This window comes from Zonotrichia leucophrys, chromosome 3, assembly GCF_028769735.1.
Source record: "Zonotrichia leucophrys gambelii isolate GWCS_2022_RI chromosome 3, RI_Zleu_2.0, whole genome shotgun sequence".
NCBI classification, from domain to species: Eukaryota; Metazoa; Chordata; class Aves; order Passeriformes; family Passerellidae; genus Zonotrichia; species Zonotrichia leucophrys.
In genome coordinates, this window is record NC_088172.1 from 89,480,273 (window position 1) to 89,624,451 (window position 144,179).

Consider the following 144,179-nt stretch of genomic DNA (forward strand, 5'->3'; position numbering starts at 1 on the left):
AGGATTTTGGGGTTTTGGTTTTTTTTTTTCCCCCAGAGGTTTTCAGCAGAATGTATTATTTTGCTTAAAGTTCCTAATAAAATTAAATCACTGAAACTTGCATGCATAAGAAAATGCAGCTGGGCCATGCTGTATCTACAATTTGGCTTTGTTCACATTGCACATGTACATCCCAGCCTTACAGAAACAAAGAACAGGTTAGTCCAGTGCATCATGGACCTATGAAATTCGTGTAACAAAACCATTAACTCTGCCATAATGTCCAAGCAAAAAATATATTTGTGGCCCAAAGCTTGTGTCAGATATAAGGGTGCTACAGTTTTAACAGCAAACAAGAACAAATAAAAAAGAATGGAAAATAGGCACAAACCTGCCTGGGTTAAAAGTAATCTCTTTAGAGATGGGAATGAGACAGGCTGAGTTGGATTATGGTACATTGTTCAGTTTCAAGGATCTTTGTTCAAGAACAAAGAGCACCAGCCATATGTAGAGAGTAGTATTAGACTTCAAGACAAGACATTCTGATCTTATAGTGCAGTTGCAGAGTTGGGTGGTTTTTTTCTATTTAAATAAGAGGATTGCAATGAAGTGATTAAAATAATCCCAAGAGAAACCTTGGCCTGCTGATGTTGACTGTTGACCTCAGGGAGCAAGACAGTGACCCTCAGTCCAGGCATGGTGACTCTGACAGTCAAGAAAGCCACCCTCAGTCCAGGCACGGTAACTCAACAAAACCTTTTCCTGCACCGGGAGAGAGAAGAACCAGAAAACCACGTCTTTGCTGCCCTCCCTCCCCTCTCTCTTGGGCAGCTTTGGCTCCTCCGTGCCGCTGCACAGATGTTTCAGCCCACCCCAGAGGGCTCGATCAACCCTCGGGAGGCCTTTCCCTGGTGGGAGATCGGAGGGTAGTTTGGGGGGTTCTCCCCAGGCGAGGGGGTCGAGGGTGGTTGGGGGGCTCCCCCAGGTGAGGGGTCGGGGGTGGTTTGGGGGCTCCCTCACGTGAGGGGTCGGGGGTGGTTTGGGGGTTCCCCTCGGCCGGGACCCCACGGAGGAGCCCGTGGGCCGCTCCCTGCCCTTGCCGCTGTCCGCGCCCGTGGTGCTGAACCCGCGGAGCCCGGCCCAGGCCGTCTCGTTTCCTCCGGGACGAGCTGTGGGATTAAGGCTGCAGTAATTGGGGCCGGATTAACTCCCTGGAAACCGGCAGCAATCTGAGCAGCTGCAAATGTCCCCATATCAGGATATGGGGCGGGGTGATGAAGTGGAGGCGGGGGGGAAGAAGAGGGGGAAAGACATCAACCGCCAGATGCTACGCCGTGATTAATGGGAGGGAATAAATAATCAAGTATCTCATCCGCTGCTTTTGGGAAGGGCTGGGTTGGCTGGGATCCGGCAGCCCCTCCTCTTCCTTCTCCCTCCTCCTCTTCCTCTCCCTCGCTCCCGGCCAGCCGCCTTTTCCCGGAGGGGCGAGACGCGCGCAGAGCCCACAGGCCCCTCTGGCCGCAAGCGATGGGCGACATCCCCGGCCTCGTGAAAATCAGCGTCTCCCTCAAAATCCAGCCCAACGACGGCGCCGTGTATTTCAAGGTGGACGGGCAGCGCTTCGGTCAGAACCGCACCATCAAGCTGCTGACCGGGGCCAAGTACAAGATCGAGGTGTCCCTCCGACCCGGTACCGTCCAGGCCACGTAAGTGCGGCCGTCCTCCTCAGGGCGGCTCCCCCGGCCCTCCTCTCCCTCCCTGCTGCTTTATTTTTAGACGTTTAATGTTTTTTCCTGGCAGGCTGTCAGCGCGGGGTTCCCGTGATTTCTCCCTCCCCGCCCTTTTACTTGGGTGGCCCCGTTTCTGGCTCCCTCGCCAGCTGTTCCCTGTGCTCCGCCTGGCTGGCCTGAGGGCGGCCACCTTTGGGAATCGCTGCCTTCCCTCTCCCTCCCCACTTTCTAACGGAGATTTTTCAAGCCCAGCTCCTTTTCTCCTTCCTTCCCCGCGGCTTTCGCTGGAGGAAGAAGCCCCTCCTACACAATGCCCAAGCCTCGCTGCGGCGTGGCAAAGCAGAGACAGGGACCAGATGGGGAACCAGCTCTGTGTGGAGGGGCGGCCCCGCCGAAGAGATTCAACTAACCTCTCCCGATCCATTCGAAATCAGATCCCGCCTGCCACTCCTTTCTACTCCTTCCCTGGGTGACTGCAGAGCCCTGGCATATTTCAGGAGCCCCAATGAGTCAGCAGCACATGCAGGTCTGCTAAAATGCCTGAAGCTTTTTCCCAGTACAGAGGCTACCAAGCTGCAAACCCACGTGCTGGCTTCAAACTGCCAAGGAAGGGGGAATTCAGGGCTGTGAAAGGCTGGATCCTGTCTTTTTGTAGGACCATGGGCATCGGCGGTGTTAATGTCCCACTGGAAGAAAAATCCCGTGATGCACAAGTGGCCTCTTACACAGGGATCTATGACACCGAGGGGGTGCCCCATACCAAAAGTGGGGAGAGACAGCCCATCCAAGTGAACATGCAGGTATGTGGTTCTCCAAGCCTGGCATGAGAGGATGAGGGAGGGCAGCAGGGGGTTGACTCCCAGAGAGAGTGTGGTGAAATGTTCCAGGGCAAAGTCTGGTTGCAGCCGCTGCCTTCCTCTTTGCTTTGTGTCACTAAGGTTGCTGGCCAGAACATAGCTGGAAAAGACAAATCCTGCTGCCTTCTCTCCCAAGCAAACAACAAGGGCCGGGAGGAAGTATAAGGTTTTCTAGAGACCTGCAAAACCCTTTGGGATGCTGCAGCAGAAAGAATTGTGTGCTGAACATCCCACCCCTTCTATAGCACATACTATACATATCAGGCAGCTTCCACTGAGGTTCTTGGCTAGAGGTCCAATCCCTTGGCATACAGGGACCCTCTTTTCCCTGGCAGCACCATTTTTTTTGGCACAGAGCATGTCCCAAGCACAAGGGGTGACTGCTCTCCCCTTCAATCTGTCACCTTCAGCATGCCTGAGGACTTGCTAGAGACTAGAACCATGCAGAAGAACACCCAAGGCTGTCTTCTCTCTTTTCCCATATGTTTCCATTATCTGCACCCACAAACCTAAATTCATATTTAAGTGGCTCCTCACCCCAGTCTTAAAGAGAGACTCCATGGCCCCACAGTGAGATGACAAAAGCTCCAGCCCACAAGGCCGCAGAGCTAACAGAAAACATGAAGACAGACAGATTTCCACAGCACTCTTTGGGTGGTATGCTCAGTTTTGGCAGTTTTGTTTCTTCTCCTGATTATAGCTGTGAGGGATTCCTGCTGTTTATTCCATGTCTTCTCTACCAAAAAAAGGAATCAAGGCAGTAAGCCATCTTCATCTGAAGCTCTCTTAAGAGTCTGTTCCAGCTTAAACAAGTGCACCAAATTTCAGAATTTTATGACGTTTGCTTACTGCACAGAAGATTTCATATTGCTCTTCAGTATTTCTTTTCTGGAATCATAGTTCAGTATGGTAATCCTCTTCTGAATAAGAACTGTAACATCTCCATTTGGTGTTTCTAATAATTACAATGTGCCTAACTTAATTTTGGAGATTGACATCACATTACTATTTCACAATAGTAGGTTATTAAGACTAATATGGAGTATTATGTTAATCACTTTTATATACAGCCACCACCCTGGAAAACCAAACATAGTATTATTTCACAAAAAACTGAACATAGCTGCTGGATGCTACTGTTGATCATTGTAGTTATATTTCACCTTGCACCAGGAGGAGAAAGGCCAGCATTCCCAAAAAAACATCTGCTTTGATTCAGGCATCCCTGTTTTGCTGGTTACCTTTACCCTTAAGTGCAGCACTGATGTGAACTCTGAAAATCTAGAAATTTAACTTTTCCTTTGGAGAAAACCAAGTCAAATCAAAGATAAAATGTAAGGAGGTTCTGACTTTCAGTGACAAGCTCTGACATGGTTTGTTGCAGCATCAGAATGAGAAGCCACAATATTTGCCCAAAGAGCTGCTTTTACAGATCAGATCCTGGGATATTAACCATGAAGCTAATAGGATTTTCAAGCATTAAGCAAGTCCTTAATTCCTTTTAGGAACTGATCTTGATAGATAGGTTCATCAGTACAGACTTAGATACCCACAAATCATACTTTTAAGTATTAAATATAGACAACTCAACAGGGATTTATATGTTTAACTCATCATTTAGTGCTTAGCTAAGTGGAGCTGTAATAGATTTAGGGAACAAATCAGTCTGAAAACTGCTTTGGATACCTACTTCCTGAACCTTCAAAACTGAGCTTATTGCAGACAGCTTTAGATTTTCCTATTTCCCTCAACTATGAGGAACTTCAGCCTCCACTTCCTTTTCTAAGACAGAATCCTGATGCATCCTATGGTGATAAGGACACTATTTTAGGCATAAAAACTGAATTCACATTAGAAATACATTGTGAGATCAGTCCTGCAGTCAAAAACAAGTCTGATATTGCCAATCTAGTGTCTGAATAACTTAAGGTCCATTAAGATCCATAAGAACTTCTTTCCTATCTGCTTTGAAACTTTTAACAATTAATTCTTTGTGTTGCTGCTTTAACTGGCTAGTAGACATCTGACCCATGACAGCCAGAGTTTATACATGTTGAACAGCAATCCTGTTTCTGAATTCCAGAATCTGATTATATGTTTCTGTTACCTGGTCAATCATGCAGACTATCCAGAAACTGCTAAACTGTCTAGCAAATGGTGTAAATTAAGTTAGAAGCCTGCCTTTGGGCCTCATTTTATTCTTGATCAGGCTAGTCTAAGATTGAATAAAGAAGCTAGAACGGCATTCACAGTAGTAACTATAAAATCATCTCAGCATGCAAATGTAGAGGGAGTGATTAGTTAACTATTAACTCCTACAGCACCAGATGATAGAGAAGAGCAGACTGGGAAATATACTTAATATGAAGCCTGACCTGCAAAGAGCAGGGCTATTCTTCCTCCTTGGGGATGCCCATATATAAGCTCAGTGGAGTAGCCAGGATTCAACTGTAGGAGCCATGGGAATTCAGAGGAGCTCTAAGGATGCAGAATGTTCATTATGCCACATAGCTTCTGCATGTCCTAAGTATCAGGCAGAGGGAGGCACATGGTAGTAGAAAAGCTCTGCAATTAATTTTTTCCTTCTCCTGGAAACCCAGAGCAGTCAAACTACTCAGGGTAGCTCAGCAAACTGGGTCATTAATGAAAATTAAATTTGATTTCTTTATCTATCTTTTTGAAATTCAGATCCTTCATACATTAATGAAATGAAATTATGCTCTTGTGTCATATCACCTTCTAAAAATGTTCCTAGAAATGCCTTTTCTTCCTTAGTTTCCACAGTGAGGGTGCCTGATTCTTCTCTCTGACAAGTTTTGTGGACTGTGCACACTAATACCCACTGTGCTTAACCTTTACTGTCTTGCATTATGAATGTAACAGGACTACTATCAAAGATGATTGATTAAAAAAAAAGTCCTTAATTAAAGTTTTAGTTGCTGGGAGAGATAAAATAGCCTGTACATCTGATTCTTTCTTAGTCAAAGGAAGTGGCAGAAATGTTTCTGTTACTTCTTCAAGGTAACACTTGTAACTGGAGCCGAATAAAACCCCTTCACTTACAGCACACAGCAACTTCTGCTATTGTCAAGGCTAAATTTAACTTACCAGGGTGGGCGGAGGGAAGGTTTAAAGTAATGGCTGTTACACAGCAGCACCTTACAAACCACATTTTTAATTTCAAAAAACAATGACAAATGTGTCCTTCTGAAAAATCTGGATACAGAAGACTCTGCTTGTAAATCGGGAACAATTTCTCTGTAAAAGGGCTTTCCTACTGACTTTGCAAGTGTGATTATAGCAGGCAGATGATCAAAGATCAGCTCCCAGGCACATGATAGGAATGACAAACAGTCAAATGAAGAAGCTGTCATTAAAGTGAGTGATGGAAATACTGAAAGGGAAAAAATACTGAAGAACAGTGCCATTCAGTAGCACTTAATTCACTATCTAGTATCTTCTAACAACATAACACAATCAACAAGCCATACTGGCTTAAGGCCAATGGCAATACATACAGGCTTCACATCACACTTGAGATTCTCTGCAATGTCTCAATGCATAGGAACCCCAATTTTCCATTACCATTAAAACTGAAATCATAATTTATGCTTGAAAGCTTCACTGAGGTTTTTCTGATGTTGTACAGGTGTCTAGGAGTGACTTAAAGAAAAAAGAAAAACAACAAACAACTTCATTTTACAGAACTTTTTTATTATAGCCATAGAGCTTTTATTGTAGCCACAGTCTCATTCACTTCAGAGCTGCATGCACAGACAATTTAAAGTCAATTCTCACTTCTTCACTGTATTAGACACTTATCTGCTAAACAGGCTGATTATCTTTTTATTAGCTTCTACTACTCAGCTGCACTATCACAGTCCAACTAACAGTTGCAGATATGCACACAGACATTCTCTTGCTCAAATCTCATTTAAAATGTGGAATAGAATCCCAGGAAAGTAGTAAGTGGTGTGCAAGAGCAGCACATCTCAGTCAATACACTACAAATACAAGACTCCAAAATGCAGATACATTAAAAGCTTCAGACTGAGGAAAAGAAGAATCTTCCCAATCCCAACTGCAGTCTCTAGGTATGGTATAAAGGTAAAGTAATGGTCTGTATCACTGCAGATCACTGGTACATGATCTACAGTATATACAAGCTGTGTCATCTTAAGAAAGATTATGGTTTTGATTCTTGTTGTTAGTAACATTTATCCATGTGGCAACTTGAATATTTTTACTCCCTTGCCTATCCCAGATGTGAGTGCAAGAGGACAGTACATGCAGGATCTGATCCTTCATGTAGTATGTGTGGCTAAACATAAAAGACTTTCTGATTGCTAGAGCAGGTTTTACAGGTCTTCGATTTATTGATCTGAGGAACAATGATCCTTATACCAGATGTTTTATGTTCTGCAGCTTCATAAGTGTTATTTCTCAGGATGAGAGAGAAACCAAAATAATCAGCTCACTAACACTGGTATTCCCTCTTCCTCACAGTTTAATGACATTGGAGTTTTTGAGACAGTCTGGCAAGTCAAATTCTACAACTACCACAAACGGGATCATTGCCAGTGGGGAAACAGCTTTGGCAGTATTGAGTACGAATGCAAACCAAATGAAACACGCAGTCTCATGTGGATCAATAAAGAGACCTTCCACTGAAGAGATGGGAAACCAATACTGCTGGACAATCTCCCTAAAAAAAAAAAAATCTACCTTTTTAAACCAGCAAGAAGCCTTAATAAAGGCATACTGTAACACTGCTTTGTCCATAAGGTTCCAGCAACTACATTGTATATACAGGTGGTGCCACTAAAATATTTGCCTATTACTGTATTTTAAGTTTACCATGGCACCTGCAACATTCTTTATCTGTCGCCCTGAGAATACTGAAAGGTTCATGGTAAAGGATTATCTGATAGCTTGGTAGGATGTCATATCATAATACTGTTGTAAGTATTTGGATTATTCTGACTAGATGTAACAACTTTTGTGAAGTGTTTTGCTTCATTGCTTAGAATTTGGATTAACATCACATTGGTGATTTCTGTATTTACATTTGTGTTTGCTCCAAAATCGGTGTGTTCCTTCAAGCATTTTGTTGTACTGTCTTCCCAGTGGACACCAAAAATTAAAAATATGGTTACTTGTACGTTTAGCTAAATGGCAGCTAATGCACTGTTGGTATTATGCTTTCATACCAAGGGATTTGGAACTCATTCTCCCTTTTGTTAAGTGCTGTAAGATATTCTGTGAAGTTTGCTAATTTACCAAATCTCCTAAAGAGGATTATTTTTTGTTACGTTTTCCAGTCTTTGAAATAGCATTAGGAAATGGTATAAAACATGATGAAGGAAGAGCAATAAGTCCATTGTGTTATCCAAGACATCTAACGACAGGGCTATGACCTATCTTAAGATCGTATAATATCCTTGAGAGATACAGCAGCCATACCTAATTTATTTCCTAGAGTAAGGGTTCTGATATTAAACTCCATTCTTATTTTAATTGCACATTGATGAGATCTTACAAATCGACATTTTCAAGCCTGACCACTGTATTCATTGACAAGATTTCTGACCAACAAGCACTCAGTAGTGTGAAGGTGCAGGTCCCAGGGCATGTTTATACATGCACTGCAGTCTTTCAAATAAAGATAAGCATGCAAGTATTTGCATAGTTATAACTAAAGGTGCTTCATAAACACTAGATCAGTGTTTAACACAAACAGACAACACAAAACAGATGTATCTTTAATTTCTGTAAAGACAGGGAAGGAAGGAAACAACTACACTTGTCCTGTCCCCAGCTTGGGTTGAAGTAAGCTGTCAGTTCCTGCATATCTGTTATTCCCTTTGTGAATAATTTGTAAATTGTATATGTAAATGGTAAACATGACTTTTGATCTTTGTAATAAAGGACCTAAACAATTTCTTCTCTACTGTGGCCATCTAAATGAGCTGAAAACATTGTATATAAAAAAGCAGTGGTTTTAGAAAATCAGACAGTAGGTTGTAGGCAGCCAGTGCTTTCTGGGAATGCAGTCCAAAGTACCTTCTGTTCTTCACCCAAAGCTACTGTTTCTAGGAAACACAGATCCAGTGTGCCAAAATGCAGATGGTTAATGTGATAACACTCAGAAGAACTTATAATATGCAGTTAGTTCCAGTAATATAGCGTGAAAAGTAAAGACTTAGGACAGAATTGAATTAGCAAAGAAATATTTTCTTCCACTGAGTTATTAATCAAAAGGCTTTGATTACTAGTTTTCTAGTAATCAAAATTACTAATTTTCTAGCTTTACTAGATTTCTACTGCCAAAAGAACTGACAGTGGCACTGATGTAATCCAGCTGTGTAAGGGTGAGCTGGTCAGCTGCATCTCCATTCTAAGGCAATATTATATGGGCAAATTTTACTGAAATGAAAATCTAGAAATAATCTTCTCCATTAACTTCTTTCCTAGACTTTTCTTAGCAAGAATTCTTCAAAATGAAAAGAACTGACCAAATTGAAATCTGCACTTCAGGCAGAAGTACTACTGACAGCATTTTAGCAGAAGTTTCCAGAGAACATGCTTTAATTATTTTGGACTTCCATCTGTGAATCAGTTCTGTCTGTACATTGCTAGAAAAGTGATTTTATTCTCCCATAATTTGCATACTTTGGTTCATTTTGTTTCTGTATACGAACACATATGTACACTGGCACACAATACATGTGACACATAAATTCACAGACTTCTGTCCTAGTAAAAAAAATGTAAGATCCACAGTGTCCTAGCTCTCCAGCATTTAAAAAATGTTGCAATGAATAAATCCAGCCAATCCTGGCACAGGAGGATTGTTATTCTCAGCCAGCTGGAAGTATACTCTTCCTAAGGCAAATTCTCCTGCCCACATTAATGCCAAATAGGGCATCTTTTCACTTATAACTAGCAGGTCCTGTAGCAATTCAGTTGAGAGGATGCTGAAGAAAAAGGCTGCAGATGGAGCGAGTTGCTTTTAAAATAAAGGAGAGATCAGCAAGAGCAACTGTTGCACAGGTCCCATATTCAAAGACTGAACATTGCTGCAGAGGATTGCAGCACCCCTTTCATAGACAGCAGCAGGGATAGAAAGGATGAGAATTGGTTAATCACTTCTCTGGGGATGGCATTTATCAGCTCTTATATCCTCCCCTGGGTGAGGTTTAAGCATACAGAAATGTGATTTGCATTATTCTTAAATAGAAGATTATTCATGTGATGTTGTTTGAGTATCCATACTACCAGCTCTGATACTCCACACATGTAAAGCAAAATAGTCCCATCAACTTCCTCTGGTTCACCAAGTGCTTTGCTAACAAAATAAACTTTTGCTCCTGGTAAAGGAGACCCAAGACTTCAGCTGTTTCCTGAAAGTAATGTTTTTCATTGCTTTCATCCAGGACAACTCTGTTGAATATTCATAGAGTCACTACAAAACTGCTGCTGTGACAGCTTGATGCATTATTCAGTCAGCAGCATTTAAATCTCCAGACAAGTTTGTTCTTTACACAGCTTTTTCGAATTAATATTTCCATTTTTATACAGAACTCAGTACTATAATTCAGGACACAGTACACTAGGATCAAATATATATGTCAGAAAATGCTGACAATGTGTCAATCCAGCTGAAACCAGAAAGCACTCATAGTTGGAGGTTTTATAAATAAGAGACTTCAAGATTTTTGTCATGAAATGTCCAGCTGTCATTCTCATAAGAAAAATGAAATGAACATTCCAAATATTTGTGTCACTTTTTCATTTATATTTAGAGGTAGCAGATAGCTCTTTGATCCTGCTGAGTAACAGGATTCAAAAGCAAGTTATTAGTCATGACTATTACAGTTGTGATCCTGCACATTATTATTATTATAGTATTAGATCATTAGATTTTGCACAACACTTTGTGTTTAGTGCAGCTACTACAGACTTTGGTATCTCCTACTATCTGACTGCTTATGAAACAGAAGTAATACACCTCAAGTCTCAACTTTCACGTGGTAAAGAGGTTTTACTGGCTTCAGCTGAAGCTCTGTCCATTGGTTTGCAAATGCAGTGACCCTTACTGATTCCAGACTAGCAAATAATCAGAGGACCTCATTTATATAATTCTTTGTATAAAAGATGTGAACAGAACTTCTGTACAATAAAGGTCTAAGTTTTGTAATACAAGGCTTTTGCATGACAAGAGAGGTTCTTTTTCACTTGCTTAAGAGCACTGCCCTCACTTGCTATGTAAAATTTTAATAAATGTGCTGCAAAATTTTTTAATGTATGTGCTGTGTGTTCCATTCTTCTAAAGCCTCATGCAAAGCTTTGATTAAGTAACGATGTGGCATGTTGTAAATGCTAACCTCTATCTGAGATCTGAAACAAATGCAATGACTTTCAAAATTCAAAGCAGTGAGCATCTTTTTAATAGCTATGTCAACCCTGAAGCACAAAGCAGCAGAAAAACAAGTCCTTCAACATTCATGTTTTCCCTGAACTCTACAAAGCTCACAAGCAATGACTTGCAAAGTCCTCTTTGGTGTAGCTGATCCAGACCTTTGGCCAGGAGAGACACCCACTCCTGCCCATAGGCCTTCCCTGCTGCATGCTTGGCAGCTGTCACCAGCGTTTCTTGGACTGCTTCCTTTTCCCCCTCTCCCTGATAGCAAGATTTAAGGCTTCAAATCCCTATGAGCCTTGGCTTTCAGCATTAGGAAGACAAGGTGGCATCGAGCTAGGGAGAGACAAACCAGTTCTCTCTGCATTGTTTCTCTGTGACTACTGTAAGGTTTTGTGAGTTATCCCACTGCAGTCATTGGAGTTTGTTACCTTTTGACACACAGTGAATTGCACTGTGAGCACATGGACAAACAGATCTCCATTGGAGACATGGCTTAAAATCAGTGATAGACAGCCTCTCCATCAATTTTTATGCTAAAAAATATTAAATTTTAAGAAACAATTCATGGCAGCACGTCTGCATTGACCAGGTACAAGGTTCTGATATTCTGTTTGTCCTCACTCAGACAAACTTGAGTCTTGATGGTGCAATCCATGCACCAGTGTTTTGCGTGCTCTCTGTAACACCTTTGTTTCCCTCCCCCAGAGAAGAGGCACTCCTACTTCCTTTATTCCAATAGTGAGGAACAGCCTGGTATCCCATCTAGGATCTGCAGCCTTTGAACAATACTGGGAGAAGAAATTGCAAACTATTACTGCATGATGATGAAGGCAAGAACTACATTACTGTCCTGATGGTTAACTGGACCTTCTGCTCATTCTCAGCACAGTAAAGACAAGGTTGGGAGCCTGCTGTTACAGGAGTGACTGTGACAACATTGTCAGTAAAATCCACATGAAACTACAGTATATATGTTACAGGGACCAAATGTTCTCAGAAGTTTGAACTGAATCTTTATGAGTTTAATAACTTACAAGGAGGGTCTGCAAACAAGTGGCAGGACTGCAATATCACAACATACACTCTTTTCTGACTGTGATGGATGGCATTCTCCTGCTCACTAAGTTGCTATGCCAACAGATTCACCTCAGGCACTTCCCACATTTCAGACTTACTGGAGAGAACAAGCTGTGGCCAATTCTGTGCATAGAATATGTAGTCTGAGTTGGTGCCTTTTTTTAATTTGCTGGCTGTTGGAGTTTTTAAATTAGCTGTATAACTTTCACTTCTGGCTTCTGAGACATCTCTGGCTAAATACTATGCTACAGGTAAGCTGAGCAAATGTAGGAAACACCAGGGTATGAAAACACAACTGCAGTCATCCCTGTTCTGTATGGAAACTATATGACTACCCTCCAAAGATTTGAAAAACATTAAAACAAACAAATGAAAAAGTATCATGCATCTACTCTGTTCAAGTCTGGCAGCATTTTGTGTATCAGGACAAGGTACTAGCCAGATATAAATGTGCTGGTTACACAATGAATTAAATTCACAATGTTTACACTGAGCTTTGCTTACCTTGAGGGGGTAGGAGGTGGATGATTTAGAAAACGAAAGTCCCAAATGCACTACTGCTACAAAGTTCCACCAAAACATACAGAATAAACATGAGAGACAAATTTGCCCTAATATGCTAAAATGTGAATGAACTTCACTTGCTTAAAACAGAACTGTAAGAATTTAGACCTAATCATTTTAATACAGATTAAATATAACTTAAAGAAGTTGAGGAAACGCTTCCAGGGAGGTTGTTGGCTATAAATACAGTGAAAAGATTTCCTCTACAGATCATTTACTCTATCTTAGAAAATATATTTCTTTTTCTCCAGGAAGCAAGAGCTAACATTTTGCACCTAGAAACAGATACAGAATCAATTGTACAATGAACTTACAGAGCTGGAAATTTTTTTGAAGGGTTGGGTATTTTTCTTTTAATAAAAGTAGCTATCAATTTTGACTTCTTTCTGCTTCAGCCCTGCAAATCCAGCAGCAGCCCTCAAACACAGCTAAGTAAGCAAAGAAGGAATGCTGCCATATACTTAGCTCCAGAACTGAGAGATAATCCAAACAGCACAAGAACGGGAGATTATTTGCCACCTTGCAGTCTGCCTATAGCCTTTATTCTTGGAGAACCATGACTAGGACAGCTAAGTACACAATTTTTTCCTTTTACTCTATTCTACAAATCCATGAGGAACCATGCCTTAATCAGAGACACCAGCTTCCGTCCAGATATCTAAAGGGAAAACATTAGAGGGGCATGGGCTTGGAGTCATGGGAAAGAGACAGGAGAATCTCAGAATGTGCTTTTGACCCACAGGCACTGGGGGAAACAGTCACTAGGAGTCTCCATATGAAAATATAACACTAGCAGAGAACTCTCAAAAATCTCTTTTGGTAGTCTCCATCTCAGTCACCTTTAATACTTCTTCTCAGTTCTGCTAGAAAGACTGTTCCTAACCTCAAAAATCTCCTACTAAACTCCCCGTGGTTTTTACTGGTAAGTAGCTTTAAACTTCTGGCTCACTAAGCTCAGTGTCCGTAACTTTCCACAGATTTCATACTAATCTCAAGCTTCTCAAGTTTCACATCCTGTCATTGCTTGTCTACATCCCCTCTCTCTCATCTTTCATCCATAATGGAGAGAGAGAAGAGCTTTTCTATTCTCTCAGCATTTGCTGTTCAATCTATCACTCATTTTCCTTGAAGGCTCTGGAGTAAATGACAATTTCCAAAATACAAGGCCCTCAGTCATTCAGGAACTTTTAATGTAATAATACAAGAGGGTGGGAGAAGCAGCACTATATTCCATAGTATGGAATGAGCAAGGAAGCCCTTTTACCTCCAACACAGAGGGCATAGCAACTGAGTACATCAGTACCGTGTAGAGCAGCTCTCCTCAAAACATTAGAGGAAATACTCCAAGTAGAAGTTGGCACGGCTCAGCCAGGCCAAGCATGCTGCTTATGGTACTGAACAACAGTCAAGCTAGTTTTATACTACTTAACAAAAAATTTCAATTGGGGAGAAAAAAGGGTGGAATCAGTTTTAGCCCACCTCCTTCTTGCCACCTCGGCCTTTATTAAAATCTCATAGAAATGAAAAATTAAATGAGACAATGGTCTTTAGGATGCAGTGGAAAAAAGTAGGCTGACTGTCAACTCAGACCAGCTCTGAGTTACCTGTTGTTTAGCCCCTTTAATGCAGAATTCCTGGAAGGAGGAAAAGGCTTTAATGCAATCTGCAATAGATTATACAAACCAGTCCTCTAAATTACTTCAAAAATACCAGAACATCTCTGAAATTGTTTCAACCATAGTCTACAAGTTTTCAAACAAGACTTTATTTAAAATGAGCAAGTGCAAATTAGTAGTCATTCCAGTCAAGAGTAAATATCCAGCTCTGGTAAGTTTTCTCCTCTGTATTTTTACAATTATTTCAATTCCCACAGGTCCAGTAAAAGAAAATTAACTGCTGAGGATTCAGAGATTTAAAGCCATTTCTTCCAGATCACAGTTGCTTTGCAGAAATCACTGCCATAAGAATACTAAAAACAGTAAAACTTTTTTGTTCTCTTAGTGTGTCATAGTGAACCACAGGACATAGAGACTAATTTCCTGTCCATCTCCTGTGGATTCCCTGGTGTTATAACATTAGAGTTCAACTCATGATGCAGCCCTTCTATCATTAGGGAAACTAATTTCATCCAGTGTACTGTGTTCAGGTTTGTAATTTCATAAACTAAAGCAACTCAGTAATCAATTTTCATTTAAAAAGTCTAATATTTGGAGTGGAGGGGTGCAGAGAAAGGAGAAGAGCAAGACAAAGTGTGCTTGATACAAGTTTCAATTTCTTAAGAAACCAGACAAAAATTGCCATAGGGAAAAAAGCAGCAATCAGAAATACTCCAGCCAATCGATAGATGGAGCTACTAACAGGAAATACAGAACTGTAGAATTAGTTGGGTTATAAAAGATGTTTAAGATCATCCAGTGCAATTGTTAACTCTGCCAAGTGCACCGCTGAACCATGTCCCCAAATGCCACGTCCACACATCTTAATCCCTCCAGGCACGGTGACTCATATGTACCAGGAAGGAACTTTCAATCCTAGGAGCCATTAGTGAGCTGTAAGCCATATGTAAAAGCCTCCCCATCCCCATATGAGCTGCACAGACCACTTCCCCTCCCACACAAACACTCCAGCCTCGCAGAACCCAGTGCAAGTACTTCTATGTGAGAGGGACTCCCCTTTGCTATTGCTAATTTTCTTTAATCCAAACTGGCACCTGAAGAGCAGCAGCCAGTGAGTGCTCTGTGGTGAGAGGGATCCAAGGGAGCTCACACAGCACCGAACCTCACTGATAAGGCACTTCTGGCAACATCTCTCATGACTCTGACTTGAGCCTTTGTTACATGCAGCCTCATGAGAATTTCTGCTTGCCCACAAGTTCGGGAGCTTGCATTTTTGAAAGCACAATCATTAGGACTGCTCACCCAAACTATAACATCTTAACAGTTCTCATAAATAAAGATAATACTACCTTAACACAGTAACCATTCCCTTCTTCAAAGATGTCTCCAAACTCTATCAAAATAAGCAGGTACACCATAACATTTCTAAAGACAGAACTAAATCTCACTTCACCATTACATGCCATTGCTAATCCCATGCTTTTGTAACCAAACTTAAGCTACTGTGTGGCACAAGCTAGAACCCAGCTCTCTCTGAACAAGATGACAATTTACCATTTGGCCAATGGACAGGATCCCAATACCCAATCTCAACACAACAGTTTTTTGCAGCGGGTCAGAGCACTCGGTGCTGTCTCAGTCTGCTCTAGTTGACAATGAATTGGAATTGGTAAAATTAAAACTCCATTAGAATACTAAAGATCCATCTCCCCCTCCCCAAAAGTGCTTCATTCTCAGGGGAATAACATTAGCATTTATGGAAGTAAATGCCTCAAGGTTTTATTAATATGCTAATGAGCTAGAGCCTTCTACCTTCAGATCATAAGCATGAATCATATTCAGCTCAAAGGTAAAAATACTGTTTCTATCAGGAATTTTATATCAAGTTCTACTTCCAGCCCCTCCATCACAATTTCATCTTTATGCCTTCTATGCAGTTTTCTTTTCCAAATCACACAGGGCTTTGAGCTCAGCAGAACGTTCTACCAAGGACCACCAATCACAGCAAGATTCAAAATCATTTTAATACAGATCATTGAGATATACAGATTATCAAACTTTAAGAAAAAAGGAAAAAGGAAACAAATTTTTTACAAGTAAGCTCTACAAACTCAAATTGACAGAAATGTCCAAAATACTACGGTTTTTCAGCAAAGAGCTACAGAAAGCAAAATCTGAAAAAATATCAGCTGCTTTAGATCCCTTTAACATTAAAGAGTCCATTGTGGCCACATTATAGTATTTAAACGATCCACTATTACTTACAGCAGTTATTTCTAAAACCGTATCTCAGTTATAAATCATACAAAAGATGAAAAAATTACTTTGAGAAAAAAAATAACAGGGAGCAGGGTTTTTCATTCCAATATTTGTAAAGTTCCACAGTGCTTGTAACCTTTTTTTCCTGCTAATTTAAAATCACCTTGTGATGCCCTTATGGTTGCTCCTTGTCACAGCAGAGGTTCATGTCTTCCACAGGAGGGAGCTTTTCTCTTCCTAAGATGACAGTCTGTCGCAGCTCTCAATTTGGAAATGCGTAGGAGCTCTAAACACGCTGGAGTGCCCCACGCCTGACAGCTTCCACGCAGGATTACCAAAGAAGATTCAAAAACTGGAAAAGAAAAAAACAAACAAACAAACAAAAACCCCATAAAATGAAAGATTAAGCATTCATAAGCTAAACTCTTCTTGCACCCTTGTTTATATCACACTATTACTATCCCCTAATGCAATTACTTAGTGGAAAAACCTGAGCACACATCAGATCCAACACCATTTATGTCCAGATGTATCTGATATATAAATGTCACTAAAGGTATCAGCTATCCAGATAGTAGAGGAACAATAAATCACAATAATATGGAGAATTTAACATCTGGCCTAATCACTGAAAATAATATTTGAATACTTGAAAATATATCTTATATAACACAAAAAGAAGGAATCCTCTCTTTGGTCAACTATTTATGAAGCCAGTAAGCGACAGTCAGCTTTTTCTGGGGTCAACCTTAATGGCTACTTTTTCCAGAAAAACAGTTCTGAGCTGCAATTTCCATCAAGGTAACACTGTGCTATCATCACATTTCCCAGCTGCTACTTCCACAACTGTTTCCTTAGCAAAAAAAAAAAAAAAAAAAATCACAAAATGCAGAGAAGAGTGATGCTTAAACTGTCCAGTTTTAGAGAAGAGAGAATTTCATATTCCCTGCTGTCTAGGTTTAGTCCAATGGGTAAATCCTCCTGGTGTGTATAGCTAACTGCCATCATTGACAGTGGGAATAACACAAGTACACAAAGGGGACAAGGAGTCCTTGAAGCCTCTTGTAGTATCAAACTTCAAAATATCAGGGGAAACATATGTGATACGTAATAAGTCTGGGCATCATTTTCAGTGTTGAAGAGTGTATTAGGCGTTTGTACACTCAGAGAACTAGAGACACCCTACCCACCCTGTTTCCAGGTTTGCAGGAACTTCAAGAAACCATTCTGCCCTGAATAAGCAATTGCAATATATACACAGACCTATACACACAGATCTAATCCCAGATCAAGGCCCCGTGGAGCTAAATGAGGTAGAAAGGATTAGACAAAATATGACTTCTGTTCCAAAGGTCTTCCATGCTGCTCAGAACCCCTTCCTCCTATTAAAGTCTTAAGTGAAAAACAATACTACCAATCTTCCTTGTCTTCAAATGCTTGCTACCATTTCATAGCCAACTATGATATAATCATGCAGACTGTGTTTTGGCTTGCACATAATCAACACCTAGTAAAACCAGATTCAGCTGCAAGCTGTGGTCAGCTCCACAGAAGGCTAAACATCAAGTCAGAAAAGCCAGCTCTGACTGATAACTTTGTAATGTTAAATTTTCATTAATCAAAACCTTATCTAAAATATCTGCAACCTACAGATCCCATCAGTTCACACTCTGTGCTTGAGGTAATTTTTCTGAGCAAAACTATTCCTATTCACCAGTAATTAACCCCGCAAAATTATCATGCTATATGGTAAATGTAAATCTAAAAAACAAATAATAATAATGAAACAATATAGGCCAGATAGCATAGTTTGAAAAGGCAACCAGAATCTTGTTTGTTTAACATTAATAAGTCCCAGAGGGAAATGGGACAGCTGTGTAAAGCCACCTTAGCTGTCCCTTTTTTTTGTCATTGTAATTACATCTGTTGCTGATGTTCCATACAATTAAATGTCTGAAGAGCCTTTCAAAGCACAGGGTGAATACAGATAAAGCTTGGACATAGAAAGTAGATTAAAAAGCATCCTCAGTGATACATTTTGAAAGATACATTTTGGAAAATCTTCTTAGGTCCAGTAAAATCTTTACTGAGGAACACTGTGTATCAGCACTCACTTGACTTACTGGGACTGCAAGGACTTAAAGTGAACTTGACATCAAGTTGTCCAGTAGGACTTGTAGTCACTTAATGGCAATAATTACATTCATTCTATGACTTCTGTTTTATTTCTTTAAGTTGGGGTTTTTGATTGTTTGGGGTTTTGTTGTTGTTGTTGTTGTTGTTGTTGTTTTTCCCTGCATGTGAAAAGAAATTATGAAGTTTTTAAAGATTCTGGAAACAGTAATTTTCTTACAACTTGAAACTGCAACTGAGAAACACAAAATGCTAGAGTCTACTCAAAGATAAAAAGGGAAAGGACAGAGTATAAGGTAGCTAATTAGAACTTGTCTGGGAAACAAGAACTACTTGGTTACACTTAAATTCCAATATTATAAAGCGATCCACAATGTTTTAACCAAAATTAGATACCCAGATATATAGTTTGAATTTCAGAGTTGCTAAGCATCTAACTGCTTTACTTGGCTTGAAAGAAAAAAAGAATATTAGAAGCTGTAAGAAACAGGAAAAATTTGGATCATTCTGAAAAAGGAAAATTGTCTCTTGCTATTTAAAGCATTACCTGATACAAAAGATTCTTCAAAAATTACTTTTCAAATACAGACTGGAAAAACACATGCCAACGAAAACCTTAACCAAAAAACTTTTTCATTTTCAAGCAGATCCAATGAAAATGAAATATATATACCCACAAAGAGTCAGCTGGAATTTTGGGATGCTTAATTTGTTTGATCTAGAAGATGGAAACTTTCTGACAATATTTTTTCTACGAAAACCTGTTTTGATTTGAAGAGCTCTGTAAGTAGTATTTAATAAGTAAGACTGTGTATAACTGAGTAAATTATATAAACTACTTACCTCTGTCATACCTGTAAAGTTACTATGGCTCACAGACATAAGTGATATACATCAAGTGTGATTTTTTTTCCCTTCAAAGGGAAACTTTCTAACAAGATGAAGGGTTAAAATAATCATTTGGCTCTCTAAGATTTTATTTGCCTCAATCCTTTCTTATTCCAAATTAGTGAAAATAAACTGTAGGGTACAATCCTTCCTAAACTACATATCTACTTAAACCTGAACATTAATGTGTCCCAGATATTTTATCCCACTATGGTTCCCTTTTGTGCTACTCTTGCATAGGAGGCATATCAGGATTTTGACTGGAGAGTTGAACCACAGTCTACAGAGGACATGAGTACTTGGCAAAACAAATACAAGAAGCAAGCACAGAAAAACAGAATGGATATGAGGACTCTTCTGCTTCAGTTAGATTTATGTTTGAAGTTGAAATCTGAACTTGGGCAACTACAGTGCCTCCATCTCAGAAGAAAAATAAACACATTGTTTTGGAAGCTCACTTCCATGGAAAATGAAATACTCATATGTTCCCTGGATGTTATTGCAACATACCGAATTCAGCTTTACCGAATTCATTAAATAATTTTAAGAGTTTTACAGTCCAAAATGGCTTTCCTTAAGGTATTTGGCCTGTCTGGTAAAAGAGACTTATAACAGTCTATGTGATGCACTGCCATGTCTGAGTAATTTGTATCTGAAATAGAATGGACACAAAAGTGTTCATACTTTCAATACTACTGAGTACAGCAAATAAGAGCAGGAGACTGCAAAACTGCCTGCATCTTGGGAGTTTGTGAGAAAAGTTAAGCCTGGGAAAAGGGAGTGTGTGTGGGAAGGTGTTTTAACATTTTTTATTTCTCATCATCCTACTCTGATTCAATTGCTAATAAATTAAATTGCTTTCCCCAAGTTGAGTCTTTTTCCCCATAGCAGTAACTGGTAAGTGATCTCTTTCTGTCCTTATCACAATCCATGAGCCTCTGGTTATATTTTTCTCTCCTCTGTCCAGCTGAGGAGGGCTGTAAATAGCATTTTGGTGGGCACCTGGTGTTCAGCCAGAATAAACTCATCGCAATAAGAATTATTTCAAATAGTTGTCATCATGTCTATAAAGAGAAATAATACTAAAACAAAAATAGATCAGCAAAAATTGACAGTAGAAAAAAGAACTGACTCCAGGTATGAGAAAAAGGTTTCAGACCCCATCCAGGTTCCCTGAGATTTGAGAGCACACAACCCATACTGAGTCAGGCCAAAACTCAATTACATCTCCAATTCTAACAGTGTTCTGTGAACTTTTGCATGTGTATTTGCAATACCTCACAAAGCTACTATGATCATATCCCCAAATACCAGCTTCAAAATCAACTTTTCAGAAAAGGAAAAAAAAATGTTTATAGTACCAGAAATAAAGAAATTCGGTTTTCTGCACACTAATATTTTGTATTTGATTGACAGTCTTTAAAAAGTTGAGAATTCCAGCTGAAGCTTTTATACAAGTGGGACAAAAAGGTGTTGGTCCTCTATGGATTTTTGGTGTTTAAGAAAAGATATAAACCTATCTCTTTCCTCATGTAAGGAATACATGTAATACAAAAATCCTTCTCCTCTGCTCTGTAGTCTGTTTTCACACAGAAAATGTAGTATTTTGGAGAATTTTGCTTGTAAAATGCAGCTGACCATCACTGCATATACCTCATTACTTAAAGCTAGCTAGAAACGGCTTGTCAAGATGTCAGTGGCAGTAATAGCCCTTCTCCACCCATGGTTTTTGGGTTTGGGGGTTTTTAAGCTCAAAGAGTTACTGGCATTCACGCCAGCAAAAATGCATCTATCTACACAATTTTAAAACAAAAAAAAAAGGGGGATATAGGTGTTTGTGTCTTATCCCAAGCAGCTAAATCATAATGAAAGCTCCATTGCAGTTCATTTGAAGTATACTTTAAGCCTCATCTGGGAGGACCACATTTAGCCTTTAGCCAGGTCCTCAAGAATTCCAACAGCACTCTTCTCATGAGCTGTGCCAGAAATTTAATGTGCATGGGGTTTTTAGGAGGCTCCTTACTCTGGCTAACAGATGAAAACCTTGCCCCATTCCAACACCACATATGGAGAGCAGCAGACTCCAGTTTTCTTACATCTATGTTCGTTTTCAACAGTACTCAGAACATGCACAAGTTGTTTTTATTAGAGCTGCAGTCAAGAACACATCAGCTATAATGAAAGAGTAAAATTTAAATGCTGCCAAAAATATTTGGCTTTGGTCTACAGTCAATCTGAGCTTTTGCCCAACATCCACTTGCTCTCCAGTCCCATAGAGAGCTGCTCCTCAAAGTCATAGTCTTAAGTTTATTTTGTTTTTACTGCAACTCTTCACTATGCAGCTGCGCAGTAGTAAACATGACCCCAACACAGAGTGGAAGTTTGGCAACAACTTGATTGCAAATATAATCTACAACAGCCATGGAAGTTAGCCAAGCCAAAAGCAGAGTTACAGCTCTTAAAAATTCAGGCTATAAATGGCTATACAATATCACACTTCACACTGCAGTTTGCAAGTGTGCTTAACTGCTGTGCTGTGCTACACCTGCAAATCATTTCTCTGTTTACAAATACTGCAGAACTAATGCTGATGCCCCAGTATCTGATTGTCTCCAAATCAGGTAACAGTAAATGAAGAATAATAAATCAGCAGTATTGTTTGAAAGATGCATTATTAAACAAGCATGCAAGTCTCCATGGGATCAGGACCTTGGATGGTGAAGTGATGATCGAAAGTGCACTGGAAAAATACAATGGCAGTGTAATTTTTAAGGCTCAAAGTGATGGCCTCATTAATGTAACAGATAAAAATTAAAAGCCTTCATCAAGTTTTTAGGATAAATGTTTTAAAGTCTTTCTGAGTTTTAAAGTCTGAGTTTCTAAGGCTTTGTAGTTATAAAACACATTGCCTTGTTTTATAAGATGGAGGGAGCATCAGAAGCATGAATATGTATGAGATTTACTTACAAACAGGCTACAGAAATAGCTAGTACTACCCTTGCTGCTGTTAAAATGAAAACTGCAGTAAAAAGATGAGGTTTCTCTGACAGCAATTGTCTAGAACATATGAAAAGAAGATGAAAATAAAGAGAAGCAATTAAGTTAATTGCAACAGAATCTCTGAAGTGAACATTCTTATGAAATTCTGTGGCCAGCAGTCAGAGGTCAGCATATGGAAGAGACATCAAAAGTCAATCCTGACAGCATCTTCCATTCTCAAAACAGCACCAAGTAGATACTAGGCTCAGGGATATACTTCGACAGTCATGAAAAGCACTTCAAATTATTATCAGTTAGATAATTTCCTCATTTAAACTGGCTTAACTCCCAACCCAACAATTTTTCAACAAATTCAGCTACAGCATAGTCAGGCCCTAAACAAGTGGCTTCCAGAGCAGCTTTGTAATCAGCTTAATTTGTAGCTGTCTCTCCATACTTATCACAATCACATGTTCCTGACTCTCCCCAGTGCCTTAGTAGTGGCCATGCAATCACATGCTTGAGCAGACCAGAAGGATGATTTGGTGCACACTGATTTTCAGGGAGATTAATTTTCAGACACATTAACTCCCAGGTTTCTATCATCTTGCAGCCCTGGGAATACAAATAATGACACAAGGTCAAAAAGGTGTAACAGGGATTAGCTGTGCCTCAATGAAACGTGAAACTCTATTGTCACACAGAAGTTCAGGCCTTGGCTCACTACAGCATTTGCAGCCCTGCTCAGCAAAGCACACTGACTTGAGGCCTCAGTTACTATGGTGACAAGCATGGAATAAATGTTTATACATAATTAGTTAAATTATCCCTTCAAGAAAGCAGTCGTCCTTCTCACAGGCAGCTACTCATATTTTTAAAATTAAATAGATATAAAAACAAATTAAAATTTTAAAGCTTAAGAATCACTACTATTCATCCACAAGCTAATGAAAATTTAAATCTATAATAAGGATTACAAAAAAAGGAGAAAAATTAGTCTATGAGAAACCCATCTCTTCTGAAAACTACACTGTAAATTCCCTACAAAATAAGCTAATGTTTGGTTTTAAACATTTTAAAAGGTTTTGCTTAAGAAAAACAGCAATGAATAATAAAACTACCTTCTTGCTTAACAAAACCTAAAAAATACTTACTGAATGAAAAACTAATGTATGAATCCGTTTCATCCATGCAATCACTAAATTAAGCCAATCCTACTTGTAAAATATAAGCAGTATTTTCTAACTCTAAGCTTACTGCAAAAGCCATATGCTGATATAAACAAGTTCATTTAGTCAAAATGCTTAGTCCATAAAATCATGAGTAGATTACTTCCTTTTTCAAAAGATTATGAATCAGCAATTACTGTAGAACCATCTGCCACAAAGATGAATATTCTGCTCATGGTTTTGGAGAACCCTTTGCCAAAATATTTATGTGTAACTTGAGGGTTTTTTTTGATTAAGAAAATACAGTCCTAAAATGTGAGCACTAATCATATTACTTAGGATATAAAAATGGCCTTAAATTTAAAGAATACTAAGTTCAGAATAGACAAGATGATTTCCTAGGATCAATAACTACAAAAAAATTACAACAAAACTTAACCAAACACAGAGTTCTTCCCCAAAGAAAAACAAATAATTGCCAAAATGCAGTAGAAATATTGCCAGCTGGTGAGCTGTCTCTTTCTTCCCACTAGGGGAACTCTTGCCAGCTCTCGCCTATCCACACACACTGCACTCCTCTCTCAGCCTGACCCAGATCCAACCCTGGTCTCAAGTGTGATAATGAAATCAACCTTTTTCCACCCAATGGGCATCAATGACTGACAGGTGGTTAGAGATGGGCTTTTGGTGACAGTGGGCAACTAAAGAGGCTTCTAGTCCCTAATACAGCTCTAGCACCTAATACAGCTCTTTTCTTTTACAGAAATTTTTACTCATTTTCCAGTCTGCCAACATAACTGCATGTGTGTTCTCTCCCCAGCTCAGCTGCTTGATAAATTAACTTTAGAAAAACTTCAACTACATGAAGTGTTTAAGCTAAGAGGGATAAAATTTTAAGAACTGAGTTAGGAAGCACACCTGTGCAGGTTTATACAAGCAGATCATACGTGGAAAACTCCCAATAAGGAGGGCAAAACCAATGGTATATTCCCTTTTCCTGCAGCATGGCAGGAGCCAATACACACACCTGCTATCTACCCACACACTGCAACCTATCAGTAAGGAATAGTGAGTTCCTAACCCTAATAAACCCATAGAATAACATTTAGTTATCATTTACATGTAGGCTGTAAGTTCCTCCAAGGCAAAGAGCTTCTTCAGTGCCCCGCACTTGTTGACACACAAGCTATAAAGGGAAGATGTACAGCTGATCATGAAGAAGCAGAACATAATTTTGACTTGCTCTAAGAATAGGCCAAATGCCTTCCTCCAGTTTGCATGCAAATGTATTACTGAAGACAATGCAGGTATTTGAGGGAAGAAACTCAGCTTAGAATCTGATTATCTCTTCAGAAACCGCCCAAATTTTAAAATACCTCCTCAAACACCAAGGTTTACAGCTTTAGCATCAAGAGAGTTCTAAGTAATAAACAGTTACATATTTATATAAGCTATATTTTTTCAATTGAGTGTTTAGCTGCAGGAAGCAGTGTGTTATTGCAAAAGGCAGTAACTAGATAATTAAGTCAGACTAAGTGTTCTTTTATCATTAAGAAGATGTGTTATTATTAATTCTCAAAACATTAATTTACACTTACAAGATAATCCACAGCAAGGAACCAGACATCCCCAAACACAGACACTAGAGCTGTTGGTTGTGCCAGATAAATAGCCAGATAAATTGACTATTATGCAGCAAAGCAATTTCAAAGTGGGGGTTCTTTTATCAATACCTTTAATATTTTGAGTTGTTTCCAACTTCTATGGCACACAGTCTCAAGGATCCTGTTTTCATTTAAACATGAAACAGTAAAGACAGTAAAGAGTTTAGTTGAATACCTTTACTGGAACCACTGTCAATTTAAGCTGTAGCACAAAAAAAAAAAAAAAAAAAAAAAAAGGCAAAGAAGGAGCAACTTTTAAGATTTGTCGTGCTTTTAAGACCTGAAATATCAGTAGTGAGCTGGTCTGTTTATTTCTTCTAATCAGATAGAGAAGTTTAGCTAAGACTGATGACATTGCATTTTGAAACTTTTATAAGTCATTAAGAATCCTTTTGTTCTTTCCATTTTTCCTCTACAAAAAAGTATTTAGGCTGGACATATCAAGCAAGGTTGAATTTACCATATTTTAATATCATGTACTTTTCAGTAAGTTAAATATAGATTATACTATGTAAATAACAGTGCACATATAAATACACTATGCATTTGTATGAGAATTTCTGAATCCTCCACCTATTGCATTTCAAAAAGAACATTTCAAAAGAGGGCCTAAAGTCTACACATCCATCTGAGATACTGTGTAAGGTCACATAGACAATGAATGACAAATCGGTTAAAAATCCTCTATTTCAGCTCACTGGTGTAAACTGAATATTAGTGGAGGTGTTCCCAAAATGACATCCAAAAGAGCATGTGCACTAGAACACTTGTCTTAGACATCAGGATTACCACTTACCAACCTCACTGATGTTTAACTAATGGATTTGTTCATAGTTGTAGCAAAAAAATCACTATCACTAAAATCTTGGTCATGACCAAGATTTGGCATCCCAAGCTCCACAAGAAACTTAATACTCAAGTGCTTAGTGATCCCATAAACCAGAAGAGAAATAACAGGGTGGAAGCTAAATCTTGTTCAGATAACAATGTCTGGACCTGATCTCTGGTCTTCAGCACAACAGCAGCAGGCCAGAGCACTTTACTACAGTTGAGGAAACCATTGATCAAGGTGTGATTCACAAACAAGACCACACACCGCCTAGGGACAATTAAGGATGCTGTGGAGCCTACGCATTAGCTCTAAGGGACTGAGCAAGAGAGGCTGCCCACAGCAACACCTTTTCACTGGTCTCCTCAGGGATGCAGCATGCTTCCAGCTCAGCCTCACTGCTCAGTGAAACTAGACTCACTCCTACTGAAATTCCTGGGAAACTGGTTTTGTATCTTAACTGGAAGTTATCTGCAGAGTCACCTCAACGCAAACTCTCTCAAAATAGAAATATCCCAAAACTGTCATGAGATACACAGGAGAACCCTCAAAGCTGGTTACTCATGAATGTAGATCTTGAGCAAACACTTAAACTGGCTACTATGATGCCAAGAACTGAGTACTGTAAGCTTTCATCTTATCCTACAACATACATCTATATGTGTATGCATGCAGTCAGAACTACCACCCACATGTTCAGAACAAGATAAAGAACCATCATCACTAACAAATTAACCATTTGAGCCGTAAAATGTGTGCTGTCTGTTACTGAAAAACCAAACGATTTACACTGTGAGGCTAGTTCTTAATGATTATACAAACTAGATACACAATTGAACACTGTAAAAACAAGATATACTCTTAAAGGGGGAATCCCAACTTCTTCAATGATGGATGTGTTTGCTTTGTTTTTAAAACACTGCTTACTCCACAAAGCTATTTCAAAGGCTCTTACCTCCCAGGGTTTGCAACAGCTTTAGGGTATACCCAAAGGTTTTTGAGTGTTGAAAACCAGGTTATACTGAAATTTATTTCTCTGTAGAATTAATCTAAAATATGCTCTATTTATTGCTCTCAGAACAGCAGTGCTTAAAGCTAACAGCCCACACAAGAAGGGCTGCAGGCTGTTCAACATTAAATGCAGATCTTCATTTACACGTGTGAGAAAAAGTGGAATCCTTCATACATACCAGAGAAATTCTCTCACTGTACCAGATGTGGGCATACCTGGTGTACTACCCATCTAGACTGACCTGTTCAGGAGAGGCAGATTGGGTACCACCGCCAAGAGGATTACAGATTACTCCTTCACCCTAACAGCATCCCTTCTCTTTTCCCTGACCTTAGGCTAAATCCAGTGCTAGCTGCTGCTGCATTTGGATTAGCAAAATACTGGGTATGTATTCCCTGGTATTCAGGCATTAATTAGTCCCTTACATCCCAGAGTATGATTACAGGATGCAGACACAGAGAATGAAAGCTTTCAGCTGCCTGTTCCTGAGGTCTTGGTTTAACTACTGCTAGAGCTGGAGAGATCATATCCAGCAGCACAAGAGAGTATTGATAACCTGTGTTTATTCTTTGCTACAGATGTCAGCATTGGGAAGTAGCATGTTGCCTCACTGTGCCATGATGGTGTTGCTCAGAATGGTTTCTATTTGCAAGAGGGACACAACATAAACATTTCCTAGACACATCCTACACTTTTAGCTCTGAGGAGGTAGCAAAATACTCCTGTGAGCACAAGTCAGGGAGAAAACTGCAAATTATGTTGACCAAAAAGCCACTACAGTGCTGTTTCTTCTAGTCCAAAATTGGTGTGAGCTATAACAGGAAAAATACACTGACTGCAATTCCACTGAGGTTTGTCAGAATGGCAGTAGTGCCTCATCCACAGGCTGTGCTTACCCTGGGAACACTGGGTCCCAGGGGTCCAGCAGAACTGGATACACTTCAGTAAATATTTTCAGTTCTAACCCATGGAATCATAGCGTTAGTAACGTGCTTATTACAACATCGAAAAAGTTTCCATATTTTTTTTTTAATACCAAGATTTACACGCAGTACAAAGGTCTCATGGCATTGTGAGGTTTAAGTGTAAATCTTCCTTTCCTAGGCATTAACTCTCCTCTGCAAATTTACCAGCTGTTCCTAAATCTGCAGAAGGAGTTGTGTGACAACTTCAACTGAATGGGAAAAGACAAACCTGAAGTTCTTTAAAAGATAATACCATTTTCCCAACACAGTCTCATCTCATTAGTACTATCCTGATAACTAAATCTGCACTATCTTTTTTTTTTTCTGGCATTGTTCTCTTAAACCTCTTTTAAGTTATTTATGCATAAATACATGATTCAAGGTCATGGAACATCCAAAATGTTCCATTGCATTCCCCACCAGCTGAAAAGCATTAGAATCATTACTGGTCTTATTGTTCCTGCCACAGACAAGGCTTACAGAAGTGGGTTTTTTGAAACTAGATTTCATATTGAGGACAGCCTGGAGTATCTCTTCTTGTATAATACATGCTGCATAAACTAAGGACAGTACATTTAAGGGTATTATCATCCAGTGGAAAATTGTTTGGCCTTCAGCAAAATTCCAGTGGTGGTACTTTACAGTACAAAATCTGAAATTGTTTTCAGCCTGCAAAGCAGGCTGCAAAATAAAATGCACAATTTTCAGAGAGCAGTATTCTTCTCTATTGACAGAGGAAAGAAAAATAGCACTGTATGACTAAGACACCCAAAAATTCATGGTATTTATTTAGGAACCTCACTGTCATTATGCATACATTTTGTCAGCAGGGAGACAAAACTGGGGGAAATTTTGATGGGAAAATAGGAGAAAATGTCTTTATTCTGACTTTTGAAATCTCCTCCAGAAACATTGCAGGTCCTTTCAGGAAAGGAAAATTTCTATTTTTTTCTTATGGGAGAGTTCAGAAACAGCAGGATGGATCAGAAGCTGATATTAAATCAATTGAAGTTATAAATCAATTCCACACCAGAAACTTGATGGTACTTTGCCAAATAAGTAGGAGGCAGCAGCACCATGACTTAACACCATTCCAGGGCAACAAGCTGCACACCATCCCTGGCAAGTGCCCCTTTTAATTAGACAGTCTTCTGTGAGATGAAGGCCCAAAGACTTAAATCACTCAAAATCTGCAGATTAACAGAGATTAACAGCAAGTCCCGCCAATTTTTAATTCCTGTAATAGATTCTTTAACTTCAGTGCAAAGCAAGAGCTCCCAGTAGCTTTAGTGACACACACACATTGCAAAAATGTTGCAGTCTGTTACCTGCAGTCTATTACGTACCTCTAAGGAGGAAGAGGATGCCAGGAAGCTAAACCTATTTATGATTCCTTAGGTTAACTATACCATGTTACAAGCACAAAGAGCAAGCATAAAGCCTAGGAAGTCTAAATGCTTGGGATTCAGGACCTTAATGTACTTTATGTGAACAAAACACAGAAGTCCCATCCAGCAGCTTGAGTGCAATTTTACTTTCTACTGAAATTTCCACACACCACTAAAGTGCTGAGGGGATTTTCTGGTGCTGTGCTGCAGGTGCAAAATACCTGAATACTACCATTAAAAGAAAAAGGTGGTGTCCAATGTTGATCCAAACACTGACAGACAGGCACAGTTGATAGGCCAGGTGCTTTGCGCCTTGAGAAAAGAATATTACCTTCTGAATTCCCTGGGAAAGAAAAAAATCCCATCCGGTGGCAAACATATCTTATTGGCATAGAGGGTTATACTGCCTCAATGACAAATGACACAGTCCTCAGTCTGCACTTCCAAGAGCCTCTGCATGGAACAGCAACCCTAAACAGAGAATTCCACACACAAGTGACTCTTAGTGTGGTCTCATTGCCTCAGCTAAAGGGCTCTGAACATTTACATTAATATATGTGATCATGCAGCATCACGTTTTCCTTGAAAACTCTAACATGCTACTTAATTTTTCATACTGCTGACAGCACTGCCAACGAAAACAGATTACATGAGCAAAAAGATCATGGCAGTACAAGCTGTGGAATAAATGCTCAACTAAGCTAGATGCAATTTAACATATTGCACCACAGACAGCATTTGTTAATGCCATTGTTTTTGTCCTCCATGACAACAAAAAGAGGATCACAGACACAGAACCTAGCACTAACTAACTAACTCCTTTCAACACATACTGATATGCTAAAAGGTACTCCACAGGAAAATATGTATGCTGATTAGTTTTGAAAGTGTCAGGTTACTAACAGGTATTCAAAATTTGTCCCCAACTCAAACTGTTAGAGGATCAGCAACAAAGCAGTTCCCTAGTTTTCTCTTTGCTACAAGAAAGAAAATGAACAAAGACCTTTTGGCATAGCTTCAGTTAAGATTGTTGTTTTACCATTAAATCATTGGTCTAGTTTACTGCCTGAGTCATCACCGTCAGAATTTGCACTGGCCCAAACCTGAACCAGTCAGCCAATACATGACCAGTGATAAAACAGTAATTCAAGAGATTGTTTCTTCAATATTGGAGTTACATACATTAATAGCTCACTAACAATCTGTGCCAGCCAGTCTCTACAGCCTTTGTCAGTTACTGCAGGAAGGTAGGAACTTCACAAGTCAGACTGACACACATAAATCTCCAGCAGAATTAAGCAAAATAAGTAAGACTTTGCAAAGGTTGTAAACAAGCACATAAGTGAAAAAAAAAAATCAAACACTATTCCAGCACTTGCTTCTATTTGTTGCAAGGTCTTTGAGCAGTCAGCCCATTCATGTTAATGACAAACAAAAGTTGAAAACAAATAATCCTACTACCAGGTGATTTAATTCACAGCACCTAGGGCAGCAAGATCCACAGATCAGAAGCATTAACAAGCACTGTTTCAGTAAATGCACATATGCAAGAGACAACCATACATCTTCATCCCTTCTAGCAATTTGAAATCCAGCATCCCACAGTGACACAAAATAAACCAATGGGTAACTAAAACTCACCCTATGACCTACAGCTTCACAAGCTTCTGTGCCCCCACAGCATTATTCTGGTCTTTCATTAGATAGTTTTTTCAGCTGTGCCTTACTGAATCTGAAAAATATCATCTCCCTTTCCTCCCAAGTCTTGGTACTTTATACGTGCTCTCACAAATATGCCAGAAAATAAGGATAGGTTCCCTTCGATTTCTTTCACCTGAAAAGACAGATGTAGGAGTAAGAGAGATCAATGACAGGCACATTATCCTTCCAACCATTTGTCAGTTCTAGTCGGTTTTGTATCTTCAGAAGTGCTTATTATTGGTTTATTGCAATTGAAATGATAAATCAATATGGTGCATTAGTTTCACAGATATTAAGAGTTCAGGACCTACACTAATAGGGCAATTCAAACATGCTGAGAAAAGAGTTTTCATTTCTATCTGAAAAGGCTTCCTCTTTTGCTGATAAAGTACATCCTCCCTCACCCACAGTAACTGAAAGCACTTTCTCTCAAAGCCAGTTCATAAGTTGCTTTCCTTTCTTCCTTTTACAGAACTACAGAAGAACAAGAGATTATTGATTTTTATAAAACACTACTACATACGAACACACAAACATGCTTTAAAATACTGTATTTCAAGCTTTATTGCACTCAGTCCCAAGAGTTTACCTGCCTTGCTGGGAAAGCTGCTTACAGCCTGTTAAGGGTCAGGACAGAAGATTATTTAATTAGATGGCAGCCCTAACCCTGGGATAACAGAGAGGGGAATGCTGACAAATTGTATCCAGCAAGGTTTGTGAGTCAGGAATTTTTATATGAAGAGTAGCGCAAGGCAAGACAAAGAAAAATATGCTCAGGACATCAAAAAAACATGTGATATTAAAAAATCCTCAAAAACTTGAGACAGAGCATCATAAATAGCACTTTCAAAGAAATATGCTATGAAATGAGCTAGAGCTCAGACACATAAGCAGCAGCACAGAAACTGTGTTTTCCAGGCATGAGGTCAAGCACTGTGCAAGCCACATCACAATGGTTAACAACATTGAAGATCCCAAACTGATACAGAGTTTACATATTTACCTATCTGTAGCCTTATCAGTTTCCATCCACATGGAGACAGATGTTTTTACAGTGAGGGTGGTAAGACCCTGGAGCAGGTGGCCCAGAGGGATGGTGAAAGGCCCATCCCTAGGAATATTTAAGGTCAGACTGGACCAGGCCCTAAACAACGTGGCATAGTTGAAGATTTCCCTGCTTATGGTGGACATAGGTGGCCCCTTGGCTGGACTAAGTGGTCCCTAAAGGTCCCTTACAATCCAAATGATTCCATGATGCTATCATCCTAGTTTGAATGGTTATAATTATGCTGCAGCCGAGCTTTACTTCCAGCAAAAAATGACAAAACGATGTCTGACTCGTACTCTAAAAAAAAAATCACATATCAATATTTTAAAAAATATTAGTCAGAAATACAGGTACCATAATGCAAATCATCAAATGCAAGTCATGGTTTTCTACAGACTCTTACCTACACACTAATAAACACCATCTTTCACTTTTAACTTCTTTTAGAAGTTAGATATAAAAGAAAAGCAACTTGGACACATTCAAACAAAAGAAGGGAATTAAAAGTGCACTAGTTCTTCTTTGTACTGCATCTAGAAGTTCAAAACTATTAGCAGCGACATAACTGCATTGCAAGATTAAAATTGTATTTTCCTAAGTTCTTGGCTCTGTCTACTTGGAACTCAAAAAAGTAACAAATAAGGTATTATGTTCCTCATTTCTGTTTCTTTTAATCTCATTACATTATTCAATAGAAATTCTAGCTTCCTTCTATTTCATTTAGCTGATTTTTTACTCCAGATTTACATCTGCTAGATACAGCTCCAATGACAGAGATGCAAGAAGCAAGACTGCTTTATATCAGAATTCCTTTTCCTCTTGGAGATCTCAAGTTATTACTTTTTTGCTAGAGGCCAATCAGTTTTAATGCTAGCTTTTAGTGAAATCTAGGAATATTTTATCCCTAGACATCTTATCAATTAGGTTTTTTTCCCCTCAAAAGAAGAGACATCCTAACCATCCGTATTTGTTAATAAAAACAGGCAGAAAATTCCTTCCCTGGACCAGACCATTTCCTGGTGTATAACCTCCCACTGTGGCCAGGCCCAGGTTCTTACCAGCCTGTTTTGCTGATTTGTTATTAACTCACATCTTACACTTATGTTTTAGCGCTTGTTTTGTTTTCTTCTGGTGCAAATCACCACCATTCAGTTTCACTCATCACCACCACCTTCACTTAGTTACTTTTGCCAGGCCTTTCTGTGCAATCTCCCTGACCCACTCTTGGTTCTTCCCGCTAAAACTTCCCCCTTGCTGCATATCAGTTTGGGAACAGAACATTCATCAGTCATGAACAGTTTCTAAGAACTGCACATTTATTGTTCTGCTTTGCTTCAGTCTTCTAGAACAGAACAGCTTTTGATCTATTCTTGAATGCCACAGTCACCCTTCATTTATGTAGGTCCCTGAGCAGACCTCCCTATGGGAGATTCCCATTCCTCTTAGCATTTGTGCATTTAATTTCAAGATTCCAGGTTTCTCCATGCACTCTAAAGGTAATCTTTGCTAATCTTAGATCAGCTCAGACTCCCACTAATAGGGCAGCAGTGATGAGGCAGTTTCTCTTCCAGAAGGAGCTGAAGGGAGAAGATATTCCATTGTAGACTGGAAAGTTCATGCTGTCAGCTGTGGTCCTAAAAAAACAACCTGGTTTTAAAGCAACAATCCAGTCTTCCCTTCTCCTATGAATTAGCTGACCATTCACCTTGAACTTGACAGAATTAATTTGCATTTCCCTGGCAAAGTGTCTAGCTATTGAGAGCCAAGGAACAAACACCTGAAAAACATCAACATGGTACCAAGTCTTCTCTTTGGCAGTATCAACACAACTATACACAATTACTATTTTCTCATCCCCACCTCATTTGTTACAGTGTTATATGCTGTGTCATGGTGCTCCAAAATAAACCCATTTAGCAGAGAAAGGCAAAAACACCAAGGAAATGTGGAACCACACCCTCTTTATTAACTATTTTATTTTACCCTTTACAGAAGTTTTTGAAGGTGTCATCTGGCCTACTTAAAACTTCACAATATATAGAGATCACTCCCTGAGGGTAAGCCTTACTTATGCAAGCAGTTGCATTGCCCTAAATCTTGCCTCAAAGGAGTTACTGAGACTACATCCTTCATCTGAGTTTGCATTCAACTCAGTCATTTTATTTTGTAGACTATGCAGGGTACAAAGCTGGCATGAAACAAAGATACATGCATAGACTTTTAAGGATTATCTCATCACTGCACAATTTATTTAGTTTTGTAAAATTAACTATTAGCAGTACTGAAACACCATACTCTAAAAATCTGTTAAATATGGGGGTTGGACTAGATCTCTAGAGGCCCCTTCCAACACTAAATACTCTCTGATTCTTTACCAAGCAACTTTGAGCCTTGATAGCCTCTTGCAATACAATATTAAAAACCTGAGGAAAATAACAACCAGAACAAAGGGAGAGCAGCCACCTCTCAAAGGCTTGCTTCCAAATGCTTCCTTGCACAGAGCTTCCTCCTGTGGATTTTTTTTCCCCTTTTGCAGAACACAGAAGTCACATGAGGAAGCTGAAGCAGCAAAGCTTATAAAAATACATACATACACACACACACAAACACACACATACATATATATAAAATAATTATGCATATAATAATAATAATATATATATGCAGTTTATAGCTGAAGGAGGCCAGCCTAAGCAGAGGGTGTTTGGGAGAACAAGGACAACCAGCAGCTCTGGCAGTTTCCCTGAGGGAACCTTTCCCTGGGCAGAGGCCTGAATGAGCAAAGATAATAATTGTTAGCACAAGTAGCTGTAGCAGCAATAAACTTTGAGTTTATTAAGTTATTTTTGTACTTATATCTGCTGCCCAGGTCAGGAAATCTGCATCTTTGGAGTCCTTTTCAAGACATTTCAAGCCATTCGCTGCAGACCCAGAGTCACACAGCCAGGCCCAGCACTGAAAATGATCACACGTTCATCTGTCAAATCATACAAGGAGAAAAAAAAAAAGTGTATGCCATCAGCCTGATCAGTCCTGGTTTAGTAGCAAAAAGAAAAGAAAGAGTTGTGTTTTGTAGTTAACATTTAACACAAAAGGCCTACTAAAAGTGACCTTCGGGCAGCCCCAAAAAGCCCTGAGGAGCAGCTGAGGGACCTGGAGTAGCTCAGCCTGGAGGAGGCTCAGGGGGGAGCCTCATTGTTCTCTCCGAGTAACTGGAGTCCGGCCTCTTCTGCCCTGCCTGTAGCGAGGGGACCTGAGAAAACAGCCTCAAACTGCGACAGGGGAGATTGGGATTAGAGAGTAGGAAAAAAGATTTTTTACTGGTCTGGTAGCCAGACATTGGAATGGACTGCCGATGGAGACGGTGGAGTCACCAACCCTGGAGGTGTTTAAGAGGCGCCTGGACTTGGTGCTGGGTGATGTAGTTTAGTTGTTTAGAGTTACAGTATCAGCGTCGGGCTGACAGTTGGACTCAATGACCCCAAAAATCACTTCCGCCCCTGACAACCCCACAGCCGGCCCACCGCCATTTTGTACTCCCAGTTCCCCACCCCGCCGATGATGTCATGACCTCGCCCCGCCCCCCGGCGCAGAGGAGTACCCGGATGTGAGAGCCCCACCCCCTCCGCCCCGCGCCAGCGCCGCTCGCGCCCCCTCCCTCGCTTGTTCGCTCCGTGCGCGGGTCAGCGGAGCCTTTGCCGCAGTGACGGGAGCGGGATCGGCAGCGGGATCAGGAGCGGACTGGGAGTGCCAACGGCGGCGGTGACGCCGGATAACGCACAGCGAGGCCGGGGTCGGCGGATTCATCTGCGGGGGAGACGCCTGACGCCCACCCGCCGCCATGGTGAGGACCCTCCCTCGCTTCCACTCCCTAGCTCTTCCCCCCTCCCCGCTCCCGTCCCGCTGGAATATTCCAGACCGGGCCGGGTCCCCCACCCCCGCCGCCCCACCACCGCTCCGCCTCGGCGCTGCCCTGCCCCTGACCCGGCTCCTCCCGCCCCCGGGCAGTCCACGTCCTCCCGCGGGCGAGCGCCTCTTTGGGCTTCCTCCTCGGCTCTTCCCGGCGGCGGGTGCATCCCCCGCTCTGCTCCGCCGCCCACGGAACCCCGCTGGCTCTCCGCCTCCTCCCTCCGCCGCCTTGGGAGCGCTAGTCGGGCTCGGCCCTTCCCTTCCCCAGCACCCTCTCACCTCACCCCCACCCGACCCTACTGGGGGACCGGTCTGGGGATTCGCATTGCCCGTGCTGCGACTCGTCTGTTCCACGGAGGCACTGTCGGTCCCCGAAGCCGTTTCCAAACGAAACTCCGGCGATCTCGGCGGCGCTGCCGTGCGAGGGTTGTTTCGCAGCTCCGCGGGGTTCTCCCCCCGCCCCCGGTGCAGCAGCAATAGCTGTTCGTATGCGGACCGGAAAGCTGTAATGCACGTAGCCCAATGGACGGGATAATGTGCGCTGTAACTGGGCTGGGGCGGAAAGCTGACACTTCACATACGATGGGTACTCGGGGTCTGCGGGAGTGCGATGTGTCCAGGTGTGTGTGTGCGCGAGAGTCGCTTTGTTTTTTCAATCATGACGGGTTTAAATTTCCTTTTTTCTGCTGTAAAATTAACCTGGAGATACAGTATGGAGTCGTGTAGTATTTTACGTCGACACTAGGGGTGTCTGCTGCTTTTCACCGCTGCCAAGAAATCAACGCCCTGTTTTTTAATAAACATTTATTTTAACCTAAATTATCCAGTACCCTGGCTGTAGGAAGACCTGGCAACATTTTGGTTTTACCGCTGGAGAAATACAAGTAGTTTAAATTTTTTTTGTTGTTGTTTTTAGCCCTTTCAGAGCGAGGCCAACTGGTTATCACAATGCACATTAGACCTCACAGGGCCTGGAAGTCAAAAATAGGTTTCCTTTTGTTTTTAAGCAGGCATTGCAATCTTTCCTTTAAAAAATAAAGTTGTGGCAGAATCAAATATGCCATGCTCAGGCTGATTTTTTGTGTACACTTTAATAGATGTGCATTTGGAGAAGTGTTTTGAAGTATATAAATCTTTGGTTTCGGTTGCGAGCACATCAAGACTGGGGGAGAAAGAAAAGTTCATCTTTCGAGAACAAAGTATTAATGAATTTGAGGCTTAAAAAAATTATTATCACTTATGCCATGGTTGCAATACTGATAGTTACTTTGAATGTATAGATCATCATGAACAGTGATCATTTTCCACACAACAGTTGTGTTCATCCTGCCAGTAGTTGGATCTTCTGTGAAAATTTTGTTCTCAAAGACCTGCCATAAGTGACATGCTAACATATATAAATGGAAAGAATTATTATTTAACTGTGAAGCCCATATGCGTGTCAGGAGACTTTAATGAACTTAACTTTCATGTATTATTAGCTTTGATTATTTTTTTTCATCCGTTCTGTTGTAATTAAAGCTTTCTTATGATCTTTTGATGATGTAATCATGTTGATCATTGACTTCATTGCTTCCTGAATAGTGTTCGTGTATGATGCATTGCAATGTAGAAATATATATGCTCGGGAAAAAAGATGGTATGTTATGAATGTTATCTCTGCCAGTAGAGGTGCTTGTTTTCTCAAGTAAGCATAGCACTACTGTAGCTATATCACTACACTGGTTCTGGTACCACCTGATCTTAGGTGCCTTTTAGTCTGAAAATCAATATAAAATGATACATTAACAGAAAAACACACCCAGCATTTAAGTTGCTATTCTTCTTTTTTTTTTTTTTGTCATTAGTCAGGGAATGTTTTCCTGACTAATTGAAAGAGTTCAGTTTTAATGGGGTACATCTTGTTTCAACCCTTATGGTATTAGAGAAATTCCTTTTTCACAGTCTAGAACAACATTTCCTTTATGCTCTTGCAGAATGAGAGAGCTGACAGTAATCATGAAAAAAGAGGTGAATGTATTGTTGTGTTTGTAGTAGGTAGCTTGAGATAAAACAAAAACATCTAGTGAGTCAAAGAATGTTCTTTTGGATGTTTAGGTATAGCCAGTTCTAAAATAATCTGTCAGAGCATATGATGACGAGTCCATTACATAATGCTGGAAGTAATGTTGATAAGCTATTTTTGTCAGAGTTGACTTAGCAAGTTTTTCCTATGAGTAGTGTTTTCTAGGAAAAGGTACACAGCACAGATAAAGGTATTAAATGATCTTAGTTTTAGATAAATTCTGTCTTCTTGGGATGGTCTGTGTTCTGGTTCATATCCAGATCTTGAACTTCATAGATGTAGTACAGACGCCCCAGAATTCTGCAGGAATCACCCAAAACATGTTACATTGTGCATCTGTCTTAACTAGTCTCTTATTCAGTTGTTTTGACTCACTTCACTTGAATACTAGAGCCTCTAGTGCATTTTCCAGAACTGATCTGACACTGGTTCTAAATTATTGGAGTAAAGAACCTCCTAAGTAGGTTTTTAATAAAATGACAAAAAAAAAACCCCATAAGACCATCTTAAACAATTCTTTACTATTTAGCGGGGAGGGTGTTACATGCTTTGCTTATTAGCTGAACAAAAAGCTAGTTATTCCTAAACAGGGAGATAGAGCCTGTTGGTAGAGAGGGGAAAAAAAAGAGTTTTTAAAAAGTAATTATATTTTATCACCATTCCTGTGGTAGAAGTAGGATTCTGTTTTTATGTGGTTTAACTATTAATTTAACAATAAGGACAATGACAGTTGAGTAGTTGAAGAGAAAGTAGTTTGTGGCGGGCATACCTCAGAATCTTCAGTATATTCATGACCTAAAGCATCTGGCTTAGCAGGTGAAAGGAAAATTTTAAGGGAGTGGATTAATAACACCTAAATTGTGGGGTTTGCTCATATCTTAAAGTAGATGGGACTGTCCTCTGTCTATCAGTGCCAGAAAAAGAGAATTCTGTAATTCTGGTATTTCCAAGGAAATGAGATGAGGCAGAAATGCACATTTTTATGCCAAACCATTTCTCTCTGTCTGCTTCTGCCACCTCATAGAATGGGTCAGGTTGGAAGGTTCCACGACGGGTCACCTGGTTCAGCCTCCCTGCTCAAGCAGGGCTGTCCTGGAGCGCATTGCACGGGATTGTACCCAGATGGTTTGGAATATCTCTGCGGAGGGAGACTCCGCACCTTCTCTGGGTGTTCTGTTCCAGTGCACGGTCACTACACAGTAAAAATTTCTTCCTCACGTTCAGGTGGAACTTCTGTGCGTCAGTTTCTGCCCATTGCTCAGTTTCTGTCCTATTGCTTGGGTTCATCCTTCTGGAGCACTCCCTTCAGATACTGACACACATTGATTAGGTCCTGGCTCCCTCAGCCTTTCCTTCTAAGAGAGATACTCCAGCCCCTTAATCTGGGTGCTGAATTGGTGCTTACCTGGCAGTGTTACAGAAGAAATAGCTTTTTTTAATTGTAGGTGTCCTTAATAGTGTTCTTCTACTGTAATTCATATATTAATCTTGCATAAGATTTTTCACATTACTATGATTTTTATTCTTCTGGTTTGAAGAATTGTTTTGCTTTCCCTCCCCATTTTTGCTGCCTGTATTTAGCAGTGTTTCACTACAGAAAACTGTATCCTCTCCTAAAACATTTTAAATCTGAGTAGCAGTTGAGCGTAACATTCTGTAGGCTGGGCTCAGTGATCTCAGAAGTCTTTTCCAACCGAACTGATTCCATGATTCCAAAGACTTTGGTGTAACTATATGAAATGATGATAAAAAATTGTTTTAATGAAAAAACATTTTTTTGTAATTTGAGCTAATATGTGACTTCTTGAAAACAATTTGCTCTCGATTTCCTTGCCCCTCCTCTTCCTTGCCAAGCCTGTTTTCCCTTCTCTGTGTAATATCATTTGTCAAGTTGTAATTAGGAGACAGATTAATAAAAAATTAGAACAGTTCTTTGTTCATTGGCAGCCAGTTCGTATAGTGACACATTTTCCAGTTTTCCATTGTTGTTTGCTTCTGGACTATATATTTTTCTGTTTTCCTGACCTTTTTTATTCCTGTATGTTCCTTGGGAGTAAAGGAGACTGGCTGTTTTCCATACTTCCTACATGCTATTTCTTTGCCAGAATCAGCAGAAACAGAGAAGTTGCTACTGTGTGATGTCCTTGTCATGATGCAAGTCTTCTGCTGTGGGAGGAGTGAGCACCGTGAGGATGAGGGAGTAAAAATTGAGATGGTGGGGAAGGAATGATGAGAGGAATATGTCGGCATCAAAAGAGGAATAAAAAGTGCTTGTGCTTAAAGGTTACGCAGCTGGAACCTCTGAGCAGGATAACATTAAAAAATAAGCATCTTGTTTGATTCTCAGGCCTATGTTAATTGAAATATAGAAAAGTTGGAACTCTTAAACAGTTGGAATTTTTTTGGCTGACATGATTATATAAATTACTTAAATATGTTCTTTCTTTCCCAAAAACGGTAAGAATTTAACTTGCTATGCTCTTGTGAAGCTGGTAAATATTGACCTTGTTCTGTAAATGGAACAGGTCGAGGTCATGGCAGGGTAATAAACTTATCCTAGGTCCTTGTTGTTGTTTAGAAGTTAGCATTAGTATGTGATACTGGCAATGTGTGTTTGTAGCTTTGAAAATAAATATGTCTAAATCAAATAAACTGTTACAAATTTAGGGGTCTAGGGATTTGGAGTTGAAATGCAGCCACTAGAGCATGTGCTGTGCATTGTCCATTTGGCTTAAGGCATGTGATGGTGTTCAGTAGTTACTGGCTGCCTTCTTCCAACATCTTTGTAACAGTGTTTAGCCACTTAAGTGACTGCTTTTTGAGATTAGAGCTGGAGATAGGCCTTTAATATCTTGCAGAAGCTACTCTGTTTCTTAGTTGTCAGTGGCCTCAAGTAATCTTGACACCAGCAGTGTCAGAAAGATCAGCTGCAGAGATTGCCTTAATGTGCTGAATGAAGTGGGAAAGTCTTGGACGTGCACCAATGTTTTTTAATCTGTGACAGATCTTTTGATATACCAGTTCAGGTATTCTGGGAAAGTCCAGGACTAGAAGCAGCATATTCTACTTGGGGTAGAATTTGTGCATACAATTTGTGCATGCAGTGCAATGATGTAGCTAGATTTTTTTGGTCACTGGATGAAACAATGTATTTAGTAATATTAAGATTATTTTAACGAGGGCTAAGCTTAAATTATGTCTTGTCTCTATTCAGGTTTTACATATATAATTTGAATGGCAGAAATCTGTGGAGAGTTGGGGTTTTTTTAAATTTCAGGTGTGTCTAAGAATAAAACCACCATCTTTCAAGTGAAGTAATTTCTGGACTGTCATTTCTTCTTAATTTTGACATTTTGTGTAGCTTGAAAATTTTAATTTGATAGCTATACTTTATTAGGCTTTTTCCGTGTAGACAGTGTTTTATATGTTGCTACAAGCACTTTAACTGTTTGGGCAAAACTGTGTTGATGATATAAAACAGGCTGGAGACTATATCTGACTCACTTGTAACTTGACAGTCATTTGGCCCTGCTGTTGATACTCTGTTCCACAATTAAGGAAGAAACCGAGTGATAGAAATAATCCTTAACTGCATTACAGAAGTCTTGGAAACCGTTAAATGTGTTGGGTTAAAGGCAGCATTTCTTAGGAACTGCCATTAAAAATCTTAGCTTTCGAGCTGTAAACAGGTTGTGTCAGTGCATCATATTTGCAAAGTCTGTGTTGATGAGCATTTTAAAGCAAACTTAAGGCACAGAACTGAAGCTTGAGTCAGCTTAAAGTTACAATAGTTCCTAACTTAGGTAAGGGGAATTTAAAAAAAATGTAGTAAGACATTTATGGAAGCAATTCAGTCAGAATTTGTGAGTGGCAGGAGAGGAATCAATGGGACAACAGATAGAAAGCCCAGGGTTGATATGTTCTGGGAGGAAACGAAGCTACTGGAAAAGTGGATGGAGCTGTGATTCTCACTAGACTACAACCCTAGACCAGTATCATCTTTAAATGCTGTGGAACATTTTCTTCCTCTGATGTATTTGTGACAAATACGGAGATTTTTACCTCTTATTTTCATCAGCTGGAAACTACAGGACTCTTTTTCTACCTCTTCTCTGTTGTTACCCTGTGAGTATCTCCTCTGTGTGCATTTATGAGATGTTTTGGGTTTTTTTTGTAATAAGTGGTAAAGGACAAAACAAAAACCAACTTGTTTCACTGCTGACTGTGTAGGTTCTGAATAGCGTCACTGAAGTTAAAAATGTCACTGGAATTCCCTCTGCTGAATGACACTATGACTAGCAGAAAGGACTTTAAAAGGAGTTTAGTTTGGTTTGCTGTTGGGGTTTCTTTTTCAATAAACTCCATGGCTATGCTTCAGACCTGAGCATGTGAAGGAGAACTCATGTATCTCGTAGGCATGATGACTGAACAGCTTTTCAGTTTTGTGTATATAAAATGTTCCCTTGGGAAGTTTAATTTAGTATTGAGCCGCTGCTAACAAGTAGTATTTGAGCAGTCATTGGTCAGTTTTGTTGATAATGCTAAAGTGACACTTCACAGATTTTTTTTAGATTAAAGCTTGATTGCATGTAGATCTACTAAAAGGTCTGGAAAAAATCTGTGATAAATAGGAGAACTTCTAAGCAGCAGTAGTAAAAATGTCAGATGAATAAATAGACTTGATTTTTATATTGGACTCAAGTAGACTATCTTGGCACTCTAATAACTTTTCTTCTCAGAAGTATCAACTAAAATACCTGTTTGCCACCTATTAAATTTGTCGAGTTATTGTTATAAAAACAGTGTTAGTTTTCCTGAAATATTTTATTCAAAACACTGTTTATTTTATTAATTAGACTAATGCATTTGCAGGAGGTACCACTGGTGTTAGGGGCTTTTTTTGTTTGTTTGTTTGTTTTCAGACAAACAAATTTGATTGAAATGCATTGAAAAATCAGATAAATGTAATTTGTAAAATATGAAAGGTTAGTAAGTTTGAATCTTGTGTACTCTTGAATATTATAGTGCAGCTCTAGAGATGCAGCTGAGTTTTGCTGAAGGTCAGTTCTGAAAAATCCTCTTTTGAGGGGCCTTGAAAAAATGGAATGATGAGTTAAAAGGTGGCCAGGTACCCTTTAGTGGTGAGAAAACAAGTCATGTGAGTAAAGGGGTCTAAAATGGAGCAGAATGAGAAGATGGTGGGTTTAGATGTAGGCATTTTTATGTAATTAGGTAGTAATAGTGTACTGGTCTATAGCAGGGGGCAGAACAACTAAAGATTCCAGAAAAATTGGTTTTGGAGAAAGGATGAGTTTTAGTAGTAGTTTTACTACTTTCTCAGAGATATTGTGTAGCATCAGTGCAGTGCAGTAAATGTTGTGTCAAGTCAAGCCTTGTCGCCCAGTGTTTCACAAAGAGTTGCTAAATGGCTTTGTTTAAAGTTACAAACTGATTGTAGTAGATTGATTTGCAGTTTGTATTACAGCCTAATATGCAAATGTATATGCATTATATACTGCCTTTAATGCTTACAAACTGCAAGTTTTTGAAAGTATGGCACATGAAGAAATAAGATGGTGAATAGCAGAAAAATGGTGGCCTGTGGTTCTGTGGACAGGTTGTGATTACATGCACAATTGTGTCAGTCTTTCCACGGCGCTGTGGACTGGATTCTTGATTGTGAGCAACTGGTAATTATGACTGGAGGTCCCTGGGGTTCTGCAGAGGTGCATCTGCTGGACTTCTTTTGGAACCTGTAGACCCTATAAATACCAGTAATTTTTTTAGTGCTGCACTGTGTGTACTCTTGTGCTTGCTTTTACATACATTTACAACTTTATGTACATTTACTACTTAAGAAAATTTATGGCTCTTCAGGACAGCTGTTTATGGTTGTATTGTCAGTTACAGCAATTAATAAGCCTTGAGTTCTGTCAAGATTAAGCAATCTTTAGCAAATGCTGTGAATTTTTAGTTTAGATATCTTAGAACTATTCTGGTAATGATATTTTGGATAATTCTTCAAACATTTGACGTGAATGTTTATAAGTTACTGAAATTGGTTTGGACTTCTAATGTAATCCCTTGAGTACCCTATTACTAGCTTGTAGGAAAATTGATACTCAATATTTGCATTCCTGTTTGTAACAAATAAACCAGTTCCTGTCCTGAAGAACTTAACCTAAAATATTCTTCTAAATAGCATTTGAGTATTACTTAATATAACAAACTCCTGAATGGACATCACCTCAGTGTTATGACTAAAAATAGTCAGTACTTTCTCTATGACGCATTTCATAAAAAGAAAACTTGTCTGAAGGTTTCAAGTATTCCATAGTGGGGACAATCTTAATTTAAAAAGCACTTGTGTTGTTGTGGGGTTGTTTTTTTTTTTTTTGGGGGGGGGTTGTGTTTTATTATGTTCCATTTTGCTTTAATTTTACTGGGAAATTTGTGATAATTGGAAGACTTTGGAAATTTATAATGCATCTTCAGAACACCAGTTTCTAATTTGTGGAAAATTCTTGAGTGCTGGAAATTAAGGATTCATTTTAGAATAGAAGCTGGTGATGGCAAAAAGACCTGTTTAATGTTTTGTAAATTTCTTGATAATTACAGTGAATTTGATCCCTCTGTTTTGGATCATAGTGTTGGTAGGACCTGTTTTCAAACCATATGATTCATTTTTATTCTTTGTGAATCCTTGAATAGCATAAACTAAACCAGAACTTGTTAAAATGTTTCCATTTATTAGCTGACAGCTGCAAGTGCTGATTAAGTTATTTTCCTTTAGTTAAAAAGCAAAAGACAAAACTAGATTAGTGCTAACAGGTTGAGAATGAAAAAAATCTTAATATTTCAGATTGTGTTTCTATGCAACAATTCCCCTTCAGCACAAACTGGTTCTTCCTTTGATTTGCATATCTTGCTCAGTTCTGCATCTTTGCCTCCTTGATTGTTTTTTGTTCATGTCAGTTTGTGAAATCAAATCCCATTTTTGAACTGTCTTTTTTGTTTTGAGGTATGTGTCATTTTCAAAATTCTTCACAATGTTCTTCAATCTCTTTTGTGATGGAGCCTGAATGACATTTTGCCTGCTTTGTGATCTTCTTTTTAATCATCCTGTTTCCTCTTTCTCTCTTCTTGTTGGGCAGCTGTTGGGCTGTAAGACATTTATATCCTTTCAAACTTAGATTTCCCTTTTTGACTTCCCAAGTGGTATTGAACTGTTTTTACATTTCTTACATGGGAAGAAAGGCTGGTGACAGCATCTGCTTGTGCAGCCTGTTTCTGTGCAGTGCTGACTTTCCTGACTCTGTTCTAACCCCTTGTGGTAGAGCCTTGTGAATTACTGATACTTTCTGAATTGGTACTTACACTTTCCTGCTCAAGGACGTTTGTTAAAACTGCCACTAAACTGTTGTATGCAGTAGAACTGCATCATCTTGTTTTCTTTGCTTCAGGCCTTTTCAGATTAATTTATAATACCTGTGCAACTGTTCCTAAAGCGTTTCCCTTCGCAGTTAACACATGGCTGAATACACTATTGAAATCTAAAAACTTAGGAAAATCAATTGGTAGAGAAAGATATGCAGGTCATACTGTTCTTGACTGTTTCTAACCTCACTGTTTCTGTGAATAGGGAATTATGTTGAACTGCAGTAGAGTCTTTTAAGTATCATAATGCTGTTATATGATGCAGTGTAATCTGTTAATATATCTTTGGTATTTTCTTTGCCCTCTATAAATATCACTTGCAGTGAATCTACTGTCTAAACTCCCCTAGAAAAAGAATCCACCTAAACTCATTTTCTAACTGATAGTGATCTTCCATACTTTCCTTGCTCGAGTTTGTTAACAGTCTGTGGCAAGGGACCTTTGCTAGCTGCATGAGGAAGAAACACATTAATTATGTGACATTAATGGATATATATAACTAGTTACAGAATTATATATTAACAAATATAGTAATTTGTATGTTCGTTACTTGCTGTCAGAGGACAACATGCTACAATTCATTTCTGGCTAAATTCTTATCTTTCATATTTGTCTCAGCCTAATCAGGCATGAGGATCTGTAGTCATTTCTTGCAGAAATTAGGGTTGAGATTTATTTTCTTTGTTTGGGGTTCTGTGACTGCTGTAGCTCCTTTTCTGCTTTTTGGAAAAACCCTCTGCAAAGAGAAATGTTCTTACTCCTTTTTAATCTTCGCTGCATTGCTGAAGTGTAGTAGTAGGAAACCGATCTAATGGATATTGGGCTTTTTTCTGCCTGTAGAGTTCAGGCTTTTGGAGTTAAATGTCTTCTTTGTACAAGCCAATCCAGAAGTTCAGAAACTTCAGAAGACTGAGCTACCCTTTAATTTACTCATTTCTTGTATTTGGACTATCACATTTCATATTTTTAAGAGGTAACTTTTGATTCTATAGATATTGATAGCCTTTGGTTTTTTGAAGATTACTCAAAAAGAAGTTTAAATTTGCAAGCAAGTCCTATACCTTAAGTGACTGTGATTTCCACAGTCTACTAGACATGGTTGAAAAACAATGCAGAGAAATGAAAGCCTGTATTTCACACTCCTCATTAATCCAGTGGCAAGAGTGCTTGACTTGGAAATATTACAGAGAGTATAATTCTTTGACTATTAATTTTGGAGGGATATTGAAATACCAGTTAACTTGGTAGAGTTTTTTACAGGGCGTAGTCTGTAGAGTTGCTGCCTGAAGCTTCCTAGTTTGGTTTTTTTTCATTTTATAGTCACTGGAAATGCTGAGAATTTAATTGGCCTAATTAAAAGCAGCCTCATGAGAATATAGATAGCAAATTGTATTTCAATGGCTTAGATCAAGTTAATATCTTCTTGTAAAGTAATTGTTCTGTACCTATTTATATGTAGGTCAGCCAGTGGTGAGGTCATTATTGCTTTGTGTTGAAGTGGAAGTTTAGAGCATTGTCTGTTTTCTGGGAAAAATTTGTTTTATCTTCAAATTGTTGTTGAGCAAGAGAGAAGCTGAAAGAGCTTTAATTACCTACTGAGTATTTTACCTTCAAAAATGAGTGTTTTGACTCTTCTGAGTACTTTTGTCTTTTCTTCATTTGACAGAGTATGATGTGCTAAATAACAGCTTGGGTATAATCTTAATTTCTGGCAAAATTGTGGAACTCTGTAGTACTTCCAGGTTCTTGGTGATGCTTACATGTTTTGCCCTAAGGTTTTGAATGAAGTTTTGTTCCCTTTTTCCTCTGTGTTAGTTTACTTTTCGAAATCTGAAGTTGTTCTTTCACATGAATATGACACAATTTATTGTTTGCAGTTGCTTGGATTTTCTGTGTTCGTATTCACCCACAAAGGGGGAAACAGTCCTTCCTACTAATGAAATTATTAAATTGGTGTTCCTAAGTGTCTGATGTCCAGTTTATATCCATCACTGTCCCAAAAAACAAGAAAACAAGATCAGTGTGATATGCTTTGATTTTTTGTTTCTCTTTAATATCTTATTAAATGTAAGTGAATGCAATTTCTTTGTTAAGATGTTGGCTCCTAACTGAAAATCCCAGGACACCTCAGTCACTTGATAAAGTCTTCAGTCCCATTTAATGTTTCCTCTCATACTCCTTAGAGAAACTTTTGCACTGTGTACTTCCAAAGTATATGATGTGTCTATTCTTTTGCAGTCATTTGCATTTTCTACCTAGTTTTTGCTTGCACCACAAATGTTCTGGACGGTGTGGTCTTTGTTTCATTTTGACTAGTGTGGGGTTAGTCCATATAACAGCACATGGGGTCATGGGGTAGATTGATTGAGAAACTTTACTGCAATTGTCTTTAAAGCCGAAAAGGACCAGTTGCCATGGTCTGCTCTTTAGCTAAGGGAATTGAATAAGCTTCACTCTGTGTTGTAAAAGTGGAAAGAAGTTTTGTAGGTGAAACCAGTATATTAAGCTAAATGTAACAAATAAATTATTATCTTGCAAATTTTTCTGGGACTCCTTCAGAAGCAACGGAGGAACATACTGTTAATCCCAAAGCCTTCCCATTGTGAACTCTTAATTGCATCAGGACTTCATTAGGAGTGGCAGAATTTTCTTGTTCCCCTACTAAAGGTTGTGTTGCTTCAGAATCCTTCTGGGAAACTCCTTTCCTTGGCTTTTTGAGAGTTCATTATTCATTTATGCACTTAAAATTGCAGGGTTCTGAGAATTTTTCGGAGTGATGCAAGCTTAAGAAATGTGAGCTTTGAAGTGATTGGATAAGCAGATTGGGTGGTTGCTGCTAAAGAGTGGCAGCTGGGAACTGCCAGATGAAATTGTGAAATGTACCTTAGCTTATAAAGCTAACACTTTTGTTTCTGTCACTATTTTTCTCTAAAGTTTTATTTACAGATTGTGATGTTTTTACAGGTTTTTACAATGAGAGCTCTTACTGTTTTCTATGGTTTTTCATATGTATGAAGTTTTGCTTTTCTCCTTCAAATAACAAGATTAATTTGTTAGTTCTCTAAATGTCGCACAACCTATTCTCTGCCGTACCTAGTTTTAAAAACTCACTATGTTTGTTTCCAGCACTTTTTATTACCTATCTGACATACTGCAATCTCTATTAGGATGATCATAAAATGGAACAGAAAATATAAGTTGTCTCACATGTTACAGATGAGACAATTGAGTTAAGTTTACAGTAATCTAGTTATCTTTTAGGTTTTTATTATGTCTGCATTGAAGTTGTGTGAGGTGATTTAGGGGAATACATACATACCTAGTAAATGATATTATCAGTGTAGGCTCTGACCTCATGGCTTCTTTTGTCCTCCAAATTCAGGAAAAGGGCTTCGCAGTAAAACTGCTTTTATCTTTGGTCATTCTTTCTTATTAAGCAATTTAGCAAACTGCTTTGTTATTTCTGCTGAGTCTGTATGTCTCATTCTGTCTTGGGTGACTTTTTCTGGGAGACGCTGCAGGTGAGTAACTATTGTTTGTGTCTGCATGTAGAGATCTATGATTAAACCAACTACTTAATCATACCTTCAATATCATACAAGTCTAGATTTTTGTTGGAAGCTGAGCAAGTGTAATGGAGTTCAGATAGGGAATGCTATAGGATTGATGTATATGAATATATATCATATAATCCCTGCTATGAGTGTACAGTCTTCACAGATTGCTTTTCAGTCCTGAAAACTTGAAATTCAAAACATGAAAATTTTAAAAATTGGTGTTATCCTATTTGAGTAGATGCATTTTTTTATTGTTATGTTTCCCTTAAAAAAGCTAGATGGTGTATTAAAGGATGAATCCTCTTGTAAGTTACATTCTTGATTCCTTTAATTTTTCTGTCTGCTTGAGGCTTTGGCAAAAGGAGCCATCACTAACATTGGTTTTGCTTTGTGCTTCATTGGTTTAGGGCTTCCCTGTGATATCCTAGAATGGTTACTTGACTGTGATGGCCTTAAGCCATTAATATCTCACATTGGAGGAGACCCGTGGACAGTGAAGTGTTTAAATAAAGCATAGCAGAAGTTACTGGCCAACTGCCAGCCAGGGGACAAGTATCTTCCCTTAAAATGACTGATGAAGCTTGAGGAGAGACATGACTGGATTAGATGGTGACTAAGGAGTAAACTGTGGGCTTTTCCTAAGACTTGGACAGTCTTTCTTGCCTCTTGTATCCAAAAAGGGGATGTGGTAGAACCTGACATGCATGCAAAAGGGGAGACTCTTCTAAGGAATCATCACTTACTTAAAATAAGGGGATGGTGTTTCGGTGGTTTTTTGCTTTTTTTGTTAGTTTGTTTGGTTTTTTAAATTAGACTTTTTTTTTATTGTGGCAAAGGGAATTATAACACTCGGCATACTTGAAAGAAGCGATGCCAGAATGCTGTAACGGCTTTAACCTGACTTGATCTCTACTGTAATCCCAAATCCACCAATCCCCTTTGCCTTGGTTCATTATCTCTGATGTCTGCAATTTAAATATGTTGAAGAATTAGGTATTAATCTTTTTTTGAGTTCCTTCTGTACTGAAGGTCACAGATTATTTTATCTAGAGGCAGGATTAAAAGTTTAGGCTGCTTCAGGGGTAACACATTTAAAACTTGAAATCTTCTTTCCAAGGTAAGTTAAAAGAAGCTGTGTTTGGTTTTGTGGTTTTGTTTATGATTTTTTTTCCCCCTGAGGTGTTCTGTTTTCTCTATGTAAAATGCTTACAGCCTTCCTTGATGTTTGCTGTTGATTAGTATTCACAGGTGAGGTATTGAGTTAGAGTATAAACAACAGCTGACAATAACAGTAAGACCTGTTAACAACAGTAAGACCTGTCTGTTGTACCTTTATGGTTTCACCTTTAATATCATACATAAAAGCTGAGCGCTGATGCAAGTTCAATTGTTTATCAGATTTCTGGTAAACTTTACAAGAAATGTATCTGAATGCACCCAGAAAAAGTTACTATAAAATTTCAAGGGATGATGGTTGGCAGATGTAGGGGAGAACACAGTTTATGTATCTAAATGGAAGTTATTTCCAAACGTGAAGGTGGAATGGAAGAATATGTTGACTGGCTTGCATCACTAGTTTTAAACTACTGGGTGGAATTGTAACAGATGTTAGGGAGATGTGGATGTATTATGCTAGATAGGTGTGGCCTCTTTGAAATTGTGCCTGCCAGTAAATCCTCTACCAATTTAAAGGAAACCTTAAATTACTTGGACAGCAATATGTGAACTAAATGTAACTGTAAGATTTCTTTTTAATCTCAAATGAATAGCGAGATAAAGTCCCCTCTGAACCTCCTTTTTCCCCAGCTCCCTCAGCAGCTCCTCATGGGACCTAGATTCCAAACCTTCTCTGGACATGCTTCAGAACCTCAATGTCCTTTTTGAAGTGAGGGACCCAGAACTGGATATAGGTTTTGAGGTGTCTCCAGTGCCAAGCACAGGGGAAGAATGAAGTTCCTGGTTCTGCTGGCCACACTATTCCTGATCCAGACAGGATGCCATTGGCCTTCTGGCCACCTGGGCACACACTGCTGTCAGTCAACACCACCATGTCACTTTCTGCTGGGACACTTTCCAGCTACTTTTCCCCCAGCCTGTGGTGCTGTCTGGGCTTGTGACCCCAGGGCAGGACCTGGCACTTCACCTTGTTGAACTCGTACCATTGGCCTTGGCCCATTGATTCAGCCTGTCCAGATCCCTTTTGCAGGACCTTCCTACCCTCCAACAGAACACAACTCCCATAGTGTCATCTGCAGAATGACTGAGTACCCTCGATCCTCTTGTCCATGTCATCGACAAAGGTATTAAATATGACCTGCCCCAAAACTGAGCCCTGGGGAGCTGGTGACAGGCCTGCAGCTGAATACAACACCATTCACCACCACTCTTGGCTTGGCCATCCAGGGAGTTCTTTTACCCAGTGAACTCCTGGCCCACCTGAGCCTTGTGCAGACAGTTCCTCCGAGAGAATGCTGTGGGAGACAAGTGTCAAAGGCATTCCTAAAGTGCAGGTAAATGACATCCACAGCCTTGCCTTCATGTGCTCAGTGGGACACCTTGCCGTAGAAGGAGATGAGATTGGTAAAGCAGGGCCTGCCTTGCAAGAGCCCAGGCTGACTGAGGCTGATAGAGACACTGATTGTTCTTGTTGTCCTGCATGTACTGTGTGGTTATACCCAAGATAATCTAAATACCAGCATTAAAGGTCAGTTCATAATTTTCATGGCTTGGTTTTGTAGCTATATCTTCAGGGGTCCAGGAGAAAATAACTATAATATATTGCTGCAATATGCATCTTGTTGCTGGTTGACTAAAGAATTAAAGAAAAAGTGGTGGATATTCTTCCATAAGAATACTGTTCATTCTTTTCCATGTAGACCATTGAAAAGATTTATTTGGTTAAGAAATACTAAAACAGATTTCTTTCATTACTTGTGCCATTCTGTGAGTTCAATATATGTTGCTACTTCTAGCTATTCGAGTTCTGTTCATAACAAGAGTTACTGATTTTGATGACAAGTTTTACTCGGAGAAGTGCAACTCTTACATACCAGTGGAGTGCCCAAGTCCTGTACTGTCATACTTCTTGTCTGTGCTATTTACCTGGTATCATTATTGTTGCTTCTCTGTTTTCCTGTCTTTCTTTACTTATTTACTTTACTTTAATCCATGACTTTTCTGAATAACCTGTAAGAATTTGTTGCTCGTTTGTACCCTCTTTAATTCTTTCTGTTGTACATGTGGAAAGCTCGCACCAAAGGGTAGCAAGGTGCCCAGATAGGATAGTCCAGTGCCAGAAAATATATTGGATTTTTGGATAACCAAGGTAATAACTGTGGAATGTCGTGGACTTTGGTTACAACAATGAATGGAACATAAGCAGACTTGAGGTGGTGAAAATTGTACTGTAGTCCTCAAGATGGAATGAATTGTCATTTGAGCTGGATTCAGCTTGGAAGTCTTGGATCTTAAACCACTGTCATACTGTCCTAGCTTCAGGATAGACTGGACTTGTTGATGACCTGAAAACATAATGCAAGATTGGCGAGTGTAGTCTAGCTCACTGCTAGGAGATATTTAATTTTTGATCTTACTGAATGTGAGGTGGGTGTCACCTCACATCAATTTTTATGTGTGTCTTTAATTCCTTCTTTAGGACATGAACTTAGAAAACAAGCTGATAATTTGGGATCAGCAGTGAAACTATCACCGCTGATAAGTTTCTTGAACTTCCACAGGCCTTCTTATTCAATGTCTTCTAATTTCTTGGCTTTGCTTAATTTTTGCATCACAAAATCCAACTCAACATTAGTATGAATGTAAGAATCTCCGAGATGGATTTATTTTCTTTGAGTACAAGTCTTGTATTGAAGAACTGCTAATTCGAGGAGGAGCTTTTTAGGAGAGTTGCGCTCTCTCTGCCTGGAATACTTTCAAGCAAAGCAGGTACTTAGCTGGTTTATACAAAACAATGCAGAAGTCACCAAGTTTTTTTAAATGGTACTTTCTAAATTTTGGCAGTTAGTCTGCACTTTTATCAGTTCTTCAGTTAAGTCTTGCTTTCAGGTAACTATATTTGGACATTCAAATTTTAGGTGGGTTTGTTCACTGCCTACAATAAAAAGCCTAAAAAATTACTTAATTACTCCAAGTCAAAACACAAATGCCAAATTCCCTGGTGATCTTATCTATAACATTTCCTTTACAAGTTTCCTTTTGCAGTGTATAAATTGGATATTCCTGTTAAATAGAAGACAATGAGTGACTATTTTTCTTGGTTCATAGATTCCTCTTGGTCTGACAACATTACTGTGTTGAGTAGTTTGTTCAAGGGTTTTTGAGGGTTTTTTCTTCTTCTCATAGAATTTAACAAAAAAGCCCAAATAGAAGTATATTCATACTCTTTCCGAACAGGGTAGATTAAAGTATTTTTCTTGCTGCTTTTTTGCACTGAAATCTTGTTCTTGCTTTTCTTGTTTTAAGCCATGTTTTTTGTGGTGTCTGCAGAAACTTTGTGTATGTCTTTCATCTGCACTTTGGTAAATTCCTTTTAGTGTTTAATTCTCTGATATGTTCCTTATAAAATGTATAAATTACAATAGGTGAGATCTTGCATATTTTTGTGACCAACATTTAATTCAGAAATTAAAATATTAGCATTAATAAAGCTTTAGGCTTCCTGGGCTTTGTGTGAAATTTATTTTAAACCACTGTAGTTGTGTCTATGTGGCATGTTCTAGTAATGCAGAAGTTTTTAGAGCCTTGGAAACAAATACCATCCTTTTTAGTTTGACTACTTGCCTGCTGTTTTTTGATGAGGAATACAAACCTCTGACAGTCAAAAAAACCCCCACCCAAATCAAACTTCTTTTCACCAAGCGGTTCTTCACTGTTAAAGATTTATGAAAGTGACAATACGTGGAAAATGAGCTCGAAGGAGGAGGAAGAATTCTCTACAACAGGTAATTGTCATCAGTATTAATTTTGGTGGTATGGAGAAGAATGAGAAAAGACAACAGAAACATTTTCCATGTTTGTGGCACAGGGAGAAGGGCCTTACGTGTAGGCTCTTCCTAAATGTGAGCTGCCAGCTGCTTCCATCTTTCTTTTTAATTCTCCCATTCTTTAAAGTTGTGGTAGGGGTATGATGGAAAACAGCTTTTTGTGTAATTTAAGAATTGAAGTTGGCTGTCTTGATAATGCCTCATTCTGGTCCCCAGCTGACATGACTGTTTCACTTGCCTGCTGAAGTTTCTTGCTTTTGTTAACAGTGATAATTAGAAGTGTAGAAGGTACAGGAGTAGATGCAAGAAGCACAGCATACATTGTGTTGCCAGCACCCCGGGAGGTGCCCTTGCATCAACAACACAAATGCAGGAACATCTAGTGCAGAGCTGGAGCAGCCGGGGCTGTGACAAGATGGTTTGCATTTTAAGGCCATTTACAAGGATTAACATTTACATTGCTTTTGTATGCTGCCACAAAAGGTTGCAAATCTTGGACAGCCACTCCTGTTCGTGTACTAAACAGATCAGGAGACCTGTCTTGCCCCTTACTGAATTAACTGCCTGTCTGTGGAAAGAAAATAATGTTTTAAACTGTCCAGGGATTAATTTTCATTTGTAGTGACTCACACACCCCCCACCCCCTTTGAAGGACTAAATTTGAGATTAGTCCTAGGATGAAATTGTGGCCTGCTTAACTTTTCTCTTTTTATAAAAGCAGAAGACTAATTGAGGGCTGATGCTGTAATTTAGCTCTCTGAACTATTTACAAAAAGATGCACTCCATGCAGAAAAGTTATGCATAATCAAACCTAGAAACAGTGTTCTACTAATATATGCTGAAGAACTGCTTTGCAGTGTGATGTCTGTGTACAAGCTGTTCTGTATAAACAAATGCAGATAAGAATTGAAATTCTGTTACTAATTTTGCTAATTGCTAATTTCCTTTTTTAATTTCTATCCACAGATCTTCATGTCTTTCACTAAGAGGACACTTGTCAAGATAATTGCCTCAACTATTGTACCTTGGAGCAGCATGTACAAAACTGATCTTAGGACTAAAGAGTCATTAGTATTTGGAATAGCTGCCAGGGGAAAAAAATCAGGAAAGACTTTTTTCTTGTTTTTTTAATTTACAGAAGATAACTTCTTCATGGACTTTAGTAATTTTATCCTTACCTAGTAAAAAGGCACAGCTGCTGAAAGAAAAAAGGATACTTAGTAGAAAATTGCAAAACCCATTTTTGTTCTTAAAGGAACACATTACATGTCATGTCAACCCCTTTACTGATGTGTTTTGACTTTTCTCTAGGAAACTGGCATTTCTGCAGTATTCAGAATTGGGTCAACCTTCTGTTAGTAGATTTTGGACTTTCCCCTTATCTGTAATTATTTCTGTGAACAAGTAATGATTTTGTGCCTGTTTAACTAGGAATTACTCTATAGCCTCCTATCAGCATTTAAGAAAATTTCAAGACTATTCTAAAAGGATAAGGATATTCAAAGTATCTGTAATATTTCAGCTTCTTTTTCTGCCGGTGCAACTTGAGAGAGAACAGAGTTCCAGCAGCCTGGTAGGGATACCCAGATGCAGCTGGGGAAGGCATGTTTTACACTGGGCATAGGTGCAAGTAGATCTTTTGTGGAGTGTTGACTTTGTAAAAGATGCATTTCCTCAACAAACCATGTGGCACTGGTTTCTGAATGTGTTGATATAGTGTATATGAGTAGATACTTGGACTTTTTGTGAGGTATGCTAAGTATATATCTGGCAGGAGACACTAAGATTATAATGAGGTTTTTAAATTGACAGTCTTACGCTATGTCAGAGCTTTGTTACTCTACAGATGCATTTGTATGAATGAACTTTTTTATCAGAGATGAAATTATATCTTTGGAGTTTTACACTGGCTTTGGTCTTTATTGATTAGTACAGTTTAAAACTATAAACTAAAGTGTAAATGCAGCATTATATTAATGAATAAGGTGTATAATTATAATGATCTTTTTCAGTAACTCAAATTTTCTGTTAGTGCACTAAATCACAAAGAATATTTTCCAGCATTCTTTAGAATGCTTCCTCATCTGGTGTTAAAATTAGGTAATTCTTTGCATTAAAACTGTACAGATGAAAATGTGTATCCAGTTTCTTTCCCTTTTCTTAGAGGGCTTATTTGATACTTAATGATGTCTCATAGCTGTGCTTTGCTCCCTGCTTTTTTACTGAGCACATGAATGTGGATATAGCTCTAGACTCTCAATTTTAATTACTGCCCGCTTATTAAACAGTCCTTGCTTCTTAAGCAAGAAGAGTATTCAGCCTACTTAGTGCTTGTGTTTCAGGGTTTATCTCCTGTCTCGTAGAGCATATACACATTTGGGGACAAGTAAGCAAACTTCTTGTACTGCTGCTTGTGGAATATGATTAAAAATGCCTGCTCCTCAGACCAAATAATTCCTCTTAATCTTTGAAGATCAAGGCTTTCATATAGAGCACCATCTTTGTGTTTGTCTGGGTCTCAGCACTGTTAATAGGAATTTTGGCATGAGTAATACAGATGTTTATTTGTACCAAAAAACCCCCTCCCTACCAACATCCTTTTAAATCTTACAAGAATTTTGGATCTCCTGTGAAGATGAATATTCAACGCATCAATAGCAGGTAACTGCTTTTTAAAATACTTTACTTAAATACTATATGAAAAATATTTAATAATCTTGTAATTTTTACATTGTCGTTTACTACATTTTTCTACCCTTTTAGATATCCAAGATCCAGTCCTGGATAGGTAAGTATTCTGAACACTTCTTTTTTTTAGCAGTACCTGTTTCAAAGAAAAGATAAGCTGAAGTTTATTCACTTTTTTGCCTGATCTCCAAGTAATTTTTAGGCTACTCCAATTAGATAACTTACTTATGACTTAGCATGTGCATCTAAATGCTATGCATTAAGGTTCATTATAAACATTACACTTACTCAGTTCATGAACTGAAAACAGTTACTCCCACTTTTTTTGTTTTGTCCTGCTTAGTTTTCAGAAGCATTTTATGTGTTTTTAGGCAGATTGATTTTGGTAGCCTGTACCAGAAATTAATTTTCTCCCAAGACCTGAACAAGGATGTAAATGCTCAGAACAGTAGTAGTTAAGATTGTATATTTGTGTGCATGTGCATAAATGCACCGGTTTTAATTCAACTTTCTCCTTTAATTTGCAGCCTTCCAGTCTGGTGTTTTTCTTGCCTCTTCATGACCTCGTGTCTTGAGCAGCCTAGCTGGATCCCCTGGTTCCTGTTTCTTCTTGTTTCAAAATTCTGCTTTCTCCCATTTTAGATTCCCTACCCTTTTATATTCATATGCATACACTAGCCTTTTGCTACCTATTTTGGTCTTTGCTATTTATCCTGAGACTTTGGTTGGGTTCCATGCAGTATTTTCCATGTGGCACTGCTCTCCTGGATCCCCTGCCACAGTGCAGTTAGTTTGTCTGAAGAACATCCCTAACGTGCTTTTGAGGTTATAATGGCCTGATTGTTCTCATCTACATTTCTGTTCTGCTGCTTTGTCTTGCTCTAAGTAGGCATTGGAGAAGACATTAAGGCTGTACCTTTTGCTGCCCTACTTAGAAAGCAAATGCATGAACGTTTTTTAAAGAACCAGGAGAGCCTGTGGATTGTGGGGGATGATAAGCAAAGTGAAAACTTCCTGAGATAAAAAAATGCAAGCGACTCCCCTCAACAACAACAACACGTCTCCTCTTGGACATGTTTAGATTCATGAGATGTTTGTTCTGCTCCTTTCTGCTCTAATTAGGAAATGCAGTCACATTTTAGCTTTTAGGCTAAACGTAGTTCTTTCTTTTTTTTCCCCCTTCTGTCAAGTAATCTCTCTATTTCTGTTTGATTTTGTATCATTTTGATGAGCCTTTCTTTGCAAGTGCTCAACTGTGGAATCCCTTATGCTCCACACCATAAGAGAATATGCTGCTGAATAGAATATCTTAGACTCATCTGAAATATGTTTTGTTTTCTTGTGTAATACACTCCCTTAAAATATTTGTTTTGAATGTGGTTATGCATCTCTTCAGTTATCTGCCTGCTCCTTTGCTAATGGATTCAGAAAAGTCATTAAGCATGTGTGCATTGTGATCTCTGGCTCTAAGTGGGGCATCTGGGGGAAGATACCAAGTTTAAGTGTTTTCTGGCGTTCATATTGCAGTAGTTTATGCTAATTTCCTTGAGTACACATTTAAATTGTTGATACCCTCAAAGTTTTAAGTTTTTTGTGCTGTTACTCAGTTGTTGTGTAGGATGGATTTAAAGTCTTACTTTGACTTACCATTCAGTTACAAAGCAGGAACATATTAACATAGTACATTACAGAAATATCTAAATGTAAAGCTGTTATGTCTGAGTTTCTGGTCATGTAAAATTCTTCTTTTGCATAATTCTTGCTGTGTGAAATTTTTTTGGGGGGGATTGGGCAGGTGGTTCAGGGAAGAAAACAGTTTTCGTATGCAAATTGAGTAAGATTTGTCATTGGAATTTATAAGGACATGTCTGTTTCTGCTTATGAAATAAAATGGTAAAGCAGGTTTTGTGAAGTTTTGAAATTAAATATTTTTAACTTGAAAAGTAACATTTGCTCAATATATAAGTAGTGGGTTTGTTTTTCTGAGTTTAGAATACGGGATTGAAGTTCTTGTCATAATTATGTGAACTGACGTTTTCATGGGAGTTCTTATTTAAGGAGACCTCTTAATGGTTTTATATTTCTTTGTATGTTTTGGTAACATAGATCTGTCCAAATAAAATACAGTCTGTGGTTGTTGGATCTGAAATATATATTTTTAAATAACAATGTAACTTGTATTGCCAGAGATTTTTACAGTGCTTAAATTTAAACAGTTACCTAAAGCTTACCTGGGAGTAATTGCAACTTTGTTCTTTTTTTCTTGTTGTGTTTCAGGGAAATGAGGCAAGCTACCCTTTGGAAATGTGCTCGCACTGTAAGTTTTTTTTAATTGCTACACTGTATTGTTACAGAAGTCAGTTTTGTTTGGGGATTGATATGGACAGTTTTCATGTATGTTATGCAGTTTATATATTAACTAAAAGAATAACATGTTAAAAATTACCTTTGGAAATAATACAGCTTTTGCTGTTAGATTGTAGAATCAAAACCCAGTCTATCTTTAAAATAGAAATCACTTAAAGGTTTGAGGGTTTTCTTTGAGTCTTCCATCAGAATATTAAAAAAACTCTTATGATAGTCTTGATATGTCTGTAGGGTGAAGTGTAGTTCGACAAGTGGGGCTTTTCCATCAGTCCTGGTGCCAGTTCCTCAGGGGTGTGGATCAGTCATGGTGAAGTCTGTGCTGTGTTAGGAATGAAGTATATTGCTTAAACTGGCTTTGTGCCTTCAGAGGAAAGGAGAGGTTTGGGACTAGATGAGCTTTTTTTCCCCTTGTGCACCCAAGCAGTTAGGTGAAAACCCACTTCGTGTTGCTTACTTTTGGCCATGTGAGAATAAAATTTGTTGCTCCATCTCATGGGGTTGGTCTACTCTGTAAAAATGTCAAGGTATCAGATGATCTTTTCGCCTGAAGCTGACCAGAGAAGTGGTTGTCTTGTGAAATGTCCTTGTGTTGTTGTGCTAGGTGTACCTATTCTTAGTTGCGTTTTCTATTCAGTGATTTTCTTCAGCCCTAAAGTGTGTGTAGACATGTGTATGTGTCTTCTGAACCACTTGATAAAATTCCTTATCTTGAGTGAATCAGATCTTTTCAGATTCCTTTCAGTGCTTGTCATGTGCTTGTGCTGGCCTGTGGCTCTTGTAACTCAAACTGTAATAGAAAATAAATGGTCATGGAGAAATCTTTGTCTAAATATATTTTTTCAGAGAAATGAGACTTTACCTGGTAATTTTTGCAAGTCCTGTGTGCCTAATGGGAACATCTACGTGGATTCTAATTTGAGTCATAAGTTTGCAAACACTTGGGACTATCATCCGCAGCAGTGCATAGCTGTGTAATGTTCTCTGTATATTTTGTTAAATGCAAATACATGGTTGGAGTTTTGTACTTGATGAAGACTTCAGTAGTGTTTTCCTGAATCATATATGTCTCTCAATCTTACATTACTGCTCCATTGGTCAGTGTTTTGTTATGGACAAACTGGTTTCTGAAGAATTATTTTTTTTAGCTAGTCATGTCAGTGTCAGAGTTGTAAGCAGTGTGTTGCCATCCTTAACTTCTGATTCTAGGACAAACTATATTCATTGATAGCAATGGGCAGCCTAAAGGTTTATTATTACACTTCTTTGTTCATTTTTATTGCAGAGAAACTGAGGATTTTTGCATAATATTCTGTGGTTAAATGATATGTTGAGGCTGCTGTTGTTCAAATGTGAAGTTTTCCGTGATTAAAGGTTGTTCTGCTCTGATGGCCTTTCTCACAGCAGAAGGTTGGCTGTATCCTGGGCAGCATAACTCGACACACCGGGAAAATGTCCCTTTGCTTGGATGGGCCCAGCCCCTGCAGTGATAGTGCTGTGCTTCAGGATCCTGAGTGCCTCAGTATTCTGAAAGCCGGGGGTTTTGGGCACGGGTGTGCACAGCTACATGTCTGGAAGCACGCTTGCAAGTAGATGTTCACATTGTTCTTTAAGTGTTAAATGTCCCTCCTGCTTCCAGAAGTTGTCACTTACAGGTCTAAGGTTTTCAAGGCAAGGCCAGACAATCTCTTTGAAGATCATCTGATACAGTGTCTTGGTTTGAAAAGACAGTTGTCTGCTAAGGAACTCAGGAGCCTTCCCTGAACTGGAAACTGTAAACCCCCTCCCTCCAAATTTTTACAAATTTGAAATTAAGGGGGGCTCTCAGGCAGAGATATGGAAGCAGGAATAACAGTTCTTTATTAGGGAAGAAAATAAAAAGTAAAAGAAACTGCAGTAATACAAAACAACACTGACAGAATCAGAATACGACCTGACACGCTGTTGGTCAGGGTATTGGTAGCAGTCCTCCTGGAGTGGCAGGTGTGGTTCTGTTGGAGCAGTGATCCTGTAGAAGGGTCTTCTGAAGATCCAGTGGAAAAGGCAGCTGTTGCTCTGGGAATCCAGTGGAAAGGCTGTTCTGGTGTCTCAAAATCTCAGATTCTATCCAGTTAGGAATGCTTGGCTCCTCCCTCTGGGTGGAGCATCTCACAATGGGATGCTGTAATTTTTATCAGTCATGCAGTGGCACTCAATATCCCATTAACAGCAGATAACTCCCCGGAGAGAGTATTGGTTTGTGGAAGAGATAAAGAAAACTGCCCAATTAACAGAAGATAACTGCCACACCTCTAACAATGGCAGACAGAATACACACCTTGCCTTGCAATCTAGGGCTTACAGATTTTGAATTTTCACCTTTTGGAGATTGCCAATTAGTAATAATGTATTAATGCTGTTTGCATGGAGACATTGGGTCATAACCTCTGCTTGGTGCTACAGTTGCTACTTTGGTGTCTCATAAGAATAGTTTTGTGTTAAAGTAGGCAGTTACATGAAGCAAATTCAGGCTACCACAGAGAGGATGCTCACCATTAGATAGTCAAGCATCTTCTTTTAACCTTTCATTTTAGAACATTAGTTCTTCTCAGTGGGTAAATGAGTGTTGTTGGATTCCTTAGAATGGTTTGGTTTTGTTTCTCAGCTATGCTGTGCCAGAAATTACAGAAAACCTACCACTGCTTTCCATGATGAAAATTTGATGTCAGCCAGAATCTGTCAAATTGTCCATAAGAAAATTTTATTATCGCAAAAAGATGTAGAGAGGACCATTTTGTAATAGAGTAAAGAATAGTTTATAAATACTCTTTTGTAGTGTGTTTGGATTTTAAGCTAAGAAGACTGGTATCTCTTTCCTAACTTAGGAAATTGTAATTGACACATCTGAAGTCATAAAAAGGATTAGGCCAGCTGTGTGTAAGCATATACAAGATGAGTGGTTGAATGTGTTCTCAAGGGTATCATCTTTTTGAAATCTGATCTCCAAAACTGAAATGGCTGACGTGGTTGCTACTCTGAAACGTTATATTCGTGAATCAGATGAGGCTGTAGGTAGAGGTGCAAATTTTGCTGAAGGTCTGTTTTTATTTTGAGAACACTGCAGTACATTCTTCTGGGGGAAAATTAGTCTGGAAACATTTAAAATTCATTTCAGAACATGTTTGATTTGCAAAATTTTTCCTAATACCTTTGCAATATTCTTGACTATAATGATTTCATGTTTGAAAAGTTAGTGGAAATTGGGCTCTCTGTGACCACACTCTGATCTGGCTTTTGTTAGTTAAACCTTTGAACCAGTATTCTAAGAGTATCTGAAAAGCCAGTCTTTTAAATACAGGGGTAAACATTTAGATTTCAGAAGTGCTCAGCACCTAATTGCTGAGAGATGTACAGCTTTTCTAATGTCTGTACCCTTTGCAGATGCCTGTGTGTATACTGTGTGGTCTGCAGCAATGGATGTACCATGCTTCTTAAAGCATATGCAGTTATCCTGGTAAAGCATCACTGAATGTAGTGAATTTCAGAAATCTGTGGGTTTAGGGCATTTTTTACTTTTGGCTCTCAGGTTAATAAAAAGCTAGCTATGTACCTTGATGTTAACTGTAGAAAATATAATTAATTTTTTTCTGAAATTACTGTTTTCAAAATAAGCACACTGCAGTTGGCTTCTAATGAAGTTTTTTGAGTTGCCACTTGAATAGTTTTTACAGTCTTAGCATCAGTTGCATGCATTACAATTTGAAACAGAATTGTTTTAAAATCTAATGGATGATCCTCTACTGCTGTGTTGAGGGGCAGAAGTGAGGAACTCAGCAGTGTGGATTAGCATATTAGAAAGTGAGCAACTGAGATAAGACTCCTGCAATAAAATGGGAGTGAGGCAAAGCATTTGCATGTAGTTTCTTGGAAGCATTTTAACCTGTTTCATCATATTTTTAGATGTATGCAAATGAATTCAAGAGATGAAGCAGGTGTTGGCTCTAAGAATTTTAATACTTGGATAGAAGAGGAATCTTGAAAGTACTGATAGTTCTTTAACAAAAAAAATCCTTAGTACCAGAACTACTTAACACTTGCCTGATGTTAATTACAAGGGGAACAAAATCCAGAATGGATTATGAAATAAACATAAATAATTCTAAGTGTTTTAAAACAGTGCAGAATTTGATGTTTGAGCAGGGCTGCCAATAAAGCATTTTAAAGAAAAGCACTTAGCAGTTACTATTTCCAGCCAGATTGTAAGTTTGTGAGCTCAGGCATCAGTGCCAGGGTGAGGGCACGCTGTCTGGTTTGCCGAAAAGCATGGGAAGCACAGAGCCCCTGTCAGCTGGGGAGCATAGCACAAAAAAGGCTAATTTGGATCTGAATGCTCAGGGTTGCTGGGAGTGTGGTGATGAGTCACCGGCAAACTCTGCTTCAAGCTGTGTAAACAAAGCTCAGTCCTGATTTTTCCTTAGTGGTGGTATCGCCCTTTTTACACTACTATGGACTTGGACTTCCTAGGAGTTCCTAGTGTTTTTATATAGCCTGGTCTCCTGAGCTGGTCTTAAATTCTGTCTGCTACTGCCACCATCAGTCCTTTCAGCTCAGCTTTCCCTTGAGCTGAACTGTCTTGTGCCTTGCATTTCCAGCAGAACTTAGGAGAGTTTATGTGGGCACAAAGTAATATTTTTTGTTCAGACACTGAGAATTAATTTCAGTGCTCTGTTCTCTCAGTGAGAGCTATGTGTAATTTTAAGAAAGTCTGTTGATAAGGACAAGGAAAATACAGGCATTGTAAAAAAGGGGTGCTCCATCTTAGATAGGAACTGTTGTGTATGTGCATTTTGGGAGATAAAGCAAAAAATTACTAAGATATTGAAATCTGCTGTTATACATAAATGTATGCTATTTTCCTTTAAAAAATCCAAAGGATAACCAAGAAACAAACATTAAGCTCCAGAAAATCTGCGTAGTTTTTAGGTAAATTCAGCATAGGCAGGGAGAGTCACCAGAAATGAAGACTTGTGAAGAAAGAATAGACAGAAGGTATCCCAATCTAAGGCATATTATACTGTGATGTATTCATCCTTTATTTTATATTTGTGTTCTTATTTCTTAAAGCTGTTCTATGAAGACTAAGATACTACTGAACTACAAATTTTTTCAAGCTTTTTAAAACTCAGCTTGTGGAAAGGATTTAATGGTAGGTGAGGTGCCTGCAATATATTTAAGGAAAAGTAATGTAATTCTGATATTAGATTCTCATACAGTCAGTTATGAGCACAGTGATCTCATGTTTATCCAGATATGTTCATTAGGAACAGAGGTTTATATGCTGATTAGCTATTAAAGAAAATTTTCTTGGCCCTGCATTTACTTTGCTTTTTCATTATTTCCTCCTCCAAGTACTGTCATTTGTGCTGTATCGATTGCCAGAAACAAAATATAGGAAGAGTTTGCTGTTTGGTCAGCTTTTGGCAGAGATGCTAACTTTTTTCAATACTGTTTTTTAATTTGTTTTGACTTCTGTTAAGAACAGAACCTCTCTCAGATCTCCACTGCAGGGAAACCCTTTGCTTGAATGTTTCAAGGTTTGGAATGAGAAATTTTAATCTCATTTCTAGTAGAAACTGCTGCCAGATATTTGTACCTGGACTGTGCATTGAAGTTGAGCTGGTATGAGCTATGAAATGAGATGTGTGTATATGTGGACAAAGAGTAATTAACATTTTTCAGATATCCTTAATTTCATAATTGTGGCAGCTGTTGCTTTGTTACAGTTCAGCAAAACATGAACATTGTTGAGAAATACTCTTACATCCCTTTGCAACCTCCTCCCCTTCCTGTGATCTGATTCATACCTTTATCATCCATAATCTTGACCTCCTTGTCCACCATCTTTAAAACAAAGCAAAAAAAAATTCTTCTCTTACGCTTGCTAGTTTTATAATGTAAGGACCTTGTTAGCTGCAGATGTGAGGCTAGTTAACCCAATAGTGGTTCTTGTGCCCAGCAGATGATGACAGAACAGCATTGCTTGGTAATACAAGCCATGTGTCCAGTGGATCAGTTTCTGAATGCTGCAAGAAAATGTTTTTTTTTTTAATATAGTTCATACTGGTAGTTCTGCTAGAGATATATTAACTTGAGATAAAATACCTTTCTGACAACAGTTTGTTTTCTTAGCACATTTCTTAGCAATGGCAGAGACAATCTTTTGTGCCAGCTTGTGCCAATTCAAGCTATGTAGCCATGTGTGAGTGACTTGTGTATGTGGTAATTAATTAACTCCACTTCATAGCAGAACATTGACAGAACTCTGGGTGTCACTTTCAGTCTTTGCTTGTGTATTTGTGAGGAAAAATGGCATGGACTTGATCTCTCAAACCAGGAAAGGGAACTGAAGTAATGAAATAAGACTTTCTTTAATGTGACCTGGGTTGTGAGAAAATGGTGTTACCTAATGATCAGAGGTCTGTAGTCCTGCTTCAAGCAGCTCCATGTTTCTATCCTAATTTGTGAAAATGTCATTGCTGTGTTTTGGTACTTAGGAGTTTCTTACATGTTACTTAGAAATGTTATAGAACTTGCAGTTCATTAACTCATTAGTTTTTGTAGCAGGGGAGAAGAAATCCAGCTGTGTTAATGCTTCTTAAAATCACATTGTGATTTTGTGAAGTTGCAGAACTATGAAGTGTTTCAGCTTGTTTAGGAGGCTTTAGAACTGACCAAAATGGAAAGATTGATCTTTCTATTAATACTGGAAATGTGATTCCACTGATCTGGTAAGAAGCTGACAGTGTGTTAAATACACCATAGACAATATTTTTAGTTTGCTGTTTAGTTATTTTAAAGTGAAGTAATACAGGTATAAATTATGTCAGTTCACATACTTATTTTACAACGGGAAATGTGCTTACATAAGTGTGCATACATAGTGTGATAAGTCACCATTAATATTTTTATGCTTTTTCAAATGCTTGTGCTGTGAGGCTTTTTTGAGGATATGAGCTCTTTCTATGGGAGTTGGAAGTAGAACTTGCACTGAAATGAAGTTCCCACATTTGCAGCTTGCCAAGGTGCTGTCTGCATTAAAATGGACTGGGCCCAGTGATTGTCCAGTGGCAGGACTTGAAGTGGGGGCAAAAGAGTTTCTGTCCACAGAAGCAAAAGTTGGCAAATACCTTTCAGTGTGTTGGGGAGAAGCAGCATTTTGTGCTGATGGAACTCATAAAATTGCCCATGGAGCTCTGCTTTGCCATTCCTTTTTAATACTGTATTCTTCTAGTCCCATGATGATGTTCTACATCCAGGTTACTATACGGTGCTGTGTCACCCTCTGTGTCATCTGGAGGAGTTCTGGGTAGGTGTGCAATGTGCTGCTGCCACTGCTGTGCTGTTGTGCTGTTCAGGGCACAGCTCCAGTTACAGTCAAGGCTTCTGCACAGACTGGGGTAAAAGGAATATTTCGATGCAGTTGAGAGGTTAATTGTGTGAAATACCACACTGCTTACTAGAAACCAAGGAAAGCGAATTATATTTAGTCTCACTTTTGTAGCCCTAGAGGCAGAATGAGGTCTGTGTCTTTCTGGCACAGCAAAGAGAAGATTATTCTGAGACTGCACACTGGTTTTTGCCCTTTGCCTCTGCAGTTGCAAGCAGTAACTGAGACTGCAGAATGGCAGAAAATCATCTTGTGCCTTTGGACTTCTGTCAGGCTGTCTTTCATTCTGAAATAGTGCAGTCCTGAGGACTCTCTATTTGTGTCTCACTGGTTTCTAGACAAGGATATCAAGAAACTGAAGTGGCAGTTGGTTACTGTTGGTAGAGGATTAGGTCTCTGAGGTAGCTGCAGTTTCAAGACATCAAGCTCTGCAGGTTGGCTGACCTTATGTATTGGAAGACTTAGAGCTGTTCAATTTTATGCTGCACTTTTACAAAAGCCTGAAAAGGTACTGATGTGATGTGAAATGGATCAGGTGGATGTATGTGCCTTGTAGAAGATATGATAAAATTTCTATTACTATTGAAGCAAACACACTACTAAATGGAGCTAAGAAATATTGAGGGATCTGCACATGTTAAGGAGAAGGTTGGTAGGGCAAGTTTGCAGTCTTCAGTTCCGCAGGGTATGTTTGCTGTGGTTTGCTGTGTACTGAGCCCCTTCTAGGGGCAACCTCAGTTGCTCCTTTGTAGCTAAAAAGGGTGAGCAACATGTGAACAGACTTGGATCTCATAAATGAGGCTGCTGACAGGGTATTTTCAGGTTGTTATGGAGAAATTTTTCAAGCTTTTCAGCAGTAAAAAAGTACATGATTGCTTTTAATTGTTTTTATAGATTCACAGGTATAGTCTATTCTTGGCATAATCAGATGTGTAAAATAGGGTACTAGAGTATATGCTTTAATTGAGATTCTCTATAAATTTGAACAGATTAGATGAAGAGGTGCCGCTGCAGAACCTGAATCTACTTTAATTTCTGGGACAAAAAAAATAAAGCTGTATGCAAATTGTGGCTACAGGTGTGTCTGTTTCCCATCTGAGATGGAGAGGAAGAATGATCTTAGGTCACTAAGAGGAGTGTTTTAAGTAGGTGAGAGATAACTGGCTACCAGTAGGACTGTTAACCTGCTTAACTTGACTCAAATCCCAGGAGATCTCATGTTCAGTGTGCTGAAAAAGCACTAGTTTTGCTAATAAGTTGAATATAATTGTCTTTCTGACATGCTATGTTAGTCCAGTGTAAACATAATGCTGTTTCCTTCAGAGAACACTTGGTCTCTTCCTCAAATTCTTCACATCTGGTATTTGTAAGAGCTGACTAAGTAACTAGCTAAGCATCCTCAATCCTTCAAAATGTTGTGTCAGCATGTGGTATTCAGTGAGTCACAATGCTAATAACTGTATTATGGCAGGTGCAGGGAGGAATAAAGGTAAGTCTTATTTAAAATAAAATTGTGTTTGTCTTCAGAATTTCATGTTATTGTTATAGGTGTTTAATAGTTAAAGTGGGATAAAATCTTGTAGGAAAGCAATGAAATGTGCCTTGTGTTTAACTGCAAAGGATTTACTGAGGCCTTTCTGAGAGTAAATATGGGGTTGTTTTTCATTTCAGTTGATGCTGATGAGATAAAAAGACTAGGAAAGAGATTTAAGAAGCTCGATTTGGACAACTCTGGTTCTCTGAGCGTGGAAGAGTTCATGTCTTTACCTGAATTGCAACAGAACCCGTTAGTACAGCGAGTAATAGATATATTTGACACAGATGGCAATGGAGAAGTGGATTTTAAAGGTAAGGCACTGTGTTCTGTGATAGGTGGTGGTACTTCAGAATTCGTAGAGCTTTAGAATTCAGGTTTTTCTTCATCTGACATGGGAGAGGTGAAGAAGATATGTTAAAATAAGGTGCTAAATCCTAGTGGAACTAAATACCAGTAAAATAAAAAAACTAAATACCAGTAGTTTCTCTGCATTAGGGCACTTCTGAGTGAAATGTTTAAAGGACCAAGTTTATTAATAATAGCTTTTAAGGTCAGGCTGACTGAGGACTACTTGTTAAATATCTCTTAAAATACACCAATTTAGACTCTTAATTTTGATGCTGAGGAGAGACTGAAGAAAGTTGTGGTAGGCTAAGTGATGTGTTTCTGTGTAAGTTGTATTTGTCCAAATGAAATCTCTCCTTTGGAGTACTTAGAAAATAGGAAGGAGCCCAGGTTTTTCTGTTGATATTTCTTTTATGGGGTTATTTTTACATAGATCTTAGACTGACACTTGAAGAAAAAAAAATCCAAACAACATGGAAGATTTGATTTAGTATATTTCTCAATGATTTTAAATATTCATGATTAAAAGGGCCATGATTAAAATCTTCCTCACTAGTTCATCTTAAAACAGTGTCTGAAATTATAATGTTTGTAACTTCTGTTCAAGGTAAAACTTAGTATTTCTTATGACTAAAAAAGGCTAATCAGTCTTGATTTTTTTTTAATTGGAGAAAGTACTTAAATCTTATTTATACTGACAGACTGACATTTTAAATAAGATATTAATATACAAGAGCTGGTAACCTCTGCAAAACCTATTTAATGTTTATAGGGATATCTACAGTATAACTAGAATGTTGAGTTTTGATTAGAAATAGTAATTGTTGCATGGAACTATTCAAAATTCCCTTGTAAAAAATAGATAGTCATGAGCAATGATGATCATGTTTTCTGTGACATTGAGCTGTGATTAATAACAGTTATCAAGAGTTGTTCCTCTTGTAAGGGAGCAGAAAGTTGGCAAAACCAATTTTCTTTTATAGAAAAATACTTTAGAATTTCTTCAAAAGCAGTTTTCAGTTTCCATGTAGTTCTTTACATTGAGAAACCAGTATTGAGAGGAGTTGTACATTTGGAGTCTCAACTGGAGTAACTTTAGTAAAGATCTTAGTTTTCTGTCAGGTTCTTGTGAAGGTCCAGCAACAAAACAAACAAAATTATTTAAATGCTGGTGTGACATAGTCTGTTTAGTGAGTGTTGCATTGGATTTGGGGCTCCTCCCACTGAAGAAATTAAATATCAACGTACACAGACATTTAGGTATCATAAAGTAGGCAATATTTTAGAGATTAGATTGCTTTCACAATTTCTAAAGTTTTCTGAATGTTGACTTGTTTATTAAAAATGTGTTTTTTATACATATTTTCCTTTTCATTGTGTAGAATTTATAGAAGGAGTCTCCCAGTTCAGTGTCAAAGGAGATAAAGAACAGAAGTTGAGGTGTAAGTATTTTGATTTTCCTTAACAAAAAATTTCTGATCCTCAGAAATACACTTTTGTAAATTAAGATTAAGAAATTGGCAAATTCAAATTGTTGTAAAGAGTGGAAAATAATGAAAGTAGATTGTAAGCTTTTTGCACATTTTGTTGTGAACACTTAGTAGCACTCTTTTCTGCAGGGAAAGTTGGAGGAGGTTGGTTGCTTGCTGAAGAATTTTCAGTTGCTTTCAGTTTTTTTAAAAAAGTGAGTTCATTTAAGAACAGCTTGCTATATAGATCTGTGAACTTAGAGGGCCTAAGAATAATACTCAATTATTTGCTATTACAGTAGGAAAGCACTAAATTCTTGTTTCAGAACTGCATCTCCAGACCTTGGCTTAGGAGTAGAAAAGAGACAGATTCAGTTACGGATGTAGCTTCCAAATAACTAAGTCTGAAATGTTTAAAAATAAATTCAGTCTTGATGACAAGTTGTTTGCAGCAAAGTAACCAGATGGGATTTTGAGTCATCTGTTTCCTGGGAGGTTGTAATTTTTTTGCTGGCTGAGTGCTTTACTTGTAGTGGGGAAGATTTTCTTTTTTGGTGTTCACAGAATGCTTTTACTGCTAGTGTTAGAACAATTTCAGGTGTTTTCTAAAGTGAGTATATATTGTTTTCCAACCATAGTTGGTACCAATTGGTTGGTTTATTTATGTTTGATTATTTTTTTTTACTTCTACAGTTGCTTTTCGCATTTATGATATGGACAAAGATGGCTATATCTCAAATGGAGAGCTCTTCCAGGTCCTGAAGATGATGGTTGGGAACAATCTCAAAGACACTCAGTTACAGCAAATTGTAGATAAAACCATAATTAATGCAGATAAGGATGGTGATGGAAGAATATCCTTTGAAGAATTTTGTGCTGTAAGTAACTTCTAAAGAAAAATTGAGTCATTTACAGAGAGAGGAAAAATAAAATACCTCTCAAGTGCTACTCTGGAAAAAGAGTAAACAGTTAAAAGGTGCATTTTTATGAACTTAAGAGGCTTACTGAACAGAATGTTTAAATGTAGCATTTAACACTTGGAAGGGTTGATTTTTAACCCATGTGATATTTTTCTTTAATTAGTTGATAGGAAGTTTTAAATTCTTTTCTCAAAAAGAATTTAAATGCCACATTGAATCTTGATCCTTTGAAAATTGCAATAATGAGTGTTTACACATTGATTTTTTAAATGGTATACTAAGGAAGATACACTTGATAGCATGGTTTAGGCATTGCTTTTTTTCCTAATCTTTGAATTTACAACTTCAGTTCAAACTTAACTAATTCTTACTCAAAAAATATGTGAGTTCTAAAAAAAAGAGGGGGAGGGAGGGTGGTGGAAATCTGCCATGCTGCCAGCTACTAAAGTGAAAAGATTCTATTGTTTTCATTTTGGATATTTTTCTTTTTAAGTTCAATTATTTTTGTGATATCATGTAAAAAACATTTTGTCTGCAAAGAAGTTAGAGCTACAGCCTGCAAATGCCTGGATTACTGCATTACTTGTTTATTTCTTGTACTGGGCTGTCATCTTCCAGCCATCCATCAAATGTGATGTTGCCTCTTCTTTTGTCTTTGGGCTTCTGCCCAGACTTCTTTCCATGTGCTACTGAGGGATTTTCCTCTTCTTTACTTTTAATTTCTTCAGTTTTTGTTGACCTCATGACAAGACACATTTTAGTTCTACATCTTATTCTTTTTCTTGCATTTTACCCTCTCTGAATCTGGTGCCATGTATCTACAAAAATGAGTTTTAATTTGTTGTCTTTGGCACATACCATTTGGCCTTTGAATTTTGTTCCTGCATTATAAAATGTTTCTCTGACATGGCACCTTTCCTTTTCCTTCTGCTCTGCATGGATCACACACCTGTGAAAACTAGTAATTCTTTCCTGAGTGTGTGTTCTGTCAGAAATTCTGCTGCTGTTCCTAAAGTACTTTCTTTTTCCTGGGAAGGTTCACAGTTTTACAGTTTTAGAAGTCACCATTTTATTTAACATGCACAAACATACAAGGTCATAATATGAGATAGAGAGGAATGCCAGAATGGTGTTATTTGCACTAGTTTTCAGGCCTTTGAGCATGTAAATTGTACTAATTGTACTGGACTACCTTGGTTTGTACATAATTAATTTAATCTCTCACAGTACTTGTAAAATGTAAATCAGTTTGGAGCGGCCAGGGAAGTACTGCCTTTATGATTGACCTCAGTGCATCTATTGAATGTGTTCTTTTCACTTTGCTAATTTTCAATTCTCGTGTTTCTGAACCTTGTTTTTTCTCCCAGGTTGTAGGAGGCCTAGATATCCACAAAAAGATGGTCGTAGATGTGTGACTCTGTAGGGCACCACCCAACACTTTTGCTTTCTTCTCCATCTCTGAAGATCTGCTCGAGACGTCCAGCAATGCTCTCTGTGTATTTAAATGGAAGTATTTTTCTCTGTGAAGCCACATTTTCCAACATGAGCCTCATGAAGCCAACTAAGTGTTATTGAACTTTTATTCTCTCAATAACTCAGTGTAGCACTTTAAAGTCTGAAGGACAGCAAAGATGGAAAGAGCATATCAATGTGGCGGAGAAAGGGAAGGGGTTGGCTTTTTAATTTATTTTTCTTCATCTTTTATAACAAGGAAATATCTATCTATCTATCTATCTATATATATGTGTGTGTGTATTTATATATAGATATATATGTAGCTTTCTATATGTAGTAGCTAGGTGGGCTTTAATTTAATATACTTGACTCAGAAACAAAACTAGAGTACAAAGTGCCAAGCAGAATATTAACAGTTCAATATGTGGATATACATCCTTACTTTTATTTCACACAGTTTTATATATATAGTAGAAGAATGTAAAGTTTTAACTGGGTCTTAGGTCAACTCTTTTCCTGTTCCTGTTCAGATGTTTCTATATATTGAATGGCTGACAAAGCATTGCTTCTTATTAAATCACCTTAATTACTTTTTTTTGTAACACAGGAGACTAAGTTTCTTTTTACCTGTTAATATATTACCAGGGACCGTGTCTCTTTGCTAAATAACTTAGTTCAGTTCTACTTAATATGAGAATATAGTTTAATGCTACTGCCAAGAAGTAGTCCTCATGTACATATAGTGACTGTGGAATGCTTTGATGGCTGTTAGATTCCATCACCTAGGAATTGGGAGCAGTTACAGCTGTCTGAAGCCAAGACAACTCTGCTGTTCTGGGTTCAATTTAGATACAGCTGCTTAAGGTGGTAGATGCATATACAATTTTCTCTTGTGCTTAGCTTAATGAAATTAGAATCAACATAACTGTGCAGGATTCCCATCTACTTATTTTATACAGTACTTAGATTATAAAATGTTCTTGCCACTTAAATTCTGTTGTTTCACCCATGATAATTTCCCCCCTTGCATTTAAAAAATACTACAGGTAGCTAAATAACTGGTAATATTTTATATATATATATGTATATATGATTCATACAGGGGGGGAATCTTGTTAAAGTATGCCATAGAGGAGGAAAACTTCACACTATCTAAATTTATACCTCTTGCAGTTCTCCAGTCCTTTTCCTGGAGAATTTTTTTTCTTTTCTAAATTTGTCCATATCATAATTTGTAATGGAACGTAACTTGATCTGTTTGTGTGACATAAAAGTACCGAGCCATGTTTTACAACTTTATATCATCCCTTCCCTTTTCTGCAGTGGTACTATTGGCTGGAAGAAAAACATTTGCTAGATTTTTTAGGACAGTACATCTTTCCTGTATAGTAGTTTTTCTATTTTAAAAAAAATGTTTTATAATGAGTGGTGGAAAGTGCAGGTTGTCTGAACCTCTTCAATCAAGCACCTGTCTGCCATAGCTGTTCCTTCAACTGAGTGCTGCACATCATGGGCTCTGTCTGTAAGAGAGAAATCCAGGTGCTTAGTGTCCTTGCATGACATGAAGTTTTGCATGTAGATCGATTTGAAATGTTCCTCTTGTTTACATAATTTGCATAATTAAAAAGATAATGTTGCCAAACTTTGGTAAATGTTAATGTTCAAAACAAAAATCTCCACTACATGTAACTTTTTTCTTCTTCTGGATCAGTACGTGGTTTATAATCCCAGCCAGTGGTTGTATCTGTTCCAGTGTCAACTGCCATGTGCTCTGCTTCAGGGGGGGAATTAGTCTTTTTGTGAATTTTTTGTACATAAGTATTTGTTACAAACATTTTAGCAAATGCTTTCAGTTTTTCTTGCTTGTGCATATCTTGGCTGGCATTATAGGAATTAGTGCTAATGTTAACTTCCTATGGGGGACTGGAAGGGGAGGGATGAGGTTTTTTTTCAGTTTGTGTGGGGAAAAAAGATTTATGTTGAATGTTTAGTTTTTCCTCTGCATGCTACATCGTATATTGTGGGAACTATAAGAACCTTCATACTGTATGAATATAAAATAAAATATTTGAACCTTAGCTGGGGTGCTCAGTACCTTTCCTGTTCACCTTAGAGCAGCTCTGCACCTTGCTCTGAAGAAAACCTGTTCATATTTTTTGTCCACTCCCTGATTATTAAGATTTACTGAAAAACTCCACAGGGTGCAGTCTGTTGAAAACGACCAGGGGTCATTTCAGTGTTTCAAGACATGTTGAGGTTGTTTAATGGCACATCTGGTTCTCTTTGCTAAATGTTCAAAGTGGATAACCTACCTTGTTTGAAATCCCTGTGGAAAGTGGTTTTAAAAAACAAACCAACCCCCCCTAACATTAATGTAGGTGGAGAATAAAAAACAGTTCACATGTCTCAGAAAAGGTCTTTGTATTGATGACACCAGCCCTTCTTGCACAGGTATACCCTTCACAGCAGCTTTGTGCTGTGCTCTTTGGGGTGCAGGTGTTTGGACCTTGTGTGTGCTGCCCTCTCCCTTCTGCTGCTTTGGGTCAGTGCAGGTATGCACCTAATTTAGGATAAATATCAGTTCTGTGTGCTCTTGCATCACTCTCCTTTATCTTTGAAGCTAATTGAAATAAATGATGTAAGCAGCCAAGAAACAGAAAATGTAGTGAGCAGGTACATGTGCCTGGAGCTGCTCAGAATGCACACACTGTCTCCTGTATCGCTCAGACTGCTAAACTGTGTGTGCTCAAGGTACTCCAGCAAGTCTTTAATCTATTCACAACTGAAGGCTTGAATCAATTTGGCTGTAGTGATAATCCCACACTGTGAAGCCCTATTCTGGAAACTTGGACATTGACCTAAATACTTAATTTGCTTGTGTGTTTGATAATCTTATTTCTGTTTTCATTCCCAAACCTGACTTATTTATTTTGCAAGACATTTTACAGAAGGTTGCCTGGCAGGTTTAGGAGAAGAGGGTCCGTTTTTAAATCTTACTGGGAGTGGTCACTCTTAATTTCTCCCCCTACTTTTGCTGCATTATGCTGCTTATGTAGCATTTTAAAGAGACACACAGGACCTTACAGTTGTTTGTGCTCTGGTACACTGGAACATACTTAACCTTGTGGCTCTTGGCTCCACTAGGCTGTCCTTACAGATAATTTGTAGGAATTAAGAAATCTGTGTGTGTGCAGATTCAGGATTCAGTTCAAAGATGTTATTTACCCCTTCATCTTACTCTTTTCATGTGATCCATTGTTCAGCAGCAGTGCTCAGTGGACAGCCTGCCATTGGACTCTGCATTCCAGTTGACTCCTTCTTTCAGGAAGATATTAAACCATCACATTAAATGATGTGTGTTTATAAATGCATAACTCTGCCAATTCCTTTAGGCTCGAAACATTAAACACCAAGGCTTTCTGAAGAAGCAGCGTCTTAAGTCTGATATTCAGAAAATCCTTAATGAAGCAGGTTTTTGTTTGAGGCTGTTCAAGTAAAATCATGGACTTTTGATAGAGACACAATTTAAAACCTCTTTTAATGACTAGACAGAAACATTAGGTGTGTTCAAATCAGACCACATGTTTAAAGTCAATCAGACTGCACAAACAGTTGTGGTTTTCTTCTGGGCTTCCAAATCCAGCAGAAAACTGATGGCTTCTGTAGCTCTCGGCTTCTCCTGTGTTCAGGAACCTGGACTTCCAGCCCCAGTCCTTGGTGGTGCAGCTCAGAACCTCTCAGCTGCTCTGCTGGCCACTGCCCTAATATTGCCATAAACTTTGGATGGAGGACTTCCTGCAGAAGAAGGCACAAATCTACTCAAGAAATGTAATCTGTCACAAAAAGGGATGTGTTGTGCTCACACCTGTGTTTAAAGTGGAGAACTAAGCCAAAGGGCGAGAAGGATGGGCAAGGTCAGTCACCATCTTACTGCAAGCGCAGAGCTCAACTTCTGCTTTGAGTGGGTTGCTCCCTCTGGCTTTTGGGACCCTTTAGGGAATGCTGTAGCTAAATCAAAATGCAGAACATCTTTCTGCAATGTGGTGAGGGTTTTGGAGCCAGAAAGCAAGTCCTGGATTCCCTGCTTCTCCCCTAGATTTTTCTCTTAAGAGCAACAAGCCAACTGCCAGCAAGCTATTTACTCCAAATATAGGTGTGGACAGGACAGGGAAGAGGGTGAGAGCCATAAAGCAGTTTCTCAAACTGCAAGATTCATATGTAGTGAAGATTAAATAAGAGGGCTTACCTAAAATTAGATTGCAAATTGCTGTTCGTGCCATTTTAATGTTCTGAAAAGATCCCAAAATATGAATTTTTCTGTAGAAAGAAAAGTAGCAGTAGTTAACAGTAACTGAAGAGATTGCACAGTTAATGGAGAACTGGAGGTTAGAGATAAACGTGGAATTTTTTATCAGTGTCCTAGTTTCTTTTCTACACTTGTAAACAAAAAAAAACCCAACTGAAACCCACAAAACCTACAACATAAGACTTGTGCTCTTCTAAATCCTTTAAAAATAGATTTTACCATTTGCAGATTTAACAGTGTAGCAGCTTCAGGAGGAAAACATTGCTGTGTTGGTGAATTCAACTTTGATTATTCATAAGAAGGAATTCTTATGCTGTGGGGAGTGACTGAATTCTAGATACGCTGGTGACACCATCATTCTCATAATAAAAGGTCAAGTAACTTGTATTCATTAAAACAGTCTCTTAAATATTTTTTCTTACTACTACTCTATAGTTTCATAAAATTTAAGTTATCTTTGTTTCTGGCATAGGACATGGATTAGCTGAGGGATTGTGCTTTGCCTAGGAGGAAGTCAGTCTGTACTTACATGTCAGCAAGAACGATGCGTGTCCTGGTCACATTTTCTATGGTGAATTTGGTTTTTCCACCTTTCCCTGCTATTCTCCCTATTGCTCTTGACAGATGATCTCCTTTCAAAGGTTTGACTGAAATGAGAATAGCATGACCAGAGTAACAGCAGTGGTGTGTATTCCTGTTAATACTTTCCTTGGTCAAGTTGCTGGACACAACTTGTGCCAAGTACTACAAAACCAACTTCACTGGTCAACACAGATCCATCTGGATTTCAGCTTTTTTTTGACTAGCAGTGCACACTGCAGCCAGTGCTGACATGGGGTTTCTGGCTTGCAGAAGTCTCCTTTAGAACTGCAGAGAAAGGCACTGCACTTTATGTTGAGGAAATGGAGTCAAAGTGCACCAAGCTAACACTGGTAGAAATGAAGTAGATCAGGTTTAGATCCTGCTCTACAGGGGACTCCAAGGAGTCCCAGTATTACATAAAATTAGATGTTTCTGACTTTCCTGATCCATGAGGGCAAGCGATAAAAGTGGAGCAGGGGGAAAGAAAAAACAAATCCATAGTAGCAGGATGCACACATGACTTCTTGAATGCTGCATCAGAAAATACTCACCGTCTGTAACTTCAAATGACTCTAGAAAAAGATCATCTAATCTGATGAGAGCAAGGGCATCCTAAAAGAGCAGGAGATTTGTTATCAGCAGTTATTTTTTTCCAGTAACACAGTGAAAGCTGCTGTTCTCTTTATACACACAACCTAGCAAATAACAACTAAAGTGAAATACACTTCTTTTCAACAGCAATACAAATATTTCCATCTATAGAACCCTACAACCCTACACAGGCTTGGATGTCCCTGCATTCAGCCCTGCCTCCCCAGTGCTAGTGGATTCAGTGCAGGTCTAGAGCAAGGAGCAGCCCCTACAACACTGAAAAAAGTGGGTTTGTTTGCTCCAACAGGCCCAGTCCTATTTAGTATCTACTGATAATCTGGATAAGAGTCCACCTTTAGCAAATTCGCAGATGACACCAAGCTGCAAGCACAATGGTGATCTGCTGGAGGCTAGGAGGGCTCTGCAGAAGGACCTGGACAGGCTGGATAGATGGGCCAAATCCATTAATATGAGGTTTAGTAAGTCCATGAGCTGGGTCCTATGCTTTGGCCACAACAGCAACCAGGTAGAAAGGAACCTGGGGGTTCAGCTGACAGCTGGCTGAATACAAGCCAGCAGTGTACCGACACGGCCAAGAAAGCAATCCTGGCCTGTATCAGGAACAGTGTGGCCAGCAGGAGCAGGGATGTCATTGTTCCCCTGTGCTTTGCATTGGTTAGGCCATACCTTGACTAGTATGTCCACTACTGTTTTGGGCACCCCAATTTAAGGAGGACTTTCAGATGCTCAAATGTGCCCAGAGAAGAGCAGCAAGGCTGATGAAGGGTCTGGAACAAAAGTCCTATGAGAAGTGGTTGAGGGAGCTGGAGGGGCTCAGCCTGGAGAGAAGGAGGCTCAGGGGAGACCTTATCACTCTGTACAACTGCCTGAAAGGAGAGTGCAGCCAGGTGGGGGTTGGTCTCACCTCCCAGGCAACCAGGGACAGGACAAGAGAACACAGTCTTAAGCTACACCAGGAGAAGTTTATGCTGGATATTAGGAATAAGTACTTCACAGAAGGACTGATTGGGAACTGGAACGGACTTCCCAGGGAGCTGGTAGAGTCACCATCCCTGGAGGTGTTTAAAAAATGACTGGATGTGGCACTCAGTGCCATGGTTTAGTTGATAAAGTCATAGGTTGGACTTGATGATCTCAAAGGTCTTTTCTGACCTCGTTAATTCTGTGATTCTGTGAGTTTTGCACAGATTGGAGGTTATTGGCTTGGGCTTAATAAAATGAGCAGTCTCTACCAATGCAGGGGACCTCAGAGAGAGATTATTCCTTTACGCTTGTAAACAACCTATGTTTTCTGTTTATGTCCTGTTTGTAGGCTACTTTTTTATCCGGCATTATCTTAAGAAACTGGATGTCTACTCCAGTCACAATTTCTAGAAAAAAACTGATTTTTAGAAAACCACCTAAGGATTTTTCTCTTTATTTCTTACTGTAATTTGCAGAGGCCAGGGGCAGACCAGTAAACTGGAGCAATCTCACAATCTGGTTGTTGGGAGACTCACCTCTACTTGAAATCCAAGTATAAAGGCTTTCACAAAATCAGCTGCTTTCGTCAGAGCACTGAGATCCTTTGTCTCTTGACAAGTCTGCAAGACAAGAAGTTATGTTTGCAAATTAAGACCAAGCAAGTTAGGATCAGAACTTTAAAGATTAGCCTGCACTTGGAGGGGAGAGAAGAGAAAAGCTGCTGAAAATCCACACCACCACTGACTGAGCAGAACCCTTTTGGTGGAGAAAACCCAAAAACAACACAAACTAAACGGCAACAGCAAACAGCAGGAAAAAGAGAAGGATGGTGATGGCAGGAGAGTTATTCTAATGACAATATTCTAAATATACCTTAGCAGATGAATGAAATTAATTTCAAAGTTTTATATTGATGATGGATATGGGCAAAATAAAATTACCTTGATTAAGAACAAAACTACCTTGTTTTTCACCAGACATCATTTCATATCAAAAGGTGGTGTTAAAATCCCAGGGTTTTCTCCTGCACAGTTATGGAGTGAAACTGCAGGAGTTCCTGCTCCTCCCTACCTTTCCCCTGAGGTTATTTCTAGGAAATAAAGTAAATAAGGGATAATGCTGTCACCTTTCCTTCAATTCCTGCCATCAAACTTGTGATAACATTTCATCGTTAGGAAGCAAAATTCCTGTTGTATTTTCACTATTACATTGGAAGATCTCTCATGTCAGTGGTGCTAATACAGTGAGTCGTACGTCAAAACTTTAGATATGCCCTTAAAAATTCCTGGTGTGAACATTCCTCAAGAGGAATAAGGATAAAGAATTAGTATCTACAAGAATTACAGGTTTATACTGGTGTCTGTGCCCTAAAGTATTCCATTGCAATCCATTAAAGAAAAATCACATGCTATTAAACTATGGGCCCTTATCGTCTGCCACAAACAAAGGCATTAGGAGATTCAGTGCCCCCTTAAAAGATACTCTTTACTGTCACGTCAGTATTTGGTAACTTTAAATAGCCGGAAAACATTGAATTACAAAATCGTATCTAAGACATGGATGAAAATTCTTCCTTAATGTACATAACTTTCTGTAGTACATAACTTTCTCCTACAAAAACTCCCTCAGCTTCTGCTGGCTCCTTCTGGAACAGATCTGTACTTTCGGATTTTACTTGCAGTAATTACTTGTTCTAAGCAACAACTGCCAGATGTGATCCCCGGGGAGGTGACACCACACAGTTTCCATTTTTCCAAGCATTATATGGGATTTACGACTTCTCTAGTCTTTAATCTGTGGACCAAGAACAACCATGAGAAGAGGCCCTGCTTTTCAGAAGGCAGAATCACAGAACGGTAAGGGGTTGGAGTGGACCATAAGATCATCTAGTGCCAACCCCCCTGCCACAGGAAGGGACATCTGTCACTAAACCAGGCTGCTCAAGGCCTTATCCAACCTGCTTTGAACACTGCCAGGGTTGGGTAGCCCCGGGCAACCACTTCCAGTGTCTCACTACTCTCACAGTACAAAAATTTTTCCCAATATCCAAACCAAATCTTCCTTCTTTCAATTTGTAAACATAATTCCTTGTCCTGTCACTACAGTTCCTGACAAAGAGCCCCTCTCCAGCTTCCTTGGAGGCCCCTTCAGACACTGGAAGGTGCTACGAGGTCTGCACACAACCTTCTCTTACCGGGGAAGGCCCAAGAAGTTGCTCCCCTTACCTTGATCTCAACATTTCTCGTTTTCAAGTTGAACCTGATTTGAAGCTGCAGATGCTCCACAATGGGCGTGAATATCTTCATCCAGTTCTCCTTAAGCGGCGTGTACCTGTTGGCCGGCACAGGGATCTTCCTCAGCTCACCTTTCCCAACCTGCCGGGGGCGAGACGCAGCAGGCCGTGAGGCGGGGGACAGCGGACATGCGGGAGCGGCGTTTCCCCGGCACCCCGCGTACCCCGAGCGCCTCGGCGGCCACGGGCGGGAACGCCGGCCGCTTGCTGGGCCGCGGTCCCGCCGTGTCCATGGCAGCTCCCGCCGCCGGCTCCTCGCCGCCCGCCCGCCGCTTCCTCCGGCTCCGCCGGGACACGACGCTGGTGAAGCCGCCGCTGGCGGCCGCCTCGGTCTCCATGCTGGCCGCGGAGCACACGTGGTACGGCTCTCGCCGGAAGGGGCCGCCGGGCGCTTCCGCCGCAGCCGCCGGCCCAGGGGAAGGAGCGGGGCGGGATGTCGGCGGTGCTGGGTCTGGAGCGGCCGCAGGTGGTGTCGCACGTCCAGCAGGCGCTGAGCTACACCGTGTTCGATTGCAAGTGGGTGCCCCGCAGCGCCCGCCTGATGTGCCTGGGCAGCGCCGCCCGCGGCACCGGCATCATCCAGTTGTACGAGCTGCACGGAGCCCGTCTGGAGGTGCTGCGGGAGGTGAGCACGGTCCCTCGGGAACAGCTGCCGGGACGTTTGTCCAGAGCCCGGGGATAAAAAACAGGAGCTGATTTGCGTATTAAATGTGCTAATTCACTGATACTCCGTCGTTTCTTGATAAGAAACGCTCACCACAATTCCCTGAAAGGTTGTAGCCGGGTGGGAGTCTCTCTTTTCCCAGGCAACTGTTGACAGAACTTAAGCTGCTGAGGTTTCGATTTGACATTAGGAGGAATTTCTTCACAGAAAGGGTGATTAGACATTGAAATGAGCTGCCCAGGGAGGTGATGGAGTCACCGTCCCTGGAGATGTTTAAGGGAAGACTGGATTTGGCACTCAGTGCCATGGTTTAGTTGACAACGTAGTAGCCGGTCATAGGTTGGACTCGACCATCTCAGAGGTCTTTTTCAACCTAACAGGCTGTGATTCTGTGATTTTGCTTACTGCTGTAGGTTGTTTTCATGTGTTGTGTTATGAGTTTCTGGTTTCTGCCTGTGTTTGGCTTTTTTGGGGGTGTTTTTTCGTTTGTTTGGGTTTTTTTGGGTTTTTTTTTTGTTGGGGTTTGAGGTTGGTTGGTTGGGTTTTGGGGCTTTTTTGGCTGGTTGGTTGGTTTTTTGCTTTTTTGTTTGGTTGGTTTTTTCTCTCAGATTGACCTCTGAGTGTTCACTTCTTCTGAGACGTAGCAGTTCCTCAGGTGCATAAGGCCCCACTAGGCCACAAGCAGAGTGTTCTTCCAGACCAGTAACCTCGGCCCTCTGCTTTTCTGTGCACAAGGACGAAACTCAAAGTGCAGCTTGCCTTCAATAACATTTTGGTAGTATTTTGCACCAAATATCCCATGTGTGTGTCGCTGACCCTTGCCCCTGTACACTCCTGAGAACTGTGTGGCCTGCGGGTGTGTTTGCCTTTTCCATGTGCTGACACAGACATTTCCTTTCTTTAAAAGATCGAAAAGCCCAAACCTATAAAATGTGGAACTTTTGGGGCTACATCTCTGCAGCAAAGATTCTTAGCGACAGGAGATTTCGATGGAAACCTTAACATATGGTAAGCATTTTCTGGAAGCATTTTTACTTGATATTGTCCATGTCTGTCTGAGCAGAGGTTTCTGTTTGTGGATTTTGCATGAGATGCTCTCCATGCTGCCCATGCGTGGTTGGGACCTAGTGCAGGCTTCGCTGGCTATTGTATTTGGACCATGCCTGTTTTGTAGAAACAACACAGAATTCTGCACCATGTTTAATTCAGTGCTGCTTCACTCCCATCTTCTGTGTGCAGCTACAAAAACCTGTTAAAGTTCTGTGAGGTTATCCTCTGATAAAGGCTTTTGAATGGATGCATGAGTACAAACAAGAGGTTGTGTTCAACCTAAATTTCCTGTCTAGATTAAATATATATTTTTAATCCTGACATTTCAAATATTTCCTCTATGTCCCTGAATTATTGGTGTAATTAATGTCCTGGTAAATTTATGGTCAAATAAAGTAGTAGAGTCAAAAGGGGATTTTTTTATTATCATTATTATATTGCCCTGTGTCAAGGAGCTACTGGTTCTTGTTGGAATAGCAAGAATTACATGGACAGCTACTGGTTGAAATGTAAAGTTAAATTCTGAAGGATTCTCAAAGAATGGGAATCGGTGGGAAAGAACCATGAAACTCATGGCTGGATACAATAGTCGCCTATTATTACTGAAGTTAGCAGTAATACTAGTCACCTATTATTACTGAAGTTAGAGTAGTCAGAGCTAGGTGGGGATCAATGAATCAAATTATTTTATGGACCTACTGAAAGTAAAGATACTTGGAGTATCTTGATCTGTAGTGTGATTCATTTTTGAGCCCAGCGTGTAAAACTGGGTCTCAGTGGTTGCTGTGGTGAATCTCACAACTGCCTTTACAAACAGGGAGGTTCAGAACAGAGCCAAATCTTTTGGAGCAGTCCAAAGCAGTAGCCAAAGAAGGAATCAAACAAAGACTCATGGTTCTTAGTGGGGATATCCATATTTGTTCTCACCGTTAATTTGAGCTTTTATGATTTGTGCTCAAGTTTCCTTTCATTTTTATACAAATCCTGAGTGTCAAGGAAAAATGCCATGTTTTCTGTTCTTTTTCTTTCTTGCCTAGGAATTTAGAAGCTCCTGAAATACCAGTGTATTCTGTGAAAGGTCATAAGGAAATCATAAACAGTATAGATGGTGTAGGTGGCTTAGGAATTGGGGAAGGTGCACCAGAAATTGTGACTGGCAGTCGAGATGGTGAGTTAGTGAACTCTGCAAGTCTTCCCAGTTCGTGTGAGCCTGCAAGCTCTTGATGGCAGGGCATAGTCTGCCATCTGAACTAGTTACAAGCTGTAGCAACTAGTTCTTTGTACACTGTCTTTTGAATCTTTCTTGGGACCCATTTTCTCTAATTCTTCTAGAAGCCACAGATAAGCAAAAGGTACTGTTGTCACTGGGCACGAGACAGAAGGAACACAAACCATAATAAATGCAAAATATCAGCCAGAGAAAATACATCTTTAACAAATGCTTTCACTCTGTTTCTGTTTAGTTTTGTGGTTCTTTCTTATGTCTACAAAACAGTGCAGCTTGCTAGAGTTGAAAGAGTTGCTCCTGTCTTTTGAATGATTAAGATGAAAAGCAAAGGGCTTTCCTGGGAAGGTGAATACAGTATGACAATGTATTCCTAATACAAAATCTATTGTCTTTCTTTCCCAGGAACTGTGAAGGTGTGGGACCCAAGGCAGAAGGACACTCCTGTGGCTAATATGGAACCTGTACAGGGGGAGAGCAAAAGAGACTGCTGGACTGTGGCATTTGGTAATTGATCAGACTATGACCATTCTTCCCTCTCACATGACTGTATTTTGATGATTGTCAATGTATTTCAGGATGTTATGGAATACTTTATTTTGTATGGATGCATAAGTAGCACGTTTTACTTTTCTACACTAAAATTAAAGTTAAATTTATGTGTGGGGTTTTTTCTTCAAAATAAACCAGTTTTGTGGGTTTGTGATAGATGGGTTTTGGATTCATTCTCTAATCACTTTTGGTCAGCGTTTGTAGTTGGACTTGATCATCTTAAAGGTCTTTTCCAACCTAAATGACTTGATGATTCTGTGGTTTCACAGATAAGCTGCGCAAGCTTTATTTATGTGCCTAGAAATGTAAAAATAGTGTATCTAGCTGTGTGGTCTGGAAGGAGTGTAAATATTGCCATGTACAGGGAACTCACCACTGTTGAAGTGTAGCTGCAGCTACCAAGCATTAAGGAGTTAATTTAAGAGAAGTCCCTTGAAGTTTAAGAGCAAATTAAAGAAAACAGCAATGCTTGATGTGAGCTCTGCATTTTTCTTTGGAGAGAGCAAAGTTGCTTGTGTCCTACACAAACTTTTTCTAGACCCTTCAGGTTTGAAAATCATCCGGTTCAGCACATCTTAATATCCCAACAACTTGTTGTTGTTGTTGTTATTGTTGTATAAATGGAAGTTGAAACTGCAGGCCTGGAACTTCTGAAATTTACAGGCTAAAGAGGTTTTGTGTTTTCTGGTAAATTCTCTCTCTGTGTCCAGGTAATGCTTACAATCAAGAGGAGCGTGTTGTATGTGCCGGATATGACAATGGGGACATTAAATTGTTTGACTTAAAAACCATGTCACTACGATGGGAGACCAACATTAAGAATGGGGTAAGGAAATCACAAAAGTATTTTTCATTCCAGCTCCTATGTAGGATGGAAAAATTACAAGGACTCTGTCTGTGTGAAACTTACCCAGAAGATGTTTCTGCTGAGATTGTACCAAGGAATAATTTTCTTTAGGTTCAGCACGTTGTACCCCTCTCATTCTTGATGAGGACATTTTTCAGTGGATTAATGTTTTCAGATCAACATGTTTATTTCCTGTTTGATGATGATATTATTGTGGAATTAAGCAATCATTAATACATATTTACAAATTACAAAACACTCTAAATTACAAGACTGAATTTATCTTGTTCTATATCCAGGTTTGCAGTGTGGAGTTTGATAGAAAAGATATAAATATGAATAAGCTGGTGGCCACATCGCTTGAGGGAAAATTCCATGTTTTTGATATGAGAACTCAGCATCCAACCAAAGGTTTTGCTTCTGTTTCAGAGAAGGTATGGGGAGACTGAGAATTTCTTAATAAGAGACAAAGACAAACTTTCTAAATTCTAAACTACTGCAGGTGTAGTACAAATAGGTAAGAAATGCCCAGGTTACTTCATAATTTTTTTGTTTTGTTTGGTTGGTGTGGCTTTTTTTGGTGAGTTTTTTGTTGTTTTGTTGGGGTTTTTTTTGTTTTGTTTTGGTTTGGTTTTTTTGTGGATTTTTTCAGGTTTTTTTGGTGGTGGTTTTTTTATTTTTGTGGTTTTGGATTTTTTTGGTTGGTTGGTTTTTTTTAGTGAACAAGATCTGGTGGTAATTCAAGAAAAGGCACTTTTATGGTGAAGTTCTTTAGGACTTCCTTTTTTTAGAAAAGGCTGAGTTTCAACTTAGTATCTCAGTATTTTCTATACTATCATTCAGGGCAGATAAGGTGTTGGAAGTACTTGATTCTGAAGAATTCAAAGAATTTTTTTAGAGAACAAAAAAAATAAATACAAAAAACCCAACAAAATTTAACTTATTTATTTATAAATCATTTTGTAATAAAATGTGAAAATAGAATTTGTTGTTCATTTAGCACATTTAAGCTTTTCCTAGTGGACGTTTGCAGACAGATATACATTAAGTCAGAGGACGTGTTGGGGTTTTTCCCGAAGTGATTTCTGTTGCTATATGATCTTAGTTCCCTGGCTGAGGTTTGAGTTGTTGACTGTGTTTTGTTTGCACAGTGTAATATAGTCCCTTCCAGTAATGATTTTAAGAGATATCATACAGTGAAATTAACCATCCACTATGGGAAGGCCGGCCTCTTTTCATACAAGTGATCTCTGTTTTAAGATTCTGTGTCCTTTCCAATGAAGTTCATCTCCAAATGATTTCTGTACAATGCTGATTTCCTTTTGTTAGGCACAAAAATCTACAATTTGGCAAGTTCGGCACCTGCCACAGAACAGAGATATATTTATGACAAGTGGAGGATCTGGGAGCCTTCATCTCTGGAAATAGTAAGTGATCACTTCTCCAGCCAGGACTAAGAAACGAACCATTTAATGTTTTAAGAAAGAATCTTCCTAAAAATGATGAGTGTGGTCTGTCTTCCAACCTCATAATATCTGGTTAAAATTATTGCTTACAAATGCAGTAGAAAGGGTGATTTCAGTTTCAGTACTTGACCTGGAACTTTGAATTAATCCCTGAAAAATGTTACAGCACAGATGAATCTTGCCCTTGTTGTCTTCATGTAATGAAGATCTAATTATATCCTTGGTTAACAAGGTGAAAAATGGAAAAATATGGGTTTCTTAAAATTCTAATATGGTAACAGTTACATCTGAGAAAAATATTGAAAGCCTTGACTTAACCATTCTTATATTTACATTTTCTTACATTACATGGAAACATAATTTAATAGTCCTAAATGCAATGAATTTGGTGCATTAAGGTTCAGAAGCATAGTTGTGATGAAAGTTTTCTGGCTGTGGTAAAAGCCAACCAGTTAGAAAATGAAGATCTGTAGGATAGGGGTGTCAGGATTCAAAATTTCCCACATCCTTTTTTCTTTCATGAAATGTCTACTAAAGTATGCAGTGCAGATATAGCTAGATATGATTATTCATTACTTTTAAGACATTTATTTGCCTTATCTGTAGAGCAGGAAATAAAGAGGATTATGATGTGTTTGTATCAATACATTTCTAAGTAGCTGTTTTTGTTTACTTTCTCATTGGCAGTGAGTACCCAGCCCAGCGCTCGAAGAAAGATTCAGAAGGATCTGAGATGGGGGTGGCAGGGTCTCTTAGTCTCTTGCAGAATGTGACTCTGTCAACACAGCCCATCTCTAGCCTGGACTGGAGCCCTGACAAAAAGGGACTTTGTGTCTGTGGGGCTTTTGACCAAACTGTGAGGGTGCTAATAGTTACAAAGCTTAACAAAATTTGACAAGAAAACTAGAATTTCTGATGAGAAAGCAATATAGTTTGCAGTCTGTAAATATGGGTGGGGGAGCTGTTCTATTTCTAATTTAATTTCTTCTTTAATAAAACTGGATTAAAAAAATAGAAGCCAGATTTTTCTATTGAAAGATCAGATACGTGCAATCAGAGTTGTTTGGCTGATTGTGCTGTCATGACTTGAAGTTGCCTGGGCACAAAATTTAACCTTCTAGAAATGTGAATTTACAATGAAAATAAAATGTGCCTTTGTGTTAACACAGCTCTGTAATTGTAGAGTTCACTTGGGTTTGTGTTCAGTTTATTCATATTGCAAATCTCTTCATGCTTGTTAAATGCTTTGGCTTTATTATATATAGTGTTGTCCATGTGCATTCATGCAGTAGGAACCACTACAGAAACTTGTTGTGTTACTGGATTTATTAATTAGAATGTTTGTTAAAGTGACTTCGGATTCTTTACTACAATGGAGAAATTATAACAAAGGCTAAAGTACTCAGGTTTAAAGGAGTAAAGTTTTTATTGAAGATCATACTGAAATTAAACTATCGAGTAAAATGCACTGTTTTATTATTTTAGTTGGATTTCCTATTAAGTTTATATGTTCTGTTGCTTTTATATCTGTTTTCAACTTGATATTCTATAAATAAAATTGTGTAGTGTTTTCTTAATATGAACAAAGTATATTATTCAAACATCCAGAGATTTAGAGAAGTAATGTATAGAAAAACCTAACAGGCTAATAAAACCTAAACTTTGTGGAATGGAGAAATTCTTCATGTCTCTGTAGCAGAGGGTGGGCAGGAGGAACATTACAGTAGACCATAAGCAAAGTGTGTCTGTGGAAGTCCTTGGTTTTAGTAGGTCACTGATACTCTCCTCTACAAACTTAGGTTCTTGTATTTCATATTTAACAAGGGCCAGCAGGGATGAAAACACAGGCAATGTAGGCTAAATATTTTGTGGAAGACAAAGATTTATGAGATTCATTTGTCTTCCCTAAGACTTGATGGTTTGCTTTTGAGTGTAATATTTAGTATCTGATTTTTTTGACCCAAGTAATCCCATCTCCTTTTGTGCGTGGTGTAATATTGAGAGCATATTCTGAAATTATTTCAAATGTTGTCCTTCTTAGGGTGCATTCCAGCAGGAGGGAACCATTACTCTGCACTCTTGGCTGCAGCTTTGGGGGTGTAGAATTCAAAGAATTCAAGTGCTTTGGGTCTAAAATGCACTGTTCAAAGATAGCTTCCATTAGCTTTGTGCTGTAAATAAAATATACTCACTGAAAGGTGTGAAAGGCTGTGGAAATAGGTAGAAGTAAGTTTTCTCTCTTTAACAGTAACTAAATCAACCACAGAGTGAGGGAAGAAAAAACTCTCAGTGTAGGTACCTGCAAGGGAAAACAAAAATCTCCTGAGCATAGGACTGGGCTCTTGGTGCTATTTTTATGTACCTGTCCAGCAGCAAAAATGTCCCTTTTTTGTTCAAACAATTTTGGGGAGATCTAGTTGGATACAACTTAGAGTAAGAACTATTAAACAACAATTCTTAAAGCTCCATAGGCCTCAAAAATCTGAAATGTATGTTCCCTCTGTGCACTTAATTTTGAGATTCATTTTATTCCTTGTTTTGTAAATGAAGGAATGTGTTCCCCTCATGAGTAGAGGGGAACACATAGTTTCATGAAAACATGACAATTTGCATATAAAGGAGGTTGCAAAAAACAGAGCTGGAGGAAAGCACAGATGGAAGGTGGTGTGTCCTTGTTCCTTAAAGGTAAGTGGCTGTACCTGTGTACCTGCAAAATGAAAGACAGTTACTGTCTGGAGAGAAGAGCTGTTGCTTGTGCCTGTACTGTGCATCATCTCCTCAGCAGATTGGATTTCTGCTTCTTCGAGGCTAAACCAGAAAAAGCTGCCTGTGGCAGCCCAGCCTGCTCTATTTATAGTCCTTCCCCCTCTTGCTGAAGTGTGGCACCTTGCCTCTGCAGCCTGCAGAGCTGAAGTGTGTTCTAAATAAAATCATAATGCATCTGAGATGTCATGCCCAGACCAAATGCTCTCTGACGCAGCTCCGAGGAGTGCTCTGGAAAACCCCTGCCTCGCCCAAGGCCAAGAAATGGAATGTGCTCCCAAATTTGGAGTGACTGCATTTAACAAGTGCATCTGCCTGGCAGCTCTCGCTTGTTTCCTGTGCAAGCCACCCCTGTGTGCTCATGGAAGAAAAAATCTGTTTACAGGCATGACTGCAGCCCATGTACAGGGACATATTACACACTTTTGGGTTTGAGCTTTGTGTTTTTTTAATGAGATGCTGCCCAAATCCTCATCAATCAGGTTTGGGTCTTCTGTTTCACACCAGTATAGTTCTTTTGAATTTCACAATTTATACAGGTCCTTGGAGATTACAGCCCTCCAAGGTTTTCATGCATGGAGTCAGTATTTGTATACAATATATAGTTTTCATCACAGAAAAAAAAAAAAGGTAATTTACAGTTGAGGCATGACTTGGACCAAATTTTAAGCAATGTAAGGCAAGTTGTAACCCTGTATGGGAAGTTACAATGCTGTGCTCTCACCTCTGCACAACCACTAATTCTGTTAGGGACATTCTGGAATTGGTACAAAGAAGGAAGATTGGGAATTGCACAGAAAAAGAAAGAAAGAAAGACATGTGCTCTTCAGTGATTCCTTCAGAGACAGCAGACACAGCTTGTCAATACAGTTAAATTCATCTTCTCCAAATTACTGCTTTCAAATAGATTTCACAGCAGAGAGGGATTTTTGGTTAAGCTGACTGATCTGTAAGAGGCTTGTGGCCTGCATATTCAACTCTGTAATGAAGTTGTCTAAAGTTGGTATTGACAAAGCACCAGGAAAATACACTGATTAACTGCTTTTTTTACCCCATTATTAATCCTGCATTTTCTTGCTCGTGATGCTGTTACTGTTGAATTTTAGTAGCATTCACTTTAAACAGAACTGCCCACTCCTCAAAAATGTTCAGACTACAGTCTGTAGGTCTAGCATGTATTTAAAGCCTTTATACATGCCAAATATTGTGTAGTACCAAACTCAAATCCCAGTACATTGGGCAAGGGCAGCTGTTTACTCAGGCAGGAGCCAAGAGCTGCACTTGGAGTGCAGCACCAAGCATGGCTGTGGGACTGCCTCTGGCAGTGCAGGTTCAGCCCAGAGGAAAGACCAGATGGGATTTCTGTGGATCTGGGCCAGAGCTATTCGGCAACTTGGGATGGTGACCAGTTCTAGCCTTGGCTGTGACATGTTTCCATTCCTTCTGGCCTTTTTCGGAGCACCTACTTTCCACAGCACAGCTTGCCTTGGGAGTTGCACAACATTGACCCACAGAGGACACTGGATTAATGTTTCCTGATGGCTGCAAGAGTATCCAGAGTCTCAAGGGCACTGAGTAGCTGCCCTGCATTCTGGTTTCTTTCCTCCTCAGCCACCAATAAGACAATTGTCGTGAAGTTTTTGCAGGATCCTGCAGGAAAGGTGATCACAGCAGGGCATCTCTTCCCAATAGTATCCTACAGTATTACATTCTTACATGGTTGATCTGGGCCAACTGACCCACTACTTTGCTGGTGTGATTCAGGACTACAGCATGAGCAGGAGCTGCTTCTAATAGGCAATATGTGTGTGGCAGCCCTGCTTTGGAGACTAGCTCAATTTCACAGTATGGTCCCACATTTTATCAATCAGTCAGTCTCTGAGCCAAAGAGTGAGCCCACTGATGTTTAGCTTAGTACAACTACAGCCTCTGGGACAGATTTATCTTCAAAGAGTACTTTTCTCTCTTTCCAAGAGATCTCCCCTTCTCCTGCCTGTACTCCCCTGCCTCTGCGATCTTCATCAAATCTTCTGTCACCATCTCCATGTCTGGGAATTTGCAGAGGGAGCTGAGGTGCAAAACCATGTAAGGGCACATGTAAGTTCCCTCTTCTGTTATGCCTAGCAGTAAAAATAGCCTGTGCAGAATGTATGGATTGAGGTTCCCTTCCCAGAACAAAGTCTATTTCCACTCTTCTCAATGTGCAGGCGGCCATCCAAGGCTGTCACTCTCTGCTTTACACCCTGACTTCCTTCTGGAGTATCTATGTACGTTAAGGAGTGTTTTGATTTTCTAGAGCCTAATGATGGTGACAGAAAGGTTGAGCCTTTATAGGTGAAAATCAGGGGGGTAGGCCAACAAGTCAGATAACTTGGTGGAAATCTGTTAGAGATCATCCATCCAGGGTGAAGAGGCAGATGAAAGACTCTATACGCAGCTGAGCATTTCACAATTTCTAGTCCTTGTTCTTATGGGGGACTTCAACTTAACAGATGTCTTCTAGAAATATAGCAGAGAGAAAATAGTTGAGAAGGTTCCTGAAGTGTGCAGCTCAACAGAGAGTGTTGGCTGGAACTTGGGAAAAAAAGGGAGTTTATGACCCCTGGGAGAAGGGGCAGGAAACTCAGGAGGACAAGAATGTCATGAAGTTTTATGGTGGGAGAAAATTAGAAGGGCCAAAGCCCAAATGTAACTTTACCTGTCAAGTACCACACAATAAAAAAATCCTTCCTAAATAAATTAGCAACAAATGGAGGGCTAAGGAGAATCTCCATCCTTTATTGGATGCCAGAGGAAACACAGTGACAAAGGATGAAAGTAAAAGCTGAGGTACTTATTGCCTTGTTTGCCTCAGTCCTGAGTAGAAGACCACAAGTCTTACAAGAAGCAGCTGAAGGAGCTGGGGTTGTCTAGCCCCAGCTCTGGAAAAAAGAAGGCCCAAGGGAGACCTTATTGCTCTGAAAGGAGATTGTAGCCAGATGAGGGTTTGGATATTCTAGGTAATAAGCAACAGGATAAGGAAATGGCCTCAACTTGTGCCAGGAAAGATTCAGAGTGGATATTTGGAAAACTTTCTTTGCTGTGGTGAAGACATGGTAATCAAGCTTTGGAAAAGCCTGCCCAGGGAAATGGTGAAGTCACCATCCCTAGTGGTATTTAAAAGGATCATGTAGATGTGGCACTTAGAGACATGGTTTAGTAGTGGGCTTGGCAGTCCTGGATTAACTTGATGACCTTTCCTAAGGATTCCTTTCTAAACAATGGTATGATTATATGGTTCTTCAGAATGACAGTGAAGCTGAATATTTTTCATCACTATGAAAAGTCCATCAGCAGCATAAATAAGGTTATGGTTGCTTGTGATTTTAAGGTTATGAAACATTGAAAACATTCTGAAGTGAGAGGACGTGTGGGTTGCAGAAGAGCAGTAAAAACCCACAGAATTGCACAGCAATTGAGACATGATGGGACCTTTTCATGTGACAGTGGATCAGAAATAGTAGCTCAGCCTGTTCACCAGATTACATTGTAGCAGTTGCTCACTATTAGATTGACTGTTACAGCTTTGCAGCTGAAATTACACTTCCTTCAAGTAAATTCCTAGTTAACTCCCTAAGTCCCAGTTGCTTTTGGAGTGTCTACTTACAGTAAAACCCACCACTGGCAAAATTCAGGTATATGCAGCTAATGAAACCAGTTCAGTTGCCTCCCATGCTAAACCTTTCAGTTTTAGGTCATCGGTCTTCCTGCAGAGATGACAGAAACTCTCCTTGTTTCTTTCTAGCACAGCTCAACCAGGCAGGACTTTGTGGCCTGTTCAGCAGATGATGTGAGAGACAGTCACACTCCTGCCTTGCAGAAGACTGTGATAGCACAGGCCTCTGGCATCTTTATATCCAACAGTGTTTTCCCTTCCTCCCACATCCTGCTGTTGCAGAGTGCATAAGGAACATAGCAGCAGCCACACTGGATTAGGCCAAAGACTTCTATCCTGCTTCTTCAGGGAGCATGTGCAGATGAATATTAAATATTAAATAAATATTAAAAAACACTTTAAAATTACAATTTGGGTCCTAAGTTTAATTTACTCCTAAAGTTGTCTTAGGCTTTCTGCTAAAAGAGAGTATAAAATATATGATTATATTTGATTTAGGCACAAAAGCTAACAAGTGAGACAGGTGGAATTCTAATTCATTTAAAAATAAACCTCAATTTCTAATATAATTTGCTTCCAATCTTAGTAAAAGAGAGATAGTGTAAAAAAATTACAATTTTACATACTAATTGGAAGAAATGCAATCTTAGAATAGTATCAGAACAAATATTCTACGAGTGATAGATTGCTTTCAATTTATTCCTACAGTTTCCATATAGAAATGTATTTAAGCTAATATATATATATATATATATATATATATATATACACACATTCAGTAAATAAGCCTTTGTATGTAAAGTAACCCAGTACTTCACCACATCCTGTAATTTAATCTAGCTGGCATGAACACAAGCTCTTTTAATCTGTACCAGCTATCACTATCTTAGTGTAGATCTCATACTCCCTATCTGTTGTGCTAGAAAAGCTGTAATTAGAGGGCTTAAGCTAGTCTTATTGAATTATATTATTTTTCCTCCCTAAACCAAAGATACATCAATCTCAGTTTCCTTCCTTCTGTGTACTTTTTCATCTGTATTTTGATTAGAAATCTTATGTTTTCAAAAGAGAAAAGAGTCTGCGTTTAGTAGGTTTAAGGCCATTCTAATTCAATCCGAGTGCAGAAAAAAGGCATTTCCAGAGCATTTTAACTGAAAGGTGAGTCCAAGTTCACTTGGGCTCAGGCTGCCCTACATGCTGCCCCTAAGTTCAGCAAAGTATAATAAAACATGGAAAATTTTGGAGGTTACATTTCTTTTCCACTGTGCTAATGTCACCATAGGATTTTTAGTTGCTGAAAATGTGGGTTAGCCTCAAGACTCTCTTCCCCTTCTCACCCCATCTAGCAAGTAAGAAAAACAAATCTGGCAGCTAGATATATACCTTGGTCTCTCTGGTCTCACCATGCGCATTGTAATAAATCACTGTAAAATCTCTAACTGTGCCCTCCCTCCCTGCATACATCTGGTCTCAGCAGAATTCAGGCAGAGACAATTTCCCACAAACATGGCATTGAGCCAGGTAGCTGCCTGTCACTGTCCTTTTAGGAATGTCTCTCTTCTGATTTGCCAGAGGAAACATTGGGTACTCACCCTTCATCTACCAAGGAGCAAGTGCACATCAGGCGACACGGGCAAGCAGATGGATGTTTGTGCTTCAGTTTATTGCTGCTACACCCTCTTCTGGTAACTTGCTGTCTGCCCACACATGGGATTGCAGATTTATTAGATTACACTGCAAATTCATTAGATTGCAAATTCATTAGATTACACTGCCAAGAAGTGGGCCTCACAATAACAAAATGTCTATTCCAAAAGACCCAAGGTGCCCTTCAGACACGTGTACTACACACATGAACATCTCCCAAACTGGTCTGCTTGCCAGATTTTTAGTCTGATTTTAGAATCTGTATTTTTATCCTACCAATGGTTCATTAACGTTTTTGTTACAAGTAGCTTCTAGTAATCTTTGTTATATTCACACCAGATTCACAGCAGAAGAATCTAGGCTAAATTTTTTCATTTACATTGTCTTCTGCATGATGTCTCCCAAAGCTTTTTCAGTGGCATTGTTTCAGGGAGATGGAGTTGCCACGGCTGGTCTGTACCTCAGGCTCTGGTTCTTTGCATGACCCAGGCTGTATAGTGATTCCAGTGAGGCCAAGACTACAGGATTTGGCCTGCACTTTGCTCCACAAAGAACACAGACTTTGCAGGAATCATTATGTTCTATGTACAGTGGATGAGATGCATCATAATAATGCAGTAATTATTTTAAATATGCTTGTCACTTTGACTGCTTCGGCAAAAATATTCAGGGTTATTTGCTCTTGTTTCGGGAATGATCGAGAAAAATCAATAATCATTCATAGGCCTCTCAAATTAAATGGTTTCCCTTAAGTACCAGATGCCAGTACAGCTTTTTATGGATAGACTTGTCTATAGATATCCATATATAAAATAATAATATATTTTCAGAGTGGCATCAGCATAAACCATTTGCATTATATGAGCTGTATCTCAATCAGATTTTGGCTGGGATAAATGTGAATTCTTAACTCCTCACTCACTGCTCCAGAAAACCAAACAAGCAGTGCAGCCACTTTAAGCAGAAAATGAATGCTTTTATACCTAATAATCTCCTGAGTGAATTCACTCAAGAAATTCCAAGACTTGGCATTCAGTGTAGGCACTCAGTGGAGGAACTCCATTAACTGAACAAAAGTATAAATCTGTCCAGAGCCAGTAACAGCAAATCTACAACAAATGTAAACCAGTAGAAGGAGACAGAGCCACACTGTATGACCAGGGAATACAGAGCACAATCTGTACTGCATTAGTGCTCTACATGGTTACAATCTTCTACAGAGTTGGCTGAATCTGAACATTCATCAGCATGTGTTGCATTTCCCTTTGATCTTGTAATTGAAACAAAATATTGTGTTAGGAAATAAGACTCTGGCAACAATTTCTACCTAATATTTGGCAAATCAATTAGTCTATCAATCAAATCCCCTCTCTGTATTTCCTGGTCTGTGACATGTGAATACTGAGGTACGAATTAACTAAACATATGTTAAGTGTTCTAACCCCCTTGTAGACATTTGGCATACCTGAATTGCAAAGTATTATTCTATTTAGGAGTGCAGGTCTTGCTAATTCCCTGTTACCCTTCAGACTGTTCCATTTCTGAATATTTTTTAACGAAAACTCTCCTAAATCCCCTTTTATTTACAGTGCATAATTGTTGGGAATTTAGCTGCTAGAAAATGGAAAAGTACAAAACCATGGCTAATTCCAAGTCCTGCACCTGTGTTGATAGCATGTCCTTGAGGCCTAGCTGTAGTATAATAACAAACAGTGAAAGAGACATGAGAAAAGAGAGATGTACCCCCTAAGGAATGAGGATGAGTTAATGCTATAGTTTAACCAATAGATTGCTTGGCTTACAGAATATTCATAAGCTTATTATTTGCTGTATAAGTGTTTGATACTTTCTTCAATAAAGTGGAACAGAAGGACCTGAGGGACCGGGACCGGACCGGACCTGAGGAGCCTATGATGAACCAACTGGTGTCCTGGTCTCCTTCCTTTGACACATAATTTTGTACTTGTTCTAGTAAAAATGAGCATAGGAAATAATTAAGACTGTGTTTTTTGAAAATAAGAAATGTCTACGAAAATGCAGTGAAAAATTTTATTATTACAACAAAATATTTGCACACAGTAGGGATACCATTCTCTACCCCAGTGATTCTACCACCTGTACATGTCCCACATATGGCTGAAAGGCTCTTAATCCCTGTGTTTGCTGCTTTTATAATACTCATTTGCAGCCACTTTTGATTGAAACTGAGAAGTTAAACTTTCAAATCTCTTGCAGGAAAAGGAGGCAAGATGTAAACAAGTAACAATGTCATTTGAAGATTTTTAGATATGCTTCCAGCTGGGACTAGGGAGAAAGACTCTCATTTGCAGTACACACTGATCTAATTAGAATTGACATAGTATAGCACTTAGATGATGTAAACCAGTTTATTAAAAGGAAGCTCACTTTTATGGTATTTTTTTAAAGTATTGAAGGCGCAGGGAAGTGCACTGAAGCTAGGTAAGCTCCCCAAGTTCTACTCCTCTTTCTCCTAGAGATATAACTCTACTTTCCTCAGCCTTGAACTTGTCCTTCTCCAGACAGGACCTGTTTTTCTCTTTCTCTAGATACTCTGTTGCTGAGCAAGCCAGCTCAGCACATTTCCGTCAAGCAACCAGCCAAACCTTAGTCAGCCACATGCAGGCTCCTGGTAACTTACAGCTGAGAGGAGGCCCTATTCAACTATGATGAAGGACTCCAGTGATCTTATCTTGGAGGGGATAGGCTGCAAAACCTAATTTACAATAATCTTCAGATGAGCTAGTGAACAGGAGGCAAAAAGAGGTCTTTGGCAAGTAATGGCAATACTGTTGATGCAGATACTGACTTCTGCTTTACTATTTATCAGAATGTAAACCTGGAAAATGCGGATCTTATCTTTTGGAGCCACAGATGTGTTGGTACAATCTTCCAGTCAGTGAGCTCTTGCAGTGGAGAAATATTAATCCACTGCATTTTGAACCCAGATTTATTTGCTGAAATCTTATAGAATCCTAGAATAGCTTGGGTTGGAAGGGACCTTAGGGTTCCTCTAGTTCCAATCCCCGCCATTGGCAGGGATACCTTCCACTGGACCAGGCTGCTTAGAGCCCCTCCAGCCTGGCCTGGAACACTTCAAGGGATGGGATATTCGCTTCTCTGGACAACCTGCTCCAGTGCCTCACCACCCTCACAGTCAAGAATTTTTTCCTAATACCTAATCTAAAACCACGCTTGCTTTGGATCTATTCCCTTTTGTCCTGTCATCACATGCCCTTGTAAAATGTCCCGCTCTCTCTTGTGGGTTCCCTTCAGGAACTGGAGGCAGCAAATAGATCACCCCTAAGCCACTTTTCCAGGCTGAAGCAATTCCCTTGTAGAAGAGGTGCTCTGTCTTTCCAATTCCTGTGGTAGCCTCGTCTGGACTAGTGGAGAAACACGGTGGAAAACACAGCAAATAACACAATTGGAAACCAACTCTCACTTGAGGGTGAGGTGAAGATGTGCAGTGTCAGGCAAGGACCAGTGCCGACCCCCTGGGATGACTCCATGCAATCTCTGGCTTTAGGAGACCATCTCTACACGCAGTTCGTGTCTCTTTTTTTCCAGGAAGCAACTGCAAGAGCTTGGGAACAGTTGGAGATATGTCATGCTGGCTGTTTACCTTCTCCACTCAGAGGAGCCAGCTGCTGGAAAGCATGTTTTTGCTTTAAAAGAGCATCTCCCTCCCCACTGTAGAATCCCAGAAGATAAGGGTCCAATGTATAACTGGATGGCTGTGGAACCAATGAATCAGACAGGAATCCCATCAGACAAGAATTCTTGGTAATAGCAAAAGACTGTTGGTATTAACACACCGTGAAGAAGAACAAGTTGTGACTGGAGAAGGGGGCCATGAGGATAGGGTTCCCCTTTTCTCAGACAAATATCCTTGCTTAAGTTCTTGGAGATAAGCACAACAAACCACAATCCAAGCAGAGGAATGAGGCCAAGACGGGCATGGCTGTAGGAGGGATCAAGACCCTAGATAGAACAGACTGCATGAGAACTAATTTACATAGAAAGAGAGAAACGAGTCTTCAGGGCAGGGAAACCTATCCATAAAAAGGTATCCCTGCCCTGAACATTAGCTGGATCCCTTTCTCTTCCCCTCTCTCTTTCTCTCTCTTCCCCCTTTAATTCTTCTCCTCCTTTCTCTCTTCCCTGTGCCCCTTCCCCTTTCTGCAAAACTCCCTGCCGTGCGCTTTCCATGCATATCAGGGACTAACTTACACCAACTCCTATGACGAGTGCATGACTTCCTAATCAAATCTGGTTGTTTGCGGGCCCTATTGCCTAGCTCCCTTCCGACCAAGCGCATTGACGAGATTGGAATCGTTTCCCCTTAAGGCTGCCTCGCCACAGCGCCGCTTCCGCATCCCGCTGCGCTCCCTGACGTCACCGCCGGTGGCGGGCGCGGTCCCGCCCCGCCGTCTCCGTGCCTGGGAGCCGCACGCGCTGCTCGCCCGCCCGCCCGCAGGTAAGAGCGGCGGCCCCCGGCTGTGCCCCTTCCTGCGGCTCTGGGCCTTTGCCGAGGCCTCGGGCAGCGGGGAAGCGGGCTGTCGGGAGGCTGTCCCTGCGCTGTGGGCGCTGCAGGCGCTGCTAGCGAGCATTACAAACGCGGTGTGTGGAATCACAGCGTGGTTTGGGGCGGAAGGGGTTTTAAAGATCGTGTCCGTTCCAACCCCTCTGCTATGGACAGGGACACCTTCCACTAGGCGAGGGGGCTTAGAGCTCCAACCGGCCTGGCCTTGAATGTTTAATATACGACATGTTTACGACTTGCTTAGGTGTACGTGTAGGCTTTTTTTGCATTTTTTGAGGATGGACGTTCTGTAGGCAGTAAACGGTTACATTCTTGTTAAAAATTGGGAAAATAGTGTTGCAGCTTGAGGAGCCTTGAGAACTTGGCTAAGTTTTTCAAAGAGAAGGTACAGCGTGCATATACCGGCCGTGAGCACAGTGAAGCAGCACCTAAGGAAGGGCAGGCAGTATTTAAAGTTATGAGTAACCTTGTAATGAAATTTCTGTAGCACTTATGTTGCTGCTAAGGTCAAAATGTCCCCTTTCTTTACACTTTGTCACAGCTTTCTGACCACAAGCTTAGTTGCTGCCAGCATTGTGGAATGGACTTCCACTAGCAAATTAAACTTTAAATGCTACCAATTAAAAGGCCTCATTTTGAGACAAACAAAAATGGAAGAACTGGATTTTAGAATCAACACTGAAATGTGTCTGCCACGTTTCTTGGTTTTATAAGTATAAAAAAACCACTTCAAATCTAAAATACCTGGCTATTGCTAATCCTGTGGCAGTATGACCATTGGTAAGGAAATGAGAAAACACTCAACCCAAGGCTCTTCTCCAGAGTGTGAGAAACTTGAAATTGGTAGAATTTTCAAGCTTCATGTCACAAAAGCAGCATGCAAGTTACACAAACCTTTATGATAAGTGCCTTTCTCTTTGAAGTGGCCTAAGATTTTTAGCACTGTTTTTTCATCTGTGATCTTCTTTTCCTGTAAATAAATAAATAAATAAACAGTACACCGGAATGGACTGGCCACCATAGCTTCAGGTAGTTGTTTTTTTCCCGCATCAGTAAAATTGATGCTAAGAACACAAACATCTCACAATTTCTAAATTATATTGAACCAAAAAATGGGTAAATATGCTTCTAATAGTGAACAGCCAAATAAAAATAACAGCACAACCGAGTAAGAACCAGTCAAAAATACATTTTGAATTGCTGTTCAGAATGGTACAGAGAGGCACTACACAGATTGCAAATACAGAAAATTGCATTCTAGTAAAGGGAAGTGCTTTTACATGTATTGTGGAACCAGTGGCTAAAGGAAACTAGGTCAGCAGTTTAAAAGGATTGGAAAAACCTCTCGGCTTTAATTCTGGATATTCGTATTCATGGTGCTGATATCAGTGGAGAGTGGCAGCAGGTTTGAGAAGCAGTAAACTCTCCATAGTTTACAAGTATGCAGGAGGTGCAAACAGCAGGCAGGTAATTTCCTGTTGGCTGGAAATTTGGTAGACGGAAGTATTCATTACTGTGTTGTCCCCACTGTGTGTAAACTGATTTGTCCAAGTCTTTTGCTGCCCAAGAAGTTCCTGGTAGGTTCAGTGCCAAGAAAAGGATATGTTTTAAAGACCAGTTTAGAGACACACATTTAGTATCACTTTAGAGTGAACATGAACTGAAGTGTGGCAGCATATCTGAGTGTGGGAGCTTTTATGAAAACCTCTCATGAAGAAGTGTTCTGCACATACCTGAAGAAAGCTGTTTTTGTTATTGTACTTATGCTGGGTGTACTGATGGGTTGGAGCTCAACAGGAAGCAGGTTATATTGGATTTGCTCATAACAGAAACCACTGTGTCATCCAAGATGTGGAATTTGGGACAATTGATTACAGAGAGTAAAAGTGTTTTATGAATTGTGCAGATGGAGTTGAAGTTTTACATGAGTGGATATAAATGGGGCTGTGGTGAATGAGGGATGTTTAATCCAAGCTGTTTTCCCATAGGATATCCACTATTGGCTGAAGTGTAAATGATTCTATAATACTATTCTCTCCCTTAAAATTTTAATATTTTAAAACAGATTAGTATAAACTTTGCAAATCTGTGGAAGCTCAAGTGACTCAGTGGCATCAGCAAAAGATTGTCAAGTGTGAGCTGTTTTGTAGGATGGCTCTGTGCAGGATTTTTGGTGGCTGCAGCCTGGATTTGAAGGCAGGGATTTCTTGAGGGCTGTTTATCAGTTGTACTACAGTGCAAATTATGCCCCGCTTAAATACCATGGCTTGAGCTGGGATATTTTTAAGGGGATCAAGATAAGCCTACTGGTGTATACATGATATTTCATTGTAGGTTTTTTTACTTTTGCAATGGAAATCTTTCTTGCAAACAGAACTGTGAGTTTGCATTGCAAGAGTTCTCTAATTGTACTAGATTTGCTCTCCAGCTGCCCCAAGCAGGGTTGCAAGGACAAAGCAAAGCAGGCCTGTGGGCAGAGTGATGACTAGTGGGCAAGTAATTATTTATTATCAGCAATAATACGTGTCTGTCACAGATTAGAGCCTCTTGTACTCAGAACTTTGCAAACATGGATTTCTCTGCCCTAAGGAGGTTTGTGGCCAAATAACTTAATTCTCATCTCTGGTAACTAAATTTAAAACGCTTGTTGTTCTGTTGCCCTACAGCCACAGCAGTAAACTACAGTGTTAGAGGAGAAGTTACTTTGCTGCACTTGCACATCAGCTGCATTCACTGCAGGTTGTGAGTCAGAACACACAGAGGGAGGGCAGTGCCAGAGATGGTTTATCATATCGATGACGTTCATGAGTTTATTTTGAATTTGAGAGCAGTTTTATGTGTCCTGACTGAAAGGTTTTGGGTTTGGTTTTGTTTTCTCTAGTTTGTTTTTTTTTTACTCTATGCAATCAGTAAATATCCATGAAAAGAAGAAATAATCTAATTACCTAATCTTATTTTTATTAGGTGAAAAATCTGAAAAAATAAAGGATCTGAGCTAAGTATGAAGAAAAGGCCTTTTAGTGTTTAAGGAATACGCAAGAATTAACATGATGAGTGAATTGCAATATTTAGCAGAATGCTAAATCGCTTTTTGTCTTCTGTTTACATGTTACAAAATATTTCAATTACACCATTTTTATCCCAAACTTGCAGTTTTAATTCCAGTTGAAAATCATGTGCATGATGCTAACACTGAGCATTTTTCATTTCTGCTTAAGTGGTTTCTTATTACCATGTTGACAGATGCAGTAGCTTCTACTATGTTCACCATGTATCTTCAGCAAAATCTCTCACAGAGGTACTTACGGCCTAATTAGCGTTTATATCTTTCAGTATGTCAGGGCTTTGCTGGGGGCAGAGAGGGGTGTGAGCAGGGAGGGAAGTTTAGTTTTGCTTTTTAAGCCAGCTGTGACTACAGTTTGCTAGTAGTATTGTCCACCATCTGTATTCTGTTTGTTTTTATTTAAAATATAACCAAGTTAAATGCCATATGAAGGTATCTTAGATTAATAGCCCTGTTAACACTACAGCAAACTGCTTTTGATTGTCACTTGTGTAGTTGTTTTTATCAAGTCTGCTGAGGATGACATATTTTCTCTTTCTCTTTTCATATTTGTGTCTTTTCTGTGGTTCATTAATAATGTCTGATATTTCCCTCCCTTTTTGCAGTCTGTATTTCCTACTTTGGTTTATAGTATATTGATATGTTGACTACAAAGAGAACAAGGTGTTCCTTGTGTTCTAAGCAGAAAATGCAGTCATCTTTCTGAATAAATGAGAATTTATTCAGAATTTTTCAGAAATTTCAGAATATTCCGAAATTTTGTACCTATGTAAACGAACAAACATTTTTTTAAACATACCTAAATGCAATGCATAAATTTTCTCATGAAAATCGTTTACTTTTGCAATCTAAAGTCCTTTTCTTCCTCAAATACATATTCTGTGGGGTTTTTCCCCAAAGATTACATGGCAGCTCAGGGTTATTAAAAAGGAAGTTTGTTTCTGTTAAGTTTGTGTTAGGAAGTTGTACAACATTTTTCATCAGTTTTTTTGCCTCTGTGTCCTTCATCAAAGTAGTCAATTTCTTTTTTTATTTCATGTTTATGGGTTATGAACCTTTCTTTGCATTCTCAAAATTTTAAAGTGTTACCACTGTAACACAACCACAGGTTATGTGTTATGCATCATAGGTCTTACTGCTTGATAATGAAAATTCTGTCTTATTTCCCATAGAATTCCCCATTGTTTGCCTTACTTACCTAGCTAGAATTTTTCATTACTTCTCTTATCTGAATATTTCTACTATCCTTAATTTTTAAAGTGAGAACTCAGTGCCAAATAAAATCTGGTTGAAAGTCAATAAATTCAAATAAGAAAATCTGTCTAATTAACATTGTCTTCAGGGACTGACTTAAGTTTTTGCTTATTCAAAATACAAAAATAAACACTTGAAGAACTTTGAGGAAAATTTTGTTTGTTATTTAATAACTGAAACATAACTACTGATGGCAGTATAGCTTTTGGGTGTATGTTTAGAGAGTCATGGAGTTCCCTGCTGTCTTTGGCTTTGTCATTGTGCAGGTGTGAGTGCACAAACCATGTGTTGATTTTGGCAGAAACAGTTTTGTGGAGTTTCTAGTGTACACGTTTTTAATGTAGTTTGCTCAAAATTATTTTAGGCTGTTGACTTGCCTCGTTGGTATGTATATCCTGTTTAATTAGTTATGCTGAAACAACAGTATAACTAATAATAACTAATAACAGAAGTCTCTACACAGCAGGAATAGGAACTTGCTAGTTCCTGTTGAAGTGAACAGAAAACACAAGTTTAATAATTTCTTCCCTCTCCTCAGGCAGAAGCAGCAGACTTATCAGTGAAGGGTTCTTTACACAGGCTAAAGGGCAGCCTTCTTCCATTGAAGTTCGATTGCTGGAGTTTAAGATTTTTCCTTTTCTTTCTTTTGTCTTTCTCTCGTGGAATTTTGTCCCATTTGTTGTAAGAGACAATAACAACCGATACTTATGAGAGACAAAAGAAATGGCCAAGGTGGGGGAAGGGTGCGGCTGGCTACTCTCTTACCTGAGGGGCTTTTTCTTGGGAAGGGCGGAGATGTGGTGAGATTCTGGCTGGGCCGTGAGGGGATGGGCTTCGCCCCGGCTCTTTTTCTCTCGGCATCGGAGGAGGGATAGAGGAATAGTCGGTGTGTATTCGCTGCCCGGAGGATTTGCTGCCACTATAGAGTTTTTGTCCTCCCACTGCTCCTACCGCAGGTGAGCCTTTGCTCGTAAGAGCAGCTGATGAACACTGGGACCTAATTAACACTCGATCCGGCTGGAAAGGACCTTCACAATCTATTGGGGTAGCTCAGGGGAAAACCCGGGACCCGATCCTCTCCCCCTTCCGAGGGCGCGTCTCCCCGGCTGCGTGCGGCAGCTGCTGCAGAGGAGCCCAGCGGCTGCTGCCCTGACTCCGTTTTCTGACATTGCCTCGGGCTTTTTCTGCTACACTCTTACCTAGCACCCCGTGTCCACCCGACCCCCCGAAGCTCCTGCTAAAGCTGCGGGGTTTACCGTTACATTTTCTCTTGCCCCCGGGTGTGCCTGCCTCTGCAGTCCCAGCCGCCGCTCCGAGGTTCCTGCTGCAGGCCACTTCGCCATGCAGCCCGCCCGCCATTACCACCTGAGGGAAACGCGGCTGAGCTGGCGCCGCCGCGCCCCCTGCAGGCGCGGGGCTCCGCCGTGCCCGGCCGGGAGCCACCAGCGCCCCTGGCGGCTGTGGCCGGAACTGCACGGAAGGGAAAGTGCCCGGCAGCCGAGAGAGGCTGCGGCTGGGTTTGTGGTTCTGTTTGGGGTTTTTGTTTGCCTTCTTATCCATATACATACTAGTAAAGGTCTGTTATTCCTTTCCCATATCTTTGCCTGACATCCCCTTAATTTCAAATTTATAATAATTTGGAGGGAAGTGGGTCATATTTTTCCATTACAAGGGAGGTTCCTGCCTTCCTTGGCAGACACCTGCCTTTCAAACCAAGACAGATTTTTCCCTTTCCTGGCTATTAGTGTCGAGTAAATATTCAGTAAATATGAGGATAAACATAATTTTCTTTGGTTCATGAGACAGCAATGATAGCAAAATGTATTTCAGACTGTATTTGTTATCTTTTCCTTCGGTGTTCCTATTCTTCTGTTTTATTCCTTAATTCTACCTTGGTATACTGAAAAGAATTTCAAATATGTGACTGCTTATCCTTGTAAACCAGCTCCAGTTAATTTTGGTATCACATACTTGCTATAGGCTTTTGTTAGTTCTCTTTTTTATTCCTGCTGGTGCTGGATACACTGATTAAGGGAGAGAGAGAAGTTGGAATTTATCACTGTGTTCATGCCTGCCTGTCAAATCAAGACCATAGTAGGATAAGTATTGCAGTGATAGAAAGATCTGTGATTGTTGGATTGGATTACCCCTTCCCTGTTTGTGTAAGTGTAGGTAACATGTGTTGACAGACACCTTCTAACCAAACTTGGCTGTAATAACAACCAGGAAAAGATTGTTTCTTTTGTAGTTTTGAGGGGTTTTTAATGCTGTATTATGTGACCAAAAGTTAATAACAAACATCGTTTCTGAACCCTTTTAATCAAACTTACATGGCAGATTATAAAGCAGGTGGTCAGGAGAGTAGAACGAAACACAAGAAGTGTTATTGTGAATGTCAGAAATAATTGTATTGGTATGTTGCCTTTCTGTGGGCAGCATCTTGTGGATCCAGCTCAGCTTTCTTCCTTGGGTCTGCCACAGCTGACAGAAGTAATACTTAGGTGTGTGGTGTGTGGGTTTCATGCTGGGGTGGGGAGGGGACCTTTAGCATGGTTGGCATTGTGATTCTGTACTCAGTGTGAAAACCAGCTCCGAGCAGGATGAGCAGTCATGCAGCTGAGTAGGATTATAATTCTTGACTGTGCAAACAATAGCAGTGCAACTGGGCTTGTTAACTGCCTGATCATATTTCTGAAATCATGTGGTGTGGTTAAAACTGAAGTTGCAGGCAAGCTTGAGTAGCTTCACACCATTTTTTCTCCCAATCGTCTTCTTTTCTGACCTCCAAGAGACAATATAAGTAAAATTAAACCTCTCTCGCACATCCCATGCTCTTGCCAGGGAAAGGGAAAGATCAAATCGTTATCTAAAACAAACTGCAGTGATGTGACAGCTCTTTGCTGTTTGTACTGACTGTGTGGCTTGGTGTTCATAGATAAAGTGCAGTGTCTTTGATTTCTGTTCCCTCCCTCTGTACTCAGCACCTGGAGAGTGGGATTATCACACTGAGTCTAAGAAAAGACTGCAGTGATCCAGGTGCTCCCACTTTTCTTGATTCAGCTCACCAAATAGGCAGGAAAATGACGTATTTCTTCTCTTTTTTCCTTAGAACATTCAAAAAGTTGTTGCTCAGTAGATGTTGTAGAAAATAACATAGCTCTAAGTAGCATTAACTCCCCAAGATATAATACCTGATTTATGATATGAGAGGAATTAAAGATATTGATTATAAAGTAGCAGCCAGATGGCTTGGCAGTAGCCATACCATGGTACTGTGAATTCTGGGAACAAAAAAAGGGTGCTTTGGGATTTTTCACATCTTATTTCCTAGTTGCACTGATGTGTTGACAAGATTGCAAGAGTATTCTGAAATCCCAAGATCAACTCAGCTTTGTTACAGGTAGAGTTATATTGGGGATTATAATACCCCATAGGGACTTGAGAAAGCTGGATACAGAGTTCACAAGAAGAATTTTTTGGATCTACTCTTAAATGAACTGACCATGACATAACTGGTGCTGAAGTAATGTCTCTTCCTAAGACAGACTATATCCCCATTGGTTTGGTTTGTAGTTTGGGTTTTTTTTTTTTGTTAGTTAGATAGTTTTGGTTTTGTTTTTCCTGGTGACCTGCCTGCTGCTTGGTGTAGCTCTTTATATAGTGTGATTTATAGAACACCTCTTTTAAACATGCAAATAATTTCTTTCTATCACAGATTATAAAAGCTAAATACTGTTTTAGGACCGTTGCAAATATAGGCACTAAAGTCGTGTGTGAATTGTAATGCTCCGTCATGCCATTTTGCACAGGAGTTAGGAGATATCCCTGGAATTGCAGAACCTTTTACAGTGTTGCTGCTGGCATTATCTGCAAGAACTCTTCACATTTCTTGTAATGTTTAATGAATGAATGCTAATGCTTTGTGTTGTAAATTGCAGTCTTTTAAGTACCTACAGTCTGTAGGTACTTAATGAAAAGGATTATTATTTTTGTTTCCACTTTCCAGATGGAAATGTCACAAGATGATAATAACATGGAAGAATACCCCACTGAAATTCATGATTATCTCACAGCATTTGAAAAGTCCCTTGGTTCTGTAGATGAGATGCTGAAGACAATGATGTCAGTTTCTAGGAGTGAGCTTTTGCAAAAGGTAAGTTATCTTCCTTTTGAAACTTTTCCTTGTTAGCACACAAATACTTGAGAGCCTGAACTGAAATAAAAGGGTCTGTTAGGCCAGCCACTGCACTGAGAAATAAAAAAATGACACTCCTGCGCTTGACACTTACTGTTAAGTCCTTACATTTCTAAGAAATCCAGATTCTTACAAGCTCAACAATGCAACACACGTTCTTCCAAGCTGATAAGTGATAACTTTACCAGTGGGACATTTAGCTCAGGGACATTATAGCTTATTCCTGGCCTTTCTTAACATGCTCATCCATAATGGAGAGGTCACTCACATTTTTTGATTGAGACTTCTTCACAGCAAACTGAATGGAACTGGTGTACCCAGCAGGATGTGAAGGTGAACTGGCAGAAGTGAGAATTGATCTGATTGCAGAAGTCTAGACTTGCAGAACCTGAGCTGTCTCCTCTAGCTATGCTATAAGTCTGCAAAATGTGCCTTTTTATTAGAGCAAGGTAGTGCCTGAGAATTTCATATAAGCATCTCTGTCTTACAACATTTAAAGCCTAATGTGTAATTTATTTCTGTAGGGCAAGAAAAAGGCAACACATGAGGGAACTTCTTTATGCTGTGAGGATTTCTTACACAAATAAATTATGAAGAAAATGGTCTTGACAACACAGGTCTTTTGACAGTATCCATGTTAGAACTAGTGAGCTCTACAATGATATTATCAGAGTTTCTGGAAGTCGTGTAGGACTCAAATAATAAATTGACTTAGACAGTTAAGGGAAACAAAAACCCTTTCATTACCTTTATCCTTCCTTTGCTTTATATCCATAAGTATTCTGGCATGCATTGAAGACACAGTCTGCCATGTGTCATGTTAACATTCCTTGATTGTATATTGATGTTTGTGTTTCAGCAACTTTTAAACTTTTTTTCCCCCTTCCATTGATAGCAACAACTATTTTGAATTAAGTTTCTGTGGAAAAAACAGGGACTTAATTTCTGACTATGGGAGCAGTAGTCTTAAGAGCTACATGCTGAGGGATTGTGGTTTTGGTGTATGGGACTGTGACATTTAACTTCAGACTGGGAGAATTACATGAATACTTGGAGAGGAGAGAATAAATGGTCCTGTGATGGCATGGAAATAAGGCATAAACACAGTCCCAGTGAAATCGGGATGCAAAAACATGCTCCTTCAGTGTGTATTCTTTTATTAATACATTTGCAATTATAAAATGTGCACTTTACCACAATCTGTGCATATCTTCCTTAAAAATCTTGAAATATAATGTTTTTTTTTTTTCATTCTAGTTAGATCCTCTTGAGCAAGCAAAGCTGGATCTGGTTTCGGTGTACACATTAAATTCTATGTTCTGGGGTAAGTATGTGGTATAAAGAAAAACATAGTATTTATGATTAGCATTCAAACATCTAGACAGCCATAAATAATCATATCTCATAGCCAAATAATTAAAAACTTGTAATTACCCTGAGGACCCACATTATTGCCATCCATATGGTAAACGATGTTGAAATTCTGAATCAAAAATCTATATTTAGAAAAGCTAATTTTGTATGTGTGTGAGTATGTTTCTGGTTCCTTTGTGACAGCCTTTTCTGTTCTTTAAAGGACTGAAAGTTTAACCATTTTAGTTGTTAAATTTTAACCATTTTAGTTGTTAGGGGTATTTTAGCTGCAATATTTATTAATAATAGTTTGTCAGATACTTAATGACACTGTTAACAATTCTTCTTCTATTAATGATTTTTTTTATGTGGAAGTCTTGGTTTTCCTATGTGACTGCTTGATAGGGTCTTCAGTCATAGATAGCTTTCAGTTTCAAAACAAGCTTGTTTTTTTTCTTGTAGTATACTTGGCTACCCAGGGAATCAATCCAAAGGAACATCCAGTGAAACAAGAGCTGGTGAGTTGCTTACACTGCATGTGTCCTGCTTGTGTAGGATGGTTAGCCCAAATGGAAGTTTAAAAATGTTTATATCTACATTTAAAAATGATGCAGTGCTCTAATAGCATGCATATGCTACATGGTGTTATATAACTACTTCTATGCCCTGCTGGGCTCTTTAAATTAAGAAAGTAATTTTTTTTACTTTTAAACAGTACTGTTTAAAGTAAAGTTGTAGAGTCTGCTGAAATTAGAAAAGGATGATGAATGATATCATCTTATCTTTTCTTTTTTTCCACCTTTGGTCGAGAATTGGATTCTGTGCAGAGCAGCTTTTCACTTCTATCTGTTAAATGGAAAATTGTTACAGGCCTGATAATAATTTATAACTTCCAGTATGGCATTTTTTTTCTTATAAATACTTGAAATCATGTTAATCTCTGAGGCTGCCTTTTCCTACTTTTGTATGACTCCAAAAGTACAGTGTGGTTGATTTACTAGCGAAGACGGGAAAGTGCCCCCCTCCCCGTTCCAAGCCCTCCAATAATTCATTTTCTCAGCAGTAAAGAATCCAGTTCTGCAACAAAGCTAAAAGCTTTTTTGGCACCAGTTGTATGTGTATTGTCCAGTAATTCTGCATTAGTGACATATTTACGACCTATAATAAATCTTTAGTTTTGTCTTCATATTCCATTTAGATGCATGACTACAGCATAGAAAGCCAGCTATCTTGAAAATTCTGCTGACTTAAAAACTTGAATCATTTAGCCTGAAGAAAAAACAGAAATCAAAACTTCTCACTACTCATTTTAATTCTTGAATAAATTAAAATATTAAATCTCAGCAGATGTAAAATAGTTAGCTTAAATGTAATCCTTACATTACCAGTGGAATGGGAGAGAGGACTAAAAATGCGGAAAGCTGGCCTGAGTAACAAGAATACTTCTATTTTAAAATTTGTGAGGTTTTCAGTAGTCTAGACTGTATCATATTAAAAAATGCATCAGTTAATACTTTGTGAGCTTTGTGTCAGGTTTTTGTTCCTCCTATATTATGTAGTGTTTGAATATCTTGTTAATTTAGTGATGCTACGAACTTTTATCTCTTCTGCTGTGGGTATTGTATGTTTGTATTTTGCTTCACAACTGCTGAAGAAAGATTGAATATTAGCTCTGAAGAAAGATTGAATATTTTCATAGCCTAGTTTATTACTCAGGTCTCTTTTCCTTTTGCAAGTATCAAGGTCGAATGAATGCACATTTCTTCCTTCCAAAGACATTGTGATATTCTTATTCATGTGGAAAGGGAATTAAAAAAGACTGTTCTGTCATGATTATTTTGTTTGTAGAGTTGCTGTCCTTGTGTACATACAGGTATTCAAACTGTATTAATAAAACTCACACTTAGGCTGTCAGAATTAATTTCTTTTGTCAAGTTGACATTTTCCAGCTCCTTTTTCCCATGTTAATGCATGTAGGTTTGCCATCTGTTCTCATTAGCCATCTCAGTCACCAAAGAAATATTATGTCTGATCATGATTTCAGACCCTCCAAAGCCCTCCTTGTAAAAGCTCTGTTTTTGATACAGGAGTGGCCAAGTTTTTGACAGTAGCTTAAAATGATTACTGAAGAGTTGAAAATCAATTCTGTAGTGTAAGTCTTGTAACTTTTGTTCCAGATTCAAAGAGGTGGCAATGGCTGTGAGAAATGTGAAAAATATCAAAATTTATTTTGGCAATATCCACACATGTTCTGTTAATCCACATTCATAATTCAGGTATCAGAGCACTACCTATATATGTGTGTATATATATTACTGTTGTTTGTATGGCTGTAACATCCAAAGGCCCTACAGTTAAAGGCTAAATATTACGCTAAATATGTAGACTTGAAATCTGTAAACCAAATTGTTAAATATTTTGCAGAGTTACTGTAAGTGTACTCCCTCATCAGTGAAGAGAAGCAGGCACTTATCAGAGGGGGGTTCCCATCTTAAAGCTGCTTACTCCCCTCTCAAAGTAATATTCTTTATTTGTTGCAGGAGCAGATGAGGACGAGTAGGCACATAAATGAGATTGTTAAGCTGGGAGGGTATACTTCTGTGGGGCTGAGTCCAAGTTGTGGTTTGGTCAAAAAAAACTCCCATAAACACCAAATAACTGATAGGCTAAGATATGTCATATAGGCATGCCCTTTTCCCTGGAAGTAGCCTGTATTGTTATTTATGGCCATAAAATGAACTTCTGATATGGCTGGAAATTCATCAGGTTGCCCTAAATAAGTTCTTTAATAAGACCTCTTGACAATTTCAGGAACTTAAGCCCTAAACTTCTGGGGTACAGGCATGTGTGATGCTTGTACCATCTTTGATTTTGTGTAAGATGCCTTTTTAGCTTTGCTTGGACTTGCTGATTTATTTTTTTTTTTGTGGAGAGAAGAGATAATGCATCCATAAATTTGTCAAATACCTAAATATTATTTTGACATCTTTATGTAGGTCAAACTCCAACTGAGTCCATTATTTTATTTTCTAACTTTGCTTGCCAGGACAGTTCCCATATCTCTGCAAATTAGATGCAGAGTCTGCATCTCTGTAGGACTTTGTGTTCCTGTTATGGCGGGTGTCATGCAGATGGTGTGGTAGGTACCTGTGATGGAAAATATGCTAAAGGAAAGTCTCAAGTTTGCAAAGGACTTGTTATATTTATTTAAGTAATACTATTCTTCTAGGTATTTCAGTTCTAGAAGTGTACAGTGTGGAGAAATTCTACTCATTGATTCATTTTAGCAGCAATCTTGGGAGAATGGTTTGAAATACTTTTCCTTTTTTTTTCTCCCTAGGAGAGAATAAGAACATACATGAACAAGGTCAAAGAAATAGCAGACAAGAAGAAGGCATCCAAACTCGATAAAGGAGCTGCTTCTAGATTTGTAAAAAATGCACTCTGGGAACCAAAGGCAGAAAATGAACATACTTCCAAAACTCCTGCTAAAGGAAAAAAGAGACAAAGGGACTAAATCTTTTTTTCTCCTCATAAGAATTGCAGACACCTAGAACTTACTTGGACTTGTTTTGCATACTGCATGCATCTCATAGAAGGGCTGTGTAACAGATTAATTTATAGTCACAAATTTTACAGGATTGTATTTTGTCCAGAACATTTGTCACTGCAGTGATCACATTTAATGTGTATCTAAAAGTGCCATTTGATGCACATTGGACATTTCATTACTCACATGATAATAACCTGACATATACTTGCTGGTAATAAATACTAGTGATGTTTTGTTTATAATGCCTATGAATTCAATTTTTTAAATGATTTATTGACACTTTTTTATATGTCCTCAATCTCCTCAATATTAAGAAGTTTCAAACACTGCTATCCAGTCTGTGGTGTTTATGAAAGAGCATTGTGTGAAATGCTTTATTTTTAGAGTTTTGTAAGGTTTATTCACTGTATTAAACTCTTTTCAACTTGAAGGTGTGCAATATTTCCTTACTTCTGTTGCCTCTGAGAATGCAGGGCTTCAAGGGCCACAAGCAAACACCCTGGATTCTCCTCTAAGCCCCTGTGTCTAGTCAGTGGAAAAGTTACATATCCCCTAAGGCAGTTTGTGGGGTCCATAGGAAAGGAGCAGGATGGGAATGGTTATTAGGGAACAGCACATGCAGGAGCTTGATGGAATTTTGGCTGCAGTGCTCCTCCCTTAGTGCTAATGCTGGGAGAAATGTGCTCTGGGGTGGTAAGAGTGTGGCCATCTCTTGGTGTTTCTCAAGTCTTCATTAGGGAAAGGATCCTCTTGTGCAATAAAAACTACTGCTCCATCTTGGAAATACTGTATTTTTCCTCAAAATGTGAAGATTAGTTGTTTAGGAAGGGTGGGTGTTAGGTGGGTTCACTTTTCAATATGCTGCAATGCAAAGCTCATTTATCTGCCCAAAAGCTATTTAACAATTAGCAAGGCATTAACAATTACAAAGGAAAAAGAAGATTTAGCTCAAAAAATGCAGTATGGGTAGCAGCTCATTCAAATGTTTGGGAAATGTTGTTAGTATAAAATCATAAGAACAAAGCTCTGGTATTGCAAGCTGAATGATGTTCAGTGGATGGTTGTTGTCCTTGGCATTGTACTGCAGCAGGCAATGCAGAGTGTGAACTAAACTGAATTAGGTATTAAAATGAAGGTTTTTCCCTAATTGTTATCTAAAAATACACATTTGAAAGGAAAAATTCAATGCGCTGACAAGTTTATTAAACTCATTACATGTCTAGAAACTTTTTTAGTGACTGGTAAGAATTTACATATTTTTGTTTACAATAAGCTCTTCAGGTAAATAGCAATGCTTTCAATCCATCTAACAAGAGAACTGTTTAGATGTGGCGATGTGTGTACCTAACCTTGCTGCCTCAAATCCACAGCACTGCTTATGTGAGTATACATGTCAAAAGCCTGTAAAAACCTAACATGATGGTGCTTTGTTTCTTCAGGTTAATGTCATGGTTGTGTCAAATGAAGGAGCTATTGGACTTGGGAGTCCAAAAAAATAGGAGAGTTGGGAGAGTTGTGTTTTGGTTTTTTGTTTTTTTGTTTGTTTGTTTTTGTTTGTTTGGTTGTTTTGTTGTTTTGTTTTGTTTAGTTAAGGTTTAAAATTTGAAAGACCCAAAGTGTGTCCTTGACCAAAAGTAACACATTTATGTGAAGCAGTTCTTCTAAATAGGTCTGGATAGTATTTGCTTGGAAGGCTGTGTGCCCTGTGTTGTACCCCTTTAAATCTGACACTGCAGATGGCAGTGTTAGACTGTTTTAAATAGACTTGTGGACTAGGTGTGAGTGTTGAGGTCTGCATGTACAAAGCATGAGGTTCAAAATGTTAATTACAAATGCACTGATCTAAAAAAAAGAAGAAAGGGCAGGTGTTCTTTGGACTAGTGGGGAAGACGATTGGAGGATAGTAGTGGTCTGAAGTAGCACAAACCAGAGCACTTTAATATAGAAATTTTCTGGGAGATAGCATCATCTGCTTTGAGAGGCATTGTCTTGAGAAAATGAGCAGCTCAGCTTGTACTTATGTGCAGTGCTGTTAATTAAAGGGGGATTGGAGGACGTTTCCATTACATTATTTTCCTCTTAAGCTTCAATTATAGGTTTTGTTTTAAAAGGATAATTTCTGAAAAGGATCATAATTCATTGTCCTGTAAAGTACACAGGTTTCATTGGTAAATATTTAAACAAGAGTAATGCAAGGCTATTAGCTGAGACTTACTGAGCTAGAAGTCCATCTGGCATAATTAATTATATGCAGATATTTGACATTTGTAATAGGACAGTTTAAATAGATATAGCATGTGCAATTTTGTAATTTTTTTAAAGCCTTGCATCATTCAGTACAGCTGTTAATGGTGTGGATTGCAGCTTTGGTTTTTAGACATGACACAACACAGACAAATACCCTACAGACGAAGAATCCTCACCCTGTGCTTATTATTCATGAACAGCCCTATTTGAAAGAAGCTTGAAATCATGATTATGAATGCTAAGTGGTTTTTATATTATTGAAGTGATTACTTTGTTAAAGATTTTGTTTTGATTCAGACATTTAATGAGTTCTTGGAACTTTTCTTTTTTTGCATCAAGGAAGTGGTGAGTTTGGTGAGGGCATATGAAGTTAGCTGCTGGGACTAGAATTTGGTGTCAGGTCCCATGAGGAATTTTCCAAGTTCACAAAGATATTTTTCAGAAGAGATGTGAAAATGCAGCTCCGGTTGTTAAATCCCACTTGTGTTAGTGGCAAATAATTACATAAAAATTGCAATTTGGCATTAACTGTCCTAGCAATTAAGGAGATTTTTACTGTAACAAAATGACTATCTGACATGAGAAACGAGTTGTTCTCTGAGCTGTGTGAAGTTTCCACAGATCTACTCCTAGAAAACATTTCTCTGACAGAGAGTTTCTGTGGCTGTGAACAAAGGGGGAATTTTCCTAGGGCTTCAATTTCCAGCCTTAAAAGTGCTTGCCATATGACTTGGGAAGTCAGCATATCAATGAGCCTCATTTCTACTCCTTCAGTATTTTTCTTCCTGGAGAGCTGCATTCCTAAGAGTTTGTTTTTTATTAAGTCATCTTATTTTTCCTGGCTTTGAAAATCAATGCTAGCATAGAGTTTTGTCAAAAACTGTCAGTGTTGCAGTTATATTGAAAATCTCCTCAAACATATTTATCTGAAATAATAAAAGCTAAGCAAACAAAATTCTTTCAGGATTAGGTACTTTCTTGGGTTTAAGAGGGTAGACTGATACTCAGTTTTTAACTGCAGGGCTGGGAATATTACAAATGTAAAAGGAAATCCTAGTTTTCATAATAAATGACGTACATTGCCCAGGAAGTGATGGTGACCTGTTTCTGCAGCACTAGAGGGAGAGACCTTGGTTACCTAGACCAAGATTTGTATCAGCTTTTGGGAGTCATCAACAGGAAACTCGTCTGTAACTGGAAACATGGGTAGAGTTGCATTGGTAGAAGTGACTCCTGTGGCACGAGATTTCCAACTTAGAAGTGGCAAAGTAATTGAAAGTCGTTGCACCCCAAATGTACACATGTTATTAATTTCTCATAAACTGGGATGTAAAGATGTCAAAACAGGGCATTATTAGTTTATGTTATTAATTCTCTTTATTAGACATTCATTTGCTAGTGACTAAAAAAAAAGTGTTAAGCTACATCAGTTACAGAAAATAAATACAATTTGTCATTTTAGAATCACACGTGATACATATTTGTTAAAAAATGCATGTATGTTCTGCGGTGGGACAGTGTAATTTTCTTTCTCCTAATCTGCTTTGAGTAGTATTTCTTACACAAAGTTTTAGAAAGTCCACATGAATGCTTTTTGTGGAGCACTCTTAGCATCTTAGCATTAGTGATTGTTTGGGGTTTTTTTTCTTCAATTTCTGCTTTCCAGTGGGATAGACTTGTAATATTTCATTGATAAAACCAACAGTGTATCTTTTTGCTGACTTTTAACCTTTCCTGTAGCAGAAGATTACAGATCTATGGAATATTTAGTGCTGGTGATCTAAGAAGGAGACCTTGAACTGCACCATTTTCATCAGCTATACCAAAGGGGAAAGAGCAAAAGCTTGTTTTTATTACTAAGCTGAGTGAATATGGCATGGAAATATTGTAATGGCAAGGTATCAATTTGTGAAGTGATATATTTCAGAAGGGATAGTAAATTTGACTGTGAATAAGAAGTTTTATAAATGGAACATTTAAGAGGCTATCTTTTGCTTTTCAGTGTAGGGTTGCCTTGACATGTATCATTTCAATTTGGCAGCTCCAGCAAATTGATGGAAGTAATTCAGTATGATAATTCAGTATTGCCAAGAGGCTTCTTCTGAGTCTAGTATGGACACATTCCCTGGACAAATTTAAAATCTAAGTGATAGAAAATGGATTTAATTTGGCTCTATATTGTTCCAACTTTACATCAAGACTGTTTTGGTGTCAAAGGTACCTAGAGAGCATATCCAAAGAGTACATGAACCACAAACTATTTTTTAAGTGAAGGATCACCTCCAATTTATGGTGCTATATCTTGCATAACAATGATCCAGAACAGACAGGAAAGAAATAAAACTCAAATGTGGTTGCAAATGTACCTTATTAGAGCACTATTTCTAGGGGTAAGTTCTTAGCTGCAGTTTGGCAGCAGAGTCTGTTAAAGTACTTGAGCAACTGCTGAGTTCTGCAAGTGAAAAATTAGTCTTTGATATTCTCTCACATGGTGTGGATATTTCTGTGAATATGGTGTAGCATTTGTTTTCCAGAATGCTTTTTTTTGTTGTCACTTGAGTGGTTTTTGCCCCCATGGGAACAAATAAGTCATTGTTTAAAGTAACAAAATTTCTGTCTCCATTATTGAAAGGTGAGAAAGAGAAATGCTGAGTAACAAACACTGACAAGTTGCATAGCATAAGCAATTTTTTTAATTTGTTGTGCTGGGCTGACAGACCTACTCCCCAACTCAGACACAAGACAAAACATTTTCTCCTGTGAATTTTCCATGGAGAGCGCAATTCCTTAAGGCAGTTAATCACATGGTGTGCTGCTGTCTGAGGATGTACACTTTACGCATTCACCTGTGTGTTATAGATCACTTGGTTGTCTGGAAGTTCAGTGTTCAACAATACAAAGTGCGTGTACTGAAATGCTATTGTTGGAGACTCTGTATAACATCACAAGCTTAATTCTGTTTGCTTTAAGTCAGTTTAGCTCTTGATTTCATTAAGGTCACAGTAGCAAAAATCCAGTACAAAAGAACTGAGAATTTGGATTTATGTAGGTATGAATGTCTTTGTGTAACAAAACCAGCACTAAGATATTTACTTTCAGTGAAATTGATTTGTCTGTTAAACTCCCTCCCTGCTTTGACAGTATTTGTTAAGCTTTGTTTACCTTTTAGTGTATACAGGGCTTACTATTCATACTCCCACACAGTGCCTCAACTTCTTATGGTAATATGTTCCCAGATGTCTGTAATTTTGCCAGCTTTTAACTACTTGTATTGGACTTTTTCATGTTTGGTCTCTGCCATGAGTGAATTCCCCAAAAGCCAGGAAGGTTGAGTAGTTCTTACAGTTGCTGAAGAGCATGGTACCTAAAGTGCAGGCCACATTGGAATGTCAGCCTAAAATTTCCAACTAAGTTTTTCTGAAGATTGTAACTCTTCTTCACTGACGTGAAAATTCGAAATGCGTTGTTAGGAGATTAAAAAGAAAAGTTATCTTAGTGAAAATTTATCCAAAAAAGGGCTCTGGGAAACCTCACAAACTGCTTGGTAGATGCTGGCCCTTAGTCTGCTCATGTTCTGGTTTTGCCATGCATGAGAAGCTCATGGCACAGTTCTGAAGCCACAAATTGCTGAGGGAGGAATATGGGTCTGAAAATTCAAGTTCACTATATCTCAAATGATGATAGGGCTCTGTAACATAGTATATTTGAAGAATTGCAGCTGCAGTAAAACTTTGCCATTTTTAATGGTGTTGTTTTAATGTACCTTTATTTATTTCAGATTTTAAAATACTTAATGTAGACCACAGATACTCTTATATGTATCTAATTGATTTACATTATGATCATGCTGGGATTTAGTTTTGTACCAGTTAAACTAAGGTGGAATTAGCTCACATGTGGCATCTCCCTAAGTGGTAAGGATGCCTCTTTTCACTAAGTGTGTTGAATGTATTAAAAATCTGAAAATTTGATTTTGTCTCGTCTCAGAGCATAAAGAAGGGTTACAGTTGTCATACTGAGTTTGTTTATTTGTTTTGTAAAAGGAGGTGCATTTATTTTTTGAAGTTGTGGGAGCTGCTCCTTGCTTGAGCTGGTAAAATGAAGACTAGTCCACTTAAAGTATTCTTTTTAATAGATGTTCTTGTGATGTGTAGAATGAATTATCCTAATTTTTGGAAGATACTCAGATCAGTAAAGACTAAGAATTTGACCTCATCCCTTATATATAGAATTACTCAGAAGACCTTTGGTTGGTAAGTGAATAATTTCTGGGTATAGGTTGGTATTTCTAGGTGTACCTGTACTTTTCCCCCAAACCAGGGCAAACTGCCCAGACTGAGACTTATGCACTTTGCACACTTTTTACCCACTTACACAATTTAACAGGAAGAAAATAGGCTTGGAAAAACCTTATTATTTTGTTTTGTTTGTCTTTTCCGACCTGGGTGAGGTTGTACTATGAGAAAAATTAAGGACCAGATTTTGCCCATGGATTCTCTTGCACAAGTTTTCAGAATGCAAAAGGTCAGATTCTAATATTAGCTACAGTGACTTCTGACTTGCAGAATTATCTGGTGCTTAGATTCCCATGGCAAAAAGGTAAGATATAATTGAGCCAAGCCTTCAGTTAATGCATAATGGTAAGTTCATCTGGTACAAAGAGAATTTGAAGTTCTAAGACAAAGCCTGCACAGGGTAGCTGGCTGGCTTCAGGAGCTTCACTAGTCAGTACCTCAGCTGGCAAAGATTAGTAATGATTTACCCTACTCAAGCATTCCACCAACGACAGGGAAAAAACCAACAAAAATCTGAAAGCTGATTCTCAGTGGCATTACCTACTGTGACTTTGCAGGCAGTGTGTGTGTGTTAACACATTTGTGACCTCCACATTGCTAAAATATCTGAATATTTTTTTGACATAACTGCAGAACACAGAGCTTACATTTTGAAAAGCACCTAGGAAATGGAACAGTCAATCATGAGCTTAAAAATTTGTAATTTTTCTCTATCTAATGTATCTTGTACTTCTTTATTTTAGTAGTTTAACTTACTTGTGTAAGTCATAAGTTGTTTTTTTTTTCCAGTTTGATTATGGCACAACAGGAAGGCGGGCAAATTCTCATGTTTAATTATGTTAGTGTTAAAGGCCATTTAATCTCTTTTACAGTCTTTCAGCTGCCTTTCCTATATTCACCTTCAACATAATTCAACTGTGTGGCTCTACGTCTGCCTCTGAAATTAGATTGAATGAAAGAAATACTGCCAGAAATTCTTTAGGGCTCCTCACAACTCTCTGCTCTTTGAGCTCATCTGTGTGGTGTTACCTGAAAGACAGTAATTACTACAAAAACAAGATGGGGAGAATATCTCACAGTATGTTAAATTTGTTTAAGTTAAAAGCAAAAGTGAACAGTGAACATCACTGGAAACCAATATGAACTGCTGGACTCCTTGAGAGAATCTTCATCTGTCTCCCTCAGCAGCCTCCACAGTGTCCTATGCACTCCTCTAGTATGGACAGCCCCAAAATCATCTGTTCACAATACAATGAAACAGATGTTTGTTCCTTTAACCTCTTCATCCATCTCATCAGCAGAAGAGGTTAGTGGTGCTACCTTAGGGGCACCTCCCCTCACCTGAGCAGTCCTCTCAGCACTTGTTGAGATATAGTACCTTATTTCCTCTACAAGAAAAAGTGCAAGTAAAACATCTACTTTTCCTTGCATTTATATCTACATTAAGCACACCTGCGTCCCTTAGTGGAGGAGCAGCAAAGTGGGGACTCATTACAGAGGAAATACATTTAATCCCTGAGGAGTCCCTTCCTTACAGTGTCTATTAGAGGTGCTGTGTAGCACTATCGTGTATTTGTTATTGTGACAGTCTCTATTCTGTGTCCCCAGTTTCTTTTTCTGTGTCCCCAGTTTCTCCTGTGAATGGAGTGCAGTGGAGGCTGCTCGGGGTGGCATTGCCGGCGGTGACCCTGGTCACCTGCCCATCCCTGCAGGTAACCCCAGAGGCTGAGAGCATAGCTGAGACAGCAGAATGAGCAGAACGAGCCCTTTGGCCTCAACTCCAGGCGCTTTTTTGCCACCCCGTTTCTTTCCCACGTGGTGGCAGCAAAGGAGCATCAAAGAGGCAGCGGCGAGAAGTACTTTGGTCACAGAAATCTCCTCCCGCTGTTCTGTGGGGGGATAAAAAAGACCCCATACAGACCCCCCCCCCCCCCAAAAAATAGGAAGAAGAAAAACCCACAACAAAACCAACCAACCCCAAAACCCAAGCTCTGAAAGTCTTTACAAATGCAAAAATACTGCATTTCTGAGAAAAGCGAAACTGCTGCTCCACTAATCGGGTTAGTCTAGTTTAAAATGCTGGGTTTTTTTACCTTTCCTCTTTATAACAAGCCCGTGTAGCAGACTGCTCCATGTCTTCTGACTTTGGCAGATATTAGCAGCTTTTATGACCAACCAGTTAAATTTCCGTATGTTCTGCTTAGTTTGTCTGATTTCCTGGAGAGGTTTTAAAGATGGTGTGTGTATATGTGTGTGTTTATGTACACACATAATGTAATGTAATCTCTGCAAAATTGGAAAGTAATACAGTGACTTCTAAATTCTGCTGAGTATATAGACCTGTTTCTACTTTCACCTGTTTTATACTCATGGGAGGCTGCTAATGTGGATAGCTTTGCTCCTGATTTACAGTGGTTTAAGCAAGAAGTAGATTAGGTCCTTTATTCTCAGGATCCTGACATATGGCAAATATTGAGTGGAAAAGGGCAGCTTTTCTCCACTGCAGACTGGAGAACAGGACCCCAGCTGGTGCTCTGGGGGCTCTAAAGGTTTTGCATTTCTTTGGGAAGGAATGATTTTATCAGAAGGGCTAAGCAGGTGTTGCCTTGTGCTCAGTGGTTACTGCTGGCCTGATGTATCACACTGGGTGTGTTTGAGGTGAGCACATCTGTCCCTCTCCAGATTAAAACTGTGTCTTTCCCACTGGATGGGAAAAGATGATCAAGGGCTTGGCCAGCAAAAATAGATGTTCTTCTTGTAATAGAATGGTGTTGAGTTTTACCAGCACAGAATGGTAGCCCCAAATACCTTTTTTTTTTTTTTTTAAGACTTTGTCCTGGAAAGTCTTTTTGAGGCAAGGTCTAATTTTCATGGGGTTTTTTCTCTGCTTAGCATCTAGTCACTAATTATTTTCATGTCTGTGCCTAAATTTGCAAATAAGCACAGCACAGGTCCGAGAAACTTCTATGTTAAGTTTGAAATCTTGCTTTAACTTATACCTCTGTATAAATCCTGGGTAGTCTAACTGATTCCTGTGGATTTACGCCATAAAAAATATTAAGATATTAATAATGACTTATTTTAAGGGTTTCCTTAAACCTAAAATTTGATTCTAGTTTTTAATAAACCAGGTATGACTCTAATGAAATCACTGGTGTTATGTGGTTGTGAAATCCTGATGAGGGCAATAGAGCTTGAGTTCTGTTTTACATTCCATGGGCAAACCATCTGGTGATTCACTTCTCCTGCCCAAGTTTGCCTGCCGAGTTTAGGAGGAATGCAAAATCAAGTCCTTTGGGTTCAGTCACAGCCCACTGACCCATGTAGTTTTCTGCACATTGGTTTTTCTCTTTTTATGTCCAGAATTTTAGCAGTTGGAGTCCCTTTGAAGATTTTATTCCTGCATCAACCTATTGGTATAAGATTATTCTGGCTGAATTCCAAGATGGGTTCCCTGTTTGAATCTTGGAGAGTGAATGCAAAATACTCAGCTTCCAGAAGAAACCCTGTAAAGAATGAATCTGCCAAACTCTTTAGCCCTGTTTTTTTTTTTTTCTTATATCTTTTTAGATGGAAAAACACTCTTATGCAAATCCATTGAGAAAAAAAAGAGCTTTTACTCTTTCTCCTCCTCCCTTTTCTTCTTAAATGATGTGTCTAGACTTGTTCTGCTTATAACACTCCTGAGTATCACCATAAAGGGCATCGGTGTAACAATTAAGATGGATTTTAAGACAGGCACATGAAGTCCTCCATTAGGCAACCATAGTTTCTGCACTTCATTAGAGTTGCCTAGTTCTGTTAAAAAATCCTGTCAACATGCCTAACTAATTAGGTTTATTGGCCCCCAGAAAATTGTTCCATAACTGTATTCCTGAAGCTGTTGGTTTAGTGATAGCTTTCTTACTTCAAACCAAAATGTGCCCATGTGCAACTTACAAGCCATTTGTTCCTGTGTGTAACTACTGCTTTATTTTAAATTGAAAACCCAGTTTTGCTCCAACTGACTCGATTTTTTCTGGTTTTGATCAATTACAATCTTTGTTATTCATAGGTTTGCTTTGTGATGGAGGGAGTAGGACTACAACTGGTAGAAACCTGTCTGTAGGTGCTGAAAATACCATACTAGCACTCTGATCTCAAGTCCCAAGCAAATTTCCCAGTGACTTTGACTTAAGGAGACGCAAAACTTCAGTCAGCACTGGGTTGTGCCCATCGTCGTGAATGATTGGAAGGAGGGAGGATATTAAAAATTAATTTTTTGTTTTTTTTAATGAGGCAAATTGCCAAAGGGGAACAGTCATTTGCCAGCTCGTGACTTTGCAATGTTATTTACAGGTGCAGAGACCTAACCCTTTTTAACCCCTCAAACTCTTCTCAAGCAGCAGCAAACAAACCTCCCGGGCTGGTATTCCAGCCAGTGGCAGAGAAAATAGGACTGGGAAAAGAATATGTCAACTCTTTTCCCTGCATTTCCCTAAAAGGGCAGGTAAGCTCAGTTCTGTCCCGTGGGGATAAGTCCCTCCATGCTTCCCCAGAAGCAACTGATACACACAGCACTTTGCCATGGGGAAAGAGGTTGCGGTTTTTTTCCCACAGTCCCTATGAATCCATTGTTACTATTGTTGTCTACTATAGGCAGGCATGGAAAATTTTTGAAATTTTATTAAGTTAAATCCATTAAGGAAAGATTGGCAGAATAATTTAAACTGATATAATTTTGATTATAAGTTTATTATGCCTTGATGATGGATGAGTCAAGGAAACAAACATTTTTCATTACAGAATCAGGTTAACTTGCTGGTTATAGTGAAATATAATTTTCTAGTTGCCTTTAGTGTTTATGGCAGTGAGGCCTTTAAGTTTGAAGCCATAAGTGCTCTTCACATCACTACTGGCTGAAGGAGCATTATTTTGAATTATGCCACCTGCAGATGTGGACCTCCATGTGTGAGCCTATGTTGCAGATGGAAAAATCTTGAAAGGCAAAGTTATGGTTTTCAGCAGGTTTTTACCCAAATTTTAGCTTAAAAGATAAAGCACTTTCAAGGGTTCTCCCTTTTCTGTGTACAAGTGTGAAGGGTTTTCTTTTTGACAGAGTGAGAGCTGTTTGGCATTGCTTCAGCTTTGTTCAAGGACTGTCAAAGCATCTCTGGAAAAAGGTGAGTGAAGGCAATGCTTGTATGCTGCTAGACCACCTAGAGTTGCCTTCACTGCTCTGTGCCTTATGCCAGACTTGGCCTTTTGTACTGCCTGTGGGTATTGTTCAATTGTCTGAGGGTCTATCTTCTCCCTGCTGTCACCAGATCATCATCTCTGTAAAACTGAAAGCTGTAAAGAAGTTCTTTGTGGCCTTCTTGGCCCTGACGTTTTGTTTCCCCTCTTCAGATACATCTTACTCTCTTGTGCTCTTGCTTGTGATTTAAAAATCAACAGTCACACATTTCCTTTTGCGTTGGCTTTGGCCAGGGAGTATAGAAGATCATTTTGCTTCTATGAGTGTCAGGCTCTTGAGGGCAGAGATACATGGTCACCACAGTAGGGCCTTGAAACAGAATATGTTGTCTCAGATTTGAAGAGGGTAAGGCTTATTTTACATGCAAATAACAGAGTATTTATCTTAACTTTTAATTTAATTGGCTGCTCAAAGTGAGCTACAGAGCCTCTTCCTGTCATTCACAGAAGGGACAGGATTGCTGGGTCAGGTAATTCCAATCCATGTGCCATTTTGTCTGTATGTCATAAGAGAAAATTCTGGACTTGCGGTTAGACTGGAAGACTTGTCAGTTTGAATATATATTTTCCCCCTTTTCCCTTTTTTCCCCCTTTGTTCTTATTAACAAATACAAACACAGGATCCTAACAAGGAAATCTGGCTGATGTTTTGAGGGGATGAAAGTCAACAATCCTATTTTTAAGTAGCCACTAGAGATGAGGAGGTTCAGCCAGTGTTCCTCAATGATTCCCTTGTAAAGGCAGGATCCCACTGCAGAGCAAGTAGTCACAGATTAACTGAGACTATGATTTCAGACAAAGAGGCATTGGGCTTCTCCAGATGTTTTTTTCAGATTCTTCTCCAGATTCAGTTACTCTTTTTCTGTTTAAAGCTGACAGTTAAAACTATTTAAAAGGGATTCCTTTTGCAGATTGTTGCCTAAAGATCACAAAAGATACTAAGAACATCAAAAATAAGGCAGTAAAAAATTAGGCAAGAAATACAAAGGAATGGAATGCATAACCCCTCTTTCTCCTCAGTATTTACCTTGGAGTGTTTCCCTCAGAGATCATCTTATAATGTCAGCTCTGTTTACTCCTTGAGTAAATGTCTGGTGTCACTTTAATAAATCAGATGAACTCTGCTCAGAAAGATATGAAGACTGTCATTTGATCATTAAGATTATTTACTGTAGGATATGTAGCTGAAATACAATAGTAATACAGACACACACATATCTAAATTCCTAAACAGAACAAAATTATGGATAAAGCCTGACATAGTGTGCTTTAAGGTAAAAGGACATCAATCAATCAATACCTAGTTTATATCATTGTGATGGTGTTTGATGCAGAACATTCTGAGCCACTCCAAAATAGTCCAGCCTGTTTTAAGTAACTCAGCACAATACGTAAGACTAATTTTTATGGGCCATCTGTACATAACAGGCTGCTTTCAGATATTTTTTCCAAATGCTATGAGATGTAACTTGCAGCTCACAGAGCAATGTAGGCAGTATGAATCTTAGGTGTAGGTGTATTTGCAATTGCAAAGCTGTGCTTTTACTCATGGAGTTTGCTTTCCTTAGGGAAGTGCAACATAATGTTGACACATTATCACCTGAATTTCTTTGTTTCTGTACTCCAGAAATGAGTTGTTTACATTTTGTCAAATTCATTTGCGTCTTCAAAATCAGAGTGCTCATAAGAGAAATATGTCCTCAGTTGGCCCCAGAGGTTGTAGTTAGGGAATATTAAATTTTTTTTTTTTGCTTCTTGCTTTCAAGATGCAAATAGGTTTTCATTACAATTATAAATGATGCCAGCATGATTCCTTGAGAAGCCAACAGACACTGACAGAGATCTGGCAGCCCTCTGAATTTCAGCTCATGCAGCTTAATCCTAACTGAATTCCTCCGTGGCTGAACAAGGCCCAGAGCAAGGGGCAGGCTCTGATATCTAAATGTATAATGAGATGGCATAGAGGGCCAGCCTGCCTTCTGTGGGAGGATCTACAGGTGCTTTCTGACAGCGTTCTGCATACCCTGTGATATCATTCAGAATGGACAGTTAAACTGTGAAGGGTTATGGTGTTCCTGGTAACTTCTTCAGGATAAGCCCAAGTCGAGATTGATGGACTAGTGTGTCCACATAAAGACCAAAGACCTGCAAAGAGACTCTCTCCAGGCAGGTTCTGCTGCTTCTGCCTAAGCAAAAGGGGGACCTGCCTATTTATTATAAGTGTTTCCCCACACCAGGAGTATCCTAGATCTTGTGATCTTCAGGTGCTGGAGAAATAATTGTAGGACTGGGGTGAATGCTGTCCTCCTCCCTAGGCTAGTGTGAGACCTCTGGGGTGCAGCTAATGCCCTCAGGAGCTGAATTTCACCTGGATCTACTGCCTGCAGATCCTTGCACACTTGTGGGATCCAATTGCAGGCCATGGTCTGAGCTATATGGAGTTTCACGAGGAAGTCTGAGTCAAAGTCTTGAGCCTTTGTGTAGCAGAGCTGTTAAAGATGTGCTGAGCTTCCAACATGTGAGTAACCCCCACCTCTCCTTCCAGCAGAGAGAAGTGCAATTACTCAGGACAGCAAAAGCCATAGTGAGTGAAATATGGACATGTGTTCTACAAAAAGCTGTTTTATAATCCCTTCTCTATTGGCAGCACAGACTGGTGTCCATGTACACCTGTAATGTGTATGATTCAAATGTGGTTTGGTTGTTGTAACTGAGCTGAAACAGACTGGAGGGGAAATAATTTTATTTGGAAAGAAAGCACTGGAGGTGTTATATCCTATGTTCTTCTGTTGACGTTTTCAAGTTTGTGAAACCTCACAGTTTGATTTGTTGATCCCACAAAACCATCAGGGGACTGAAACACCAGAAAAGACTTTGCCATGAAAACAGATAGTGGGAAATATACTGGATCACTCTGCTAGTCACTTGAAACAGTAAAAAAATAAATAAATATGAGAGAGAGTGTGGTAGGGAAATGGCAAAACAAGCAGCGGGAAATACCATTCTAAATTTGTGTGGTCTAGGACCTCTAATGATAGGCTTTTATCCCATTACATCTAATTGACATAGAATTTTATCATTAACAAATTGACAAGTATTTACTCCCTGAAATATTTGGGACATTTTAGTGACTTTCTATTCATGATAGACTGTTGAAAGGACTATTACAGCCTGGCTGGCATGTAACCTGGGAAAGAGATCCAGCAGTCTCCAAAGTTAATGAAATGTCATTTGTCATAGGCCTTGCAGGTGTGACTCTGTTTCTATGTTATAATACATGATGGAGTAATAGCTGGATTGCAGGCCTATTGCCAAGCATAATGCACATTCTGTGAGTGTCACTGGTGCAGAATTGCATAAATCTTACTAGTAGTGAGAAGTTTTGAAATGCATGATCTTTCTCTTCTAAGGTCAAGCAAGACTACACCATAACTTAATTTTAGCCTTGCTGTCTCTGCAGTCAGAATAGTAATATTCAACATTGGCTGTTCAGTGTCTTCTTCTGAAGGCTTAATTTTGAAGGGCTTCATTGTTTTATTGTATTGTTTTCTTTTGTTTTGCTTTTTCTTGTTTCCCTCCATCTCCCCCTCTCCCCCCCCTCGCCATCCCCAGCCAAGAATGGCATGAGTGAATTGGCTCTGGAAGAGTGTTTTGTAAGGAATTTTTGGGTTCACTCCCAGGCCTTTGCACTGTGTCAGTGCAGAAGAGGTGGCATTTATTTTAACTGCATGATTGAGATGGGAAAAATTCTTAGATGGCTAACAGTAGCTTTACCAGGACTATTAGTGGGACACTGCAAAGGTTGAGGTACGAAAGCTGTTGAAGTAACTTGCATACAGGAATGTGCAGTTTGCTAGAGCTCTAATTGCAACAAATACTGCTATGTTCTTTTTCAGTGTCAGATGTTTAGTTGGGGTAAATCACTGAGTGCAAATGTTGGAGAAATTTTAAAGGGTAAAATAATACCCAACCCCCTTTAGTTTATCTCGTTAAAGATTTAGTCTGTTATTTCTTGAAAATTATGTTTTCATGTGGTTACTGTTTGGATATTTTATTTGCACTTGCTCTCTCTGGGAAAGAAAATAAAACAATGGAGAAGGGTAGGTTCTTTGCTGATATGCAAAGCTGATACCCCTGTGCACCATTTTCTGAATTGTCTAGTCAATTATACACAAACCTTAAAATCTGCCAAGCTTGAAGTGCCTAACACACTTGCTTAAACACAAAATCTGAGGTTCCTGGAACAAACCAGTTCATAGAGAAACCTGGAAATGCTCTTTATGCTTTTGCGTATTTCTGCTACTGCATATTTCTGTCCCTCGCTATGATGCTGACCCTCACAGCACCATGGCATTAATAACCCCTTTTGAAAGGGGCAGGCAAAGTACAGGTCTTCTTATGCTTTTAAAATTTTATTTTTAATTTATTACAGTATTGCACAGAAGGTGAAGCCCATCCTTACTTCTGCAGGCTCTCATATGCAGAGAAGTTGAATTTTGCTGGAGGCCTAGAGACTAAGCTTTACCCATGCGAGTACAGAATTACCCTGTTGTGCACACTTTACCTTCTAAGTAATCTTTCTAAGATGAAGCTACTTGCACAGCACCCTTAGTGCTAAATGCTAAAGGACAAGGATAGATTTTGTAGGCATGTTTAGCAGAATCAGGTGTTGTATTGAAATTAAGTTCTTAAATTATGTTGTTGTTTTGGTCATATTAAAAATAATAATTTTTAAATGATAGCTTATTGTATATGTTTATAAATTCTTTTCTGGTTCAAGAAGGCCATGGATTCTGTTGTCCTGAGTTTTATTTACCTTAATAGTAACTGAAAGAATCTTCTAGGTCTGTGTGGATAATGTGGCTTGAATGAGTCATGGAGATATATCTCACTATGTAGCCTTATTCCAGCTTGTAAACTCCATGAACCTAATTTATACTTTTTAGATGATTAAAGCTGTTGCAATCAGCTCCTAAGTAATATGGTGTGTGCCTTACAGGAAGACAAGTGAACACAAAATACTCTCTCTTTTTTATTTTTTTTTTTTTAACAAAATATGTCCCCTGTGGCCTCCTCACCTTCCTCCCTCATTGGTACTGAGATCGAATTTCAAAAGAATTCTAGAAGCATATTGAATTTCAGGTTTTGTTTTCCCATACCAGTGATTCTGGCCAAAAGGCTTTTTAATCAAAAGGACCAACTGTAACCTTGTTAATAACTAAGAAAACAATGGCCAAAGGGAAAAGACCTGCCAAAAGCTACAAGTCATTTCTGTTGGCAGAATAATTGGTAGGTCATTATTTTGCTTGAAAACAATGTGATTTGTATTTCTAATTTTGTAAAATTACTTAATTAATAACACATGGTCAGCAATGTTGATTGCAGAGTGACTCTTGACAGAGGACACTTTAAAAGAAATGTTATGGGGGCAAAGGTAAGATTACGCAATAGCTGAGCAAATAAGGCCATGACTGCTGTTCAGCAGATGATTCTGTCCTTCTTGGGAAGGTGTAAATTATTATGACATTGAAAACACAAGACACTGTAAAGGGGACAGAAGGATGTATTTGTAACTGTGGGATCACCACTAGGTGCAAATTGGGTTATTTCCACTTGGATTGACATGTAGAACAGCCTCCTTAGAGGGGAATGCTACTTCATGGTTGTGCATGGCAGCTTTTGGGTATTGAGAAAATACCTGGAGGGGAAGTGTATACCCACAAAAAAGAAGTCTAGGGAATGTTGCTGGCTCTGCAGGAGTAGTGCTATTGTCAGTGTTGTGCAAGAGTTTAGGCTGGTTTAGACTTCAGTACTCAAGAGTGTGCATGTTTGTGAGCAGAGAATGTGGGAGCATTAAGGCAAAGTGTCGACATACCACCCTGGCCTGTAAGCCCATGGTTCACAAGACAAAAAATCCAAATCCTTTGTTGCAATCCAAAAATGGAAATTATTTAAACTGTCCTTGTTTCTCAATGCATGCCTTTCTTGCATTGGTTACTGGCTGCCATGAGACCGAATATACAGCACAACTTTCCTCTTCCTTGTTTCTTTGGTGCAGTCTGACTGTGTTCCTTTCCCTGGGCAAACCAGTTCACAGTGAGTGTAGAGGGGAAAGAGTGAGACAGAGGAAGCAGAGTACAGGAGTTTTACTTCTGCTGAAGCCATACAACCACCAGGACACTTGCTGCAATTATCCGAAGAGTTTCGTGGCTCTTGGGATGCCTGCAAGTGCCTGTCTGCTATGCTATGTACAGTACTTGATTAGCTATTGTTTCACACTGATGAAGGAGGTTGTTCTTTCCATGACTGAGATCTTCACAACCTCTTTTCTGTAAACCTTGTCTTTTTTCACTATGCTGTGCTAATTATTTCCTTTTTGTAAAGTGCGTAGCCTATCACCTATGTACATTGAATGCCAGAGTTTGAAATAATAATAAGGCAAATGCTCACCTTTGAAGCCATTATTCCAGTCATTACAACACAGTTTATTCCTCTAGAGGACATTAAGATTTGAAAATGTGTCAACTAAAGTAAGAAATTTATCATGATCATGAACCATCTGCTAACTCATTAGACTTAACACTCTGATTTCCTGTACTCCAGTATTAATCTAATGCTTTGCAGCCATATATATTTTTAAGCCATTTTAGTTTCTAGCAAATTGTGTTTGAAAGCCAAAGCAGTGTGGGAGAGATCAAGTAAAGAGCCAAATGTGTGGTCAAAGTGGTTTAAAAGGCTCAATCAGCAATGCAAGCAATGGCAAAACTGCTGGAATGGGGGCAAAAAGGAGAGGAAGAGATATAAAAAAGTTTCTTTATGTAGTTAATGAGCAGTTTTAAAGTGTCCAGTCATTAACAAAAGAATATATTGGAACTATTCTACAATAATGGAAGTGTGTTAAAGCAGAGAAGAATTTCAGAGTATCACTTTGCTAGAAGTCCCACTAGTTATTCCTGGTAACTTTTCCTCTAAGTGAAGGCTCATACTTCAGCTCAAGGTGTAATATAGCAGTTGGTGCTTCTGCTTATTTTTTCAGCAAAACATTTCTTGTAATAGTAATAATTCTGGTATTGGAATGAAAAGTTTTTTCAGGATTTTAATAAATGGTGTCTATGAAAATGGCTAAAGCATGTGATGACTTTTATTGGCAAAGTCAGATTCCCTAAAGATATCTTGTTTTTGTTAGTTCTTGAAGATCCACTCAACAGATGATGTTGCAAAATCATGCCTTTTAGGGTGTTTCAGATTATTAAAATATGCTATATGATGTTACAGGGCTGAGAGAAAGTGTTCCTTAGTTTGAAGTTGGAATTTACATCTCTTCCCCCACCTTGCAATGACCAAACTATTTTGCTGTTTGATTTACCTCACTTGTCAGTGTGCCAAAGGGCTTTATATGAGAGAAACATTTGCAGAGAGGTGTAGTAAATCCCGAGTGGTTAATTATTTGCTGTGATTGTGATCTTTGCTGTATGCTTTACTTTTTCTTCACAGTAATTTCTAGTTTAAAAAAAGAGTAATAAATATGCATAGCACTAGGATGAAAATGAATATTTGGTCTTGGCGATCAGTAGGTCTGCTCCAAGGAATTAGAATCAGTCTTAGGCAGATAGCTTCAAACTGATGCATGATCCCACAACTAGTGCTTTTCTGTTGACTTCAGTTCAAATCTGGTTTTCTCCACAACAATTTTTTGATTCTTCAGGAAGAGAGAAAGATTGAGAGAATAGTTAATGCAAACAGACAGACACAGCTGTGCAGAAGAGTTAATGGAAAAGCAGTGCCAGAAAGAAGGGGGAGAGGGGAGAATAATTCCTTTCTTCACTATGTGAAAAGGAAAAACTTTAAAACCTCTCCCTAGAAAAAAAGGACCGTGATTCAGAATAGCTTCATAAACAGAACTTTGTAAAGAAAGCCTAATTTATAAAGTCTGACTAGATGCTGTATGTGTGTTACAGATGTGAGCACACACGTGGTTACAAGCCCTCAGTTGAAGAGGTAGCCCTGCACTGCTTTGGCACCATCAGACATGTGAACTGCAAGTGTTCGATGTGGTCCAACTGGTGCCCTGAAGGCCAGCTCCAGGCTTCTGCTCTGATCCATCCAACCCGCCAGCTTCTTCCCTGGAGGAGCTGGGGAATGGCTGTTTGAGCTACAACTGCACATTCCAGCAGCTGAACCTGTCCTCCAACACAGAGCCAAAATGCTGCTGTTGTTGACAGGAAGTGTGTGTTTCTGGGGCAGAATTAGTTGTTACTGAGGGGTAGATGTCCAAGGGATTCTGCCCAGCATCCATGGGGCCTGTGCAGTTCCTCATTGCTGGTGCAGTGTGGCAAGTCTGGAGGCACTGCTTTACTGCCTCAGGGAGAGGGCTGGCTGCAGCTGGGGAGAGAGGGGCAGGATGCAACCCATGGCAAGGAAGGCAGGAGGGGCAATTGTAAACCCAAATACACCCCCTGTAGCTGTTGAGGCTGGACTAACCTGTACTATCTACAACAGCAGGGTTCAGTCAGAAGATATTGCCAGGTATCCATCAGAGATGCTGTGCCCTTGCATTCTCTGAGAAAGAGTGACTCTGGCTAACAGGAGCAGGATGTTGTTCTTGCCCTCAGAGTAGCTGTCCTGGCTGCCTCTTACAAGACACAAGCACGTGCTACCCACACTGGTTACAGGCAACATCATCTGTTGAGTGGATCTTCAAGAACCAACAAAAACAAGATATCTTTGGGGAATCTGACTTTGCCAATAAAAGTCATCACATGCCTTAGCCATTTTCATAGACACCATTTATTAAAATCCTGAAAAAGCTTTTCATTCCAATACCAAAATTATTACTATTACAAGAAATGTTTTGCTGAAAAAATAAGCAGAAGCACCAACTGCTATATTACACCTTGAACTGAAGTATGAGCCTTCACTTAGAGGAAAAGCTACCAGGAATAACTAGTGGGGCTAGTGCCCCACTGAATTCCAGAAAAAAAAGATTTGGAGAATCTTGGTTGGGAAACATGGAGAAATGGGTTTCTCAGCAGGGAGATGAGATCAAGAGGAGTCTGCCCAGTCTTCCTGCCAATATATGTAAATCAACAATAATCCAGTCTCATGAAGGGTATATGAAGAAGTACAATGATGTGCCGCCATGAGAATAAACAGTAGCAAAAATTCAGAACAGACTTGAAAGTAAAAAGTCAAAGGTGTAATTTTTTATTTCCTTGCTTTGTGTGTCCATATTTGGACACACAGCGAACAGAACAGAAAGTATTTTTCTGAGTCCCACAAAGGAATATGTACCTGACAGTGCAGGAAATTTGTGCTTTGTCCAGGGATTTTACTGGCTATTATTTTCTTCTTCTCCCAGGGATGTCACAATGCCAGTGGAGTGATGAAGCCGTGAGTATAAACAAAATGTGACTCAGATCTGCTTCCTAAAACATGTCTATATTATTAACCAATTTAATTGTTGCTAATTATTACATTTGAGCTCCTTCTCTGCTCATCACCAGACATACAGTTTTACAGCAGATAGCACAAAACTGGATTCAGCCTCCTTGCAAGCACAGTGAAGATGCCATCTATCCCAGCAGCAGTGAAAGGATCAGGTGACAATGCATGATTTTGCCCTCGGCTGTCCTGCTGTGAACTAGAGCTTATCCCCTAAGTGAAATTATGCCTGCTGTATAAGCTGTGTGTGGGCTGTGAGGATCTGATGTGTTGTGTCTTACAGTTTGTGGAGCAGTTTTGTGTTTCCCAAATTGGAAGGGGGAAGGAATCTTGTGGCTAATGACTGCTGTCTGAGCCCTACTAAATTAGAGCTACTTATCTAACTACAGCACTTGGCTGGTGCAATAACTGGAAATGAATGATCCAGGCTGCTTATGCTTATTTGCAAGACCACTTCCTTCATATAAAAAGCCTTCTGCTGGATCCAAACCCTTTGTGTTCCCAATATTATTGTAGAACAGATTCTGATTTTTTTCCTTATCTGCTGCCACATGCAAGCCACTAACAAGTACTAGGTGTACTTCTCACAAGTGCACAACAATTCAGTGGAAGGGCTGAAGTCATGGCCAAAATAACTTGCTCTATTTGGAGGGGGTTTTTTTCCACAGCTTGCCCAATTCTATGACAGCTCAGGGCATGTAAAATTGTAGTGGGTGATGTCTGAAGGTCGCAACATGTCAGGTAGTATCAGTGATGATATTTCTTGTCTGAGTTTATGCAGAATACATAAACTAATCTAGTCTATACCTACCAGATGGTATTCTCAGGAATTAAGGTATAAGACTTCATGTACCACACACAACTGCATAAACAGGTTTACAAACTAACCCTGTAGACACTGCATTGGCAGAGGTCTGGGTTGGTGTCACTCACTACTTGCAGAACCACCACTGAGCTCTCCTGGCTTCATTCCAGTTGAGGGAACACAGTCACACAGAAGAATCCCACCAAAACATCTGGAAGGGACTTATGACTTTATTTTTTCACTGCTGCTAAGGCTGTTTGGGGTGTGTGCAAAATATCTTCAGTTCTGAGGAATGGTATAGTGTAATGTGATAACAAACTCTGTGAAGGTTATCAGTGATACAATCAAATCTGTCCGTGGGACAAAGACACTCACTGTACAGCTATTAAAACTTCTTTCTTCTCTGCCTGTTCTCATTCAGTGGCCATTATTTAGAACTGAGCTGCAAGGCACTGGAGCAGAAAGTTAACAATATTTTAAGAGTAGCTCTGTCCAAAACCTTGTCTTGAAAGAAACCATATGCTCTTTTTCTTGTGGGCTGCATGAATGGCAGATCATAAAGCCATTATAGGGAAATTTTCCTCTGCTCGAAAGGTCAGACATCTGGAAAAAACCCAAAACAATTGAACAAAAAAAGCCCCAAAGAAACAAACAATCCCCAAAGCAAACCACCTAAAAATACCACCAGACTCCCAAACTTGCCCTTTTAAAATTTCTTTGAGGTGGCCACATTATTGCAATGGCAATATATAAACTCTGTCTTGTCCCTTAATAAAATATGCACCTGTATCTCAGATTGATATCCTGCATTGATTTAATACTGTATCACAGTATTATGTTTTTAATTCCTTCCTTTGGTGTCCATGCAGCTACTTCAAAAAAAGGCCACATATAGGACATCAGACTTTTTGTGAGTTTTGAGACCAAGCTCTGCCAAGGCAATGCTTGTGATTTCAGCAGCATTATGGAAAAATGAAGAGGCTGCAATGTTTTTCCATGTTTGGTGCAAAGAAGAGCTCAACACCTGTCCCCAGCATGCGAGCAATCCTTCCTGGTGTAGCACTGCTATGACATTTGTTTTCCAAAGCAGACCTGTGCAGCCCAGTGTCGTGACAGCCAGCTAGACCATGACTACTGGAGCAGGACTGGTCTGTGAATGGTGCCAGTAATAGCATTTGTACTGTGGAAGTGACAAGGGCCTCTTCCTCTGCTATGCCAGGCTTGACACATGGAAACCAAGAGTCATGCAAGGCTCCCTGAGGCATGCAAAGGCTGATGGAGAGTCCTGGGGAAGTGAAGGACTGTTCAAGATCCCAGAACAGGTTCGTAGTTCAGTTGGCAGTAGAATTTGGAGAGGAAACTGCTGCTATGGCAGCTCGCCTATTGAATTTCTTTAATTTCTTAAAGAATTTTTAAGAAATTAAAGATTTTTACTCTAGACCCAGAGATTGTTTTGCTTATTAAACTGCCTGACCAAGAGATCTTGGTTTTGGGACATGTTGAGTGCTTTTCCATTCCTTCCCTAAGGTGGTCATATGTGGGTTGCATCTGCTGATTCCTGGCTTGTACTTCAGTGATGCATTCCCAGACCTGTGCTGGGCTGCTTCTTAAAGGTGGTGGTATTGTTGACCATCTCCTTCTTCTGTGTGTAGATTCAGAGAATGATATAGGGACATCCTTTCTCCCCAGCTGATAGGAAGTGTTTGTGAAGTACATATGTTTTTGGGTTTTTTTGTCAGCTGCTATCAATATTAGAAATGTCAAGTTCTGTTGGCATGGTATTTTTGACAACTAGACCCCTGTATTCTCCACTCTTTCCTGCTTCCCTTTCCACTGTGTGGTTTCACAGCAGCAGCTGTTGGTGGTACCATTCTTTTGTCTAGCTTGTGATGTGTTCTCAGTAGTTATGTGATCTCTGAGATAAAGTAGCTGAGATAAAATGTTGCAATTTGACAGTTTGCTCTTGACTCAGTTGAAATCAGAAAAGTTTGATATTTAGTATGACGAGACTGAAATATGAGTAGTGATTTTGCAATTCTGTGACTTTGGTGTACAGAATCTCTGCTTTTTTCGGCAGACATTTAGATCTATTTCAGTGCCTTCAGGAGCTGGAGAAGCCACTGTGTCTCTATGTACCAATGTTGGAACTCTAGTGGCCTACTTTCCCTTTTCATATAGATGGTCACCCTTCATGTCTCTGAACTTGCCTGGCTTTGGCTCCTGACCATGAGGTCTTGTCATGCCTTTTCCACTAGATAAATGAGACCTTTAGTACCAGAAATATTCCCCTTGTAAGCATGGATCATATCCTCTGATACATTTAATAGAGTTGAGTTCCATTTTCTTACCCTAGTTCAGACTCCCTGGCTTAAGTCACTGTGACTTCCAGCAGCCTGCATCTTCATCCCTGCTTTTCAAGGTGTGGATAATGATACTCAGGGTTATGCCTTCCTGTTTTCCATCATGTGGTTTTTGAAAACAAGCTGCTTTATGCCAAAGACATTTTCCTTATGATAGCTTTTCAGAGTTTCTGGCCTGTTAGTTCTTGACCTGGGCTGGGAATTTGAAGTGGTTACTGAGATGTAAATAACAAAATTAAAATAAGTACATTTGAACTCAGAGCTTGCTATGTTCCCCTCCAAGTTTTAATACTCATTCAATTAAGAAAATAGCACATTCCCACACTGCTACTCGACTTGAATTAAAACATCATAATGTAAATCATATTTTATTAATTTTTTAATTACTAGGAAACACATTAGGGACAAGCCTTTCGGGTAAGGTTCTAAATTTGCAATAGTGATTATCTGAGAGGAAGTGATTGTTTGCCATGAAGTAAATTATGCATTAGAGGAGCCTTTTAATATTCTTATTTAACATCCAATGCTAATATATTTATCAGTCTACAGAAGCTGTAGTACTGTAATATGCAAATCAATTAAAACTATGATTAAAGTGAATAATAGGTACAAGCACCAGGACTTGTGACAAAATGTATGTATCTATATATAATCTTCCAATTCCTTGTATCTCCACTCTGCAGTGACTGATACTATTTTAAGAACAAAAGAAACCTCTCTGGGCATAGAAGTTGCAGTAAACAGAGTAATTTGGCTGTTAGCCTGTGTGAGCTGCAGATGATGCATGACTTCCATTTGGTCTTTTAAAATATGCCTGTTTATGCTTTGGCCAAGCACACACAGAAAAGCTTGGAAGAAAGGGTAATCTTCACACAATTCCCATTCTGTGGTGAAATGAGAACTCCTTGGTCAGGACTGGAAAAATAAGTGGCAGTACCATACAGGAACCAGGCAGCTGGATTTTCTTCGGTGTTCCAGAGGCAGCAGTTTCCAATTAATGTTTGACTCTGTATGTTTGCTGTGTGTCATTTGTAGCAGTATTTTTCAAGCAGAAAAAAGCCAAGGATTCCCGTGCTCAAAAAGCCAGTACCAACTAGAATGCCTGGCGATGAAAGTTGTGGGGGTTTTTCCCCTTTTCCAAGGTACCTAAATAGGAGGCATCCTCCAGAAAACACTGCCCTTCCTTTCCTGTTGAAGGGGTAGTTGGATCCTTTTATCTGCTCTCTATAAATTGCAGGTTGAAGAAAGTTAAATCCTTCCCACTGGCTTGGATGGCGAAGTGGCAAAGTGACTCTCACTTCTTCAGCTTCCTCAGAATCACAAAAGATGTGTCTAACACAGATGCCCTGCATGCTGCTGTAAGGTCTCTGCTGGTTGTTATCCTGGAAGAATCCATAAGGAAAAGCAGGAAAATGCTGCCTGTGCTACAGGGCCTTGGATAGAGAGAGCACTGTTACCCCCGCACTCCCTGTGGGCAGGGAGCAGGCTCCATGACTTTCCACAGAGTACATCATATACCAGCGGATATAGCAAAACTACACCCAGCCTTCCTTGTCATTCCTTGAAATGGAATTTCCTCCAAAATTTGTCCTAAACCAGGACACCCCAGAGTTTAGGAGAACATCTGTACCTGTCCATCTCCAGCATCATAGAACTCTTGATGAATTCTCAACTATGTGGGCTACTACTTCACGGTTTTTCTCTTTTCCATTGGCCTATTGTAAATGGAGGAAGAAACAGACACGTGCAGGCAATCCCAAGTTTGTGGTCAGGAGTAATTTGGTATGGGTTTTAATATGGTGTGGAGGAAAGGACAGGAAGACAATATTTTGCTGGCTTCTTGTGTTTTAAGCTGAGAAATCAGAACACTAATCCTAGGAGTCTCTGAACCCGGTTTCTCTCACAGCAGCCCCAGCATATCCCAGAGATATGTGGCAGATTCTGTCTGCATTCTGCTCTGTACCGATTCGTGGCAAGACTTAAGAGATTTCTGCTTTTGGTTCTTGGTTCAAGTGTGGTATTTATGGTTGGGTTTCCTCGTAAAAAGAGCTATGCCTTTAAAGGTTATTTTGGGGACTTTTTTTCCTCTGAAGTAGACATATTACAAGAGTATCTTGGACAGTTTCTTTTTCAAACTTGGTTGATTGTAAAGCAAATGATGAGTTTGAATGCAAGTGATATTTTTCAGTTTGCATCTGAATTGAGACCAATTCATATTCATATAACTGTGCTACCTCAGTCAAATACAGGTCCCTTTCTTGACCTATCTTCTTTCTTAAAGTAATAAGATAAAAATTCCCAAGTATGTTGGCAATGGAGAGAGATGGGGAGACTGACTCAGTGATCAGAATCCAATTTTATTGTGGGATACAAGTGCTTATATACTATTTCAGGGATACTAGTAATGTGTACTACAATGATTAGGTTAAAATCACACACTAACTTATGCATATAACAACATCTCTTGCTTGCAGAGTTAATGGGATTTTCTTTTATTGGTAAACCCATTTGATTTAATCTTCTTGCAATATAAGTCTAATTTTCAAAGTTCCATTTGCTTTTGCCAAAGCATCCTGTTATCAAATCTCTTATGTTATCCAGGTCCAAAGTCCATCATCTGTCTTGTGTCCCCCAACATTCCAACACAAGTAAAGTAAAATAAGGAAGAGAGCAATGTCTTTCTCACAATGTTTGCCCAGAGTTCAGGTCCACTTGAGATATTACTTAATGTATAAATTAGAATATTTATTCACAAGTAGACAGGTGAAATTTCCTGTTATTTGTCATTTTTTGTTAGTCATTCATGGTATTTATAGGTTGCACAGAATACCACATCATCATCATCCCTAGGGTCCTGTTTTATAAGTTCACTAAAACTAAGCTTGGAGAGTTTTCCAGCCAAAACCCAGAGTTGAAACCAGGGTCCCTTGAAGGAACACAATAAAATAAATAAATAGGGAAGGATTCAAGAAATAGGGAAGGATAAACTTTCATCTTCAACTTACATTTCTAATCTATGGAATTTTTTTTTTTTTTAATTTTCTCTCCTCAAATTTCCCTCCTCCTTCCCTTCTCCTTAACCCCACACATCTTTGTGAGCCCTGGTTTGAAGTCATCCCTATAAACTACAGACCACAGTTGCCCTTCCAGATGCACTGTGCCTGTGGTTCAGATTTTGTGGTGGCGGAAGAAAGAGGAAAACAAAACAAAACCCATCAGTGTTGGAAAGCAGTTTTCCTGCTTACTTTCTTTGGGATTGCCTAACACCCTCAATAAACAAAACAAGGGAATGCTGTCCTTTGCATTCAAAGTATGTTGGGAGCTCCATGCTAAGGGCTGAGGGCAAATAATGAAATAACAAATGTTCTTGGAAACAGATATTAATTCATCTTTACTTATTGAACTACCTGCCCTTGTGCATGGAAGAGGGGATGTGAAAGTTGCACTGTTAGCCGGGTGATCAGCAGACCTATTTCTGGCAGAGGTATTTAAGCCACAGACACCTAGAATGGAGACCATGAAGGGCTGTTGCTTAAGGTAAATTCTTGTCAGTGGTGCTAGTGACAACCCTCTTCTCTTCTAGTTTGTAACTCTTTACCTAGCAGATAGAGAGCAGACTTTATGACCATCCCAGGAATGGGATCAATATATAGCTCATTGCAGCTGCTTGCACAGTTCTGAGGCAATATCTGTTTACCTCCTTTTTTTTTAATGATTTAGTGAATCAGAGACAGATGGTTGATGTAGTGACAGAGATGTGAAGTAGGAAGAATGGCTGAGGTCATTAGAGGCTGATAGGTTGCTAGGCAGGTTGGCTGTATGAGGCACAATAGGAATTTAGGCAATATCTTCTAAGTCTTTAGCATCTCTAAGTCCTTAGTCTTCTCTCTTGCTTGCAAGGAGGCTGGACCCACTCATGTGTTATATGCTCTAAAACTGATATATGGCAGGCTGCAAAACTGGTATGTCTGGTGCCGAGCAGAGAATGAGCTCAAATGTAATAATTAGCAAAAAATAAATTGGTAATAATATATACATATACTAAAGCAGATCTGAGTCACTTTTTAAATCACTAGCGATCACTGTGTTGGGAAATTTTAGTATTCAGGCTTACATTTTGAAGATCACTTGTAGACTGAGCATCCTAAGTGGCTATAGGATGTGAAACCACTGTTACTTGTTGGCTTGCTGGTTTTGTTTTCTGATTTGCTGGGATTTAATCCTGGCGGGTTGTACTTGTTGGTTTTTTCCTGTATACTTGTCTTTTTCAAGAAAATGAAAACTTTTTGGTGCAAATATTATTATATAAAAGACTTTTTGTATGGGAAACTTTCTCCTATCTTTAAGATTTGTTAATTAATTTTAAAAATGAAGATGGAATTTTGTATAGGTGGTGAGATGAATCATCGTATGGGAGAGAGATTACAGAATGCCATGGGATTTTCAAGCACAATTTCCAATGCAAGTTGCTCTACTTCTATCTTATTATGAGAAGTTTTAACTTGTAATTTCAGTCTTCTGGCCCCAGAGCACTCCAGGCTGTGATGTGATCTGTTTCCAGAAGCAGAAGATGGTGGTAGAACCGGTGAGTACTTTCACCAGCTCTTGAGTGATTCATGGGAGCTGTTAGCTGAGTAGTTTTTTGCCTTGGAGACAATAATTTGCATTCCTGGAACTGCTGTTTGGTGGTCACTCTGTTCTCTGAAAAGGGCTGGTAGTGGAAGCACAGGGGGAAAATAAAGTTCTAGACACAGGCTCCTGTAGAACAGCTGGATATAAACAAATGTTTGTCTCTGGCTGAAGAGAACAGTGGGGAAAAGTGGGCAAGTGTAGCTGAAATCTTCTCTGCCCTACAGCACTGGAGACCTCATAGGGCAGGAGCAATTAATTTAAAAAGAGTGGGAAAACCCACCAGTACAGGACAGAAAACTCTTCAGGGTAGGATTAGTTCATAAAGTAGGATAGATTTTCTTTTGCAATATTTCTTTTCAGATCGTGTTTTTAGAACAAAATGAAAATTTCCTGGGGTTTGAGTATTTTCTGCGTGTAAATCGTGATTTTTTAATTGCTTTTTGTTTTACTTACTGGATGTTTCTTTGCTATCTTTTGATATCTTCCCAGTAGATGGTAAGCTTTGTAGTGTGGGAATGACAATAGAAATGCACATTGTTCTTGAATTCAGTATTTCTGGGGCAGCATGTTTTCATGTGCTGAAAGGGAGGCTGACTTAAACACAGCTCAGGAAGTAGAAAATAGCGGTATACCATACTCCTCTCAAAATCTGAAAGAAAAATAAGCATTCCCTCACAGAAGTCTGACATATTTATGGTACCTGTGTTTGTTTGAGTTTTTAGATGTTTTGAGATTTTTTTGGAGGTGCACGCATCTTTCTTTTCTCATCTAGCCTTTTATTTACACTATTCTTTATCATGAATGTCATGTGATTCTGCCTATCCTGGTTAATCTTCCCAATGACTTTGCAAGGTCATCTGGGGCACTGTCTGTACTACCTTAAAATAATCAATTACTTTCTTAGTGCTATGCTGCAATGACCATCTTAAAAAAAAGAGAGAACTTAGTAGAACACAAAGTGACAGTCCAGTCTATTAGAACAAAATCCCCTGTGGTGGTTTGACAGGGAATGGGTCTTCTGGGATGCTGTGGTAAGGCCAATGGGTGCTCAGATTTTAATATTGGCACCTGGTTTGGCCACTGGGGCATTGGATCCTCCTCTGAGATCACAGGGTTAAAAGCAGGGCTCCTATCTGGGAAGTTCTCTTTGGATTTCCAGCGAGGGAAGTGGGTCAGACCTCCCCTGCCCAGCTCTCCACTGCTGGGTGGGGGAGAGGAAAGCCATGCAGCCCGGGAGAGGTAGGCCTGGCCCCCAAGGGTGGAAGGGTGGAAGAAGTACTGAGAGGTGCTCCCGCCCCGGGAGATGGGGAAGGGGGCAGTGATGTGTCCAGCCACTTGTAGGAGCTTTTAACCCTTGGTGGACAATGAAAACTTTACAGAACATTAAACCTTCCTAGAAGAGATATAAGAGTAGAGGATGAAGAAGGAAATGGGCGAGTGATGAAGGTCTGGGCCAGAGAGACAGATGTTGGAGGAATGGAGAAGATGGAGTTTTTGCTGGACTCTTTTTTGTATAGCCATGGGCTGTTTCCTTGTGATAGAGACTGCATTCCAGGGGGAGGCAATGCCTCAGAACCAGGAGGGTTCAGTGTGGGTACCCCTCGGCCCCAGGGGGTACAAAAATGTGGAGGGACAGATGTTCCGAAGGAGAGACTGTGCCTTTTTTGGAGTGAGACAAGGCATCCTTAAAAGACAACCTTAAAAGCAGCTCTGGTCTGTGTTCAGTGGTGAGGGCACTTCACATGAAGGAAGAGGTCACCATTGGCACAAGAAGGACTACTTCTCCTCTTGATGAACAGGATTGATTGTTTGAAGGGTGATGCTGGACAGAAAGTTGGTGATTTGGGGAATGTATTGTATTGGAGAGATGGGGGAGAGGAGGAGGAGGTGTATTTGCGAAGTTTTAATTTTCCTTGTGTGTTTTTTTTTCCTTCTCTTGTAGTTTAGTTATTTTCTTGTAGTTTAGTTAATAAAGTCTTTATTTCTAAGTGAGAGCCTACTTTGCTTATTCCTGGTCATATCTCACAGCAGATACCAGGGAAAGAGTATTTTCATGGGGGCACTGGCATTGTGCCAGTGTCAAACCATTACATCCCC

At 39.3% G+C, this 144,179-nt stretch overlaps 5 protein-coding genes across 6 annotated transcripts; 4 read left to right on the plus strand and 1 right to left on the minus strand.

Annotated features, from left to right (window-relative positions):
- The first annotated feature begins 1,273 nt into the window (after positions 1-1,273).
- Positions 1,274-10,866, plus strand: CNRIP1 (cannabinoid receptor interacting protein 1). The gene is made up of 3 exons (XM_064709201.1): positions 1,274-1,685; positions 2,365-2,509; positions 7,073-10,866. The coding sequence occupies exons 1-3, from the start codon at positions 1,507-1,509 to the stop codon at positions 7,235-7,237; spliced, it is 489 nt and encodes a 162-aa protein (XP_064565271.1). The 5' UTR covers positions 1,274-1,506; the 3' UTR covers positions 7,238-10,866.
- Positions 10,867-35,901: 25,035 nt separating this feature from the next.
- On the plus strand, positions 35,902-74,537 carry PPP3R1 (protein phosphatase 3 regulatory subunit B, alpha). The gene is made up of 6 exons (XM_064709203.1): positions 35,902-36,127; positions 59,221-59,260; positions 68,405-68,581; positions 69,998-70,057; positions 70,778-70,962; positions 72,372-74,537. Exons 1-6 carry the CDS (start codon positions 36,125-36,127, stop codon positions 72,417-72,419), a joined length of 513 nt encoding a protein of 170 aa, XP_064565273.1. The 5' UTR covers positions 35,902-36,124; the 3' UTR covers positions 72,420-74,537.
- A 1,429-nt stretch (positions 74,538-75,966) lies between these two features.
- On the minus strand, positions 75,967-81,589 carry PNO1 (partner of NOB1 homolog). Its single transcript, XM_064709205.1, has 7 exons — positions 81,380-81,589; positions 81,148-81,297; positions 79,459-79,542; positions 77,899-77,959; positions 77,295-77,412; positions 76,706-76,776; positions 75,967-76,254 (listed from the first exon to the last, which is right to left on the minus strand). The coding sequence occupies exons 1-7, from the start codon at positions 81,551-81,553 to the stop codon at positions 76,187-76,189; spliced, it is 726 nt and encodes a 241-aa protein (XP_064565275.1). The 5' UTR covers positions 81,554-81,589; the 3' UTR covers positions 75,967-76,186.
- A 12-nt stretch (positions 81,590-81,601) lies between these two features.
- Positions 81,602-88,693, plus strand: DNAAF10 (dynein axonemal assembly factor 10). The gene is made up of 8 exons (XM_064709204.1): positions 81,602-81,840; positions 82,787-82,887; positions 83,967-84,097; positions 84,560-84,661; positions 85,417-85,532; positions 85,853-85,987; positions 86,883-86,980; positions 87,707-88,693. The coding sequence occupies exons 1-8, from the start codon at positions 81,649-81,651 to the stop codon at positions 87,912-87,914; spliced, it is 1,083 nt and encodes a 360-aa protein (XP_064565274.1). The 5' UTR covers positions 81,602-81,648; the 3' UTR covers positions 87,915-88,693.
- Positions 88,694-99,466: 10,773 nt separating this feature from the next.
- Positions 99,467-113,497, plus strand: C1D (C1D nuclear receptor corepressor). 2 transcript variants are annotated; one of them, XM_064707043.1, is made up of 5 exons: positions 99,467-99,582; positions 107,973-108,119; positions 109,419-109,485; positions 109,977-110,032; positions 112,855-113,497. In XM_064707043.1, the coding sequence occupies exons 2-5, from the start codon at positions 107,973-107,975 to the stop codon at positions 113,029-113,031; spliced, it is 447 nt and encodes a 148-aa protein (XP_064563113.1). In that variant the 5' UTR covers positions 99,467-99,582; the 3' UTR covers positions 113,032-113,497. The 2 variants fall into 2 exon arrangements, with proteins under 2 accessions (XP_064563113.1, XP_064563114.1); XM_064707044.1 differs by lacking the exon at positions 99,467-99,582 and adding an exon at positions 104,793-104,922.
- The last annotated feature ends 30,682 nt before the right edge of the window (positions 113,498-144,179 follow it).

Bases quoted from the DNA above. Each gene is read 5' to 3' on its own strand.
- DNAAF10 (XM_064709204.1), top strand. From the start codon at position 81,649: ATGTCGGCGGTGCTGGGTCTGGAGCGGCCGCAGGTGGTGTCGCACGTC. The intron at 84,098-84,559 runs GTGAGTTAGTGA...TTTCTTTCCCAG, and splicing joins TGTGACTGGCAGTCGAGATG to GAACTGTGAAGGTGTGGGAC. The intron at 85,988-86,882 runs GTATGGGGAGAC...TCCTTTTGTTAG, and splicing joins TTGCTTCTGTTTCAGAGAAG to GCACAAAAATCTACAATTTG.
- C1D (XM_064707043.1), top strand. From the start codon at position 107,973: ATGGAAATGTCACAAGATGATAATAACATGGAAGAATACCCCACTGAA. The intron at 109,486-109,976 runs GTAAGTATGTGG...TTTTTCTTGTAG, and splicing joins ATTAAATTCTATGTTCTGGG to TATACTTGGCTACCCAGGGA. The intron at 110,033-112,854 runs GTGAGTTGCTTA...TTTTCTCCCTAG, and splicing joins ATCCAGTGAAACAAGAGCTG to GAGAGAATAAGAACATACAT.
- PNO1 (XM_064709205.1), bottom strand. From the start codon at position 81,553: ATGGAGACCGAGGCGGCCGCCAGCGGCGGCTTCACCAGCGTCGTGTCC. The intron at 79,543-81,147 runs GTAAGGGGAGCA...CTTGTCTTGCAG, and splicing joins CGAGAAATGTTGAGATCAAG to ACTTGTCAAGAGACAAAGGA. The intron at 77,960-79,458 runs GTGAGTCTCCCA...CTGCTCTTTTAG, and splicing joins TACTTGGATTTCAAGTAGAG to GATGCCCTTGCTCTCATCAG.
- PPP3R1 (XM_064709203.1), top strand. The intron at 59,261-68,404 runs GTAAGTTTTTTT...TTTTCATTTCAG, and splicing joins TTTGGAAATGTGCTCGCACT to TTGATGCTGATGAGATAAAA. The intron at 70,963-72,371 runs GTAAGTAACTTC...TTTTTCTCCCAG, and splicing joins CCTTTGAAGAATTTTGTGCT to GTTGTAGGAGGCCTAGATAT.
- CNRIP1 (XM_064709201.1), top strand. From the start codon at position 1,507: ATGGGCGACATCCCCGGCCTCGTGAAAATCAGCGTCTCCCTCAAAATC. The intron at 1,686-2,364 runs GTAAGTGCGGCC...GTCTTTTTGTAG, and splicing joins CCCGGTACCGTCCAGGCCAC to GACCATGGGCATCGGCGGTG. The intron at 2,510-7,072 runs GTATGTGGTTCT...TCTTCCTCACAG, and splicing joins CCATCCAAGTGAACATGCAG to TTTAATGACATTGGAGTTTT.